The sequence below is a fragment of the Thermobia domestica genome, chromosome 9 (assembly GCF_964235325.1).
Source record: "Thermobia domestica chromosome 9, izTheDome1.hap1.1, whole genome shotgun sequence".
Classification (NCBI taxonomy): Eukaryota; Metazoa; Arthropoda; class Insecta; order Zygentoma; family Lepismatidae; genus Thermobia; species Thermobia domestica.
Genome location: NC_137462.1, coordinates 141,637,694 through 141,751,082, shown reverse-complemented (window position 1 = coordinate 141,751,082; position 113,389 = coordinate 141,637,694). Strand labels below are relative to the sequence as shown.

Sequence of the window (113,389 nt, the reverse complement as noted above, 5' to 3'; positions counted from 1 at the left end):
CTGTTCCTTTTTCGCAGGCATTCTCGTTTCAATAGCATAGGTGTACGAACACTTTCTGCGCTCATTGTATGTACAGTAAATACAAATTTATAATTTTTGACTTTACGAAGTATACAATGTAATTGTTCAATAATTAACATAAGCAGGCATTCATTAATTTATATTAATATAATAGTTAACAAAACTAATAAGCGGGTGATTGATGACTCAGTGGTAGAGTTTTCATCTATGGTATTCTAACCCAGGACATGTGGGTTTTCGATGGCTAATTTTGTGTTCGAAAGTTTTCCCGGTGGTACTCTTGGTTCCTTTTCTTATATTTGTTCCATCATCACTCATTAACGAATTAGGTTATCAAAACTCTATAGCCATATATTCATTCTGTCCGTCAGTGAAACAAACAGTCTCAAGAACTATCTGATGGATTACCATCAATTTTGGCCACGATGTACAGAGTCAATAGTTAAGAATCGAGTTCCCTGATGAATGTAATATTCAAACCGGAAGCGGTACAAATCAACCATTTCCGGTTTTAACGTTAATCATTATATAGTAAATATGGTAATAGATAGCGAGAAGCGGTTTCCAGTAATCGACATATATAACATTCATGTAGATAGAATGTTACCCAGTTTGTGCATCTGCTGAAAATAATGAGCTTAGGTATTTAGAGAGCATTTTCCGCTTTAGAAAATGTGTGCTTGGTAAAGAATGTAGAGAATTAGCTGAGTCAGGCACGTAGCTAGAATATGGTAATAGGAAGGGGGGGGGTCTGTCACGAAATACTGTGGTTATTTACCAGGGGCTCAATCATTCTAAACTATTTTATTGGCAATATATATTGGTTCGTTTAGCCAAGATTTCTAATGGGGGCATGTTATGAAATACTGTGGTTACACACCAGAGGCTCGACCAATCTAAATATTTTACTGACAACATACCCATATTGATTGGTTAGGACAATAAAATGAGGATATATTAGTAAGTATTTTAATGAGAAGCTATGAAGAAATCTCGAGTAAAAGAATATAAAAAAAGTATTGAAAAAGATATCGTCTTCCGAGGTCATTCGAACGGTGTCGAGAATTTTGCGTCTGGGAAATTTGCGCCCTACCTCAAGAACAGGGAAAATTGCGCCAGCGATGTACCTCCACCGGGAAGTTTGAGCCCTGCGAAATAAAAGAACCTACTGGAGCTTACGCATTTCCTCGGAGGGGCTGACATTACAGCATAAACAATCCTCCCCCCACAACCATGCCATTTGTGATTTATTTTCATTGTGGCTATATAAGGGGAGAATAAACTTCAATATAAGCCAAAAGAACACAACGGATCAACGCAATCACTGCTTCTTCCAGAGATGATTTTGGGGGAACACTGGCCTCCCCAGAGCTCTCAGAGTGCCCCCTCGGAGGAGACCAAAATAATACGTCTATAATATAATAATAAATAGAATAGTACCAGCAGTGACCCCCTCCGGAATACTAAATGTGCCCCCCGGAACATTTTTCCTGAAAGAACGACTGAACGCAATTGTGTGTTTGAAGTGTAATTCCAGCAAATAAACACACTGTACATAGTTTTCTTGATAATATTACTGAACTGATTTTACATTCACTTTACATTTTCTTTTCTATATTTTGTGTCCTGAAAAGCCAAACAACTCGCAAGGATTGTGAACAGAGATATCTGGGTAGAGCCAAACAGCCTTTTGTAGATTAAATTATACTCTTTGATTATATTAATAAATAATTATATATCAGTCATTTATACGTTTATTGTAAATTTTGTAGTATAATGAAAAATTGTATTTGTATGGATTACCCTTTAGTGAACTAAAATTGTATTTTTTTCATTTGTTCGGAATATTATAACGGATGGAGTAACTCACTGAGACGATGAGAGGCAAGCCTAGTTCAAGTGCGAGTGGAAGTTACTTTACACAATACAATAAGAAGTTGAATTGTAGGGCGCTAACATCCCAGTGCAAATATATAGCCGGCGCATTTTCCCCTCTTTTTGGGGTAGGGCGCAAACATCCCAGTGCAAATATATTGCGAGCGCATTTTTTCCTATTTTTGTGGTAGGCGCAAATTTTCCGGGCGCAAAATTCTCGCATTCAAGGAAAATATAATGTCCGTGAAGTTGACAAGCCACTTATGTCAGACTCCAATTTCGACTTTAAACGTCGCTAGTGCTACGTTAGTGTTCGATAGTGACGCAAATCGTTAGTACTCCAACTGCATGCCAACACGCCCACTTCTAAGAATCATCTCAAAAATGAGGTTAACCGTTAGAGCAAGTAAGTGCTCATTGGTGCCATTAACATTAACGTTAAAGCCTCCATCGTACGGCCCTTTGAGTAATAATAACACCACGTTTTTTGCTAGTCTCAATGCGTCCCTATATTCTCGCGAACATTCTGACGTGCCCAAGTTAGTTACTTTTTTTTTGGGGGGGGGGGAGGACTATTGTTTATCTGTTATTGTTTATTGTTAGTCTGCAGAGTAGTCCTTACATTAATATGCCATTGTCCTTGATAATCATTGCGTATTTACAAGCAATTTGTTATTACTGTTAGAAGATATCAAAAAACAACAGATAAAATCTACTACTTAACGGTTCATATTTTTCTTTTACAGTACATAAACGATTAATAATAATAATAATAATAATAATAATAATAATAAGACTATTCCAGCATAAAAGTTATCAATTGCATCACACTGGCAACAAGCGACGCATATTTTAACTTCATAAAAAATCGTTTCTCACGATTTTCTGGAAAACTACGTATGATAACATCTTCATTATGTCAAGTTGTTTATCTCAGTGTGATATATGTCTTACCTCTGGACAATATCACAGTAAAACAAAAATTAAATATTAGGAGTACATCGTACTTTTGGACTACATCTCATTAACCATGGGAAGATTGAGTAGTGTATACTTTAGGATGTAAGTTTCAGCTTAACTTGCATCATACATTCTTAGGATTACAAAAAGGAAATTTGTTCGTTTGCATTTGAACAAAATTCTTAGGATTACAAAAAGAAAAAATAATTTTTCCGAATTCCGGAATTTTCCCGAAATCCGGAATTTTTCCGAATTCCGGATTTTTTCTGAATTCCGGATTTTTCCGAAATCCGGAATTTTTCCGAATTCCGGATTTTTTCTGAATTCCGGATTTTTTCCGAAATCCGGAATTTTCCGATTTTACTTTCCGGATTCCGGAAAGTAAAAATTCCGGAATTGGCCATCCCTAATATATATATATATATATAAAATAACAAAAACAAATTTGTGATCTAAAATTTAAAACCGAAATTAAATAATCTGACTTCCGTAAAAAAAAATTCAATCTTGTAATATATATGTAAATAATTTATTCAAAACTACAAACAAAATTACAACATATTATTTACAAACCCATTTATTTAATTTCTTTTAAAAAAGTAACTGATTACATATGACAAACTGGGAAATTAATGAATCAATCCATTATATACATAACTTAACCATATGCAAATAATTTCAGTCTTATCGCCTTCTTTTTGTAAAAATATTCAAGTATTTGCCACGTGTCATTTCCTTCGATTCCTCTAGTCCCAACTGATATGCCACATCATGTAATTTTTTCACCTCTGCGATCAATCCAGCAGCTGTAAGGCTTCCAAATTCTGAAAGAAGAAAGAATTACTAAGCAAAGAATTCTTCTAAAAATTACAGTAATCTAAAGCTAATCACTGAAGTATCTTCAAGATAAAATGTTAGTAATTGCATTATATTTTACCCAACATGTACAAATATAAAATGGAACTATTTTATTTCGAGGTTGCGTATTCTATTCCTTATTGGAATGCTTCATCTAGGGCAATTCACGTAAAACTAACACATTTAATTAATTCCCACATGAATGACATGAACAAATTTCTGGGGGCCACGGTGGTTCAGTGGTAGAGATCTCACATCTGGAGTAGGATTTCTGATTCAATCACTGTTCCCGTCAATTGGGCGAGAGGGTTTTCTTAGATTCTACCATTTATCCCTCTTTGTTCATTCCACCATTTCATAAATCACAGTTTCCCTTAGCCTCAGAGCATAATCGTGCGTCATCAAAACAATGCACATAAAATGAAAAGTATCTGTGGCTGATTTGTAATGTCTGCAATTGGTTGTGCCCACCTGGCTCCTGAACACGCAACTGAACAGATCATTTTATGTTCCTTCCTTGATTATCCTGTCACCATCATAGATCTCCAGTGTAATGCTCTTCTTCAAATAGGAAATTATGCAATGTTTGATGGCACTTGGACTTTACTTTATCTTTCAAGTAAACCAAGAGGATATTGTCGTCGGGTGTGGCCAAATCTTGGAAATTACTCCGTCTTTAAAATAACACCTCGAAATCAGCTGTGTCATTCAGTTGCTCAACAAACTCCATGAAAATGCGTTAGTACTCTACAATGTCAACATCTCCCTCGAAAAATATTTAATCCAATAGTATCTGTGCAGATACTGTGCACCAAACTACTATATTCAATAGATGCATAGCTTCCTGACTAGTGTGTGGATTTTCGGTAGTTCGTATGCGTTGTGTGTGTGTGACGTAGGCACATAAATGGAACTAAGCATAATCTGCGAACAATAATTTTCAGTATGGCAAGATTTCTCACGATGCACTGAATCCAATGGTAGTATTTCACACACATTTCTCCTTATCTGGTTTCCTCCAACTGTTGGACAGCGGTTATCCTAAATATCTTTAAGTGAGCTTTTTATCACAGCTCACATGCACATACAGTACAAGTATTCATTCTCCTGAAGCAGACGCCTTAATGATTTTTAAGGTGATCGTTCAAGTGAAACCTTAACATCATCAGCAACCGCCGGCAATGAAGACGGGTGATGCTTGCTGCTTTCACTCGTAAGAGATCTAGTTGCTTCTAACTTGTGTGCTAACAGTACTGTGTTCATTTCACTGGAGGAGGGGAGAACGGAATGTGAACACCAATTTCCCTCTGATATGCCCTTTGTGTAACTGTAACTGAATTCGAAATCCAGTAATTCTTCACAAGGAAAAGTCGTTGCTGCAGCGTACACTGCACATTTACGTCTAATGAAACTGAGAGGAATAGCTACCACATTCGATGATTAAATGCGTGGTTCAAAACAAGACCTTGTAAATAGCGGGCAAACAATTGCAGTTGGCGTGCGCACCTAGAGCCATATCTTAGTAAAACACTTTTTACTGGGTTCCGATCTAGAGTTGTAAATAGAAAAATAATGATATGTCTTTTTTTTTTTAAAAAAAAGGACGTTTTTTTAAAAGTAAAATACAAGAGTCGTAGTTTTATTTCTAAAATATTTTTTTAGACATTTATGAAATAATGTATGTAAAAACAAACAAAAAAATAAAATGACGTTTAGGATGTATTTAGGTTAGTTTCTAATATAGATTTACACAATAAAGAGAAAACAGCAATGAAATTTGAACCTATGCTTCGTATTTTTCGTGTAACCAATTCAATGAACAAGTAACAGTATCACGTGTACACAATGTGAAGAAGTTTTGTTTGTATAGCATATCTCAATACTGAAACTGGAAGTGGTAGTATTTTTTTTAACACCTTCTGTTTTTCCAGACATTCGAGTGCAAATGTAATGTTCAAATGACGCTTAATTGATTGCAAAAAAACCACTTCTCGCTATATATTACTATTTTTATACCGGTACATAGCAACCAACATTAAACCGGAACCTGTCGAATTCTGCCACTTCCGGTTTGAATAGATGATTAAGAGAGAAGATAGTATCTATTCTTAAAATGCTAAATCGATTTCTTTCCCCTAAAAAAAGTTTCTCAGTCTTATCAATTTTGCTCTATGTAGATCAATATTGAAACCGAAAGTTGCTTTAAGTTAGCACCGTGATTAGTGATGTGAGGTGGAAAATTTTCCGTTCTAAAAAAATATCAGTAATCAAGTAACAATTCCTCAGCAATCATAAAATTGGTTGAATTCATGTATAGAAATGTTAAAAAGGGAAAGATCGTTTAAAGAATCTGAAAATTCTCATGGCTCAGACAATTTTCAGTACTATGTAGGAACAAGTTAAACAATTTTTCATTAGTCAGAAAATTTTCATCATTTTGAAGCAAAGAGTAAAATCTTTTTGTGAATCGGAAAGTTTTATTGCTCTGTAGAAACAAGTGAAAGGAATTTTCATAGATCGGAAAATTTTCATCACGATGTAGAAACAAGTGGAAAAAACTTTTCATAAGCCGGACAATTTTGGACATTATGTATAGTGATGTTAAATGGAAATTTTTCCACTATATTTAACTGTACATAGAGCTACAAAATTGAATTTCTGTAGAGGAAAGTTAGTCAGCAACAAATTATAATTTTCCAATTAGCTTTCGGGAACCGGAAAAGTTTCTAATATTTTAAGTTGGGAAGTAAAATTTTACACAGTGTTTCTCTCTCCCTCTCTCTCTCTCTTCCTCTGCGAGCTCCTTCGTTGCTAAGCAGTTAGCATACGCGCCTTTAGCATGGAAGACCTGGCTTCGATTCCCAGCGGGAGCTCATGTAGTTCGGATTTCACGTTAATCAGTTTGTCCCGTCTTATATAGTCTCGCTGCTGAAAGGGACGTTAAACTCAAAATCAACTCAATTCAACTCCTATCTCTCTTTCTCTTTCTTTCTCTCTCTCTCTGTGTGTGTTTGTATGCAAAGTGCAGAGAACATACATCGAGTTCGTAGAGTACAAATATCCCATTCTATTATTTAAAATTTCAATATATTAAAAGTCATGAATATTTTCCGATTCATAAAAACATACTACACTTATTCCTATATCGTTGTTTAAGCTTGAAATTTATTGGTAATAAATATTGTCTTAAAAAGTTTCATGAAGTGAAAATCTAATGATTCTTCATTTCAAGAATGTTTCAAAAACTTCAATGCGTTCTTCCCTCAGAATCCACCTTTGATCTTACAATATTAGATTTCATCAGTTTAATTCGCATAAGACGGTTTTCTCATAGCTTTACTACTTTTATAGATTTACATACTGCAACATTTATAAATAAGTATATATAATATAAGTGCCTACTGTAAATTTTTGACTACCCAAAATTTGAGTTTAAGTAACTCATGAAAGCAAATACTGACCATTTTCTGGAAATAAACATTTATTTATTCATATATTCATTCAGAAGAGAAAGTGAAATATAACTAATAAGGAAGCTGATTTGTGTAGTCGTTCTTCCAATAAAATAATAAAAGAAACATAAAATGCTGCACTATTAGCGCTGCGTTCTAAAAGCAACAAGTAATTTCATTTTAATTTACAAAATAAAAACATATTTCTTTATATTATATATATATGTACTTGTTCTATCGAATCGTCATTATTTCTAATATATTTTTATACATAATAATGGTAGTTTTACAATACAAATATCTGCTCTAAGATGTTGTTCATACAAAATTCCAATATTGAAATTATGATTTACGAGTGTTAAACACGAATAAAATTATTTTTTCTTATTTTCTGTTACAAAAATAGTCTTCATAAGGAACTTTTATGTATTTATCTCATTACATAGGCAGGTCTACATGTGGAGAAATAGTGGAATTTTCTGTTTTTGAAATTGATAAATTCACAAAGGTTTCTTTTCAATTTCTTGTTACATTTTAAATATTGGAATGGGATATTTGTTCTCTACGAACTCGATGTACGTTCCCTGCGCGCGCGCGCACGCACACACACACACACACACACACACACACACACACACACACACACACACACAGAGAGAGAGAGAGAGAGAGAGAGAGAAACACTGTATATTTTTACTTCTCAACTTCAAATATTAGAAAATTTTCTGGTTTCCGAAAGCTAATTGGAAAATGACAATTTGTTGCTGTCTAACTTTCCTCCACAAGAATTGAATTTTATAGCTAAATGTGCAGTTAAATATAGCGGAAAATTTTCCACCAAACATCACTATACATAATATCCAAAATTGTCCGGATTATGAAAAATTTTTCCACTTGTTTCTACATCGTGTCAAAATTTTCCAATTCATGAAAATTTCTTTCACTTGTTTCTACAGAGCAATAACACTTTCCGATTCACAAAAAGTTGTTTCACTTTTTGCTTCAAAATGATGAAAATTTTTCGACTCATAAAAAGTTCTTCAATTTTTCCATACAAGACAGAAAATATTTCGATTCATGAAAATTTGTTGCACTTGTTTCTACATAGTACTGAAAATTGTCTGATCCATGAAAATTTTTCAGATTCTTTAAATGATCTTCACTTTTTAACATTTCTATACACGATTTCAATCAATTTAATGAATACTGAAGAACTGTTACTTGATCACTGATATTTGTTAAGAATGGAAAATTTTCCGGAAAAACATAGAAGAAAATTTTCCACCTCACATGACGGCTAAAGAACGATGTAGGAATAAGTGGAGTATGTTTTTATGAATCGGAAAATTTTCATCACTGACCGTGATAGAATGGAGTTAGCCTACAAAGGAAACTAAAATATAATCCTAGTTGGATTAATTAATATAGACACATTTAAATTATCTTAAGCAATCTTCTGAAGTTCCCGCTTGATGGCAGCTAATAAATAAGTGTTAAAGTAATGGGGCAATCAAACATATATTTTATAGAGATATATTCCTTGTGCTATGTAAAATTTCCGAAAATTTTGAACCCATTAAAAAAAATCTTTTGTTCGGAAATATTGGCAAAAACCGGAAAATATACTTTAAAAACTATTTCTTCGCCTGATGCTAGAGCCTTTTCTATTTCAAGTATGCCCTTGCTGACGTTGCTGTGGATGTGTGTTCCTCATACCTCCCTCGAAAGAGAACAGACAAGTTGCTGTGGCCGAGATCCTTCAATAGTTGGATGCGGAGAAGGTTCTTTCCCCCAAAGCAAAAGGGAGATTTCTTCAGAGGACGTCGGCGGGGTGAGGCCGAAGAATGTTTCTCATTCTTTGGAGGGCACACTTGAAATAGAAAGGCTCTAATTTTAAATCCCTCTATTATTTGTATATTTTTCGAATAACTCAAAAAGAGATATGATCTTATTTACACATACACCGCATAGGTAATTAAATTTCACCAGCGAGAAATATATTGCAGGGTTGAATATATGAAACTTCCGCTCGTTATTATTACAGACTAGCAGAATACCCGATCTTAGTACAGGGAGAATACGCTTCACTGGACATAAAGGTTACAAAATTGTCACCAATCAACTTATGAACCCCCAAAATTATGAATTCGACACTAATATCGGTCATTTTCAATTATCTTTGCATGTCACCATCCCCCTTAGGAGTACTAAGGGGGCTGAATTGAATTTAAACGGCTGTTCATTTCAGTGACCCCAAAACTATGGATTCAACCTAACAACGGCCATTTTCGATAATAATTATATATATATATAGGGTGAACGGTAACTACGTGGACAAACTTGGACGGGTGATAGTACGTCTAAAAAGAAGGAAAAAAAAGTTCTAGTGAACATGTGGGAAATTCCGTCTCGTTTAGAAGTGACAGAGTATCGAAAGAGTGGGAATATGAACTTCAGAGGCCAACAACTTAAAAACAATACATCGTAGAGAGTGCGGTTACAAAGTCACTTAGAGAGTCATACCTACGCTACTAAAATATGCATGTTTGAAAACGCAGCTACGTGTACGCACGGAATTAACAACGTGTGAATCTTCTTTCCTTTACAGCATGTCCGGAAATCCATCCGTTCCCTTGGGTAATCCCGTGCGCACGCATAGCTGCGCTTTCGACGAAAAATCACTTTTTTACATATCGAAAACGCAATAGTGACCAACTTTTTTATATATCGAAAACGCAATAGTGACGAAAAGTTGTCAATTGATATTAATAAAATACTGTAAAAATTTCGTCGCTGAAACCAAATATCTTACGGTGGTGAATCGCGCAAAAAAAAAAAAAAAAAAGTCTTTATAGGGTATGCAAACCCGCCGTAGACACCACTCTTTTGTGTTTCTACTGTAAATGAACAAGAGTATTACTTATATTTCTTAACTTAAACATATAAAATAAAAGGAATAAAAGGAGTTTATAAAATAAAAGGAATAATTTCTAGATGATTTTGGCAGATTTGGAACCATAAAATAGCCCATTTTAGCAAACCAAAGTATTGTATATGGTGTAATGTACTTGTGGTTTCATATAAGGTTCTAGCATTGAATTAACACGCCAATAAATGTGTTCATTGTTCATTATAATTTTTCCCTCAACACTTTTTCCTATAAAAATATTCTCATACTGCTTTATACAGCTTTCCTTCCTCCCCTGCGTAAGAATTCAATTTGGACTAGTCCAAGTAATAGTAGCAGTATTAAAAAGAAACAACGTTAGTATTCGATAACTTTGTTCGAGTGTGAAAGACGATCTTTTCAAGGTGTAAACATTGCATTTCAGTGTTTATTTCGTTGTATGTTGTTAGTAAGTGTATAAACAGTTTGTTTGTGTACTGTAAATGAAACTTTATGTAATGTGTGTGAGATCTGTATTTTATATCAATATTGAAACTCTAACCATGCCGAAAATAAGTATAAGATTAAGAACGACTTACGCCGTGTCTAGACATTCAGCTGAGCTTTCAGGTGTACCGTTGCTCATAAAATTAGGTGTAATGAAGCATTATTTTCGATTGGTAGAGCTTGAAAAGTGTGAGAAAGGGTATGATCCATCTGTTAAGAGGGTGGCGAGAGACGTTGCTCAGTGTGTGAAATCTGTTCAGGACAAGGCTTCCATCCCTACTGTGTCGTTAGAACGTATAATTCAACTTCTGCTTGCCCTGTACAAAAGGTATATACGAAGTTTGTCAAATCTAAGAAGAAAACAAAAACTTTTGCTAGTTTCCAGAAAAAATTAATATATTTAAACAAGATTACACGAAGTTCTTTGATATATGTTTCTGTAAATGTCACGAACTTTCCATGTGCTCATGTGAATTGAGAAAGAAAGTACCTAGGAAGGAGTGGACATTTCTGCAAGATCAGAGAACAATACGAGTAGGCAGAATAGAGGGAGTTGACTACGATGAGACTTTAAAACTAATCGTACGACTAAAACGAAATCACGAGAGACCACCCGCCAACAGTCTTCTTACATATCACGAACGAGTACTTCTAATGAACTCCAGACATCATCTTCTGATGGCGGTGAGTCAAGTGTTGATTACTTTGCGAAACAACAGGATATTAGAGAAAAAAAGAAGCAAGCAGCAACGATATGTTCTTAGACCTCTCATTATGCTGGCAGACCGATTTGGAACATCTGATCGTGTAACTGCTTTGATAGCAACAACAAAATTGCAATCTTTTGGAAAAAAATTATCCAAAGAATCAGAAAAATTTATCGAAGATGATTATAGACCGCTTAAAAATCCGGCCAGGAAGGGAAAAGATACAACAAAAGGAAGTGCTAATGGCCAAAGGAAAGGTTCTTAGAAGCTTGTACTTTGATGGTCTTAAAGATCAAACTCTATGCAGGAAAGAAACTGGAAGTCGCTGATTTTCAGTAAAAAGATACTCTACTTGTAAAGGTGGAGCTAAATATGCTTGACTAATGAGAACTTCTTCAAGATACATGCCACAAAAGGAACGGCAATTGGTTCAAGAAGTAGTTCAAAATAACTGTTATTTCGCACACCCGGAGAATATATTGCTTTCTATGGTTGACTATGAAAGACTTCACGTCGGAAAAGAGGCATGGGGAAAGATAGTCAACGCAAGGGAAAAGGCTAGGAACGAGAAGAGTAGAGATAATGACAGTAGTAACAGTAGGAAGACAAAACGAGGAAGGCCAGCTAAAGTAGACAATGAGTCACATGTAAAAAAAAAAAAAAAAAAAAAAAAAAAAAAAAAAAAACCGGAGCTCAATTTCAATGCAAACGATTACAGAGACCTTATTAACCTTATTAATTGGGAATCAGTTGAAGTGACGCATCCTCCAGCGTCGTCTTGTTTTACAACAAAGAACTTGAAATCTACAGTAATAACCGTGAACATCCAGGCGTAAAACGAGCCTTGAAATATTCTTGTCACATTAAGAGTACAGAACGCTGCGTGAAACTTGTAACAGAAGCATATGCAGCAGTTTGTGGCAAAGATGGTTTTATAAGATTTAAACTAAAATCCCGATTCGTAAACCCAAAAGTAGAAACAAAGGCAAACTATGCTATGCAAAGAACCAAAGATCTATTTTTGATCATACGTGAATGGATGGTAGGGTGGGCTTGGGAGGGACCCGACCTGCACCCATGTCCTCGTCGTGGGTCCTGTATTGTTTCACTGACACAAGCAGAGAGGTGCAGAAAAAAATATGTATTTTGTATTAAGTAGATTGTTATTTTGATCAAATTGGCTATTGTGTGATTCCAAATGTGTCTAAATCATGTAGAAAATATTTCTTAAATTTTATATATTACTTAAGTTAAGAAATGTAGGTAATACTTTTGTTCATTTTCCGTAGAAACACAAAAGATTGGTGTGTGCGGCGGGTTTGCATATCCTATAAAGACACAAAATCTTTGGCGATTCACCACCCGAAGATATTCGATCTCAGCTATGAAATTTTTACAGTATTCTATCAACATCAATTGACAACTTTTCCGCACTATTGCGTTTTAGATATATAAAAAAGTGATTTTTCGCTCCGCCCTAATATATATATATATATATATATATATACCCTCCCCAATTTGCAGAGCTGAATTTGGGTTTAAACGGCCGAAAGTATCACAGTTCATCTCAGCGACCCCGAAAACTATGGATTCGACACTGATATCGGTAATTTTCAATAATTTTTATATATATTTCTCCCTCCTCCAAGTTGCGGGGCTGAATTTGGATTTAAACGGAATAGGAAATGTCTATTCATCTCAGCGACCCCGAAAATTATGGATTCCACACTAATATTGGTCATCTTCGATATATCTTCCCCTTTTCTTCCCTCAAGTTGCATCTTCAAATTGAAATGATAAAAATCATCCCGAACCCCATATATGTTGAAAATTCGATTGAGGTCGGTCGGGTTGTTCATGAATTATTAAGTTACAAATATAGTCACTTTCATCTTTATATAAAATTTGTCGCACTAGAAAACAGATATTTGTTTTCATACAGGATTTTGTACATAAAGTTTATATAGAACTTTAATTGATTAATTGATTTTGAGTTTAATGTCCGTTTCAGCAGCGAGGCTATATGAGACGTGGACCTACTGATTAACGTGGAATCCGAACCACGTGGGCTCCCGCCGGGAATCGAACCCGGGTCTTCCACGCCAAAGGCGCGTATATAGAACTTTATATTAGAATATTATATAATACTAATTATACGTGTTTTAGTGCATGAGTATTAGTAAAATTTACCTACTGCTCTTTCTTTTAAGGAATAATTTGGTTAAAATTAACAAAACTTCACCAGATCAAAGAACATATTAAGAACTCAGTTTCATTCAAGAGACCTCAGTTGCAACAGAAACGCTTCTTGATGGTATGTAACTGTAGAAGTTCTGTAATTAATGCACATCCACGAATAAACGACTGAAAAGCACATAACGAAAATAAGTGTAGATTACTAATTTACAAGAATAATTGCAATAGTTTTATTTTCGAGAGCTTCTGTTGGGTTTTATGTATTTTAGTAACTTTTTGTTTAAGTTAGTTATTATTAAAACATAAGATCTGTTAACACTGAAAAGAAGGAAGTGTGTGTTCGATGGCGCTGTGCAAGGCCTCAACTGCGGGCTTGTGGTGGCACTGAATCATTTTTTGTGTAAAACTGAAGAAAATGTGTAACATCATTTCAAATACAGTCCACATTTTTTATATAATGACTTCTGTCATTTAGAACCTAAAACTAAAGTGAAACAGCTTCTTCCTCTTCTTTTCTTTTTATATTCGCAATAATGAAATTTGTCAACTTACATTTTCACCGTTCGAAAAAAAAATGGTTCAATTACTACTAAAATTTACCTAATACAAAGATTTTTTTATTTTTTTTCCAATTTTCCCAGAGAAACGAAAAAAAAACAAACAGTTTTTTACCAACAGGTTCAAAATTTCCGGAAATTTTACAACACTAGTTCTGAACATTTTCTTTGTCCACACTCCCGTCAGTTATATATTTATTTGTTTACTTCCTCAACGAAACCTTATGTCTTCTGACGAAGAGTACGTAAAAGTAATCGAAGCTTTGAAATTGTCTAGGTCAATCTCTTTTTAGACGCTTCTATTGCCCACATCTGGAGACGCCAGTGATGAACAGGAGAGCCATACGTTCTTGCCCTGCCAAATTGTGACATAACATACTTTTTTTTTTTATCGTTTTCTACTGTGACACCCTGTTCCCTAAGTTCGACAAAATTCATGAGATTAATTCACCTCATGATACCGATGCACCCGAATACTCCAAAAAGACTGGCTCGGTTGTAGGTTAGAAGCCCTCCTATTGAAGTTCGGCGAAGTTGTGAGACAAAGTAATCATACCTTTGTTTCAAATTTGAAAGAAAGTAGTCGTTCATACGTTTGGGTAATCGAATGAGTAGAGTATTTACATGTGCAAAATATATGAATTTAGCGTTGTAAATATTACGTGTAGGATCATGTGTAATACACATGTATTATTTGTAACATATTATAGTGTACACTCTAGCATCTCTAGTCCAAAAATCATGTGTTACAATTAAAAAAATATGTGAATCTGTCCGTTTATTAGAGTATCGCACGAAATGTGAAAACGTTAATTTATTAGAGGGTCGTAGGAGAGACGTTTTCCTTTATATGGTTGGTGCGAGTGAAATGTCTGCTTTGACAATGGTGAAAACACGTCAGCAATATAATCTAGGGATGGAATAAAGTCACACTTTTAACGTCACAAACTATGTACATGTTCAGCAAACAGGCTGGAATACTCAGATAACAGGTAAAAGCGAGTTATTGAATAGAGTAATATGAAAGTGCACTACGGAGAACACAGAATTGTGAGTGATTTTTCTTTACGACCTGAAAGTGGAATATTCTGCACCAGTGGCGTAGGGAAGGGGGGGGGCCCGGAGGGGCCGGGCCCCCCCCAAAGAGGTCCGACAATGTACTTTGGTACTTTGATGTTTGTAATTTTTTATATATTTTTATGTTTATATATTTTCTTGTTTGTAATTTTTCCATATGTACCTATAACAGCACTTGGGCCCCCCCCCAAACACACATCCTGGCTACGCTACTGTTCTGCACAGCAAAACATTAACAGTGTACTTGGGCCAGGAATAGCGAATGAATGCACCATTCCCCATTAAATTTCGTTCCGATGACACAGCATTGCAAAATGAGATCCGTGGGGAGCGACCGATATCCGATATCAAATTTATAAGAGCTCCTCAGGAATATCTCAGAAAAGTGTTCCTGCCATTACAGATGAGTTAGGCACACACCATGCAACTGTTCGTTCACAGGCTCCGTGCAATCGGTAAGGTGAAACAGTTGAACAAGTGGATGCTACATGAATTGACAATGGCCAACAAAAATCGACGTCTCGAGGTGTGCACTTCTGAGTGTAAGTAATAGCTGGTAAATTTTCCTACATCAGATTGTCACTTTTGATGAAAAATTGGATGTGCAACGACTTTCATAAACGGCCAAACCAATGGCTGATCAAAGTTTGGAATAGTTTTGAAAGATATTCATGATATGATTATGTTTTGGTATTTATTCAAGTCTTTCTCCGTCGAAGCGAAAATATCACTGCGGATCGTTACACTGCAAAAATATCACTGTGGATTCCGTGCTAATGATCATGGAATGCACAGCAACATTGTCTGCAAGTATCCAGAAATTGTCAAAAAATATAGTGTATGTTCCACGACAGAGTACGCGCAAAAGTCGCTCAAAGAACACTGCAGACTCTCAATGAACTGCAGCATGAAACACTTCCTAATCCACCGTATTCTCTGACGTCTCTCCCACTGACTACCATATTTTTCGGCATCTCGAGCACTTCTTGGGACGGAAGACTTTCGCTGATAATCGGGCGGTGCAATGTGCATTCTCCACATGAATGTCTAGACTTCTTTCGCCACGAAATCTAACCGTTGACTGAGCGATGTTGCAAGCGAGGAGTATTTTGATAAACTAGTCTCAGAAATTATATAATTAAATCTTCATATTTTTTCATATTTTGGACTTTTAATTTTTACATTCTCTTATATTTTACTTCATACTTTACTTCTCTCTAGTGATGAGCTGTTCATATAAAATTGTACATTCTGTGGATAAGTAGATTTATTTATGGTATCAGTGGCATTGCTTATTATAACGTTTTCATACTTCATGCGTGCACCACGTATAATATCTATTCTATATATTTTATCAATACTATCGACTTTGATACCTATTGAATGCGCCCACTGTTCTGCATTAAATGTTCTATAGAAATCATACCTAACCCCTTCTTTCTCTAGATGTATAAATAAATACGGTTAGTTATGCAACGTTCAAAATTTTATTTAGTCGAATATGGACACACGGAACACAACACAATCTTCGACCAAACCTTTTCTGTTATCGTCACAAATGTTCTCTATCTAAACCCACTTTTTTGTGCGTGATAGTGTTTATAGTTACTGCCACAATCGACTGGGGAAGTACACCATTTAAAATATTCATAAATATTCCAGATGAATGCCTCACGAATTACACAACTGTTGCTGTTGATATTGTTTTACAGCTTAGCTTTATTTTTGAGCACCGATGCTATAAGAAACGTGGATCTACAGCCCAACATGAGAAGCAAAACGACATGAGCTTAAACTGAAAAATTATACCAGGGTCCCTAGCACAGTAGGCTAAATATCATTTAACTATACTGGAGCTCTCAGAAACCCATTGTAGATGACGAAATAATCTGCAATAATTAAAACACGAAGAATATATAGATGCATCATATTAGAAGATTGAGACGTTGCGTTTGAAGTTCTGACTTCCATAACAAACAACTTAATTCTTACCAACTCTAACGTTCTTTTTAACTTTCTCTATGTATGATCTCAAAATTCACTACATACCATGTTTCCTGGGTACGTAGATCTTAAAACTTATCATGATTCTGAACGTACATATTACGTAGAAAGAAAAAGACAGAAAGAAATAAAAAGCTTCATATTATGAAATACTTACGATGCAATAAATTAATATCTTCATTATCCAAACCTTGAGCCCATGGCTGAGGAGAATCATTTGGTGTGTTTCCAAGAGAGGCGAATTCGGACACTCCAGGAACTGAAACACAATTTTTAGATTAAGACACGCTTTTTGTAGCATTATTAGGTACCCAAAAATAAAGTTATCAAATTTCTACGTGATAGTACTAAACGCGCTGCCTACACCTTTCGTTTCCAGCTACAAAAGAATATTTTGTATCCTTACGTAGCCTGCTTGTTGTTGTCATTACAATTATGTGAAAACGTCTGTGAAAGCAGATTAAAAGATCAAACCAAGAATCCCAATGTCACTTAGGTGTATGCTTTACGATTTACATTTGGAACAAACGTTACTGAAACAGGCAGAAGATATGTCTGGTATTCGGTAGGGATGTGATAAACAGACAGTATAACAGTGATTTGACAAGTTCAAAGATGGCTATGAATACTTATTATTTATTTTACTTAAAAAACAATTCTTTTATTTACACAACTGTGTCATCATTCTCAGCACAGGTTCTTTTTCCTAATTCCATGAAATACAAAATTCCAGCGATGTCAGAAAAATCTGACCTATAATACATAAGATTAGATTCATCATTAATACTATTTTGAAAAAACATATAACATTCCTTGTTCAAGTCAATCAGAGACGTCTTTTTATTAAAAAGTCCAAGATTGAAATGAACGCTCCTCCTACAAGCGAAAAAACAGTAAGAATTTCGAAGTAAAATTTCATTAATTACAAATCGCCAGCTTTTCAAGATACCGGTTAGTGCAAAGAAAAGTCTTACAGATACAAAGAGAATTTAATTAAAGACTACTGGAAGTACACAAATTATGGATACCGAAAAATGGCAATAAACGGTAATGTAGATCGTCAAACAATAGAAGTTTTCTAACGGCAATAACAATTTGTCAAAACGTATACAGTTGTATAAATAAAAGTGTGTTTTTGAGTAAGTAAAAAATTTTAGTAAATTTATTATGCATCCTATTGAATCAAGTAGCAATGGCTACGAGTCTCTTCAGTACGAACCACAATCCAGAAATTCACGAGCAACAGAGGAGTCATTGGTAATTGGGCCGATAAAGCTAAGAATGTAACATAAGAGAAAATATTCAATTGCAATGAAGAAATCAATCTCCAATAGCTCCAACTTGAGAAACGGTATACAGTGGGACGATGTGTTATTTACGATAACGCACCTCGCCGCAATCATTGGCTAGTACAACATGAACCCGATTTCAAACACCAAAATCACCAATCCATTAACAGAACGTTATGTTCTGTTTGATGGATACTCAGGATATCCTGCATTGCGAATTACTGCCACCTGGTCAGGTGGGTCAACGCAACACTGTACTCTATCAACTGATTGATTTGTATTTACGTCCTATATCACCAGATAGGCTATATAGCACAAGACCTACAATTTACAGTGGGACCTGGAAACTCCTAATCTCTCCTCGGAAAACGAACCCAGGACCTCGTGCACCAAAAGCACACTAGACTAATGAGGACGATTACTTGCAGCAATTGGAAATATATGTACAAAAAATTGAAAACCATGGAGCCAGTGCTTCTGAACTGCAGTTTAGGAATATGCGCACACACATTGCTAAGGTCACCCGTGGCATCATCACGACTTGGTTAGGAGACGCTAACGCATCATCATATTCCCAACACTGCAGCGTCTGATTACCATTTGTTTTACTTGAACCACCTGTGGAATGGGTTTGAATCTTTCAGGAGGTGACGTACTAGATTTCGTTAATTCATGTTCCGCTGAGTCCTACAACCGTAGAATTCATGGTCTGACTGAGAGTTGGAGACAATTGATTGCTACTGATAAGAACTATTATGTATTTTGCAAGTAGGCCTACTTCCATTCCATTATGTTAATCTTTTTCAGGATTTCCACTTTTTGAGGTAAATTTTCGACTTTCACTCAAACAGCTACTGCTCCCTTATTATTTATCGTAGGATCATGGTTCACACCTCGTTTTTTTCACGACAGAGTATATTTTCCAACGGTACCACTCGCTCGTCCATATTATACACCGAAATGGGAAAAAACAGAGATATTTTTCGAAAAATATTTCGAAATTTTTGCACTCCTCTGGCCCGGGCCTCGGTTCACGTAGGGATACGAATTAAAAAAAAAAAAGTTATGTAAATAATGTGTGTGCAAAATTTCAATCTTCTTGAAAACTAAGGTAAGTCTATATATACACAGGGTGTTAATGAACTATACCGACAAACTTTAAGAGGTGATTCCTTACATCAAAATAAGAGAAAAAGTTCATATGGACCTGTGGGGAAAAGTGCATAGTTTCAGAGCTAGGGCTGTCCAAAATCGCGAAAAAGCCAAATTTCAAGATGCCCTATTTCGAATTCGAGAAACTGTGGATGGTGGTCCTTATCAGCGTAAAGAAAGTCATGCATACGCAATCCAAAAATGCATATTTCATCAATGTTCTATGGGTGAATAGAGTATTCCATTCAGGGTGAAATTCTCAGACACGCTATCATCCGAATTTTGAGATATGCTCTGACTTTATGATAGGTCCTAAGTAGGCAAACGATAAGCCTTGATAGCAGTGAACACGGAATCCTTTTGCGCGATGTCAGAAGTATTAAGGATCGTCAGCAGCACGGTCTCTCGTACTCGGAAAAACGATGTTGCTGCAATGTTTTTTTTTTTTTTTCATGTTTATAAATGAAGAAAACGTAAAATATACCTTACGAAATACATCGCATCACACGTTATTTGGAACACAAAGGAACATGGAGCTACCAAATCCTAACACTTCCGACTTCCCTCCGAAGCACTGGATATCCATTGTTGTCACGGCTTACTTCCTTCCTACTTTAGATCCTCCTTGAAATCAGGGCATATCTGAAAACTCTATTGAGAGCATATCTGAGAATTACACTCTGTAGGGAATACTCTGTACACCTATTGCAAATTGACGAATTATGTAATTCTGAATCGTGTATGCGTGGCTTCCTTTACGCTAATAAGGATCACCATCCACAGTTTCTCGAATTCGAAATAAGGCCTCTTAAAATTTGGCTTTTTCGCGATTTTGGACAGCCCTAGCTGTGAAACCATGCACTTTTCGCCATAGGTCCATATGAACTTTTTCTCTTTTTTTGATGTGAGGAATTACCTCCTACAGGGTCAGTATAGTTCATTAACACCTTGTGTATGTATATATATATATATACTTCAAAAATATACTGCATCATTACTATTTGACCTAGAGTCATGTTTCAAACGCCATTTTTTAAGTATAACGAGCAGTTTCCAACGGTACCATTCACATGTCCGTATCATACATCTGAACAGGAAAATCGGGAAAAAACGGAAATTTTTCTGAAAAAATCACCCCCTTGAAACACTTGCGCCTCTCGGACCCAACCCTGGTTTCATGTAGAAATCTTAAAACCAAAGGTACACGCAATCCGTATGCGAAATTTCAATCTGATATCTTGAAAACTAAAGGCGTGAAATTTTTTTGAAATTTGCCGTAAGAAACAAAAGTCAAGCCTTTCCGCCAAGTTGAGTATCCGGTTCTAAAACGCATTTGGGGTGTTCTTTGGTCCGTCCTTGACTTGACCAATAAAAAAATAAAATAAAAAAAAGGATTAAATACATGTCATAGAATCTAAATAAGCGCTCAAAGACGATACTACGCCATGGTATATAAATATACCATAAATCCTAAAGAGTTAAGAGACGCAAACTCCAATAAACTTTTTTGGATACCTGATAAGTAATTTCAGTCAACGATCATTAATGTAGCTAATAGTAAGTTTCTTTATTATTATTATTATACTAATAATAATAATACCATTGAGAGTTTCTAGATAGTACGTTTTAATGGTTATCAAAAAAGACATTTAATTACACATATATACACACAAACTTTCATTCAGCTTCTGTCCCTACAAATAAGATGTAAAATACCAGTCTTCAAATAATGCAAACTTAACTCCCTCCTATTTTAGTTTACATGTTCAATTTTACTTCCACATCAGTCGAATTTTACCGAGTGTAACTTTTGTTCCTATATTATAATCTATTCTACATATTTTCTAACAATATTTAATTCTAGCAAAATCAGAGATTGCACGGTAATAGCAATGGAAATAATCAGTTTACGAATAAGAACGTCATAACTTAAAATGAGATAGAATGACAACTACAAGTGATAAAAATTTTAAAGTGCATAGCAATCAATGGTTTTTAAAGTAAATGTTCAAATTTCCTCCTCTGCTTTGGTGGATGGAAGAATTCTATTTTGCATCACTTTCGCACACGTATTATGCAGTAATTTTGCAATAACGAGTCCAATGTTCTCTTTTAGTTCACGACTTGTTTTTGGCTTATTCTCATACCTGAGACTCGAGATAAGCACATAGAAAATAATCCAAGCTAAGAGAGAGATAACATGATTTGGACGCCTAGTACAAATCACGACTTATCGTCAGAACATGTCTGGAGAACTTTTCGTGCAATAAGTCCAAAGTGATTCAATCCACCTATTGAAGCAGAAGACACTTGATCATTATTCTCTTCACAACATAATGCCATTGATTGTTTTTCACAATTAAAAAAAATCATTATTACTTGTGTAATTTTCATTCTAGTCTCTCTCATTTTAATTTTAATTTCTGATAAACACTTTAATAAGACTTCATAATACACTCCTGACACAGAGGTAAGAATTACTGTTGCTACATTAAATATTCAATACTTACTTTGTTCTGGCCACAATTCTGGAGAGGCTCTATCTAATTTCTCAGAGCTAAGTAAGCTCTCCAAGTCAATTAATGATTCTGAAAGTAAAACAAAAGCTTTTAGTCTTCGATCATCTACAGAACACTACGTAGACATTAAAATATGCATAAATTACTTACAAATAAAAATATACAAACAATGAAGCTGAGGCGAGTTGATTCTGAGTTTAACGTCCCTTTCAGTAACGAGGCTATATGAAATGGGACCTACTGATTAACGTGGAATTCGAACTACGTGTGTTCTCGCCGGGAATCGAACCCTGGTCTCCCACGCCAAAGGCACGTACGCTGACCGCTTAGCCACGGAGGAGCTCAAACAATGAAGCGTATTTTATTATTGCATATTTTAATATTTATTGCAATTAAAGAATATTATACACAATACCTATTGAGTAAGTTTTCTCCTTCACGTGATATTAATACTGATATGAAGTGCGAACGTGAATAAAAGCAAGGATAGGAATGGCGAAAGAAGCCTTTAGGAAGAAGAAAAGTAATTTTATGGGATCTTGAATATAGAGCTGAGAAAAAGACTCGTAAAATGCTTCGTGTGGGCTATTGTACTGTATGAAACAAAAACACGGGCATTACGCAAAAATGATGAAAAACCACTAGAAGCTTTCGAAATATGGAGGGAATTAGTTGAGTCGAATGGAAAACGAATGAGAGGGTTAGAAATGGTGGGGGAGAAAAGAACAGTTTTAGATATAACTAAGAAGAGAAACTGTATCACAAGGGACGTGATAAAGGGTGTGGTGATAGGAAAGAGAGGAAGGCTACAACTGAGGTACAATCAAAATAGAAAAATCGTACGGGAAGATGAACAGTTTAGTGGAAGATCGTGAAGCATGGAAGCTTCTCAGTTGCGGCAAGTGACCTGCCAATAATGGCGGAATACCTACGATAATGATGATATGTAATCTAAATGCGGATGAATTTAACTGAAACCGGTATCCAGATGGGACTTCGCATATTTTATGCATGGATTCTATAAAGATCAACAACTATAAATACAGAGGTTGTTTCCGATCTATGGTGACGAAACTTGCGCAGCACCACCAAGCGTGAAGAGAAGGAAGCTGCCAGTCGTGGGGGAACCTTGGACCATTAACTAAGCATGACAAGTGTGGTAGGTGCATAGCGGGACAAATGCCGTAAAAAGTAAGTGCTTATTGGGAGGGCTATATAACGGCCTTCTCCGATGTGAACTACAGTTATAGTGCCATTATCAAACTTTGCAACGAGCATGGATACAATGTATCCAAAAATGGCATATCACGGGTGTTGAAAGGGACAGGTAAGGGGAAGCGTGGAATGATTCCTGTGGGACGGAAACAGGCCAATCCTCGGCCTGTCACTAGCCGCACACAAGTTAGAATTCGGGAAGTCGGCGCTCTGATCACAGGGAGAATCCACCCACACAGAGGAGTATCGCGAACAGACTACAGACAGCACTGAAAAAAGTGCACACCATCATTCACCGCGATTTGAGGTTGGTAAAGAGACGGAAGGGGTGTGTTCATAAGCTCTTGCCAAAACAAATCCAGGAATGTCGCATCAACTGCCGAAAGATGTGTAAGCGGTACCTGGCCAGTGAAAACTGGAAGTCTGTTGTAACACTGGATGAGATATATGTTTATCTGGACGACTGTCACAAGCCAAGTGCAGTTTTTTTTATCGATCGACAGATGCGAAGGACTTTCAAAGATAGTTCACTAAATGCAAGGACAGTCTTGGCACAGGTTTTATGATCATTGCTACATACTCGTACCAGAGCAAGCTGACCATACATCGTGTAGCCAAAAATACGACGGTGAATTCGGAATATTATCAAGCTAACGTCCTAACACCCGTTTATCGCCATGACATCCCCCATCTCCACGTGAGGGACAAGAATCATGTGTGGGTACATCAAGACAAGGCGTCAAGTCACACATTTCGCTCAACCCGCCTCTTCCTCCAACAAATGGCATCAGAAACTGGAATTCGTGCCATTCCATTCACAGACATTCCTGTGAGGTACCCTGATGAGACACCGATAGACTTTTGCGCCTTCGGACTCCTGAAACAAGCCTTATCTCACGGGAGACCCTACATCGTTGAAGGGCTCGTCGTATGGAAAGCCTGTCAGAAGGAGCGGTTGCGGCTTGTCATACGTGCTAGTCTCCTACAGTGGAAACTTCGCTGTTGGGCAATTGCCCAGATGCAGAGTTACCAAATAAAGCATTCTCCATGGTGGCGACATGGTTTCTTTTAAGGTTAAGTGCAGTTTGAAATCATCACCATAGAACGGAAACAAACTCTGTATACATACTTTCTATTTTTAAAATCTTGTCTATATTTCAATGAATTACAGAAAATAAAAGAAAATATATGGTGTTAGGAGTAACATCAAAGTTTAAATTTTCCGTAGCATAAGAAGAAAGAAGAAGTGGACAGAGTTTCTGTTGAAAGCACTATTCTTAATTCATATTGTAGGACTAGGGAAAGCCATAGAAATTCTGACAGCATGTCCACCGTTAACGGCATTCGAACCTGCGTTGCTTCATAATGGCGTCCTCTTCTTCAAACTCTCTCTCAACAATGTCAAAATCCCCATCTTTCAGATATTTAGCCACATAATGCAGGACAAAACCGGCTAGAATCACCGCTGTTTGCTGGTTGACAATATTCCAGAATAGAGAATCGTTGCTTCACATGGCTGAAGCATCTTTCTCATAATGTGTTCCCTGGTTAATTAGTTGTCGAATTTTTTTTCTGTTGGAACTGGATTGCGGAAAGGAGTTAAAAGCCAAGGAGCAATGGCGTTTCCACGTATATGCAATCGATGGACTCCTATAGCAATTGAAAAATTATACTGCTGGCCATTAATTTATTGCTGTCTGCTGTGCAGGTTGATGGAAACTTTATCCATCAGGGGGCCTTCTCTACTATTTTCCCTAGAACTTTTGAAAATGTATAACACAGTACTCTGGTCCATACCTATATTCTTCCCTATTCCGCTTTGAAAACCTGGATCACCTAAGTGTCCATTAAAAAAAAATCCCCTTCTCTGTTCGTTAGTAAGTTCGAGCCGCCTGTAGTTTCGTTTGATTCACGTAGGAAATAATTACTTAACCACTCCACGATTTCTTTATCAAAGCGATGGACAGTTTTATAGTCCACTTCGAAAGTGTTTCTGCGCTCCTTGTATATTTTCTGTCACTGTTGCATACAACCATTTCCACAAAACGCCTTCACACCACGGCTTGAGTCAGCAAATAAGGTAACACAAGATTTTTGGAGAGAATACTCCGAAGTGTGAGAGAGAACTCAGTTTTATTCATACGAAAATAGAGCTATCACAATAGTGCTGACTCCTTGCTCAGACGCTGAGTGACCTCTCCAAGAACTTTCTCAACGTTATACAAAAAGGAGTAAACTCTCCAAAATTGGAGTAAACTCATCCTGCTCAACTTTATTCATAAGACCCAATATGTACTTACCGGAAGCACACGTAAGGGAATATGATAGTTACTCCTAACCTAATACAAACAGAAATAAGTGATTTTTTACCACTTTTTTTCGAAGATAAGGCTGAAACCCTTTAACCAAACATAGGAAAAAAGCTGTGGTAGAACCAATTGATTTGACATGAAATGACCCATATACATTTTTCCGCCATTCTTATCTATGTATATACCCACCGCCGCTGACACACCTGCTCCCTAAGGACGCAACCGCGTACTATTCCCTTCATACGATTATCATAGCATTTATCCTTTTTAGTAGCAATACAGTTCAAGTTAGTGTTTTCTTCTTTTTTCTACAACACAGGTTTCCCTTTATAAAATACACACCTTGTTTCGGTTCCTTATTCTTTTTTGTCTTTATTTTCTTCCAGTTTTTGGATATGTTTATTTACTTAACCATTCTATTGATATGTAGGTTTATTGTTTTATACATAAAGTAGTAGTAATGTTGTAATTAATTATAATTTTAGATAAATGAAGTTTTTTTTTTATTTCTTTGGTTTTCCTTGCATAAATTTTATTTTAGTTTGCTTTTTATTTTATTTGAAATTCAATTGTTTCGTTTTCGTCTTCGGAATAGATGTTGAATTGTTCATTAGCGCCTTGGTGGTAGATGATGTGGTATGTTTTTGTATTGAGTGAACCTGACGAAATATCTATATACTGCTTTACACATCGTACGTTCTGTTTTCATTTTATAGTTTGTATTAGTATTCTATCCTGATTCTATTGTGTTTGTATATATATATATATATATATATATATATATATATATATTACACAGTGTGGTGTTCCTTGAAATTCACTCGTTTCCAATGGGTATATTTTGTATCGTCTGATGTTACTGATATTCCTGGTTACTTTTATTCTATTAGAGCAAATTTCGACAAAATAAATTATATGAAATTATTAATTAACCCATGCGGGCATTACTCGAGCAGACGGTTCTACCAAATTTTAACACATTTCTTACATTTTCAGATTAGTTTAGAGCTTTGTATTTCTTTTAGTAGAGCATGCTCTATTACTACTAAGAGCAGAGCTCTATTACTACTTACAGATCGACTTCAGGAGGGCTTAGGACACATACAGTGTGAACGTATGTCATAAAAATTAAGTGCATAAAAGGCGGACCAACTTGTGATAGGTGGCCAATAAAAATGCACTAATGCTATCTAACCGAGTCAGGGCAGGAGCCTAGCAGGTAGGCACGAGTGGCAGCGATGGGGTGCGTAGGGAGGCATAAACATGGATAGTGGAAGATTGCAGACACAATACTCTCACTATCACTCAAAATCAATTTCAATATGCTATGTAGACAGTAACTACTTGTATTCACACACTCATTCCTTCAAGTAAAATGCTTTACATTGTATTTTACCTGTAAGTTTTCTATTTGGTAGAACCGTCTGCTCGAGTGAACCCATTTTGTATTCTCTGATGTTATTGATGTTTCTTATTACTCTTGCACTTTTAGGGCAAGTTGGGTGAGTTACGACAAAATATAAATTATCTGAAATTATTAATTAACCAAAATTCCACTTGCATTGAGTGGGATGTGTGGAGGGCTCCGCCCCCTCCCCATCAGTTATTTTGTAATGTAAATAATTGGAAAACATCCTTTTATTTAAGGGGTTAACTGCTGTATCGCCGGACCAATTTTAGGAAATTTACCGGCTCAATTGGAGAATTTATTTAAGTTTGTGAGGAAGAATGAGTGAAAGTTAGGTAAGGGGAATAGTAAAAGTTAAGAAAAAGGTTGTATCTTTAGGTTGTTTTTGATGTCATAAGTGGCACTGTATGTGGAGGCGGATAGACTATTTCGCGGAGGTACACTTGCTTTACTATACGGATCCATAGATTGTAAAAGGGGCAAGAAAAAACTTTCTTGCCCCTTTTACAATCTATGGATCAAAGTCTTTAATTTGCCCATTGCATGTCGAGAACAGAACCCAACTAAACCCTGCGGGGCATCTATCCCGTTCCTACTACTACTTATATTATGAATCTGTATAGTAAAACTACACGCCTAATAACGTGACGTAATGCAATCCAACCAAATATAACCGAATGCAGTACATTTTGGTACTTTTTTCGATTTTCAAATTCGTCCGGCGAAACAGCAGTAAGGCCTCTGGCTGGTGAGCCTGTGCTCCAGAACCTTGCTGTTTTTATTATATACAGTAGTCTTCGTAAACTTAAGCCCCTTAAAATAAATCAGCACCGAGGAATGCAAGTTCATATAGGCCTACTAAAAATGATTGTTGAAGGATCAAACAGTCGATATAATGAAAATGGCAAGAGTTTCCTATAGGCATTTCATTCAATTGAATCGTTCAATGAACCGATTCATAAAGAACCGGTTCCTGCCCTTGAACTATGAAATGTACTGATTCTTCTATTATTTCCATTTTATAGTTGAAGGCCAGGAACCCGTTCTTTATGAATCGGGTCATTGAACGATTCAATTGAAGGTAATAGTTAAGAACAGCTACTTCTCATCTCCCATGCACGAGGATACATCTTACTGTTGCACTACCTAAACACCCTAAGTACAAGGGCAAGAACTCAGTCTATTACTTACTTTTTAACATCCTAGATAGTCAATAAATAATGCCTGAAAGTATGGCGTTTCTCGTCCTTCCCTAAATGGGAAGTACGGCTCCTTAACTATAACCCTTTTTTTGTGTGTGGATCCCTATTTCAATTGTACCAATATGAGCTCTCCACGTAAGCCAGAATGGCCAAACGAACATTGTCAAGTATTATCCGTAACAAATGATGTAAACAAATTAAAGTTTACATGACTTTCTTAGCACGTTAAAATACGACAGAAAAAACAGTTGGTAATAGTATACATGAGAACCCCCTGTCTTCCGTGCGCGAGGATACTTCATATTATATATTTATACGTTACCAAATTAAATCACTGCGTTGTCTTCATTATATGTGCTTAACATTCTATTTTTACTTTCTAGAATAAATTTTGTTGATTTCGATTCGAAAAATGTTAAATATTTTTAAATTTATATCATGATGCAGACCAAAATCCTTGTTGCATATAATGTAATGCGCTATAGCATATAAAGTACAAGGGCAAATAGGTACGTTCTTTTTTATTTTCGTATCAGTGGATAAGTAAATGAAAGTGGGTTTGTTACCCCCTTTCTAAGTTCGTAGATACTCAATGAATAATCCCTAAAAGTATGAGCGTCCAGCTTCTTCTGGAACTCAGACGGTCTTAAGTATACTATATCCAAACAGTTGTTATGACTTCCGTAATATTTTGAACTGTTCTTTGGATTGAGTATAGCCCGCTCCCCCCAGTGATTTTTAACGAATCATAGTGATTCTAACGATTCATACTAGTTCATAATGAATCGGAATCGCATGTTATAAAGATTTAAGATGTAAATCTTGTGGTAAGGAAGCTCTTTTAGTATAAGTAGTAGTAGTAGTAGTAGTAGTAGTAGTAGTAGTAGTAGAAGTAGTAAGTAGCAATTGTAGTAGTAGTAGTAGTGGTAGTTAGTAGCAATAGTAGTAGTAGTAGGAACGGGTTAGAAGCCCCGCAGGGGTTGGTTGGGTTCTGTTCTCGATATAAGTAGTAGTAGTAGTAGTAGTAGTAGTAGTAGTAGCAGTAGTAGTAGTAGTAGTAGTAGTAGTAGTAGTAGTAGTAATAGTAGTAGTAGTAGTATTAGCAGCAGCAGCAGTAGTAGTAGTAGTAGTAGTAGTAGAGTAGTAGCAGTGACTCTTCCAGTTCCGGTGACAAAGAACTGGGGGGAGCGGGCTATACACAAGCCTGTTCTTTTAATTCCCCATCTATCTCTTATGTTACAACTTCATGCAAGACACATTGAAAAGTTCTGGAACTTTGGTCTACGCCTTACTAATATTGGATTTGATCACTCTCGCAACTGCTTGATGAAATAACTCAACTCTGTTTTTTGTAACCAGAAGCACGTCTAAATCTAATTATGATACCCATAAAACACAAATATTTTATAATTTCTTACCAGATTGAAGTTTCCCGGTTTGATTATCAGCCATATTGCTTATTTGTGTTCGGTCAGTGTTGCCAACAAGTGCTTCTTTCTTCTTTATCTCAACCACTTACGTTAAAATAGTGCCTCGGTCACAAGTTTAGTAGGCTACGAATGTAATGATTGCTTGCGCGCAATCATTACATTCGTAGCCTACTAAACTTGTGACCGAGGCACTATTTTAACGTGAGTGCAATTTGAAGTGAATTGCGTGAATTGGAGAAATTTGGCTGTATAATTATATGAAGAAAGGTTGTGAATTGAAGTGATTTTTTTCTTGGAAGGCAAGTTTTCCGTTATCAGTGGTCAGTGTTATTACGGTATAATAATGTAGCTTTGTGAACACGAGTGTTATACATAAGGAAAAGCAGCGATTATCAACAATTCCAATTTAGTGGTCAAAAGTGTGTAAGTGGATATTTTGAGCCTTTGTACTTACATAAGCAAACAAGGTTTTGTCAAGGACCTGAGTGGCCTACTTCGGAACTAAATAGTGAAGTCTAAGAAACTTACAAAAGAGCAAGGATTCTTGAAAATTCTTTCACAAGAAAAGAACACAAACTAAGTGGTAAAGTACATATATAGATTTACATAAAAGGGTGTTAACTCAGATAGTACCGGTAGATATTGTAGCATGTGGATCGGGTGTGGTGAATACTTTCTGATATAGCTAATAATATATCTTAGAAACTTAGTACTTTAGTAGATAAATAGTGCATGTTTGTTTCTGAATAACAAAAATTGGGAAAAGAGTTATTATACTTTAAGTATAAATTTAAATATAAATATGGACAAAAGTAAAAACACCTTTTGTTTTCAAAAATGTAAATACAAAGGAAAGGACAGTGGAGAGAAAATGGTTGCTTGTGATCTGTGTGGTAATTGGTTTCACCTACTTTGTATAGGAATAACAGCTGAGGAAACAGAAAGTAGAGACATAAAAATGAAGAAAGTAAAACGAAAAATAGACGAAAATGAAATAGAAGGCTTTTGGAGCTGTGAAAACTGCAAACGGGAATGGATAGACTTAAAAAAGGGGAAATATAGTAAAGCGGAAGACGTACAAAACCTATTAACTGTAATACAGCAACTTCAAACAGAAATAGACCAACTGAAGAAAGTGATACAAAAAAAGAGATGCACGTGCGGAGATGAAACCAGTCAAACAAATACAGGTATGAACTTAGAAGATAAGAATTCAGAGACGGTAGAGGATAAGAAACAAGACAAAACAGAAATGAAGAATCCAGCAGTGGAGGTGCCCAAGCCAAGCAACAAGGAACAAAATTTCCAAGAAGCCACAGAAGGAAGAAGCTCCGAAGTATGTGAAAATGTAAGTGAAAGGAGACAACAGAGAGAGAGCATATCTGGAAAAGAAACAGGTAAAAGATTCAACACCAGACAGAGTAATCTTGAAGAAATAACATACATAGAGACAATTGGGGAAAAAGGAGAAAATGAAGTAAAAGAGCAGGGAAAAGAAGAAAAAACCAGGGAAGAAAAACAGCAAGTTACACAAAATCAGAAAGAACAGGTAATAAGTGAACAAGAAGAAAAGTACTGGAAAATAGTAAAAAGAGGAAAAAGATCAAATGCAAATATAGAAAGTAAGCAACAAAATCGAAATATTAAAAATATCTTACAGGAAGAAGATGTATTGGTAATAGGAGATTCAATGTTGAAAGGTGCAGCGAAATTCTGCGAAAAATATGGAGCAAAGACCCAGGTTTTCCCAGGAATTAGGATAAATGAATTAGAGAAAATGATGGAGAAAAATAAAAAATAATATAAAACTCCAAAAGTAATTGTAATGCATGTAAGAACAAATAATATAGGGAAAAGAAACGGAAAGCACCTGATCCAAGAAATGTGGGAGTTCCTAGAAAAAGGTAAGGAACTATATCCTGAAAGTAAATGGGTCGTAAATGGATTAATATATAGAAATGATGTTTATGAAGATACTATAGAAAAGCTAAATGATGGCATAAATTGGGTCTGTAAACAGTTAGAAACGTTTTATGTAGATGCAAATAGAAGAGTAACCAAATATGAAGCAGCAAATGATGGAATACACCTTAACTGGAGGGGAGGGTGTTTCTTAGGACAACAAATCTTGGAAGAATGTGAAAAAATCCTTGAAATAAGAATTATGGAACGGAATTATTGACTGGAAGGGAAAGCAAGATGGAGTAAGGTTGCCAGAAATGAAAAAGTAAATAAAAATAATTCTGTAAATATAAAAATAGGTTTTTTAAATATTCAGGAAGGGGGAAATCAAACAGAAAAATGGAAGGAAATTATCGAAAATATGGAGGAACTGAATATAAACATAATGCTAATTACAGCAGCAAACATGAGGGATGAAATTGCTCCACCTTTGGAAGATACTAAGTACATGTGGGAAGGGAGAAATAGAAAAACTGGAGAAATTAAAGGAGGAGGAGTTGGAGTTCTAATAAATAAAAATATAAGTGTCATAGAAAACAAATTAAGATGCAAAACCAAAGATGTAAAGGATCACTTATGGATAAAGGTAAAGCTGGGGGGAAAGGAATTATATGTAGGTGTAATATATTGGAGACCTGAAAAAAATCTAGAGTGGAACACGGAAATATATAATTGTGTAAATGAAGATTTAAATGAAATAAGAAAAGAAAATGTAGATTACATAATAGGAGGAGATTTAAATGCGCATTTGATAGAAACGGAAGGAGAAGTAAACAAAATGGGCAACTTTTATACTCACTAGTAGAGGATTTTAATTTAGAAATAGTGAACATAAGACAAACACCAGTTAAGAAGACATACTTCAAAAGAGAGATGGCTACTACTATTGATTACTTTCTTGTTAGTGAAAAAAGCAGGAAAATGGTTAAAGAATTTGATGTTGATGAAGAGGGAATTTACAGTGTAGGAAGTGATCATAGATTAATAAAAATGGAGCTATTTGATCAAGAGGGCAAGAGAAATTACCCAAAAAAATAAATAAAGGAGATCAAAACAAACCTACTATTAGAAGACTGGAAAAAGAAGAAGATATAAAGAAATATAAAGAGAAATTAGAAAAAGATTACACAAATGAACTAAGCTATGAATCTTTAGTAACAAAAATTAAAAGTGCTGCAGCTGAAGTTACAAATGCGAAAGAAGGGAAGAAAGGTTATAGAGAAAGTAGAAAGTTCAATTGGACCAAAGAAACAGAAACAAAAATTAATATAAGAAAAGAAAAAAGCCGAACCCATAGATTAATACTAAAGAAATTCAAGAAAGGAGAAATCGGGAAAGAAGAAGTAATTCAAGCATGGAACGAATATATAAACAGCAAGAAAGATGCACACATAGCTAAAATGAAAGAAATTAGAAATTTCAATGAAGAAATAGCAGAGGAAATTAAGTCAGGAGGGAGAGAAGCAGGGAAAAGATTCTGGAGATATGTTAAACAAAAGCAAAACGAAACAGAAAAAGAAATTATTCTTAGAAATGAAAAGGGACAAATAATGAAGGACAGGACGGAAATTGAGGCGTACTTAACAGATTGGGCGATGAAGCAAAATTGTGAAGAACCGAAAAATGAAACAAATAAATTAGCAAAAATGAGTAATGAGAGTGCAGAAGAAGAAAGTCAGGACTTAACTAATGATATTGAAAATATGGAAATAGAGAAGGCTAGGAAAAAGGTAAGAAGAGGAAAAGCAACAGGAACAGATGAGGTGTCAAATGAGATGTTAATAAACTTAGATAATAAATATTTGGAAAGTTTAAAGAATATTATGAATAATATACTTGAGTCAAGAACCATTCCTCCAAGTTGGAAGCAAACGAAGATTAAGTTAATATATAAAGGAAAAGGTAGAGATAAACATGATATAAAAAATTATAGACCAATAGCGATTACCAGCTGCGTATATAAGTTTTTTGCAATTATTCTAAGAGATAGATTAATGAACTGGCTAGAGAAAAACAAAATTTTAAGTGAGTTACAAAATGGATTCAGAACAGATAGAAGAACAACAGATAACATCTACATTATAACACAACTGATAGAAATATGCAGAGAAAGAAAAGAAGATTTCATAGTAGCATTTATAGATATTGAAAAGGCGTATGATACAGTCAAGAGAAAGATATTATGGGAAGTAATGGAAAACATAGGAATATCAAAGAAATTTATTATGCTCCTTAAGGAATTATATAAGAACAACAAATACAGATATGAAATGGGAAACGTAAAATCAAAATGGATAGAAAGTAATAAAGGTTTGAAACAAGGATGTCCTCTATCACCAGTTCTATTCCTGATATACATACATGAAGTGGAAGAAGCATTGATCAAAACAAACAGAGGGTTAGAATTAAGATTGCATGGAAAAGAAAAAGTAAGAAAAATCCCTGGCACTCTATTTGCAGACGATGTGGCTCTGATGAGTAATAATATAGAAGATATTAAGGAAATGTTAGAAACAGTAGTTAGGAAAGGAGAAGAAATTGGTCTAAAAATAAATGAAGAAAAAAGCAAGTTCATGGTTTTTAGTGGAGACATAGAGGATAAAAATATACAAGCAGGAAACATAGAAATAAGCAGGACTGAAAAAATAGAATTTTTAGGAATCACACTTGAGGAAGGAGAACAATACTTAGTTGAACATGAAAAAAAAAACTAAAAAATAAAGTACAAAAATATGCAGCAATTATAAAAAATAAAGCAATGTGGTCATACAATAGATATGGGGTATCAAGAATATTATGGAAACAAGTAGCAGTACCGGCGCTAACATATGCAAATGAAGTAATAACTTTAACGGAAAAAACCAGGAGTATTTTACAACAAGCACAAAATCAAATAGGAAGGTTTGCCCTAGGAGCAAATAAATTAAGTGCAAATGTAACAATAACAGGAGAAATGGGATGGAGTGATTTTGAAAAAAGAGAAGGTTTGAGTAAAGTAAAATATCTTGGAAGATTAAAATTTATGGAAGAAACAAGATTAGTAAAAGTGGTGCATGAGGCCACTAAACATATGAGAAAAGGGGAGAACACGAAATGGTTTAGGAGAGTTAGGAAATTAGAAAGAAAGTATGATCAAACTACCCGCTGGCATAGAGAAGAAAATTATAAAAATTGGGAAAAAAATCACAGAAAAAACATTTAAAGAGAAAGCGCAGGAAAAGTGGTATGAAGAAGTTGTTAAGAAGAGCAGTTTAAAAGGAATATACACACATAAAAAGAGTTATGAGAAAATAAATTACATGAACAATGATTTAGGAAGCATTTTACTTTTCAAAGCCAGGTCAGGGAGCCTTGAAGCAGGGGTAAGACTGAAAAAATTTAAAGAAGTGAATGAAAAATGTCAATTATGTTTTAAAGAAGATGAAACATTAGAACACATATTGTTAAAATGTGAAGAAACCCAAAAAATCAGGGAAAAATGGAAATGGATTGATGAAATGAAAGAGGAAGGAAATTTGGTTAAATTAGCTTGGAGGCTAGGCTTTAATGTAAATGGAAGGGAACTAAGTGAGAAAGAAATGGAAAAAACCAAAGAACTTCTTGAATTTTGGTGGAAAAAGAAAATGGAAAACGTTAAATGAAAAAAAAACAGTACTTACTTTTTTTTTTTCCAGGATCCAAACTTCCGAAGAGAAGGAAGGAAAATACCTTGAACCTGAACCTGAACCTGAAAGGAACATTTTTGAATTGAAAACGAAAGTGGTCAAAAGTAATGGTCACAATCAGGAAAAGGCCAAAAGGGACAGAAGTTCACACAGTATAAGAGGAAAAGTGTGAATTGTGTAATGAAAAATGGAAAAAGTATAAAAGAAGAAGAGATCTATGAACGAGTAAATGTACAATGAAGGGATGTAAGCGTAGTGCATGTGTAAAAAAATCCCACTTGACTCCTCTTCCTCCACGTAGCACTACGGCAACACGAGGTGTACTTGAAGGGTGTCACTGACGAACCTCTCCAAAGACCTTCAGAGTGTAGCTAAACGATGCACAAGATCTAGCTAAAATGGCAAAACTACTTTTTATTTTTTGGTTTCTTCTTGCATCAGCGATGATTCTTCAGGCAATAATAATCGATAACCTCAATAAAGAAAATTGAATGAACGAGATAAATTTTGTCATGGTAATAAGTTGCGAAATAAAGCAGAAGATCATAAATATAGGTAGTAAGCCCGAAGAATAGGTGAAGTTAAATAAAAATAAGAGAGTCCATATTAAAAGGGTTAGAACAACATATTTATGGAATATGGAGAGAAAATGGATGCGGTGTTGCCCATAAAGAGGATTGGAGGAAATGAGATGATTGACGGTGCCGTAATCTCGACGACAATTACAGAGAAAAGAGGGAAATTCGACGACTGAAATGTTGCTGAAGAGTATCAAAGAAAGTGGAACCCAAATTCAAGTGCTGGTCAGAACCATTGCGGTGTAAAATACAATGTGGAGGAATAAAGGAATAGAAGAGGAGGAGTAACGTTGCTGAGAGACGAGGATAGTAACAGCGAGGAGGAGTATTGAGAGGAACTGACAAAAAAAAAAAGAGAGATTGGGGAAATATAGAATAAGGATGGATATAGCGTGAAAAGTAAACAAGCTTTGTAAATGAAGCAATTGAGAGAAGAGGTAACTATTGTATATGAAAGACAGAGAAATGCTATAAGGAGAGAGTTTAGGGGGAGTAGAATGGAGATGTTATAGCAATGTGAGTTTTGGAAGGAGAGAGGTACGGGTAAGTTGCAAAAGTTGTAAAGAGGGACTGGTAAGTTGCACACGTTGTAAACACAGTGGTGCTATTCAACCGGTTCGCTAGAACCGGTTGTTAAAATTTTTCGACTTCACAGAACCGTTTGTTATACCCAGATATAAACACAAACATGCATACATACGCATGATCTAACCAAGAGTGAAAGAAAGAAACCAACGAAATTTGTGAAAACATTTCTGTACTTTTTCCGCTATCTTCCATTGTTGTAAAAACAAGCAACTTTAAATTGTATCAATTCAATAGACAGACATAAATTTGAATGGGTGGGTGCCAAGAAATTTGTCTGAGGCGACAGCTAAATAGTTTTTCAGTCATGTTAATAAAAGGTTTCCAGGTCTTAATTGTAAATTCTTTTGAGTGCTCCATATTTGTATTGGTGAGCATAAACATTTGAAATTTTCAGAAAACTCTTACAGAAACACACTATTGTATATTCTGTTTTAGATTCCCCCTACTTCAAGTCGATTTTGTTTGAATGTGGCGCAACAAAATATAATCTGGAAGTCCGCAGGACGAAACGTGTTCAGGACCCGTTGTGTTTCCACTTGGATGTCTTCAATGAAGAGTAGCTCTTTCAACGTGAGTTTCAACTTGAAGAACAGGTAGGAGTCATATCATGCTTATTTCTGCTCGTTTTGTGCATTTTGAGGCTCGACCAGAATATTTGTCATCTTCCGCAGATTCGCGGTCTTCTTTGAAGCGCTTGCTTCAATCAGTCAAATGTTCTTGCTTGACTCAATGCAATTTCACCAAATGCCTCGTTCACCATGCAGTGGATATTGGTTGCAGTTTTCTTCAACTTAACACGGAACTTGATGCAAATTCGTTGCTCCTTAACGTCATCTATTCGACAAATCGCAGAAACATTGAAACACGCCCTGACACACAACTACAACTCACAACTGGATTCGACGAAGATTACGCAACTTTGTGGTGTAGTACCTAATTCATGTACCTTGAGACATCTAGTGGCGAAATGTCGTACTGCTACTGGTTTACCCCGTAGAAAAGTCGGATATTTTCGGTAGCACCTCGTATATATATAGATAGAACCGGATGTTAAAAAGTTAGAAAAGCACCACTGTGTAAACAGAACTTATCCGAGACGTATTTAAAGTAAATAGTTCAGGGGAAACCCGGATTTCAGTACAAAGCGCTGAAGCAGCGGTACTGAAAGGGAATATTGAAGGAATTCGAAACGTGTAAAGTATGTAGAAGGAAAGGGGGAAACCGCCATTAATTAAAATGGGAAAGTTTAACTGTTCAAATAAAGGAAGTAGGAAATGGAAATCACAGTAGACAAGGTGAAAGTAGAAACAAGCCGGCTTAAATATAGAAAAGAAGATTTTTTATGTAATATTTGATAATGGAGGGCGGTGAAGAAAAAGAATGACATTGAAGAAACGAAAATATTTCTTTCAGTTTATAGTCCCATGTTATGCCCTTTAGGGTGAGGGAGACGGATGATTAAAGAAACTGAATGATGATGAGAAAATTGGTGGGATAAGAAAGTGGGAGGAAACAGGAGTATCTCGAGAAAACCTACGGACACGATGTTATCCACCACAAAGTTATTTGGCCGGATTATAGGAAATGATATAAAAAGTGGAAGCCAGAAATTAATGACAAATGAGACGGCGGGGACTAATGGAGAATGGAAATGATGGAACCAAGGAGAAAAACGAGAATGACAAGTGCTATTACGAACGGTTCGATAAGAAGTTCTGATAAAGGAGAGGAGGAACCATTAAAGTCTGCAACTTGTCTAGTTAATGTAAAGTAAATGCACCTTAGATCAAAAAGAAATATTGTTATTCTCTGTATTGTTTGGTTATATACCTAGGTAGAATCTATTGTATATCATTATACTTGATTACAAAAAAAATCAAGCTTTGAATATAACCTTAAAATTGACTTTTTACACTCTCCTTTATAAAAAGTCACATCCCACTGTGCAGGAAAGGCTTAATATTGGAGTTTATTTATTAACCTTACTCATTTTACATGAATAGCCATGTTGGAAATTTAGAGGAAGCGGTTAAAAATGGATAGTCCTAACTAATTGAAGTTTTCTGAGAAAAATATAAAAAGGAAAAAAATTCTATTTGTAAAAGGAATACTGTTTATTGTACACTAATTGTAATATATTTTAAAGACTTCTTCTTTAGAGAAATAGAAAAGAGAAGTTACCCATGAGAAAGCTATTATAACACTTTGGGTTGATTGATTGCATACTGTGTTTAATTGGATGCCTTTTATGTTGTCAAACCTACACTTGTTATTGAAAAGGAATGAGATAAAGAAACAGACCTTGAGAAAAGAACCCTTTTGCTTGAGTGATGACTGAAACCTTGAAAAAGTAATTTAACCCTTGACTAACTAATTATAAGTATAGTTAATCATCAGAAAATAGCATTTTGTTATTAGAAAGAAAGAAGCTGTCAAACATTTTATGTCATTGTCATTGGTGAGACAAAGTTAGGTATTTCGCAAGTATCCTTGATAGAGCAACCCTTTGAATATCAGACCAGGAAATAAATCTATTACCTGAAAAGTGTATGGCTAAACTAATAATTCTCTGAAAATACAATTTTCGTTTTAGAAGACGAACAAATGTCAGCCTTAACCCTCATACAGTGAAACGAAAAATGAAGTGGGAAGTTGCTTGTACAGAACAAAAATATTAACCTCTGTTGAGTTAGCCATTTCCTGAACTGCACACAATATACTATTAACCCTAGTTCGCTAATTGTTGTGGTATATATATTATCTTTACATCAATGTGTTCTGTTGTTATGCGGAATTCCTTTATTATTATACTACAACAATAGCGTATGTTGAAAAATATTTAAATGCTGACAAATGTTGGAAACGTCTGAAATGTTGGCCCATTACGCGGCGGTCGTCATCCGATTTAAACTGTCACGGGATACTTCAGGATACAGAAGTTTAAACAAATTCATGGTTAACATGTGAAATAACATCTGGGAATGAAAACACAGCGTAGCTCGGCGAAACTGAGAAAATTGATATGTTACACTAAATTTTCTTAATATTTGAAATAAAACTTGCACTATGATTATTGTAAACTTTGATTTATAAATACTTCATAAAAGTTCAATAATATCACATGAACCGTTACAAAGACAGGTAAGTAAAATAATTTTGAATATATTTGGTTTTCATTATGTATATATACATATATTTTAATGATCCTTGTTTCTTCTAATTTTGACAGGATTCCGCACATCGCGTCCTTTCTGGAGTCATATACTTAATAAAGTAATTATTATGATTCAACCTTCCCTGCATCAATTAATTAATACATTATTCATTCAATATATATATAATCGTTATTATTTCTTCATTCTATTCTCCTTTCTTCCTTCCTTCTTTATTATTTTTTAATATATTATTAAAATTATTTTCTTTATCTACAGGTTCGTTGATTCCAAACACGATATTACTATAATTAATTATAAGAAAATAACTTATACGGAGACGCGAGGCTTCATCTGTCATATTCAAGATCATGCAAATGTATGTAGTTTGGAACCATTAAAATAAAATTGTTCCAGAAATAATATCCAAACAATATTTCTCACCACGATGTACATTCTATAAAATCAGATCCATTTCACTTCGTTATTAAATATATTGGATTTCTGTAGTATAGGATTTCATAGATATATTCGCAGACATAACAGTTTGTAAGATATAAAATTTACTTTATATTCTAAAATTTAGATTATCATTGTTATTGATCGGTGGAAGAAACGGTTCAGGGAGAGAAAAGTCTCTCCGACCTAAACTTTAAAATTAATACATTTTCATTTCTTTCATATCTCCTGCCATAAATAAATAATTAACATTAAACATATTTTTACCTTCAACAGATATATTTAACTCTGGACAGCAATTCTTAAAGTAGATAATTTTAATTAATCTTCAATCTTATTAAATTCATCAACTGTTTTATCTTATTTATTATTATCGATTCGAAAAAAAATTATTAATTTTATGTATATTTAATTTTAGTACAGAATTACCAACTAACACTTACCTTGACATTGGTCGCAAAGAAAATTAAGAAAAAAGGAACAAATCTTTCAAAGAATTGATTGTGTAAGTTCTCTTTTTCACTAAACATTGGACGAATTGTATAACTGCTTACCTTTCTTGGCTAGGATAGACGCATAAACATTAAGTTTGTGAAAAATAAATTTTAGTCCTACGTACACATAAATGCAAAGAATTTTTGACTATTAAGGCTTTTTCTATTAGTAAAAAAAAACAAAAAAAACGGATAAATGTAAATGCTGTTTTGAAACTAAACTAATTTTAACATCTTTTAGTGGGTATTTTATTATCCTTTTTCTGAAAATACAAGTAAATTGATTAGAAGGGTGTGAAATCGTGTCGAGAGAATTTTATTCGAAGAAAATTTAACGAAATGATTTGGCGTCCTTTTCTGAAAATTTAAAAATCAGTGTTGGGACATTTGCTTAGTTTTATTTGAAACTTTTTTGGTTTACATATCGTGAGATGGTCGAAGCAGTTACTTTGGTGTTGAGGAATTAGTCTTGACTATCAAATGCGTATCCACAGGGTGTCTAGGGGGCTGCTCCCTTAAATTTTTACTGTTAACCTAAATTTTTTACACTAGGCTTGTAAATTAACTATAATATGGTGATGAACTATAATATAGTTGGATCGCCCCTCCCCCACCTTTACATTTTTGTGCTGGCTACGGGCCTGTGGAATATATTTATATTTCAAAGGTACCTTTAAGCTGAGAAGATTAATTGCCTTTATTGATTGAATGTATTAAAATTTTTAAAATCTGAACTTTTTAGCTGAGTCTGATTGAAACTGGATAGTAAAATGAATTTGTAGAAGAATTGTCCAATAATTATTCTGGAAGAGCAGTAAATAGAAAGTTTAGCATTTGTTTTACCTTATTAAATAGATGGTTGAAAGTTTATAAATGTAATTTATTGAACATTATAGAGTTAATAAAAAAATAATGCTTTATAATGAATTGATAAACATGGTTTCGATATCTCGTTTCCACTGTGTACAAGAAATTCAGTTGAAGATCGCATTACAAAGGTAGCTAAAGAGCAGATAGGTTCTGTCTATAGGTATAACACATCGAGATAATATTATCTCAATGGTATAACAATACTCATATTGCCGACAGAGGGTTGAAAAGAGGGATTGGAGGATTGGCTTGCATTTCCTATTGACTAGCTGGTTTTCTTGTTTTGACATGATGGGAGAAAATGAAAAAAGAAAAACAAAATTTCGTATAGCTTCCTTGCAAAGAGAGGGAAGCTAAAAGTTGTTGAAGTCTCGGAGATGAATAGAAAGGGGAGAATTGTAGAAGAAATATTTAAAGCCATTCAAGGTTATTTTTGTGGCTTGTTTGGTAGGGATATGAGAATGTAACGAACTTGTCTGTCAATAGTAGAAATGACAGAAAAGGAAAAAATCTTTTCACTCGTGATCAACAATGTTGCCAAATGCGACTATTTTTTTAAACAAATTTCTTTTCGTTTTGAACATCCTTCTTCTCTCAGATAAATGAATGCATATGTAAGAAAAATGTTTGAATATTAAATAATGAAATCAATTTACATATATCTAACATTTTATGACTGGTGTTTGCAGTGGCGTAGAAAATAAATGACGTAACTTGTTTTTCCGTCACTTCATGCCAGGGGCGGATTCGGAGGGTGATCGCCTCCCAGAAGAGAAAGCTTTCTTTATATATATATATATATATATATATATATATATATATATATATATATATATATATACATAGGCGCCGACTTTGGGGGGGCAGGGCACTTTTGGCCCCCCCAATATTTAAAGGTGGGGTCCTCGCCCCCCCAATATAATCCAGTTGAGGAAGAATTACCAAAGAGGAGCAAGAATTTATGTCGTGCCTTTAATTCAATACTAGGAACAGCCTTTTTATTCGATAAAAAGCAACGTTTTCAAATCGGCGTTTAACCTTTTTAGGATTTCCACTTTTTGAGATAAATTATAGACTTTCACTCAAACAGCTACTGCTTCCTTACTATTTCTCGTAGGATCATGGTTCAAACCTCGTTTTTCTCAGGATAGATCATACTTTCCAACGGTACCACTTTCTTGTCCGTATTATACACCAAAAATAAGAAAATTAAAAAAAAAACATGAGCTTTTTCGAAAAAAATCGAAATTTTTGTGCCACTCTGGCCCGGGCCTGGGTTCGTAGGGATCTGAATCTTTTAAATATATCTTGTTATATACATAATACGTGCGCAAAATTTCGTTCTTGTATCTTGAAAACTGAGGTCGGGAGAAATTTTTGAAAGTCTGAAGGTGACCCATCTTTTTATATATGTATATAAATAGAGGAAGTTCGGGTATTATGGAATAGTCGGATAATATGGAATACCTCATTATCTCGCCTGTGATGTGTTGCTTCCAAGCAGAGAGGAAAGAAACTACTACCTCACGTCCCCATGTTGCTCGACAGTCAGTCTCCATGTGATTGTGACATTCGTTGTGTTGGTAGACGTGAAAATCTGATTTCTTACAGGTAAGTGGTTTACAATCTGTATTTTCTTATTGAAATGTAATAGAACAACAATTCTTTATTTACTATGACCTTGGATATACAGAGTGGTAGTTTGATAAGCGCCATTATCCTATACGCCTTCGAATGCGTTTAACAGCTCTTTCGTTTCCAAGCTGGCGTGGAGGGCAATATGGTATTCCGTATTCCGTATGGTATTCCGATTACAAAAGTATCTATCGGTATTGGGCAATTAAACATACATTTATGATTACAACAATGCTAAGTGTATTTTTTATTACAGCAAATTGTTTGATGATACAAGGAGAGAGCTTGGGTCCAGCGTTCATCATGTTTAATGTGAGCACACAATGACTGTGCCGATTCTGAAGCAGAGTATTATATTTATGACTTTTGCAAGTAATCACAATCCTTTATGGCTTGGCATTCAGAATTTTCATATATTGTCACTGTATTCCTTGTATGTTCAACAGAAAACTTTTTCTTTTCTATATAGCATTTGTATTCCATGTTACCCGACTATTTCATATTACCCTCCAAAGTGGTTTCTTTACAAATTATAAATTTTACCCACCCCTGTAACGAAACTTCTTTATCAAGATATACATAAATAAAGCCAAATATGTAAGGTATATACTTGTTTTCCTTTTTGTTTCAATGTGCAATTATTAACTGAGTTACAAGCGAAACAAAAATGGTATTCCATAATGCCCGAACTTCCTCTATATATACCTAGGTATAAAATATTTTTAAAAATGTACTGCGTCATTCCTATTTAGCCTAGATTTATGGTTCAAACGCCATTTTCTTCAGTATAATAAGCCCTTTCCAACGGTATCACTCACATGTCCGTATCGCACACTTAAACCAGATAATTAGGGGAAAACTCGGAAGTTTTTTTGCAAATCCAACCAAAACAATTTTCCCCTCTGGACTAGATCTGGGTTGACGTAGGGATCTGATTTTTTTTTCTAAAAATACATTGTTATATACATAATATGTGTGCAAAATTCCAATCTTGTATCTTAAATACAAAGAGCAGAAAAAATGTTGAAAGTCTGAATTTAGGCTCTCTCTTTATACACACACATACGTACAGTATATACTTACTATAAAAATTTACTGCGTCATTACTATTTAGGCTAGAGTCATGGCTTAAACGTTATTTTCTTTAGTATAACAAGCCCTTTCCAACGTTGCCACACATGTACGTATCGTATTCCTAAACCAGAAAAATCGGGAAAACTGCATTTTTTTCTGAAAAAATCAGCCCCTTGGAACATTTGCGGCCCTCGTGCCCGGACTCGGCTTCACGTAGAGATCTCAGAAAAATTTGAGAAATATCCAAAGGTACATACAATTCCAATCTGATATCGTGAAAACTACAGGCGTGAAAAATTTTTGAAATTTGCCTTAAGAAAAAGTAAAAAGTCACGCCCTTCCGCACCCACTTGGCGCAGCCAAGTTGACCATTCGGTTCCAAAACGCATCTGGGGTGTTCTTTGGTTCATTCTTGACTTGACTAATAAAAAAGCGACTTAAGAACCTGTTATAAAACCTAAATGAGAGGTCAAAGACCATAGTACGCCACGGTAACAAAAGTCCCCAAAAATCCTAAAAGGGTTAATAGAACACTGAAGCTTCAACCAACACTATGGTAACACTGATATGAGAAGTGAAGATCAATGTGGTGCAGTGAAGTTCCCAGAATTTGAACTTGAATTTGTTTTAATGCGCTTACACAAATTTTACATAGGTCATGAATTTAGCAGCGGAGCGGATGCAGCAGACCGAGATCTGGAGGGAAGGGGGCCTTTATCCAGCAGTTGTCCAGCCGTTTTCTATCAACGGCTGAATATGACTATACACTTATGCATTGTTTTGGCCCCCCCAATATTTTCTTCAAGTCGGCGCCTATGTATATATATATATATATATATATATATATATATATAACCCATTCCAGAGTTTGGAGCTCTTAAAAGTAGCTCTAAGTAGCAGTATTACAACCCCCCCCCAGAAGTCCGTCCTGGATCCGCCTCTGCTTTATGATAAAGAAGAAGTGAAGATTGCTTATGGATTGCAATGAACGTCACATATATGAATGTTTTGTATTAATAAACAGTAACAGATTACTACTACTGTTCAGTATATGAGACAGTGTTGGGCAAAATCAATTGAAATCAATTGCAATTGATCAATCAATTGAAAGTAATTGCTCTGAAAATCAATTGCAATTGATTTCAATTTGTAATTGACAATTAATTTCAATTGCAATTGAATTCAATCATAAAATTTGCAATTAAATTTTCGTCAATTGTTAATTGTTAATTGGTCACCAGGCAATTGAAACTTTTAATTGTTAATTGTCAATTGCAAAGGGTGCAATTGAAACATTTAATTGTTAATTGCAATTGACAATTGAAACTTGTAATTGTTAATTGCAATTGAAATCAGCAATTAAAACTGAAGATAAGAAGATGTGTGTGTATTGTGTTGTCCACTTGTTACTGTTTTACATATTTCAAATAAGGTACTTATAAGAAATGCTGGATACCTACCATCCCTTCCCCCCCTCCCCTGGGAAGAAAGCCAGGAAACTAAGTATTTTTTAAAATATATTATGTTTATGGTTCTATCCCCCTCGAAAGAACTCTATATGCCCGTCATGCATACAATAGGAATGGGCACCAGCGAGTTCGAGCGAGTTTTCTTTAAAACTTGACTCGACTCGAAGCAGACATCTTTGAGCTCGACTTGAGATCTCGGCTCGAAAAATTTCCCCCAACTCGACTCGAATTCGGATCGAGTTTCCAGTCGAGTCGAGCCAATTCGAGCTAAATCCTTTGTGTAGTTCCAAGTACTACTATCTTCAAGTATCCTACATAGACAATATAATAATCAATGATACTACTACTACTACTATAATTAATTATCATTATAACACCGTGTACCTGTATAAACATGGAATATAGGCGGTTTGTATCGGAATACTAAAAATTAGTTGACTGTCGATCTTGGTCGTCAAGAAATCTTCAGGAGGCAAGGACATCGGTCACGAGGTTCTTGGTTTGAGTTCAGGAGGAGCAAGTATTCGGGCTCGAGCCAAAAATTGTTAGAAGTTATGGGACTCCAGCCAAACATGTTCAAAACTGCTCGACCCGGGCTTAGGGTTGTCAACAGCTCAAGCGGCTCGCTCACAGCTTATTCACTTATCGAGCCGAACCGAGAAGTGAGCCGAGCCAACAGCTCATCCAACCGAGCCAGCTCCAGCCGATGGCTCACACGAGCCGAGCCGAATTGAGCTGATTGCTTACCCCAACCGAGCCCGTTCGAGCCATCGGCTCAGTTGAGCTGACTCGAACCCAGCCTATGGACTCGTTTCAACGGAGCTGGTTCGAGCCATTGGCTCCAATCGAGCCGAGCCGATGACTCGTCTTTACCGAGCCGGTTCAAGCCATTGGCTCAATTGAGCCCAGTCGATGGGTAATCCCAACCAAGCCAGCTCAAGCTGTACGCTCAGTTGAACCAAGCCGAGTCGGTTGACATCACTATTCCGGTTGGGCTTCTACTTTGGCTAAAAAATTGGACCGTGCAGTTCTCAGCCTTGATGGTAAGAACTACAAAAAAATGATAAGAAATCTTTAGTTTTACGTCTCACGCTTATGCCGGAAAGGCTAAAGGAGACGGTGATGATAGGAAATGAATGAAATGAAGAAAGTGGGAGGAAACGGGAGAACCCCGAGAAAATCCACGAGCACGGTGTTTGTCCATCACAAAGTACAAACTGCGCGAGCTGGGATCGAACCAGGGACCTCAAGCACCGGAGGTGAACGCTCTACCACTGACCCACCGCGCCAACTGGTAAGAACTACAGTATATACTTATATTGGTGCTCACGGCGTCATTAACTTGTTCCGCCACCAACGAACTTCAAGGTACTTTGTTCTGCATCTTTTGTGCGTGTTTTGTGTCGCTTTATGCGCCTATTCCCACATTTTGTGCATCACCGGAAGTGGGTCAAAATGGGCCTACAAATATGGCGGAACAAGTTATTGCTCTTCTGCCACCAATGAATTTCGAGATTGTTTCCTTCACATCGTTTTGTGCCGTTTTGTGCGTCTACTTCCGTTTTGTACGTCGTGGGAAGTGGGTTAAAATGAGTCCCCAAGGTGGGACGAAAACGATCAAGAGTTCCGCCACTATTAAATCTCGAGGTCGTTAATTTCACATCGCGTACCCTTTTGTACGTCTATTTCGACGTTTTGTGCATCACTGGAAGACGGTCAAAATGGGTCTCGAAGGTGGGACAAAAATGACCCACTGCTCCGCCACTACCGAATTTCGATATCCTTCCTTTCGCATCGACTACTGAATTTTCGTGCTGTTTCGTGCCCCCATTTCCACGTTTCGTGCGTCACCAGAAATGGGTCAAAATGGGCTTCCAAGGTAGGACGAAAATGACACTGTTCCGCCACTATCGAATTTCGAGGTCGTTAATTTTACATCGCGTACCCTTTTGTGCGCCTATTTCGACGTTTTGTACGTCACTGGAAGATGGTCAAAATGGGCCTCGAAGGTGGGACAAAAATGACCCACTGCTCCGCCACTACCGAATTTCGATATCCTTCCTTTCGCATCGACTACTGAATTTTCGTGCTGTTTCGTGCCCTTATTTCCACGTTTTGCGCGTCACCAGAAGTGTGTGAAAATGGACGTCCAAAGTGTGACCAAAATGACCCATTGTTCCGACACTATCGAATTTCTAGGTCGTTTCTTTCGCATCGTTTAGTGATTTTTTTTTTTAAAGTTTTCTGTGCCTACTTCCTCGTCTTGTGCGTCACCGGAAGTGAGTTAAACGGGCCTTTAAAGTGGGAGTTAAATGGCTCACTATTCCGCCACTATCGAATTTCGGGGTTGGTTCTTTCGCATCGTTTAGTGTGTATTTTGTACCGTTCTGTTCGCCTACTTCCACGTTTTGAGCATCACCAGAAATGCGTCAAAATGGTCCATCAATGTGTGAGAAAATAGAGCCATTGTTCCGCCACTATCGAATTTGGGGGGTCGTTTCTTTCGCATCGTATAGTGCCTGCTTTGTACCGTTTTGTGCTCCTATTTCCACTTTAGTGCTTCTATTTCCACTTTAGTGCGACAACAAAAATGGGTCAAAATGGCCTACAAGTATAGCGGAATAACTTAATGCTGTTCCGTCACCATCAAATGAGGTCGTTTCCTTCACACTTTTTATACATGATTTGTGTCGCTTTGTGCATCAGTGGAAGAGGGTCAAAATGGACCTTGAAAGTGGAATGAATATGTCTTTCTCTGCCATATTTGTAGGTCACCTTTGACCCACTTTCGTTGGCCTACAAAACGTGAAAGTATGCGCAGAAACGGTATAAATATGCACTAAACAATGCGAAAAAAGCGACCTTGAAATTCGATACTGGTGAGAGAGTGGATCAGTTTTCTTCCCACATTGAATGCCCATTTTGACCCACTACTATTGATTCACAAAACGTGGAAATAGACTTACAAAACGGTAGAAAACACGCACAAGACGATGTGAAGGAAACGACCTCGAAATCGTTCCTGACGGAACAGCATTAACTTGTTTCGCCATATTTGTAGGATAACGTTGACCCATTTCCGGTGACGCAGAAAACGAGGAAATAGGCGCACAAAACGACACAAAAATGGAAATTTAGCTTAATTACATGGAAATTTTAAGTTTGTAAGCTTAATTATATGGAAAATTTTATAAATTTTCCTTTAAGTTGGTCTACTTTACGTTGATTTGGGACTTTTAAATTCTATTCATTTTTCCACTGAAAAATTTGTATAATTCAACAAGTTGATTTGATTTTGAGTTGCTTTTGGGGTTTAACGTCCCGGTCAGCAGCGAGGCTATATGAGACATGGACCTACTGATTAACGTGGAATCCGAACCACATGAGGTCCCGCAGGGAATCGAACCCGGGTTTCCCACGCCAAAGGCGCGTACGCTAACCGCTTAGGCACGGAGAAGCTCTATGATTCAACAAGGAAATATTTATTAGTTATAATTATAATAATTATCTATATAATTGAATTCATTGTAATTCGGTCCATAACAAACACTTTACCATTTCGTACTAGCTGTTATACCCGTTCTTCGCACGGATCAGATAAAATATCAATGTAAACAAACTGAACAACGGGAGAACAATTAAGAAACATTTCTAACATTGGATATATTTTGTGTGAATATATATCCAACAACGTACATGTGCTTTCATTGGGAAGGCCGATGGGGCTGAATTTTAACGTAAACACTATCGGGGGTGTCACTATACGTCTGAGCAACCCCGATAAATATGGATTCGACACAAATTCTACTACTTTTACATGTCCCGGTGAACACCCCCTCAGACCCCCTTGGTTCGTATTGTGAAACAATCTCCTCTGGCCCCCACCAACCCCCAACTAATACCACGAAAACTATGAATGTGACACTAACATTTGCCATTTTCTACTACTTTTTACATATGCCGGTAAAAATCCCTATAATCCTCTGGTTCCAATTTTGAAAAAAACAATGCCTCTGGTCCGCAGCCGATGGGGGCTGTATTTGGAAGTCAATGCCTGTGGAAGTATCACCATTCATCTCAGCGACAGCTAAAACTATGGATTTGAAACTAATATCGGTCACTTTCCATTAGTTTTACATGTCTCGCAATTCCCCACCCCCGGTGACTCCCGGCCCGCATACAATGCTGGCTAAATTTGAAAATCATCGCTAATGAAAGTATCACCATTAATCTCAGCCACCGCGAAAACTACGGAATTGACATCGGTCATTGTGGATTATTTTTACATGTCTCTTGATCCCCTTTATAATGCCCCCGTTTCTTATCTGATGGGGGCTAAATGTGAAAGTAAACGCGGTCTTGAGTTTCACCAATGAGCTCAGCTACCCCGAAAACTATGAATTTGACATTAATATCGGTCATTTTCGATTATTTTTTTACATGTCTCGGAATTCCCCCCTCTGGTGACCCAAGGCTCGCATACAACGGTGGCTGAATTTGAAAGTCATCGCTAATGGTAGTGTCACCATTGATATCAGCAACCGCGAAAACTATGGATTTGACACTAATATCGGTCATTTTGGATTACTTGTACGTTTCGGTATTCCCCCCCCCCCCATTGACCCACGGCCCGTAGCAGAATACGGTGAATTTGGAAGTTAATGCGATCGGAGTTTCACCATTGATCTCAGCGACCGCGAAAACTATGAAATCGACACTGATATTGGTCATTTTCTACTACTTTTACATGTCCCGGTAAACGCCCCCCTGAGACCCCCTGGTTCGAATTTTTTCGAAAAAGCTTTGCCTTGGTGTGAAACCTGGACCAAGGTATCTTTGACCAAAATTTGGTAACTCTCGGTCGACTTGTCTGGTCCCCAGGCCGGTCCCGGTAAACGTCTCCTGGAGACCCTATAGTAAGGAATTAAAAAAAAAAAAAACTCTTCGTCTTGGTCTGGGGCCTAGACCAAGCTACCCGTGACCAAATTTTGAAAAGTTTCGGTCCACTCGTCTCGTCCACAGGCCGCACAAAGATAGACACACAGACACACGAACAAACTATTTTATTTATATTAGAAAGGTCAGATCCGCTGTTATTGTATTAGTGCGATGCTTGAGCGATTGATCGTAGAAATTCAAACTCCGATGAGTGATAATTTTATGGGCTTGTTTCATTACAAGTTTAAACTCTTTAGTCAGTAGAGAAGAGGGCGTGAATCATGGGTCAGAGTTGATGACAATGGGTTTTGGCAGGTCTGTGGGTCACAGTGGGTAAGAGTGATTTATGGTGGGTGGTGGGTCAGAGTCGGTCACGGTGGGTCGTGGGTCACGACGGGTGGTGAGTCAATTGGTCGTGGCTAAAGTTTTCATTGCCCCACGCCCTCTCTGAACTACAGTGTTGAAAATTAATCAGTGAAAATCAATTGCAATTGATCAATCAATTGAAAGTAATTGCTGTGGAAATCAATTGCAATTGAATCAATTGCCAATTAATTTCAATTGCAATTGAATTACAGAATTCAATTGCAATTACTTTCCACTGCAATTACTTTCAATCAATTGATCAATTGCAATTGATTCTCCTTTTTTAATGGCCAACTGCAATTAACAATTAACCATTACTTATTTCAATTGTTAATTGCAATTAACAATTAAATTTACAGATTAATTGTTAATTGTTAATTCAATTGAAATTTGCCCAACACTGATATGAGAATGCATGATTCACTGTATTTGTGTTAGAAGGTTTAAATTTATATGTTGTTTCTATATTGTTATAGAAATCTCCAAAATGTGCGTGAAATCCCACAACTCTAGCGGAAACTGAATTTTACGTGAACTTCCTCCGTCTTAAACCAACCCTACAAGACTTGCCAATTGACTGTTCTCTACTTATTAGTGTTTTATAATTATTTTTTCCATTTACAAGTGTAACACTTAGATATTTGTCGGTTTCTTCTCGTGTTTACTTTTTCAGTAACATATTAGAGGTAATTTAATTTACAAGGAATTCAAGACTATTCATTAGTTCCAGAAATGGTTAAAAAGTTATATATATATATATATATATATATATATACAGGGTGCGAATTGGCGGGGGGGATGCCAGGGATTTCCCCCCCTGACAAAAATCTTTCCCACCCTGGAGAAGAAAAATGTTATTCCTGGCAGGGATAACTTTTTCCTCCTCTGGAGTATTTTTATATATATATGTGGGGGGGAGAACTGGGTGCGCATATGGGTGGAATTCATCCCCCCTGAGAAAATTTTTCAATTCGCACAGTGTATATATATATATATATATATATATATATATATATATATATATATATATATAGATAGATAGATAGATAGATAGATAGATAGATAGATAGATATAGATAGATAGATAGTGTTATTAAATTCCAAAATCAGAAAGTATTTTATTTTTTTCTTCATAGTAATTTGTAAAAGGCATTGAAAATATACTACGGAATTGTCTATTGAAACAATATGAGTCAGTCTTTTTGACAGGTCTCTCATCTCCTCAGAGTAAAAGGGCATAACATCCATATTTTATGTCCACCATTATCATATACAGCGCTGCGAAACAAATACAGGCTGAAAGGCTCCATCACCAACCTGTCTCCTCAACCCTCCCGCCACCAGCAAGGAAAAACTCGTTTCTTCAGTCACGCGAAAAGTGTAATTACATTGTGATCAAGGGTAGCTCTGTGAAGCAAGCTGACTTGGCTTCTGATGAAAGAGTCAAGTCATCAGAACACATGAACAGAGAGTAACATTAATAATTGATATTCTTATGTGGTCCACTCTCTTATGGATATGCACGTACGCAGGAATTTTATTTCGGGGGTTCCAAATTCAATATGGATAAATTATATTAAAATTCGTTAATTCTTCCGTAAATTTACAGAAAAGTCTGGATTTCGGGGATCTATCCCACCCAGGACGCACGACGTGCCTATATCTCTGCTTCTGGACATCAATCAAGATTGCAGACTCCATATTAGAATAACTAATATTTTTTTTGCCATTGCTCTTTTAATACATGAATAAATGTCCGTATTATTATTATTATTATTATTATTACGTAGGCACGTGAGACAATCCAGCAATAAAGTGAGCAAAACATTTGCTCACTTTATTGCACTAAAAATTTAAAATATTCTGCAAATTCTTTCAAGGGTGGCAACAGGAGCGTCATTTCAGATTTTGCTTGTGGGGGGGGGGGGGAAAGACCCCTTGATATAAGTAAAATTTCGCGTTTTTCACTGATTTACTACTATTCTATTGATAAAATCTATATTCATCTCAAACTCATGGGGGGGCAAATGCCCCTCTCTGCCCCCTAAATGACGCCCCTGGGTGGCAGTCGGTTTTACGAGACCATAGATTTATAAAATTTACAGAAGAAATGGCGCAGATTATGAACAGTCCGTCAAATTAAGAGAGCATTTTTCTGGCTTTAAATGATTTCCTCAAGACGTTTTCCAGAGTATTATTACCCTGGCATATGCCCAAATAATCGTGCACACATTGATAACGAGAGCATACTAACGTGCACTGCAAATGATTAAGTGTTTTTCTTTTATCAGCTGTCCAACAATATGCAATTACTTCATCACGAAATCCACTCGTATTATCTTATAAAATGACATTTTTCAGTTTAAGTTCCCACGATTTGTCTTTTAGGCTAAGGGAGACGGGTGATTAAGGCAAGTAAATGATGATGGAAACATTTGTCGAATTACAATGTGGGAGAAAATGGGAGTAGCCCGAGAAAACTCACGGCCACTTTGTGTTGTCCACCACAAACTTGCATGTTTAAGTTTGATCTGTAACCTTTGGTGCAGGTGGTCCCGAGTTCAATTCCCGCCAGAGCACAAAATATTTAATTTCACCTTCATTAACTATCCATCTCCTTTAGGTTGAAGGGCGTAATCGTAGGACGTTAAACTGAAAAACGAAGCATACTTTGTAATAGGTAAGTAATTAAATAGAGAAACTTTAGTCTTATTGTTCAATTTTAGCAATAGTTTAATAAATATGAAAAACATGGAAATAAACTGATAGGCAATTTATTTATTTATTATTTATGATGGTATAGGAAAAATGGAGCACACTGAAACCTATTAGAGCACACTGATTTACCTATTAGAAACAAACATTTTCAACTCAGCAGTTTACAATACTGCTGTGGTAGTGATATCACATGCTAATTTGGAATTTGAAATTTTGTGCTACTTAAAGTGCAAAATATTGTAGAAAATTAGATATAATTTAAAATTTTTTTCATAAACTATGTAAGAATATTATTATTTGTTTTTTTCGAATTAGTTGAAAAATTTGTTAATTTAAACACTATTCTTGGTGGCAAGATATAGGGCACAATGAAACATTTTGCTTTGGAGTTGACTATGCAGTTCTATTAATCTTAATCAGCTCAAATCGAATCTTCCAAACCTACTGTTTGGGGCTGCACTGGAAAGATACATCAGCATTTACTCTATGGCTACTGAAATCTCAATTGTCAATATTAGCCGAGTCTCTTGGGGCATTTCGTTCAACAAAACGAAGTTTTCTTTCTTTAAAAAAAATAAATAAGTAGAATATAAGTTGTTAAAATATACTGCTCGTATACACTACCATTTGTTTCACTTCAATGTGGTCAAACCAGCAGTTTTTGAAAAATATAACCATTATTATTGTACTGCAATTAATGTTTCATTGTGCTCCCCTATTCTATTTGGAAATCCACAACTCTTTGGAAAACCTTTTTCTTTGAATTTCGAGTTATAACAACGTATCTTCACAGCGTACATGGAGGCTAAACGACTATATTAAGACATGCCTTATGTATGAAAATATCTCAGTAGCGTTACTTCAGGTTTCGCTTGGGGAAGGGGGAATGACCAAGACTCTCCCCAACATAAGTAGTTTCACGTTATCCATCAGTATACTACTATATTATTACATTACTATACTATCGTTTAAAATGTATGTTGGCTTAAACTCAGAGATAAGGGTAATTGTCCCGGCCTTCCTGCCGGGTAATAACCTTCCTGCTCCCTCCCTAAATGACGCCTCTGAAATATCGTACGAAATAAATCAGATACATCAAATATAACATTTTTATCACAATGAACCAATAACATTTTTGATCCATTGTGCTCCACTTTCCCCTACATCTTATTTTTAGCATATATTTATTTTGCTAAGGAACAGAGGAGAGTAGTGTGGAAAGCAAACTTAAAAAAATTACTTTGTATAATTATTTATTTTATATATATAGATATATATATATAAATGAAAATAAATGAATTTATTTACTTATTCTACATTCTTGTCTTAATTCAATATTTTATCCATGTGTGTATACTTAATATACAATAGTTCTTTTCAACAGTCAATCTATCTTTATCTCCGAAATATATGCGAAAATATCTTCTTACAGTTTGATATTCACGGGATATTAATCACAGTTAACTTACGGAATATTAACTATCTTAACAATTGCACGCCGTTGTGCAAAGTAACATAATCTCCTCCAATGTTATACTATGTAAAATATACACTTCAAGCAGCACAAGTATTTGTTCTGTACAGCACAGACAATATACTATAAACTCGACCAAAAAAAAAAAAAAAAATAAAATAAAAAAAAAAATAAAAAATAAATAAAAATAAAAAAAAATTGAAAATTCACATGATCAATCATACGATGGGTACAGTAGCGCCTCTTTGTTTCACGATTCGTAACTACTCCGATCTGACGTCAGCTGTGTGAAAATCGTGAATCTAACCGCCGACTAGCAAGTGATAAGCACAGACTAGAAAATGAGCAGGAAAGTGAATAGCCTAACTCATATACAATGGTCCAAGAGACTGAAATGAAATACATGTATGGTTGCTTTCTGAAAGTTACTAATGACAACCATGGCAGAAACAAATGAGTAGCAAATAGATATGCGGAAGGTTAATTTTCTATCTGTTCTTTCTACACTGAGTCTACTACTCAACTCAGACAAGCGAAAGAGATGAAAACATGTAGACTTTTATGAGAACCCATGACGTCACATTCGAAATTCGATAGCAGCGCCAACTATTTTAGGCGCAATCGAGGTTGATTTGTTCTTTTGCCGTGCATACGATCAACACGGATTTCCACAGCGCATATAGGAAGATGCTTGTTTATATGTATTCCTTGTCTGTGCTTATAGTACACGTTAAAACATGTTTTGTAAAGAAACATGTATCCCTGTAGCATGTTTCGCTTTGTTTATAAACAAATTTACAAATAACAAAATAAAGCAGCAATATACACAATATATATATGAAACAAGAAGGAATGCAACAGCTTGGAACAAAGTTCCGTAATTAAAATATATATACAGTACAAGCACAATAGTAGGATCATATAACTTCATCTAATTATGATTTACAATGGCACATCTTTCATTGTATTTGTTCTTCAAATTCTACTGTAACATTAGGTGCAATATAATACTTTGGTTTCAATCTTTGATTAAATTTATACTGTTCAACTTTTTATATATATATATATATATATAACGCCATTTTCTGAAATTCTCGTACTTACACTGTTAGTTGAACTATTATGTATATACTTTTAGCATATCTTAAAAATAAACTTCAATCTAAAATTCACTACGTATCTTGATATAAAATATTTTGTTAAATTCCTTATCCTGAGACATTCTACTGATAGCTCTGTGTCTTTAAGCTATCTTTATTATACACTAAACGCATAAAATTGTTAACAGAATTCATATTTTTCAATCGAGTTCCTTGGTATGTCTTTCACTTTTATATTTCTGAAAATATTCTGCTTTTTAACGCATTTCAAAAATAACAACGGCAAAATTAGAATATATATATATATATATATATATATATATATATATATATATATATATATATATATATATATATATATATATATATATATATATATATATATATTCAAAACATCCAACTATGTATACGGATATATGTATTCACAAATGTTTTAGCACTGAACACAGCAATAGCTTTGTCAGGATGTGTCAGCATATAAAGTTATACCACAACAATTTTTCTTCATCTACGCTAACGTATTATACTAGTTTGCAAGTCTACTATTCATGCACATGATCCAAATTACAATCCAACTAATTTAATGTCCCCTTCACCTAAGATTTCTAGTCTTTATTATATTACTATTATTGTTATTATTATTGTTCACTAAAATTAAATACATTATGCTCAAAGAAAGAAAAAGAAACTTTGTACATATTTCAGATCTATTGAATTAAATTCTCAATATCTGTTTCTAGTTAATTACGAACCAAACTATTCCCATTCATTGAATTTACATCTTCTGCGAATAATTATTCCTTTTAGATATATGTCAGGGTAACAGTTTTATTTGACAAACACTTTGTGGCGAAAGTAGCAGCGGGGAAATTTAACTTCCTGCATAAGGTCAGTGATAAAATTTGAAGAAATCCTGAACACATAACAGTGAACCCACATCTTATGATGTGCGAACTGCTAGATACACAAATAACTATAATAAAGTATACGGACTTTATTCTATTGAGTGAAGAAGGTCGCTATAATTCAGTTAAAGACATCAGCGACTTTTAATCTTGTGATATTTATTTATGTATATAAATAATAGAACAATATATATATATATATCATACACATATTCTAATTTTTTTAAAGATATTATATCTTAGATCGCTTGAAGATATTTAATCCTTAAAATAATATTGTAAATTGACATTTGAGAACACTGAAACTGACCATGCAATCCTGAAAATATCTTCATTTCGTACTTTCTTTCAACTTTCAAAAGATCTCGATTTATAGAAATCGCTGATAGCATAAGGTATTTCTGGGATTTCATCAATACTTAAAACGCATTAAGCTGGAAATTCATTAAAACAGGAGGCACTGTCATGATTTGTTGCATTTTAAATGTACCTTGATATTTCAAACATATTTATTTATTTATTTAGATCAGAAATGCAGATGAAATTCGATTGATAATGTAAGTAGATTATAAAATAACACACATCAAAAATGAGAAACATTACTTTGCAATCGTTTGTTAGTTTATAATGCCTTCAGAAATAGTTCTATGAACTGTTGAGATTAATTTACCTACTCAGTTTTCTAGCTATGTATACTTTTAATTTTTTCATCACCGTATTTATCAATCAATTACACAACCCACAGAAATAAAATAAATTTTCATATCTCTCCATACATCTACAACTTGTCTCACTACTGACAAAATGATTCTTAACTTACATGAAAACAGATATATAAGAAATAGATGTATTTGATTATATAAATTTATAAAATGGAAGCCCTCATAGTTGAGCAAATTACGATATTACTATAAATATAAAATAATATATAGTTATATACAAAAATAAACAGAGGTGTTTACATACTCGACTGGTAGTGAAAAGCACATTATTACAGCATTTGATTAGTTTCTTACAACAATTATTCTCTATTTTCGTACTTCATCACTTAAAAGCAATTGTAATGTTGCATATCACCAGGTTTACAATTGAAAAATTAATATAGATAGTGTTAATGAACATCATGTCATAAATTTAGGTGGTGATTTTTTTTTTCTTTTTAAATGAAAGAAGAAAGTTCTATTAATAAACATGGTTCTGAAAACACTTTTCAGAGTTATATGCTGCCGAAAATGCAAGACTTATGTTTTAAAACGGTTTGGCTTGAAAATCATACGATCTAAAACAAGCGGTTTAAGGAATTACACACAGGAACTAGTATGCCTTCTATCTAAATAACAGTGTTTCATAATTCCTCGTTACCGGCGTAACGAATTACATAAGGTACGTTGGGGAACGGGTATATATTTTTAAGTACTAATTGAGTACTACTTGCATGGTGTGAAATATGGATATTTAGATAGAGCGTATACAAGTTCCTGTGTAATTCTTTGAACCATTTGCGACAGGACCTATAATTTTCTGACCAGGGTGTTCCGGAAGGTGATGCTTCGCATTTTTGATGGATTATAACTCTGAAAGGAAGTGTTTTCCTATCCATGCTTATTAAGAACGCTTTTCTTCCATTTAATATAAGGAATTGCCTCCTAAATTTACGATGCGGTGTTTATTATGAAGTACACTTATATATATATATAGTAGGACCAAGGAATTCTGAAATAAGACTGATAACAATATCACGTAACTCCGCATTCTAACACGACGCCCACCATGGTGATTTTCAGCTTTTCCTCTGTTCCTTAATTGTATACATACTTAGATCAGCCTTTGCCTCCATCGGCTTTCTCTTAATCAGAATATATATACACTGTTTACAAAACTTTTCATGTCTTTCCTGATTCGCTTTCAATTCAATTCTTGAAATTTATCCTCTTTACTGCATCACAGGCATTGCTACAGCTGCTTTCGTATGTGTTACATCAGTTTCTCGCCACAGTTGAGTAACTGTCTTTGTCTGTGTATAGAAGTTAAAACCCTGAAACAAAATATAATATTGCCAATTAATAGATGAAATCCTGGGGGTGCAAAGTTAACAATAACATGATTATACATATACTATTTATCAATTCTCTCTCTCCAAGTTGGCTTTCATCACGCAATACCAGCAAGTTCTATGTTCTCTCCAAAACACACGCGGTAATCTTTGACAACGAAGAAGCACCTAAACTGAGTAGTATTTCACAATTAGTATTTAGCAATTGCGCTTAATATAATGATAGAAAGTAATGATATATTTTTAAGAATACCAGAAACAGAAGACCAAGAAATACAAAATATAGATGACTTCATGAAAACAAAGTAAGGGATGCCATTCATGATGAATACTAAATATGTTTACATTTTAAGTGACACAATACTAAAGTGAGTAAGAAATTATAGCTTATCCGTTTACACTTAAGCAATTACAACAATTGAGAAGCACTTTGTTCTTCACTATTTCACAATAAACAACTTAAGGTACTTAAACATTGTAAGACCTCTCAATGATACGATAGGATGCATATCAATTAAGCAGAAAAAAATGCTCACTCAAGTACCCATATAACAATGCGAAGTATATGTTTCAACAACTAATTGTCGTCATCCTTAGTCCGCGTGTCTTATGAAATCAAGGTGCTTATAAAAGTACATATTCTGATTAGTTTCCTCCATTGTAGAAATAGTGTTAATGGATCTTAAATTATTGCTATTAAAGGTGAAAAAATCTCTGTAAATTATACATATATCTGTATAATGCAAGCTTGTTAATACCACTTCACTGGGTATGAGAAAATGGTACGGACAGGATTGCCAGGAATTTTATATTTTCACTTTTCCTGACTTTTCCAGGTTTTCCAGGTTTGTAGAGCACATGATCCATTGAATTTCTTGTGTTTCTAGCGTATACTTTAGCCTCTAAGATTAGGAAATCTTGCTTAGCTAAAGTTGTATAAAAATACACAGAAAGGCTTACCACAACATTCACTCTCTGACTTTCCGTGTATTTTTTATATATTCTTTATATAAGCAAAAAAATTACGAACAGAAATTATATGATATATTTTGATGACAATAAACAGGAATTAGGATACAACATACTGTAACTAACAAACAGTTGTGACAAGTTTTCATTGCGTTACGGAAAATATCTTTTCAAGGGGACAATTTTCACGTTGATAGCTTCTGTTTCCAGATCAGCTTCCTCTCTAGTATAGTAATTTGATTAGCGATGCGTTTACCCTCACGTTTTCTCAATTCAACTGCATTTTCTTCGGCACACTTTTTCTTCATCGTTTCCTCATCCCGCTTCCATGAAACACGAACAGATTGAAGCATTTTTCCATTTATTTCCATCGCACTAGTTCCCACAGAGCATTTTACACAATCATATAATTATCTCAATGCCACTATGGAATCTTCACAAAGGTTTCCACCATCATGTCCTTATTAATTGAACAACCAGTTTCAACACTCACATTTCTGTGAGAAAAAAATAAGCAAAATTTTCATTACCTTCCACATAATCTTCGAATTCTTCGTTAGTAAATTGTGATAAAAAGTGTCCAGTCGATCTGTTTCAGGATTCAAACTTTTACACTTATCCTTCAATTCATTCTGTAATTTAGAACACATTTTACTGTACTGATGTTTTGCTTCTTCCGCAGTTCGTGGCGGAATGCCATTTTTCTCATATAGTTCTTGCAAAACATACTTCATACGACTTTCACACAAATTCCCATTTGCATGAATCTCTCTTGGAATGAGACAAGAAATATTGCGCATAAACCTGTATTTCATTGGACATTAGTCAAGGATCTTCCTCCACATTGATACCAAAAATTTTCTACATTCCACTACAAATTCAAGTTTTAGTCTTTCACTAGTTTTTCATGATTTAAAAACTAATGCCTTTGCAACAAATCCTATGGAAAAGCAAGAGCAAGTTTATTTTCATCAGATATTTGTACTTCTAACAGCTTCAAGGTCGTGTTCGCTTCTATTAAGTGTTCACTTTTCATAAACCTCCTCATAAGGCGACGAATCAAATGTTCACATTATGTAGATAAAAAGAGCGCTAGTGGCTTTGACGATTGAAATTTAATCAGGAAAGGTTCAACATCAGCAGATACAGGATAACAAAAAAGGAAATCTAGGCAGGGTTAGTGGATCATCAACTGCTTTCTGAACAATTCCATCTTCCAAATATTTTGGAAGAGACTTCTTAAATTGTTCCAATACTTCTTGATATGCCGTAGTAAGTCAATATCACACTAAGCAATTTCACATTCTCCACCTACGCGCCAACTACAGAATTTCTTGGGGAATTTATTAATGCCTGTACACGATATGAAATCTGCCTGACGTGCAGGGCTATTATTGAAAGGACCGTGTAAGCGTTTCAAGACTTTATTAATATTCCAGCCAACATCATCATGTCTAACTTGAAGTGATCTATAACCGTCACCAGGTTATATAAATAATTTTTATGCACTCTCTGTATATTGTGGAAAGACAGAAGTCATTCTTCAATTTATACTTTATTTTTGTGACGCAAATAATTTCTTTTCTTCGGTGGGAATTGCTAACAATTCAATTTCTTTCCCACGAATCAAGAACAAAAGAGTCTTTCATCGTTCATTCATACATATATCTGATTTTTTTTTTCACCGTGAGAGAATTTTAGTGAGTCACAAAGACCACATTCATTATCTGAACTATACGTATGATAATTGTATTTCTATTGGATCTCATAAGGGAGAGTCACGCAGTGGCTCCGCTGAGATCCGAACGAGATAATTGTGTTTGCATTTGATACGTAATAACTAGACGAATCACAAAATTATACGTGCCACCGGGCGGAATATCGTGAGTTACAACATATTTTGTAATGTAAAAACTACAAAAAAATTACCTGGCAGAATAGTTTGAACCGAGTCATTTGTTCGGAAACGGTTTCTTAAGTGGAAAATTCTGCTAACACAAATCCCATCATTTTAAAGGACAAACTTTTTGGGGTAAAAAAAAAACTTTGCCCCAGGGTCCCAGACGGGGTCCAACTCAAAATTTTCAAACGACAAGGCGGTTAAGTAAGCTGTTGGAAAATGAAAGAAAATGGAGCAAGTCTCGACTCTACGACAAGCCTGTGCAAAATGGCGGCCGGTCAAAATGTAAACAAAAACTTAATTGAAAATCCATGGTCACCTTATAAAGCGGAAACGGTGAGACAAATGTGAAAATAAGAAAGGGAGTGTGGCATTATTTTCGAAGTACAACGATTTAAGTTAAAAAGTCTTGCCCCAGGGTCCCCATAGAGTCCCAGGTGGGGTCCAACTAAAAAGTTTCAAATGGCAAGAGAGGTTAAGTAACACATCGTTTGAAAGCTCTTGTTAAATGAAAGTAGCTGGAGCAAGTCTCGACTTTCTACGACAACCCTGTCCAAAATTGCGGCGGCTCAAAATGTAACCAAAAGCTTAATTGAAAATCTATGGACGCCTTGAATCCAATATGGCCGTTTAAAACCTATATCATTCATAACAGTACAAATCTAAATCTCTATTTTTGCCTATTATATATTTAGAAACAATAGGAAGACTAAAGAACAATTGAATTTCGATTTACTTCAATTATTATTTCATTCGGTACGAACACATATATGTTTAGTTCTTCATGCACGTTCGTCACGGTTCTCTCGACATTATTTACTTGAATATAACGAATATGCGATGAACATATAACTCTGACTTCCTACTCATACTGCTAAACAAAAGTTGAATAACTTCGGGTATTTTTTTTTTTTTTTTTTTTTCTAATTTTGTCATGCGCCAGTCAGGTTGGGGACTCAATTGTAACGTATTCGTGATGGTTACATTTGTATGTCATTTGTTGGTTTGATCGCAATATGTCAATACCAAATATACAAAAAAACATTCATTTACAAGATTGGCGAGCAGTACCAAACCACGTGTAAGTCATTTCAGTACATCGAGCTGCGTCAAAATTTGTCGGTTTGGTCACAGTATTCCAAGAAATAGCATATTTATATACAAACTCATTTTTCACATTGGCAGCCATATTCGATCACAGATGATACTCTTTGATCTTTTGTGGATATCTATTATTAACCATAAACGTAAATACTACATTTCGCTTCTCCACCACCAGTGATTTGAGCTGGAAACGCGTTCGATACATAGTGCAGTTTTTTGAACTCAAGATGTTGCTTTTTTGAACATTTCGCATATTTTCGTCACCTACTAATCAACATTAATGCCAAATTTGGTTTTCTTAGCTTCAGCAGTTTGATATGCCTATCCTTTCGATATAGGTTTTAAGCGGCCATCTTGGATTCAAGGTGGCCATATATTTTCAATTAAGCTTTTGTTTACATTTTGAGCCGCCGCAGTTTTGGACAGGGTTGTCGTAGAAAGTCGAGACATGCTCCATCTACTCTTATTTAACGAGAGCTTTCAAATGATGTGCTGCTTAACTCCTCTTGCCATTTGAAATTTTTTAGTTGGACCCTACCTGGAACAAGACGTTTTCACTTAAATCGTTGTACTTTGAAAATAATGCCACACTTCCTTTCCTGTTTTCACATTTGTCTCACCGTTTCCGATTTATAGGAATGGCCATGGACTTTTCAATTAAGTTTTTGTTTACATTTTGCACAGGGTTGTTGTAGAGAGTCGAGACTTGCTCCATTTTCTTTCATTTTATAACAGCTTTCAAACGATGTACCACTTAATCCCCCCTGCCATTTGAAAATTTTGAGTTGGACCCCGTCTGGGACCCTGGGGCAAAGTTTTTTTTTTACCCCAAAAAGTTTGTCCTTTAAAATGATGGGATTTGTGTTAGCAGAATTTTCCACTTAAGAAACCGTTTCCGAACAAATGACTCGGTTCAAACTATTCTGCCAGGTAATTTTTTTGTAGTTTTTACATTACAAAATATGTTGTAACTCACGATATTCCGCCCGGTGGCACGTATAATTTTGTGATTCATCTAGTTATAACATATCAAATGCAAACACAATTTTCTCGTTCGGATCTCAGCGGAGCCACTGCGTGACCCTGTGTTTCTTCCTTACTCATTAATATGCAATGACTACGTTCTATAGTTAGTTGGAACTGAATTAAGTGCTTTCTTTAATTATTTATGGAAGTACTGCGGGAGGCCAGAGCAGACCAGACCAGGTGTTGGAACGACTCACCGGTGACAACCATATCGTTCAGCCACTTTTTATCTCCACGCTCGAACTACCCATCCCTCCTTACACATTGTGGCCAGTGAAATGTGAAATAACGCAAATTCTTTTAATATTTAATTTGCATATCCATGCAGGTGGCTTAACCTGTTTACATTTTAAAATGGACTGTCAACATTGACCAGTTGGTCAACCCGGCTTACACCTACAGTACCTGGACTCTAGGAGTTTTTCTTCGCGTTATCAAGATAGCGAACACGTTCGTTTAAGTCGCAACAGAATTAAGTAAAGGGGCATACGTCTCATAGTTGACCAAAGACTTGTCCAACGGCTAGCATCCCTTTAATCAAGTCCCGGGTCCGCAGACCCTATGCGTACAAGTAGTAAATGGGCTTACCAATGTCCTAATTTACATAGTGCGACTGTCTGCGTTTATCATGCTCTCGCAGCAGCCAGGAACTTATGTCGTGGGATTACTTTACTGTTACCCCACAGAAAAGGTAACGTGCATTAGTGAGAAAAGTGTTTATGGTGAACCCCCAAATATAATCTTTCATTCATCTATATACGTGATACAAAGGGCTGTTATCTCGCGAAATGTGAAGACTAATTTTGTTTGTGGAAATAGTCAAGTGCCTATATTTATATCAGTGTTTAGTGTTGTGATATATATAGTGGCGGATCCAAGGGGGCTATAGCCCCCCTTGACGCTCAGGTATACACTGAATAAAATGGGTTTCAATCCTACTTTACACTGGATAAAGCGGCAAATCATGGTTTATCCCCTCCCTTGATCACATCCTGGATCCGCCACTGTATATATATATATATATATATATATATATATATATATATATATATATATATATATATATATATATCGGGTGTTGCAAAATAAGTGTTACAACTCTTGGGAGGTGACTCCTGCCACTGAGACAAGAAAAAAAGTTCTCTTCAACTTTCTGCTATCGGACATAGTTTCAGATCTACAAGGTGCCGAAAGCGTGGGAAAATGACTTTCGGACGCCAATAGTTCGGAAACTATCCAACATAAAAAGGGCGGGTAAAAAATTCACTGAAGAAGTCATACCTGCTCTATTGAATTTTGCATGTTTCACAATCCTACCATCCACGCGCAAGGGATTCCCCAAAGGAACGTAGGGAGTCCCGGATAATCTGCCAAATGAAACTTGGTCTAAATGGATATGAAATGATAGGCTTTCTACCAGGTAACAATAATTCGTTTGTCTTAAGTCGATATCTGGAACAAATACAAAATGGCGGACACCTTTATGCCCGTTGTGTGTGGTTGCATAGTCGCCAGGTACGGATGCTGGCCAACAGTGACGTTCTGAGTATTAATTGTAACGAATTTGTACTCAAATGCTCTAGAAAGACATCTGGAGTGTCGGTGGAGCATAACAGATGAAGCAAGGTGATTCACATGTGCGGAAACACTTAACGAAAAATGCCCAGAAATGCACTCATACTCAGTAAACGCGAGTTCAAAGCGTCGGAAATGCAAGAATTAGCGTCAAGAACATGAAAGCCATTGCCAATTCACCAATAATATTCGTTCAAACCGATGCAATATGATGTGCACGGTTGCATACCAATAAGGATGCAACAACTGAGGCCAAGTTCAAATTGTGCAATGGACTCATAAGAAACTGGGTAAACTAAATGAATGTCACTAGTGGGATGGCATGATCGATATTGAAATGTGGCTAATGTGTGTGTTGATATCAACATGTAGCTAATGAACAAATGTCAAAATGTCCCACTACTGCCGGGACATCGTCGCACGTGCGAAAAATAGGAAAATAACTACTCGGGTCTTGAATCTGAGGCCGTGGGCTCCCAGTAGGATTAGAAACTGCGACCACGCGAGCAAAAGCGAGCGCTCTAGCCCTGAGGTTCGAAGGAGCCTCACTTTCTCTGTATTTGTTTCTTTGAGGAGTACCCACTTTGTTTGGCAAGCCCTCTTGTACAGCCTCCCGACATACTTGTGTTTTTCATTTTGTTACTCCTACTGCACAGTTGTAAACAATCAGAGCTTTAAGACGTTTCTTCCTATTTCTCATGTCGTTTTGTTTTCCATATTTATGAGTTCCAGCTTGTTAAATGTGCCAAATCGGTTCATTTTCGTCTTTGTCTTGGCATGTGCACTGTGTGTAAGATACGAATTTGTGGAGGTATTTTCCTAAATTTCGAGTACGTTATATGTCTCAGAAGACGTAGGACATGATAAAAGTTTGTTATTTTCACGCTCTATCAGAATTTGAACCATGCATTAAGAGATTTCTTTTCATATGTGTCGCCTGTTGGACAATGTCCCAAACAAAGAGGGCCATTGATACAATCGTGTTCTAGTTACCTTCTACCAAAAGGTGCACCAGATGTAATAGCAGAATGTACAACGTTATTTTCCTAGTTTTCGCACGTGAGATGGTGTCCCAGCAGTAGTGGGACATGTTGACATTTGTCCATTAGCTACATGTTGATATCAACACACACATTGGCCACATTTCAATATCGATCATGCCATTCCACTAGTGACATTCATTTAGTTTACCCAGTTTCTTACTGAGTCCATTGCACAATTTGAACTTGGCCTCAGTTGTTGCATCCTTATTGGTATGCAACCGTGCACATCATATTGCATCGGTTTGAACGAATATTATTGGTGAATTGGCAATGGCTTTCATGTTCTTGACGCTAATCCTTACATTTCCGACGCTTTGAACTCGCGTTTACTGAGTATGAGTGCATTTCTGGGCATTTTTCGTTAAGTGTTTCCGCACATGTGAATCACCTTGCTTCATCTGTTATGCTCCACCGACACTCCAGATGTCTTTCTAGAGCATTTGAGTACAAATTCGTTACAATTAATACTCAGAACGTCACTGTTGGCCAGCATCCATACCTGGCGACTATGCAACCACACACAACGGGCATAAAGGTGTCCGCCATTTTGTATTTGTTCCAGATATCGACTTAAGACAAACGAATTATTGTTACCTGGTAGAAAGCCTATCATTTCATATCCATTTAGACCAAGTTTCATTTGGCAGATTATCCGGGACTCCCTACGTTCCTTTGGGGAATCCCTTGCGCGTGGATGGTAGGATTGTGAAACATGCAAAATTCAATAGAGCAGGTATGACTTCTTCAGTGAATTTTTTACCCGCCCTTTTTATGTTGGATAGTTTCCGAACTATTGGTGTCTAAAAGTCATTTTCCCACGCTTTCGGCACCTTGTAGATCTGAAACTATGTCCGATAGCAGAAAGTTGAAGAGAACTTTTTTTCTTGTCTCAGTGGCAGGAGTCACCTCCCAAGAGTTGTAACACTTATTTTGCAACACCCGATATATATAGTGCATTTAATAGATAAGCATAGTATTATTCTATTTAATGTGTTTTCGTTGCATGAGTGAATATTTTTGTGTGTCGTGGTCTGAGCGATCCGGGAAGAGTTCTGTAATTCCTCTTTGGAAATGTTATTTGATGTCTTAACCAGGTAAGTTCAGATGTGAAAGTACTCGACAATAGGGGGAAGGGGCAAATCCGAAAAGCGGTTACAGAATAAATGGCGCCCAAACAGGGACTCGAATCGAAACCGTTGGTACTCGAACAGATATGTAATACACTGACAGAAATTAATGGCGTTCTAATACATCGACTCGAATCGAGATCATTGGTGCTCGAACAGTTACCGCTATAGGACATATACCGCCAGAACAACTAATACGAGTCTTCAGGTTTCAGCCATAGCAAAAGGATGGAGGATTTCCTTCAGAAATCGACATGACCGAAGGTTTTGAGTACAAATTTTCAGGTTTCAGCCGTACCACAAGTGACGGAGGACTTTCTTCAAAAGTCGACATGGCCGATTAATTATTTGTAAGGTTTCAGCCGTCTCAAAGAATTGATACAGATTGCTCTTTTAGGAAAGAGACGTAATTTGATTTAAAAACTAACTTGAAACAGTAATAAAATAGATAAGTGAATTTCATTTTATTTTCAGCCGTTGATGACGAAGACCACTGGAAAAAAGAACTACGCATTTCTTTTAATCTTTCTTTTTGCTTCCAGGCTTTTAAATGTTAGGTGATAAACATGTATTACGTTTTTCGTTTGTTTTGATAAGGCAACTGGAATTTCCGACAATCTGTGTTTACGTCTACGAAGAATGGACAATAAAACTGATTCCTTTTTTTTTTTGTTTGTTTGTTTGTTTGTTTTGTCTCCGTCTCGTACCTCACTCATTTACATGAGTACCAGTGTTGCAAACCTTACCAATAATTGACTTTTAACTCAATGTCGTTAATCTTTAATTTTAGATGTTAAAATTTAAGATTTTTTAGTAAACATTTTACATGCGTACGGGAATCGCACTGTCCAAAAGCGATTTGAAGCCCGTGGCGTGGCTCTGCACCCTAGCTAGTGGGAAGACATTTTGGTCTTATATCTTGTTATTAAGTGTTTTAAATTTTAAAATTCATTTTCGAACACTCTTCCACTTTCCAAATCCTTAAATATATTATTCATGTGACTTACAATTATTGTTTAATTTTTTTAGAACCATTTTCACAGATACGTCGAGATGCTCAGGATAAGACACATTTTAGTTGTTAATTATTTATATTTGTACATTTGTGATTGAAATTTAACATTTGAACCTAATGCGTACAATATGAAATTTGAATATTCTAATTCATCCTAAAATTTTCTTTTTAGTGTCAATCTTAGATTTTGGTTTTCATTTTCACGTGTTTATTGTAATTTTGTTGAATTTTATTTGCGTCGTTACCCGATTTTGACCTAATATTGAACTTGAATTTCCAGGATATGGCACGATATATTTTCGAAGAGAAAAAGCTTAGAAAGGGGTTAGACTTAGGTCTAACGAGTGCTAACAGGTATTTCCTTGTTGGATATGAGTATGTGTAGGAATGTCGAGTGAAAAGCATATTCCTCGAACTCAAGTAGTAATTTTTTATTTTAGAAGGAACTATATGAACAAGTACGATGGTGAACAGTCGTCTTTTTTCCCACAATTATATGCATGTAGAAATATGTTTGATTTCTATATTTTCTTGTAATTTCCGATTAACGTTCTTTTCGTCTTCTTTAGACATCTTGGCGACCGTAGGGGAACTTCTTCGGGTAGGATATTTTACAGGAATATATATACATATTACAGGGAGGCAACATTTCCTGGAATTGCAGTTCTATTGCAAAATGGACTTGGCTAATCCATTGGATATTCCGTACCATCATTCTTAAAATACATTTTTTTTCTTTTCTTTCTTCACAGTAATCCATGACTAAACATGTGTATCTTTATACTAGATATTTTCAGTATATTTTGTTGTCTAGAAACATTCTAGTGAATATCTTAGTGTTTAAAGATCGTAATTATATTATGTGTACTTGTATGCTAATGTGTCGTAATGTTTTTCTTCTTCTTTCAACTAATGCACACTGCAAGAACCCAAGTCGGAGAGTTTGGCATCATTTCACCTCGTGCAATTACAGCAGACAAATTGCGATGAAATTTCCAGTTGACACTGGTCCATGCATGGAAATTTGGAGTGGATAATGATACGCTAGTAAGAGCTATTTGAATTTACTAAGAAGATCTTCCGCAGTAGAATCGTCAAGAAACACAGAATTCAAATACTTAACTGATACTTGGTTAATCCTGTTATCCTAAAAACAAATAAGTACATCCATTTGTCTTTGCTGAATTACATTATTTACAGACTCATCGAAGGCCCTTAAGAATTTTAAGTAACTGGGTCTTAAAATATGGTGCCAAGCCATCCACAACAACATAGGATGACTATTCTCCCCACTGAAAACTTCTGAGCTATTTCACTATCAGGAAACATACGTTGCAACACCGCATCCAAACCAGTGCATGAATTAAATTAAAATGTCACATAACCATCTTCACTGACCATTTGGTTTCAGCGTTGTTACCTCCTCCTTGATAACAGACATGTTGTTTGAGATTGATACCTTTGACACTCTATTTGAAATTTTCTTCCTCTCACGATCACTGGATTTACTTACATTGGCAGGAGATGATACGCTAGTCTAAAAACTAATCAACAATGTATTTGAGTTCTACGCATTCTACTTAGAAATAAAATCCAAAACTTATAGTAAATTTCTGTGAGTTTTCTGAGAAGGACTTCCATTAGTGAATCCTTGTCTGCGTTGGGAAAAAAATGTAAACGACTGGAATCGAAACATCGTGCGAGAGATGTTAGAAAATGTTGCTGCACGTTCAGAATTCATGGAATTCTGATTTGACGGTAAATCTTGGATTTGAGGGGGCCGTTATGAATTATGTCACACCATTTGAAGTTACAAATGTGAAACCTAAAACTTGCGAAAAACTTCATAGAGGACAAGGTGTGTGGGATATGTTCTCCATTGTCTATAGTGGTATTTTTGAAGTTAGGACAGTCTATGGTTGTCCAGTGCTTTGGAAACGTAAAATTGAAAATAAAGCGGTGTACTTTTACAGTATTATACGAAAGTCTGAAATAAATGGAAATGATGATTTTGGCATTGCTACGAACTGTGTATAACTATTTGTTTGCTTTTGCTATGCCACCTTTTATGTTTAGCACTTTTTGAATGACTTATCATAGCTTGTTGACTCATTTTACTGAGTTCAAATGTCTTCTGGTACGAAACACAATGCGTTGATATGAATTATTATGGATTTCCTCCAACTATTTACTCCATTCAGGATACAGTGTGGAATCCACCCACTCAATACTGAAAATGACTTTCTGTCATTTTCAAAGTTTAATCTGAAATTACAATTGAATAAACTCAAGTCATATCAAATATTAATACAATAAAGCCAATCAATCAAATAAAATATAAATCCGATAAAAAGAGAAAGATATTAGAAGAAAATCAATAAAATAGTTTAAAATAACGTTTGTAGCTCAACTTACATATGGGTAATCCGTTTGCAAAACCAGCTTACTGCATTTGCTATTAGGGTTATTTTCCATGTGTTTAAACGAACATGTATTTTAATAGGGAAATGTGAAAATTATACTGAGAGCTGGAGTTTGAACAATTATTAAGACAAGTTAATATGGTTCACAGGTGAACATGACCCTTAATAGACCGAACTGTTCATACCCTATACTTAAATATCGTGTGCACATTTCCCTCTGAAAAGTACTTTCGTTTAAACGCATGCAATAATAATCCGAAACAGAAAATACAATGAGCTGTTTTTTCTCACGGACTACTCATATCAAAACGCACATATTTATTAGTTGAATACTTTTCAGCAATTTGCTAAAAACCTGATTTCATGCTACTCTTAATTGGTTTTGAAATGTAATTATTTTCTTTAACAGGAAATTCTAAAATTTAAGCCGACAAGCATTAAACAAACATTTAATTGGTAAAAGTTTTTTTAAAAAAATTCTTTGATATAAGCTGTCCCTCTATTATCTACCTAATCTTCCCCCTCCTTTACTCATACAATCAACTAGGGATTGAGAGTACTCACAGGATAGGGAGTTAGTATTAATATTGTCACTAAGTTCACAAAAAGGAAGACTGGTACAACCCAGTTCAGTTGGTCGCCTTAAGTTCTTCGAGTTCTTCATGCTAAGGAGTTTAGTCGTAAAAGAGAACTATATTCACAACGCTTTGCATGGTCAAAAACAGAGAAGTACGAATAATGTTATTGATTTTTTGTAGTATTAACCATTAAACTCTCTGACTTTTAAAGCTTCTCTAGGTTTTCAAGCCACTTGATAACCTTGTACGGATATTCCACATAATCACTAGTATTTATTTCTTGAACTTGTGGACTGTGAACTATTTAGTTTTACTATCTTACCTGTACTCAAAAGTTATCTACAATAGAGGAAACTAATCAGAACTGTAAGTCTACAAACAGCTTATTTTCTTAAGGAAGGAATACTGAAGATGAGGAACAGTGATCATTGAAACGTGTATGTCGAATTGCCATATGGGTGGTTTGATAAGTATTTTTTTCTGATGGTAAGTATTCGCTTATTAAAAACTAGCATAGCCACTCTATTCATCTTCTACAATTCGACAGATTCTGGATGGAAATAATAGAAGTACTAACCTGTTTTCCGTAGAAGTGCTGGTCCCCAAGAAAAGATCCTCTTGACCCAGTGAATGAGAACATTGATAATGGTACTGGTATTGGAACATTTATGCCAACCTATTTGTGCAGAGGAAATAAAAGTTACATTTATCTTTCTTATGTATCACAAAGTTAATTTTAATTACTTTAGATATTTTTAACTAGTGTACAATCACACTAGATCTATTACTTTACATTTATCATTTAAACTTTTCACGGTCGAAACATTTCTATTCTCTTTCACATCTTTCAAATTTTTCGTGTACTAGTAATTTTATAGGTTTTCAACATTTCAATCCATTGTCTTATTTTAGGAATAACAATCAGCTTGCTTCACGTTAAGCTCGGAAGAATACATACAAAGGTATGGGCAGGGGTGTAGCCAGCAGGTTTTTGTAGGAGGGGCCCGTAGTTTTTGAAGGGGGGCCAGCTACAATGTACAAAACCAAAAAGAAATATGTTGCAGCTAGTGTTTTGAGGCCTGAAAAAAAACGGAAAATTTTGGTTTCCTTCCGGAAAACTAAAACCACTGTTTTTAGCTTTATTATTATTATTATTATTATTATTATTATTTATTGCTTTTTCTTCATAAATTATATTCCTAGTAGTTTTTATTATGTTTAACTGAACTACTGCCCCGGACCAAACATTATACCTTTGCGCATAACTATTTCAATTTAAGCCCTTGTACACAGAACCCATTTATAAAGGTAACCAAGAAAGTTCTATCGCTTTCTCACCCACCACCTTCGAACTCCATATTTCACCTAAGACGTACCTGCAAGATCAAAACTAGTCCCCATCGACAACCTTCTGCCAACGTTCTGGAAAACCATGGATTCCATCGCGGTAAAACTTGGTGGATCGTGAAACGAAGGTATCAAGTACATTTTGAACCTTTACTAGGGATTTTAACTTGCTTCCTCTAAGGTGATTGTCCAAGCCACGGAACAGGTGATAATCGGACGGTGCAATACCCGGGAGTATGGCGAATGCAAGTGTTTCCCATCCAAGGCGAAGAATGGTGTCCCGGGTCATCCTAGCCACGTGGGGCTTAGCGCTGTTCTGTAACAGAAGGACCCCATTGAGATTCAGAAGTGCTGGCTCCAGAGTTTTGAGTTCTTGAACACGGCTCAACTGCTGACAGTACACAGTTGCATTGATGCTCTGACCAGCTGGTAGCAGTTCCCGACGCACGATCCCGCGAGCAGTCCACCAAACACACAGGAGGATCTTCTTCTGGTGGAGTGCTGGTTTCGACTGTTTTGGAACCGGCTCATGGGATGCTGACCAATGATGACGACACCATGGAGCTTCGTACAGGACCCACTTCTCATCACATGTCAGCACCCTGTCCAGAAGTGGGTTCTTCCACAGAAAGAAACACAGGTATCTGCTCGCGTTGCTTTCTGGCGCGAATGCAAATGATGTAGGACACATCGACCCAATTTGTAGTGTTTTCCCAGTTGATGGAGGTGTGCCGAATGGTTTCGCCACTCACACTGACTTGTAGTCCAGTTCCTCACATGTCTGGCCACTGTTCGTCTCAATTGCTGTATAAAGATCTTCATTTTGTACATGTGTTGATCTTCCGACCCGTGGTGCGTCTTCGAGTGTTTCGTCACTGTTCTTAAACTTGGTAAACCACCGCTGCACTGTCCGCGTAGTCACGGCACCCTCACCAAAGGCCTGGAATATCTTCCGCCCCGCTGCAGCGGCGTTTGACCCCGGTTTGAACTTGTACAGCAATCACGTCTTATGACTCTCTGTGGAGGTTCCATGTTCACTCTGTCCTTACGCAAGTTCTTGGTGTAAGTTAACTGTCACAACCAGGTAGTATGTTGGATATACCCACACCAACATCTGACCTTCGCCTTATCTCCATTCGCATTCAACTCACAGTGTGAGTGCCAATTGAACACAGACCTCCACATAAAGCGACAGAACTTTCATTGTTATTTTTATACATAATACTGATTTTCTTTGAATTACACTTAATTTCTTTAAGATTTCCCTGACAAAAATATTTATTTTCTATTCGTGACTTAAAAAACATAATTATTTTATTAACAGCTGTATCTCACTTCCTGTTTTACACCAAGTAGCATCTAAAGAAAGAGAATGAAATCCAAACTGAAAAACTGAATAAAAACGTTGTTTTTAACGAAAGTTTCCATGTGATAAAAAATGTTTTTTAAAACACTAGTTACAGCATATAAAAAATATAATGTACTTACAAAGGGCGTGGGTGGATAAGTATAGTGAAATGGCCACTGATGAATCTTGGGACAAGTGAGTGGTATGTAGGTACCCCCAAGATACATTAATCCCTCACGTTTCAAACCTCAACCCTCTTGGTTCATGAGAAATGGCGCAAAATCGGAAAAGTGCGATTAACTTATTTTTCAAGAATGGCTCGATCGATTTTGTTCAAACTTGGATTTATGTATAGGTACATACAAGGGCTTTGTCTGAAAAAATTAACAGCTCCCCCGACCATTATTTTTTTTCCCCTCATAATTGTGCTCGCAGACGATCAAAGATCAAAAGGGATTCAAAATACTGAATCAAATTTTTTGAGGGGCAAATGGTTGGGAGGAGCTGTTAATTTTTTCAGACAAAGCCCTTGTATGCACCTATACATAGATCCAAGTTTGAACAAAATCGATCGAGCCATTCTTGAGAAATAAATTAATCGCGCTTTCCGATTTTGCGTCATTTCTCATGAACCAATGAGGGTTGAGGTTTGAAACGTGATGGATTAATGTATCTGGGAGTACCTACATATAGTGCCGTAACTTGTGGGGGCAAGGGGGAGACTGCCCCCCCTTCCCTAAGAGAAGCTCCCGCCTTTCGAGGGGCCCATTTTAAGACAAAATTTTCTTACTTCATATACGATACGAACATGAAATTATAAATGAAGCATCAAACAGGATCACTACATTACATAAACAAAACATCACACAAAAGGTCAATAAAACAAAAATGAGTCGTGGTCCCATGTCAGTAAAAAATGTCTACTATTAGGGACGCTAGAAATAACATTTATTATTTTATTTGTATGGTTGAGATTTGCCAATATTGTCCCTTTAATTAATTTGTCATGTATGGAATGGACCCAGGGGCGTAACTAACAGCCCCACAAACCTTGCTGTACGAGAGGGTCCATAGGCTCCGGGAGCCCATAAAAAGTAAGAGAAAGATGGGGCCCAAGAATTAGAAAAACAACTTTTCTAAGGGGCCCAAATACGCGTATTAATGCTTGTCCCCCAGAAAAGATCTAAGTTACGACGTTGCCTACATACCACCAACTTGTTCCAAAATTCATCTGTCGCCATTCACTATACTTATCCACCCTTGCCCTTAGCTTAGTACCATAGTTTTATGGTACTTGTTAGAACGTTTGTCTTCGAACTGTCAAATACAAATCGCAGTAAATTGTGTAATCTGTTGTCACAATACCATACTATTTTCCGATCAGTATAAGAAAGAGATACCATACTATTTTCGAATCGGTATGATAAAATACTATTTTACCGTAAATTATTAATTATGTGTAAACTTTGTTATGTTTAAATGACTGAAGCGAGGTAATCTCACGATGATGTTTTAAAAGCTGGTTATTGGGGGGGGCAGGAAACCATTCGGGGGGAGCCTGGCCCCTATGGGCTCCCCCGTGGCTACACCTCTGGGAATGGGCAGCCTTAAGAGATACGATTTTAGCTAACTCATCCTAACTGTGAATACGTTTAGGTTAGGATAAGTGAGTTGAAGGCGCCGGAAGTGTTTTGAAACTAGCATTATAAGCATGTACAGACATTGCAGAGCCTGCAGTTAAAGCCGGGTGAATCAAAATAATGTTCCTGATTTCGTTATCTTCTTATTCGTGGAAAGTTTAGGGTATTTGTGCGGCCACTTGCTACAACTATGGTTGAATTGCGTGAGCGCATCACTGCAGCTCTGGCTGATATCGATCCTGACATGCTAGGTAGAGTTTGGCAGGAACTTGATAATAGACTACATGTGTGTCATATAACTCGTAGATCGCAATGGTGAACACATATAATATGTTAGAAAAAAAAAAAAACTTTCTGAGTTAATCAATCAGTGTGTGTAATCTCAGTTCACATACGTGTTATTAAAAGCAATGATTATTAAAATTTATTGAAATAGGGAACATCATTTTGATTAATCCTGTATAGATCATTTCACGTACAATGTCGCTGCTCAATTCAGCAGAAATTTGCTACGTCACAAAAATAAAGATACTAAAGCAGAATATTGTTAAATCCCCAAATTAAGAATCGCTTTATTGTGTTTTGGTATTTAGACAAAATTGTAGAGTAGAAGAGCTTAACTCAGGGTTCAGTCACGGGGTAAAGGGGGAGAAATGGGCACTCACTCATTTGTTTCCGAAAAGATTTCATGTCCGCAAATAGAGTTCGCCTATTACGTATTTAGTTAACTTGTTTTAATACTTATAGGAAACGAAAAATGCAACAAAATACCAAAGAAAATATTTTTAAAGAAGCATTTTAAACCGGGTCAACACACTAAAATAATTTTAAAAATTGTAATTAAGCATACGCATTGTTACTCTTATTTGCTTAACTGAATGCACATTGTTGCGAACTTATTCCTATACTATTGGATAGTGTCTGAGCTGAATCTTAGTTGTTTTTATTTCAAATAAGGTAGCATATTGCAAATGGCTTACCTAATTTTTCATATCCAAAATATTGCTTAAGTTGCTTTTAAAATAGTCATTACAATATACTCGGATATATAGCTAGTCAATACATGCTCAATATATCCAACTTTTTCGTTGGGAAATCTCTTTGAGATGGCCACACTCATACCCTCAATACTTTTGGGTGTGTAAACTGTAAAGCACAAAGTGGTTTCCTCTCTAAAACTTTCCAATAGTTTCGAACTTGTAGTCAGCATAAATACTACCTGAATGCAGAAATCATCGCACATCAAATAAATAAGAAAACTTCCTTAGTTGAGGCTTTTTTTTTTCCCCCGTGTAAAACGATACCTTCTTCACTCCCTATTAGAATCTTAACCGCCGTTTGTCTGCTACGTTTCGCATATGGAAATCGTGGCGCCCCTTATACATGATATCGGTAAATTTTGCCACCTTCCGAAACAAGCATGTCTCGCCATAAAATTTACAAACTGAAAAAGGCTGATACCCAACTTCAAAACCCTCAATCTAACCTAGCTTCAAGATTTTTAAGTAACCTCCAATATAGTATATAAAAGAAATGAAATATTACTATTAATCTTGTTAAATATACGTGTTTATATTAATACACCAAAGGAGTCGGAAGAACTTTGCTTACTCTGTGTATTAATTATGTAATAACTTCTATCTATAAGCTGAACTTTACAGGAGTCAGAGATTTTCCCCAAACCTCAACTTAAGCTTACTGGACAAGTCAATAGACAGTTTGTGGCTGCAATTAAACGAGACTGGAGGAAATGCTCAACTTCGTAGTTCAAAAGATAAATAGAAATCATGCATGGTAGAGTAACAAAGACTTCAACAATATCTTCACGTGTCAGTAGGTGTCTTTTCTGTACATTATGGAAACAAAATGATTAAATAATACATTTCTAATGTGTCAATTGTTAATAAAATTGCTGGATAAAGAATACACATTAATTTCACGAAGGAGATAATTGTATCTAAAGCACCACGGTAATTGATCAAGAATTTGTTTTTAAAAAATTTAATATTGCGAACTCTGCTTTTAAAAGCAATGAGAACTTCTCCCTACACTTCATTCGAGAAAAAGAAAGCCCAACTTATTGGAATTTTCTTATTTGACGTAATATATTTTCAAGACAATTCTTAACGACACAAATTTTTTTCAATATAGTCTAAAGAAAAACAAATATAACCGTGCCGGACGGTAAAAATTAGAATTAGACGTACTGTAGTAGAATACATTTGACAATTCTGTGGAATTTTTAAAGTGATTAATCATTCTAATATTACTGAAAATTTAATCTACATATTTAAGTCACGCTTTCCCCTTCAATATCACATTTATTAAGACATGCTTCTAAAACAACTAACAGAAAATATTAATACTTTCTATTTCTATTTTATTCTCGTTCCATTTTATATTCACAACTTCATTAAATTTTATTACCTCTTACACTATACTAACCTGTCCTACATCAATTTCATGTGTGAATTTCCTAGCAGTTGCTCCATTTGTTGTGAAAACTGCAGTGCCATTACCATATGGATTTTTATTGATGAGTTCTATGGCTTCATCCATCGAATCCACTGTAAGAGTAAGTAAAACAGGTCCAAATATCTCCTCCTTATAACACGTCATATTTGGCTGAAAGTAAGAAATATTACGTAATGATAATTAGTGTGTAAGTCAAAAGATATTAGAAATGAACGTTACGTTACGATTCAACTTAAAACAAAAACAACAACTTTATGGTTTAAAAAAAAGCATGAGTCTCAACGTGAATATTTTATACGCTTACTGGTATTATGTTTAACTTAATGTTAGCCAGTTCTTTTTTCTGACGGTAATTTTTTCTGAAGATAAAAAAAGAATTCTCTAGCCATTTTTATATTCGTGAAATTAATATTTTCAATGTGAAATCGATTTGGAGCAGTATATTTCATGCATTTGAAACGTAATATGATTAATAGTTTGCAGCCCCTGCTAATTTCTTCCATTTGTTTAGATTTCTACGGTTGCTTTCGCTAAAATTCCGTTTAAATGAAAGCCATGCAGTTCATGGTTTCCGCGAATATCTTCAGGAAAATAAAGTCGCGGGTTACTATTAAAATTTTTGCATGCTTTAGCCACAGTTGCAACAACGACATCGCTGCTTGTAGGACATACTTTGCACTGGTGTTCATCAGGATAGTACAATTGCCTCTCATAGAGTTTAACTAGCAGACTCATTGCTGCTCCGATATTGTCATTTTGCGGTTGATATCAAAAACAAAAAGCGATGTAGGACGACATGTTAAAAGTGTGGAATTTTCCAAGCGAAATAACACAACCAAGGAAGTTTGCATTTCTTAAAACTGCAGAATCGTTTAATCATGATATTATGGCTTCTATTCTGTAAGATTCTGATGATTGCTTCAGTTTTCTGGTAAGCCGAACTATTAATTAAAAATACATATCAACATTAGCGTCACATTAAGTTGTCACATTTCTTACTGTGGTTAATATTTCCAGATTTGCGCAAAGAAAAAACCGCGATTACAATTTCATTCGAGACTCGTTCTACTTTAAGGAATATAAGGAATTCAAGTATGTAATCCAAAAGTTCTGACAGACTTGCTGACGTATTATTGCTAAAGGCGTACACAAATAATAATATTCTTTCTTCAAACTCACATATGCATGATATCCCATGTGGGAATGCTATGGGAACAAATATAAAATTCCTTAGAAAAATAAATGAAATATTTCAGTTTAATGTCCCACAAGTACGCCCTCTATATTACGGGAGACAATAATTAAAGTGAATGATGATAAAAGAATTGGTGGAATGAGAAAGTAGGAGGAAACAAGAGTACCCGAGAAAATCCACGGACACGATGTTGTTCACCACAAACTCACTTGGCCGGGGATCGAATCTGGAACCCCACGCACCAGAGGTAAGCGCTCTGCCATTGGGCCACAGTGGCCCCCAAAATTGGATAGAATAAACAAAAACGAGGAAGAGGCAAGCGAAAGGTGAATTAACTTACCTTCACGTCAGTAAGAATTGTTGGTCCAACAAAATTGCCCTTTTCAAATCCAGGTACTTTCAAATTCCGTCCATCCAAAATACACTTTGCTCCTTGATCGAGGCCAGACTGAACCAAAGTGCATATCCTTTGCTTTGCTTGTGGTGATATTACAGGTCCGAAATCAGTACCGGGCACATGACCTGTAAAATTGAAAGCTTTAGTTTAGAAGTCAGAAGCAAAAACTGAACAGAACAATTTTTGATATAATGACAATTTTTCATCATTAATCGTGCGTTTAGATACTAAGACAATTTGTTAAGCACAGTCGAATAAAGATCAAAACCTAACTATAATGAGGACTGAAGTTTGGTTCTGCAGTCCATGAAAGCACTCCTGTCAATCAAACGTATACATATTCAGTAGGATCACGAAGGAATTAATAAGATTAAAGTAACAAATAAAGGCATTAAAGAAAGGAAGGAAGAACGAACGAACGAACGAAAGAAAGAAAGAAAAATCATAACCAATATGATACACTGATATTTGCATACTCTAATGGTACCCACATTTTCATTTCTTTTATTTTCTTTCCTTACATACATGCTCATGCTTGATATAATTGAATGAGTCGGAAAAGGTATACATTCCAAAAATCTCAACTTTAGAAAAATCGAAAAATAACTGCTTCATCGTCAAATATTATATATATATATACTGACGAATTACTATTAGTCGACTAGAACGCATTGTGTTATGTGAAAATATACACTGTGCGTGTGTGTGTAGCTATTTTATAGCTGAAACTGCAGTCAGCATGTTTTGGAATATGTTCTTTTATCATTCGAACTTTTTAAAAAATAAGAAAAGGAAATAAAAATAAAAATGTACATAATAAACCATTTACTAATAAGATTAAGTTAAATTAGCTAAAGTTAGATTAAATTAGGTTTGGTTGGACTAGTTAAGTTGGGATGGGTTTTAAAAAAAAAGAAAAAGAGAGAATTTTACTATTTTACACACTGTAATAATGGTTTGTGTAAAGTACAAAGTTTACACAAAGAAAACAGTACTTCTCAGATTAAGTGTGCAATAGTATTAAACCAAGTGTTAATCAAACTTCAGAAAATGTAGGGAGCTTTACAAAAGATGTGATCATCAATTCTTAAAATCAAGAAGTGTGTCACACTGAACTCATGAGACAAGGCATACAAACTTATTTATTGCTTGTGACATACTGCAGTGCAGGTTATGCGTTTCATAGAATAGTACTTGGAAGATGAATCGTGTTTCTTTAAATCTTTTGATGGACTATGCTTAGCAACATTAAACTTTTCATCAGGCTCATTAAAACTGTATCCTGTTCATTTTTGGACCTGCCACTGTATATATTTTTAATGGTTCTTGTGTCTAAACAAGCAACGTTTATAAAAATTCGAATGATCTAAATCACCATTCATTGGCGATTTATTCGAAATACACTTATTATCGAAGTTGAATGATGATAGAGCTTTTATAAGGATAAATAACATTAAATGTAATTGGAGTAAACTTCAGGCCTGAATGAGAAGTAGCAATCAATTGTGCACTGAATTCATCGTGGCATGTGCACCAAAGGATTTTCAAGATTATACTCACTAATCATGTCTAGAGTCAAATATCTAGCTCCCTGTCATCTCAAGGACAGATCAATCAATAAATTCTTTTAGACACATTGCTGTTGGTATCTGTCCTTGCACAACTATTTCGTGTTTAACAGCACCTAATATGCAGTTCTTCTCTGGACGAACGGAACCCAGATTTAACGCATGAGTTTTCTTTTATAGGTTTTTAGTATCGTCAATTTTAATCTTGGTCTCACGTTTCAATGTTTCGCTTTGGCATTTTCACTTGGCATTTCGCAGAGGTCGTGATTTCCCAAGACCACTTTCTTGTGATTCATGCTTTGGATGCTGGAAATTACCTGTCACATATTGATTGCTTGGAGAATCAGATTATTGGGAACAAGCTGACGTCTTATCTTTTCTTCTTGGAAGGAAAGTTCTAATATGAGAAAGTTAAGCTCACGGAAGAAACTATCCTATACAGCCGGATGATGGTCCCGACGAAGAAGGGGGACGAATAAATGTAATGACCACTAACAGTACTAGCATGACACTGAGCAGTGGCATCGCCTTGTACAGTTGGCAAGAGCACGTGAGCCGCCAAGTATCGTGGGCTGTTTGCTGCTCCGTAAGATATTTAATAATATTTAGAATATTACTATATTGTCGCTTCGTTTCGATTCTTCGCTTGCTTTACCCCTTGCATTCCATCATCACACCACGTTCACAACAGAGCAGTGAGCGAGATAGGATGCTCTGTGGTTAGCACAGAACGCGGAAGGAAAACGCGGGCACTGAGGGGAGGAACTGCGGTCTCCTGACGTTCAAATCAAGATTTGCACGAGCAGCGTTGACAACACTATTGTTGACTTATTTCCAGTAACGTGGCGTTTTAAACAAAATCAAACAATGAACTGCAACTTAAAATATATAGAAGAATATAGTAGTACTATATAACTCATTCTTTCAATCAGTTATCTACATTTCTTTTTATCTCAATTTCTCGTAATGAAAATACACTAATGGAACAAACAAAATTACGGCTTTCCGAGATCATACCAAGGGGAATGGAAGGTTTACAAGCCTTTCCCAGAGATTTTTAACTAAATGCAGAATAAAATTAAATTTTCATTTATTTTCAAGACTTTTTTAACCATTTCACTGTGGAAGGCGACGGAAAAAAATTTCCCTAACCTGCGAATGTCGATTATAGTCGACGTGTTAAAATTTGTCTGTATCTTGGGTTTGTCGATTGTAGTCGCCAAAGATTTTCTGTGTGATTTCTATTGTTTATCGAAAACAATAGAACACAAACAAAAATGAACGGTACAACTTTGGCGACTACTCTCGACAAAGCCAAGATACGGACAAACAAATTTTAACACGTCGACTATAGTCGACATTCGCATGTTAAGGAAATTTGGTTCTGTCGACAAAAGTCGACTTCCTCTGTGAAAGGGTTAAATATGTATAATCTCTGATCTTTCTTTAGGCTACGGTTTTCTCTACCTAAATAAACTAAATGTTTGTAAGAAAAGCGAATAGCTTATCAAAATATGCTGTACTTGGTAATATTGCTACAATGGTAAAATCTTACCTTCTGTATTGTAGGAACCTGAAGGAAATTTTGGAATTGATTGTTTTCAACATGCATCTTTAACACATGCAAAATAGAAAAAGACGAAAATGAAATGAAATCTTTGAGTTTTACGTCCCGCAGTTATGCCGGTTAGGCTAAAGGAGACGGTGATGATGAGAAATGAATGAAATGGTGGAATGAAGAAAGTGGAGTATTGAGATTTGCAGTAATGTACGTTCAGCTGTAACCAGAAAGGATTTTTCATTGGAGGGGGCGGAACAGTAATGAAGTGTCTTGAGGTATCAATGCAAAAGTACACGGACAAAGCGTTCCTAATTAAAGATGCCTCTGAAACTATCATCATAATTTGATACATTACATGTTTCATGTATACTGTTAACAGTTCACTAAAGAGCATACATGCGGCAATTCAAATATACGAATGTCGACTATAGTCGACGTGTTATATATATAGTTGAGTTTAACTTCCCTTTCAACAGCGAGACTATATAAGACGGAACCTACTGATTAACGTGGAATCCGAACCACATGAGCTCCCTCCGGGAATCGAATCTGGGTCTCCCACGCCAAAGGCACGTACGCTAATTACTTAGCCACGAAGAAGCTCTTCAAATATACGAAATAGCAAACGTTTGCAGGCTTGATACTAATGGAGATTACATTTAGTATCTTGTGAAATTGATGGTGAGTCTGTAGAAAGAGAATGGCATACAATAAAATTCTTGACCATCATAGCAAATAAACCAAAGTTGACTTCGGAAACTGAAAGTTGTGTTAACATATTGAAGAACATGAAAGCATTTAAAGAAGTACCGTAGATCAAAATAGTTTCAGTGCATTAGCTATAGTATCAACAGTGAAAAAAAATTAAAAAACTAAACTTCAGAAATTATTGACAAGTTGATTGCCCAGAAGAACATGAGAAATAATTTCATATACGAATGAAATGGAGCATTTGTTTATAAATTGGCACTTTTCATTATGTGTAAATATATATATATATATATATATATATATATATAGTTACTTTCACTGATTATTTATAGTTTTTCTTATTTAGAATACTGAAAGAGTTCTAGAACAGAATTTTCTAACGACTGTGAACTACCGAAAAATTATGTCACGAGACGCCACTGACACTGAGTATTCCAGAGAGATGTTCCTTTTTCCACTCATGCATTTCTGCAGATCTCAGTATAATAGACTTAAAATTCAAAAATGTGCTTCTTGTTCTTTTCAAGGAGTACAGATACTTATAAAGAATAAAATACCTATTTCAGTTTATAACACAACCTATAGAGGATATGGTGTGTAAAAAGTCGGTTGTTTCCCCCTTTCATTAGTATATCTCAGTTTAGTTTGCCAATTTTCTGGAATATGTACCTTTTTCCACTCATTCATTCAATTGAGCATGACATAGTAATAGAAATAATACTAATAAATTATAATTTACCTGCATTTACTTTCAGCTTCTTCGCTCTTTCGACTAGATCCGGAAGCCATTCTTTAGCTTCTCCAACAAACACAGCTGTACTAAGAGCCATACAGCGCTGCCCTGCTGCTCCGAAGGCAGCACCAACCAACTGATTCAAAGTATGCTCTTTATTGGCATCTGGCATAATAACACCATGATTCTTAGCTCCCATATTGCTCTGCACTCGCTTCCCATTTCTTGACCCTCTTTCATAAATGTACTTTCCCTTGATGTGAAAAGAAAAGCTTATATTAATATCCAGACTATATTAAACAGTGCAGACACTTGATATTATTTTCCTATATTTACATTTCCTAACTTTTAGCATTCTTACTTTCTAGATTTATGGCACATTTAAACATCATAAAATATCCCCTATAAACTCTAATTGACATACAGTTTTCAGTTCTGTCCTTTGAGAAAATAAAGGAAGCGAGTTTTTTCAACTGGAAAATCTCAATCGACGGCACCCATGCGAAATAATAATGATAAACCACCTTAATAATATATATAGTTGAATATAATATATAAATTATAATATAGTTGAATATATAATATAGTATAATAATATATATAATATATAGTTGAAACAAAGAAACCCGAACCGGGAATGGAAAATAAATTATTTACCAAAAATAGTGAAAACGCAATCATACACACCAAGAATGATCCACTGTAAGCATTTTTACTATACTACTTCACCGTAATGAAGGGGAAGAAGGAAGAAAAGAATAAATATAGAAGAAAAAAGTAACTGTGAAGTGTCTAGGTAAATGCCACGTTGGAATATTGGGTCAATTGATAATCCTGTCCGGCTGAAAACTTAGAGAATTTAGTTGATAAGTGGGCCGGTAAAACTATAGGAAAAAGAAATAATAATCAATAAGGAGAAAAATTCATACACATATAGGAAAACGAACTCAAAAATTGTATTGTATATGTTATATATATAATAAAATTGATTTGTATTATATATGGATGATTAAAAACAAACAGCTTTAACTAACATGTAGTTTTGTTCTAGTGACTCAGTGTAGCGTATTCGCTAATGCTCTCACTTTTAGTGCAAGTGGTCCCGGGTTCGATTCCCGGGCCAGCCATCCTTAGTGGGGTTTTCCTGAGATTTCCTTATTCACACCAGACAAATGCTGGGATGATACCTAACAGAATGGTTCGAGGCCGCTTCCTTTCTCTTTCTCCCCCACTCTTCGGGCGGTGTGATCGCCAAGGAACATCATCCCTCATATGTTACGGGATTACATGGTCATAGGTGCCGAAAGCTCAGAAATCTAATTCCTAATTCTAATCCTGTGTTTTGTCCTACGAGATAAAGAAAGCAACTTATTCAATTGGCAAACTTTTCATAGATGATATATACAAGTGAAATGTATAAACTATGAAGAATAGTAAAAAAAATAATAAAAATTATAGGAGTTAATACAGAAAATAATTTTAAAAAAGCACGTAGCAAAATACCAATAAAAATTGAGGTGTATGATACACAAACTTGATAACCCTCATTGAACTCCTGTATTTATCTGATGCACTTTTCTCAAAATAACTTTTAATCATCGTAAAAATTATTCACAATACACGCATAGTCATTGAATAACGATAAATTAAAAAACGTAATTCGAATGGATGGTAATAAGACGTGATTTTGTACATTAATATATAACTTTAAATGCCTTTACCCGACAATTTGATTCTTGTAGTTTGTCAACGTCATTGACCACATCTCTTAATTTAAAAGAAACTTATAGAGATAAAAATAGTTGTATGGGAAAATGGAGTAAGTATGGTGTGGCAGCGTATCATAAACTGTTAACATCAGGGTACAGTTCGCGGATACGATGTTATATAAATATCTTCCTATCAGTTTCTGAGAGGCATGGAAGAGTCTGGGATTTTGAATTACGTGTGCAGTAAAGTCAAATGCACTGTTTGTTAAGTTTTCTGGGACTGATGAGGATTGGGGTGTTATTTTTCTGTTGAGGGGTGTTGGACAGTCAAACTGGTGCCGAATACAAAACTAGTTTACATCCAGGTTTCTGGCATTTCTTTGTTGGAAATACACGTGTTTAAAGGGGCCAGTTCTCGCAATGAAGGTGTGAAGGTTGAAAGGCCTTCGGTAAATGATTTTCGGGGGCGGAAGGAAAGTCCTTTAGGTTTTAGGTGAGGAACGAACGCGGAATAAACAAGATTCGTTAGTTTCTGTACGGAATGAAGGTTGGAATGGTATTAAGATTTCACAGAAAAGAGACCCGAAATAAAGGATTTTACAGTGGTGGACATTTATTTCCAGTGAAGGTTTTTGCACAACTGAATTGTTTGCTAAGGTTTAGAGGTCATACCCCTAGCTGAAGAGTGCTGACGAGATCTTGAGATGGCTGTTGTGGTGAAGCAATTGAGTAGTAAGCTTTTGCTACTTCGTGGTGATTTCGTATGGATTAAAAAAAAAAAAAAAAAAAAAAAAAAAGAGAGAGAGAGAGAGAGAGACAGACAGACTCAAGATTTCATATTTTTAAGCTTTTAAAACTGTCATCCTCTTTTCAAAAACACACACGAAAAGCGACAAAAGAGGAAAAAGAAAAGTCTGTCAAGAGTAACTCGGCCATATTTGGAAAATGTAAGAAATATAATGAAAAGACAAATTAAAGAACATGATATAAATAGGCTGAAGCCTGAGAATCGTGGTCACTGCACTTTCGTTTTTCGTATTTTCCTACTTTCTCCGCTCTCCTAGCTAATGATCCATTTAGCGAAAGTGCTTAGTTTCCTTTCTTTTAATTTTGTTGCGAGTAACTAACTTTGTTTCGTATGCCCACTTCTAAATTCTTTTGTTATAGTTATGAATAAACAGACAATTATTATCAATTTAAAGGAAACGCCTTAAAAAAGTGCAACATAACAGATTAATATGGCGTTGGACCACCTTTCGTCCTCAGAACAGCTCTGATGCGACGTAGAATAAAGTTATAGACGTCGTGAATGATAGCAAGCGCAATATTACACCATTCTGAGTGCAATGCATCATTCAGTTCCATGATGTTTCTCAAACCAGCCCGCAATAGCTCCAGCTGTGAATGGAATCATTATGGCGTCATTGCCCGTAAACAACTTCTGAACTATAGGATGCACGTGGCACCCTAAAATAGCGCCATAATTACAGAGTAATGTGACACAAGACCCGGTCAAAAATTGGATTTTGTGGCTCACAATATCACAAACCCGCTGCCGTCGCTACAAGCTCAAGCATTACATGTTTTACTGCTGGGCCGAAACGCTGCGGATCATACGCTTCTTTGAGTATCCGCCACACAAACACGACCCGCTGTTTGAAATAAGGCGAACTATGACTTATCTGACAATATCAAACGTTACTAGTCATCAATAGTCTATGTTGCATGTTCGCGACACTATTGGTGTCGTGCTAACTATTCTAATCTTAGTTTGAAATGAAATGAAATGAAATCTTTGAGTTTTACGTCCCACAGTTATGCCGGTTAGGCTAATGGAGACGGCGATGATGAGTAATGAATGAAATGGTGGAATGAAGAAAGTGGGAGGAAACGGGAGAACCCCGAGAAAACCCACGCACACGGTGTTTGTCCACCACAAAGTTCACTTGGCGGGAGCTGGGATCGAACCCAGGACCCCAAGCACCAGAGGTGAACGCTCTACCACTGAGCCACCGTGGCCCCTAATCTTAGTTTGAAGGTCTTCGAACATCGCGACGAGTGTAGTTGTGTGTGAATTACAGTCTGCAATCCTACGACGACGCAGGCGAATCGTTATTATGTGATTAAGTGGCTTGGAGCGTGGCGTATTGATAGAATACACGATGTGGGGCAAAGGGTTCCCATTAGACGTATTCCCGTGATTAGGTTTCCTTATCAACGGTTTTGTCAATGAAATCCAACCCCGTATTTCTGTATGTCAGTCGTAACACACGGCAGGCTATGATTTTCGACAAAGGCTATAGGAGATGCTTCATGAGTTTTTAATACTGCACCTCGCATAGTACAGGACATGTTCTGTAAAACATCAGTAATAACCTGGCGTCTGTTGCCAATCTAGACATCTTACATGTTTCCAATCAAGCTGTTTCCATTAAAAATTGATAAGTATCTCTATATACACTAACGAAAACGCATTTAAGAACATCCTGGATACATTGTCCGATTACAAATTTGTACCGAAAAATGTGTGTCTAGATAGAGTATTCTAATCTTAGTTTGAAGGTCTTCGAACATCACGACGAGTGTAGTTGTGTGTGAATTACAGTCTGCAATCCTACGACGACGCAGGCGAATCGTTATTATGTGATTAAGTGACTTGGAGCGTGGCGTATTGATAGAATACACGATGTGGGGCAAAGGGTTCCCATAGTAGACGTATTCCCGTGACGTACCGGAAGAATCTAGATAGAAGGGTCGTTCGGACCATTTTGACTAACAGGACATGACTGCCAGTGCAATCAAAGCACTGTGACCTCCTCCTTTCCTTATGTGAGCATATGAATACTAAATAACCGATTGATGGAATCAGGTCGATCCTGCGTTCCTCTTGCACGATTACCCCTGACACCTGCCAAGAGTGTCTCCGATCTTGTTTGGAGAATCTACAGTGACTAGGCGGATGAGGTTAGTAGTACTCAGCTACAAAAAGTCGTTTTATATCTTGGACACAGTAACGGTTTTGTGAGTGTCCGTAAACATGCAACTGAAAGGAAAAATTCGGTGTGTGTTTGCACATGTCATACAGAACCCACAAAATATTCTAGAATGAGGCAGAATAAGGTACACATCCCTTTCCTCTCTGGTCTTCATTCAAGCGAATATAAGTAGTCAGTCGTACATTCAATGCTATCCTCCGACTTCGTCATACACCATCTTGCAGCAGTATAACGTGTGTCTTCATACATCACGGCAAACTAATGTGTTCTATTTGTTATACGATTTCTATCGTGAGCTATTAGGTTTCCGGATCTAAGCTCAATCGAGTAATGTGTGCGATGTAGTGAGACGGCAGTGCGATATAGTGAAAGTAACTGGCAGCCGGGCTTCGATCTACCACATAGTTACTAGGTGTTTTTAATGCGTTTTGAACGGTATAAATATATTCAATAATATTAATAATACATACTGCTTGATCGGATCCAACAAACGAAATAGCTTTTATATCTGGGTGATCACAAATGAAGTTAACTGCTTCATGCTGTCCATGAATTACATTAACCACGCCATCTGGGCAGCCAGCTTCTTTTAGCATTTCTACAAGCATCATGCATGCTCCAGGATCACGTTCCGAAGGTTTTATCACTGAGGTGTTACCACAAACAATTGCAGGAGGAAACATCTAAATAAAAAGAGAAAATAGACAAAATGAAAATAATGTTAAATTTATTCATATTATACAAGATGTTCGAAAACAACAAGAGCAACAGGAAGTCTTTTAGAATATTTCTACCGCCTCTAAATAATCTGCGGTCTAAGTTTAAAGTATGTTTCTAGGCCTCAGCTTTTCTCAAGTCTGGTGTTCCTTCTTGATTTGTATTCACTTCAAATAAAAGAATATGGAAATTAAATTAAATAACAGGATTTCAACTAGGATAATTCTAGTTGAAAAATTATTTTAAAATTAACTTTAAAAAATTATTTTTCATGCACCGTAGTTGAATTTCACGAAAGAAAAAACAATCCAATGGGTGACTAATATATATATATATAAAATTGTATATCATCATCAATTTATTCTTTTAACACCCATACTCTAACATTCCGACTTTTCTCCTCTTAAATGTAACAGTTCGAAGATACAAATAAACTCACAATTTACAATCAACCACTCAGAACATGACTGAGTAATCATGTTCGTAGCTCTGAGGTCGGTTCCTTACGGAAATAAAGTTCTACAGGCTTATAGGATATAATCACAGGACATCAAACTAAACAATAATATAATAATAAAAAAAATTACCCATAAAGGAATCATAGCAGGAAAATTGAAAGGAGTGATTCCAGCAGTGACACCAAGAGGAACTTTATACGAATAGGTATCCATATCTTTCGATATATCTGGCAGAGTTTCCCCAAGAGTTAAACTTGTGATACTGCAGCAGTGTTCTACAACCTCTGGAAAAAGGATCAAAATATAGAATTTTAGATTATTGTAACCTAATTAAAACGATTTTTTTTTTTTATGTAATCACTGAAATGTTTGAAGTTTTGGAGAGAAAAAATTATAAACTTATTTTCTAGCATTAATATTACATTAGATTTAGTCGGAAATATATCCACATGTAAGTTAGCTATCTACCAAACTTAACGTTATACTTTCACTTCTTTCTTAGATGTATATCTTTTGAATATATATACTCTTAATATTAAACGAGCGAACTTTTATATCTAGCCTTTCGACTAGTAGTGAAATACATTGGCCTAACTAGAACATTTTCCTAAGGAGGGCCATGGCCCCTTAGTTCTGGAAATTGGAAGAATCTTTTAGAAGACCTTGTTATAATGTTGTTTTATATTTCCTTCTGAGTCCTCCTTACCTCGCTCTCATTATCATCTCTTCAAGTTACTTAGTTCTCATAACACGACACTGTCATGTAACAGTTCAGTGAAAATCTATTGCATCAGAAATTCGCTTAAAATTGTAATTTCATATATTCTGTTCCTACTAAATAACTACCTAAAATCTATTCTAATTATGAAAACTCATAATTTCCTATTACTGTTTTACTCGTGCAGTTCTGAGTGAAAGTACATTATTCATAAACGTTAATTATTATCTTCTGAGTTACTCTTATATCTAACAGAAACATAAATCAATATAGGCGTGGGAGACTTGGGTTCGATTCCCAGCGGAAGCTCATGTGGTTCGGATTCCACGTTAATCAGTGGGTCGCATCTCATATAACCTTGCTGCTGAAAGAGGCGTTAAACTCAAAATCAACTCAACTCAACAAATAAATATACAAGCAATGACGTAGTTTAAAATTAAAACTTTTCAAAAATCAGTCATGGGCTATTATTTATTCATTTCTGTATTTAACGTAAAGTGTAGAATCTTTTCTTTTTAAGTTTTATAATAAATCGTTGTCGTTTACTAGTATTGCAGCTTAATTACATAAACCTTTGCGAACAAAGAAATACATTCATTTTTTATACACAAAACATTTTTAACTAAAAAAAGAAAAACAAATAATGATATGTAAAACTACCGAATCGGAGAAAATAATAGTTGGCTAACTTCCCGTACAACTTAAATATTAAAAAAAAAAAAAAAAAAAAAAAATGTAATTAGAAGAGAAGCAAGTCAACAATACGGGAGGAGAAGACTTGTAGACGGACTTGAGGGACTCGTTTTCCCATAAAAGATGTTTGTTTTCTATTATCTTTTCAATGAAATATTAAATTACACATCTTTCAGTTTAAAATTTTCGGGAGGACCTATGATAAGTGGCCCTGATGGACAAGCAGAAGTGATTGTAAAATTTTAAACAACCAACATTTAATGAAACAAATATTTAACCAGCAGAACTGATTGATAATAATGTTGATAGCAATATTTTAACAGAGAGAAAGAAAGCGAATTAAATGATATAAAAGGACTTTTATTTTGAATCATTATATCAGATTTTATAAGCAGTATATTCAACGTTTCGCAGCATATATAAGTCAAGTCTTGTAATATTCCTGAATTACATATGAGCTTCTTAGCGCAATGTTGTAGTTGCATCGTTAGTATCAACTGTCGGGAAATATAGTTACAGCCAGGGGACACCCGAATGTGTTTTCTCTGTACCAGGGCGCACTCATGGAAAGTTCATCCGATCTGGACCGCTGGCAATCTTAGTAACCTGACAGATATTTGTGCACGTTCTTAATAAAACTACACTTATTTTAACAGAGAAATTATTAATGTGACTTAAAGATTTGATCTTACACTATATCTGTACTCTCTCCTTTCTTATAAAAATAATCTAGTTCTTTAATTTTTTCCTTTGAATACAGGTAAAGTATGGGAAGTCGTGTGTTCCAGAAATATAATGTACCAAGGGACATGGCACCTACAGTCTTTCTGAATTTCGTAGCAATTTTGCCTTCCTATCACTGAATTCAGTTTTCTATACTTCATTTGGGCAACATAAATTAATTGCATATAGAGAGAAATAAGTGAACTGGAAGGCAATATATGTTTGTTGTATATCAAAGTTTTTTTTTTTTCCTGACATTTGGAGGGTTTTTCTTGCTGCGCATAAGTAGAAGTAACAAGTAAATGCTCCAGCATATTTAAGATACCTATGTATTGCTTCTACATTCTGATGCCTTTAATTTATTATGCACTCCTTTCGTTAAATTTACTTTTATTTATAAATACCAAGGGACAAGAATTTTCATATACCAAGGAACAATATTCAGTATATGATGATAGCTATTTGATGTAGCCCTAATAAACTTATGAATTTGTATTTTTTTAAACCAATATGCCTAATTCCATACTCATTGCATGCTATTTCAAAAAATAATGTGATAAATCTGCAATATTATTTGTTTTATATAGCATTATATTCCTTGTATTTACAAAGTTACCTGACAATGCAAAACTTTCCATTCTATTGAGAATGAAGAAGCAAGCTATTGTTTCTGTATGGCTGTTCCTAGGTACAATAATTTAAGTCCCTTGGTGCATGCCCCCTTCCCCCCGTACCCAAAAGACGTCATGACTTACCCAGTTAAAATTGATCCGGCTCTTGTTATTCTTGCGACATCCATTTAACTTTTACAGTATGAAACTAAAATATCAGGGTATCAGGAATATAGGTCTATTTTTTTTTCTTTAGCATAGCGTAAATATACTCACTTTTCAAAAGCCAAATATAAAAAGTGTTCCTGGAGTGCACGACTTCCGCTACTTGGAAATTATTTATCGTTTACTCGGGTGCAGAATAACTTCGTGTCTGTGTTTTGCAACATTGTAACCCCACCACCCAACTTTTGATACCGTGCACAAAAATTTCTGGGTGCGTGCCTTGTTATAGTTTATACCTTAAGAAGGTAACCACAAACTTCAGTTCATTATTATTATTATTATTATTATTATTATTATTATTATTATTATTATTATTATTATTATTATTATTATTATTATTATTATTAATAATAATAAGAAGAAGAAGAAGAAGAAGGAGGAGGAGGAGAAGGAGGAGGAGGGGGAGGAAGAGGAAAAGCAACGAACGATATTGAATAATGACTTTTGAATGAGTATTATATGCATGTATGTAGAAAGCAACTATCGCTTGAGCTTCGCTAAGTTGAAGAATTCGGCTTCTTTCTTTCCTTACTGTTGTTTTTTAGTGTACCTTAATAATCTGCTCTGAGAATCTTAACTATTCAAACATTACTATGCTATAAATAAAATAATAGCAATAAGCCTGGTTTATCATACATATATAAACAAGAAAAACTTACTATGTCAATAATGTTAATTACTTGAAACAATACAAAAATAATTTACATTAATGAAGCTATGAAATAAATAAATAAAAAAAAACGCATTTAGCGCAAGTTGAGAGGTCGCTATACTGCCCACTATCACATTGGTCTAGGGATTTTATTACATCCAGGAACCAGACCATATTTTAAAAAATCAAAGGGCGAACGAGTATAGACACTATTAAATATGTCGAATACAAGCATCACTAAAATTGTTATGCATAAATTGTGATAAATTAATAACATTATTTTCTTCTAGTAGAAAAATTCTGGGGAGTGCCAGCTTTGCTTCTGGGGGCGGAGGCCCCTCTGGCCCCCTCTTGTTCCGCCTATGGTGACATAGCGAAACTTCATGAGAGATTAGAGCTTTTGACACTGTAATATGTCATCTTTATTAAAAAGGTGAGTTTATCGTTAGTTCCTCGAACATTACTGACGATTCCGCTCTTTCATCACGGTAGTGCCTTTTTTATTTTAAAATTATCGCTATAGCAGTGAGATTTATATCCTTGGTTTTCGAACAATGTCCATAATTTTTCTTCTTTCTCTCTCTCTCTCTCTCTGTGTGTGTGTGTGTGTTTTTGTTTGTTTGTTTGTTTGTTTGTTTTTGACGTTTATTCAATTATGATACAATTAAAATATTTTCAATAATACATAAATTAATCTTCATGTTACTCTGTTTTACAAATGATAGCAACTCTAATTTCCATGATATTTAAACTTCGAAATCTCTCATCCTTAGTATAAATCACAAAACTAATAACCGATAAATTCTGTTTTGAAGGAATACATGAATAGGATTTATAAAAAACAAAACGCAGGTGAACAGTTAGCGCTCCCTTTGACTGTGTGAAGTTTAAGTTTCAGATCTCGACGTCAGACATCTTAACTGAGGTTTTCCTAGATTTTATTTTCAGTTCCACCGCACGAATATTAGGATGGTATCTTTAAGCATAGGCCCTGGCCAACTTCCTTTCCATATGCCTTCTCTGTTTCAATGTTACTCTTTTCTAGCAAAAAAATGGCTTCACAGATAAATTTTAAAGGTAAGAGACAACATTTCCTGATTTTTGAACAAGTGAATGGAGAAATCATCATGTCCATCTTAACTCTGAGTTCATTTTCTTTATATTGAGACGTTATCTTTACATAATATATATATCTGAACAAACTTTACGAGTAAATCATACAAGTAATTAAAATTACTTACGTAAACCACGTAAAACATCACCCTCAGCGTCAACTAACGTTTTCCCTTGTTCAATGGTAATATTTTTTGCCAGTTCACTCTACGGAATAGACACATAAAAATAACATATTAACCACGATTTATAGATATCAAACTTAAGTAAAATATAAGATCTGAGGTAAATATAAAAACTATTTTTCATGAAAGCATGAAATTGAATCTCACCAATTAACACCAAAAATCCACTCCGTCTTAAGTTACTTACATCCTATATATGTTCATGTAATGTCTGCAATAAATTTTTCATTTCATTTTCTGTTATATTAAAGAAAAACAGTTTAGCACGATGTCTTGTCACCAAAACCAGCTAACGCACCTAGTTATCGCAATTGACAACAATTACAGCTCTGAAAAGGATTATTTTTACGTATCTATTTATATTTAAAAAAAAAAAGATATAACAAGGAAGTTCTAACATTTAAAGTATAATTAATTTTAAACGTATCTGAAGAATTAACGTGGAATATACATATTCAATCACTGGACATACATTAAACAATTTTAAACTTGAACCTGACATAGACAGGTTTATTAATACAGAACACTGAAATTAATCTTTAAAAGACCTTACTATAATATACAGCACTTCTTTACAAGAGTGGTCATTTACCTGTCAAAACATTGATTCGTTAAATAGTAATATAAAAACTAGATATGAAAAATCCTCAAGAAGTACTTCTAAAAATATTTTAACAAAATATATAGACAATTCTCACCATATTTTGCCTGATAATATGTTGAAATCGGAACATAATTTGTTGTCTTGACATAATGGAAGTACGTGACCACGATTTGAAGGCTTCTTTGGCAGCCTCAACCGCTACATTCATCTCATCTCGAGTAGTTTTTGGAACTCGTGTAACTACCTGTATTAATAAATGAATGAAAAAATAAATTAAATAAATACAGTAGAATAACGACAATCATATAACGCTTAAATAAAGAAAACAACTTAGCACGATCGAATTTGTATTGACTTAAACAGTATCAATTTAAATATTACCTAAATACAATAATATCAAAATCGAAGAATTTGGATAGATTGGTATGTATCCACATAAATAAAAATGAATACAACGATGTTTGCTCGCAACTCCCCTTAGGCCGCTGCACCGATCCTGATAATTTTAGCACAAGGTAGTTACAATTCAAGTGCCGCTATTCACGGCGGTCTAGCGCAGGCTGTAATCGACGTATTACATTGAAATTTGGTAAATATGCTAACGAGAGCATGCGGAAGCGAATTACGCTGGAAATAATATTAGTTCCACTTTCCGCCACCAAGGAAAATTGTGATGCTGTACAGACGGTAATAGGTGAGTTTACACTTCATACACACGATCGCGTGAGAAGCAGCATGGCTATTGATCAGACAGAGACCGTGCACTGTTAGTAAAATTGGTTTATCAGAACGGGAGCAATTACAGTGTATCATTGAGGGAATATCGGCGTCTGAAAGGAATGAGAAGAGGACCGCTTTCAAGAAATGCCTTAAAGAAGATGGTACCGAAATTTGAGACAACGAATGAGTTGCGTGTGGCTCCAGAAAGAGGAGATCCCATTCCAACGGAGGTTGTTGACAAGGTTGCTGTGGCTGTTGTGCACCAAGTAGCACGTGCTCTATATTCCGCTACTGGAGCTCGGGCGTTGTCACGGGACTTGGCCATCCCATGGTCTACAGTAGGGAAAGTTCTTAGGGCCATTTCACATTGGTATCCTTATAGGATTCACGCACAGCAACTCAAATCCGAAGATCCGCCGCAACGCCTTGAGTTTGCCCTTCGTTTTTGGCAAGATGGAAGTGGATGACATGTCGCCATGGGGTATCCTGTGGACTGATAAGGCGCATTTTACACTACAAGGGGCAGTGAACATGCAAAATTGTCGGGTATGGGGCTCGGATAATCCGCATGGTGTGCAGGAACAGCCATTAAACTCTGCGTACATGACTGTTTCGGTGGACTCACAAGAACGTTCATTATTGGCTCGTTCTTCTTTGAGGATATGACCCTCCATGGAACTGTCACTTGTACCGTGACATCGGCACGTTACAGGGATCTATTAGTGCGACATGTGATTCCTGCGTTACAGGCACGAAACTGTTGAAGATGACTGTTTTCATACAAGACGGGGCAACACTGCATATCGGTCGCCACGTGAAACATTCACTGCTGACTGCATCATCCCCTAAGGCTTTCCAGATGCGTGGCCAGCAAGATCCCTCGATCTAAATCCCTGTGACTCCTGGTTGTGGGGATATCTGAAACCTCGGGAAATCAGGGAAATATTCAGTCGCTAGCGGATCTCAAGGAAGCATAAGGCGACATGTCGCAAACTAGATTTGCTCCATTTTGAGGCTACAACATGTTGTCGATGTGTCTTCTCATCATATGAAGCATGTTATGCTAATTGGTCATTTGTAACTGCAAATGTTATCATTCCCGTTGCACTTTTTGTTACCATTAAATTGAAATCAAGTTTCTCCTTCTGTTACCCTCACTCTGTTTCTAAAGTTGTTCTCCTTGTACCATTTGTTACAATCGCCTCCCCTTCATCTTGTTTGCATTACGTTAATTTCACGTGTTTGATTTCTTTGACCTAGATAATTGTCTTATCCATATATTCTGGACCATTTGCACGTGCGTATTACCTGTACAACGCCACATTTTCCCTTGGTGGCGGAAAGTGGAAATAATATTTTTTTCCATCGTAACTCACTGGTCTCATTAGAATATTTACCAAATTTCAATGTAACACATTGATTACAGTCTGCGCTGGACCACCGTGAATAGCGGCACTTTAATTGTAACTACCCTGTATATGAGTGGACCCTGATCTAACTTAGCTTTTCAGGCCAGAATCAAAAGGGGAGAAAGGGTGAGGGGTGCGACATGTAAAAATAATCGAAAACGACCGATATTAATGTCCAACACACAAATTTCGGAGTCGCTGAGATGAATAGGAATACTTCCGATGCCGTTTCAGTTCAAATTCATCCTCCATGCGTATCGTAAGAGAAGAAAAGCGTTGAATTCCCATAAACCTATTCTCCCCGTGCGAAAACGTATATTTCGGCTAATCATAAAATATCTTTCATGTCTTAAATTTCATTAGTATTTGCAAGTGGATACTATCTAACTCAATGTAATAATGTTATGAACCTGAATATTTAGAAGTCCCTCGATCAGTTGGACGGCTGGAGTTTTAAATCCCTTCTGAGCAGCAGAACTACATAAGATATGGATCTAAAGTTTAACGTAGGCTCCAAATACGTATTCTACTGAAGATCGGATCCAGATTACATTTTGCTATTTCTTTTCAATTTCTAATTTAATTGTCACCATGGATTCAAAACAAAATACTTTTGAAGTTAGTTATCCTCTGGACTTAAGTACAAAGATACACGCCAAAAAAAGAGAATTGTACCCATATAAAAATACTGGCACAACAACTTACACCTTATTATTTTTATTTATTTATTTATTTATTTATTTAGAGCTCCTCCCTGGCTAAGCGGTTAGCATACGCGCCTTTGGCGCGGGAGACCCGGGTTCGATTCCCGGCGGGAGCTCATGTGGTTCGGATTCCACGTTAATCAGTAGGTCCACGTCTCATCTAGCCTCGCTGCTGAAAGGGACGCTAAACTGAAATTCAATTCAAAAATTATTTATTTATTTATTTATATCTTTAACACTCACAAAAACCATACAAAAGCCACAGATACTATGGATCAGACCCCTCCATGAAATTCTCAAGTTTACACCTCCAGCTTAATTTCCTAAAAGTCTTTTTAGTTTTATTTGCTTTTGACAATAACCCCTCCCGAATTTCTTCCTTATTAAGGCAGCAAGAGAGTACCTTCACGCTCTACGTCCTCACAAATAGAAATTAAATCTTGTTCTAATGTGTATTTCCCTTCGTTAACAGAATAGACACGATCGATTATTACAACACTACATCTCTTACGAAAACACACACATTTTTATCGAGAATAGATAGCATAACAGAGACAAAAATGAGCAGGAAATTATTATTACACACACATATATATATAATGCACATTTTTATACCATATAAATTTCGAAATATTATTTACCTCATTGGTAGCTGGATTATGTAAATCAATCCATTCCGTCGTTTTAGATTCAACGAATTTTCCATTGATGAAGAGTTTTGTAGTTGGGACAGACGTGCTTTGATAACGGAGACTTCCATGTAAGCATAAACCGGCTCTGATATGCTGCAAAAAATTACACGATTCACTCTCTTACCAATAACGTAAATACACACTCATGTCCTGTACACATACACCACATACACAAATAAAAAATAAAAATAAAAAATAGACAAGGGGGGAAAAAAGGAAAGAAAGAAAATGTGATTACATGTTTGAATCAAAATGCTATTAGAATGAATTTACAATCTTATGAATCAATTTGTATTCGAGATAATTGTTTTAAAATATGATTAGTAATTCACAATACATTCATTAGGATTGCAAATCAAATTTATTTATTTATTTATTTACAAAGATCATACAGCTGGGACAGTCATTTAAGACTAGACTTCAACATAGGGGAAGAAGAAAAAGGGGAAAAATATATAAAAACACTACCAAATATCATACAATATAGTACACCTGAAGAACCGTAAATCAAATGCAAAATGCTCAAATTTGGATAGCAGAACTTAAACCAAAGAATTTTCATTATAAGTTATGTGTAAATTTGAAGTAATTTTATTAAATCGAAGCGATAATCTATACAATAATGATAAGTTAACTAAGCTAAGTTTTTGGATGTTGTGGGAAAAAGATGTATTGCGTGTTATATAGGCAAGCATATTGAGGGTCCTCAACGCTGAAAACAAAATGCATATGAAAACTTTATTTCTATACAGTTAAATTATAAAGTTGTAAATTCTTTACAGTCCATAGCCTGATTATTAGGTGTTGTCTATTTTGAAATAAAACTTTCGTTCAGCCTCTGTAAATTGAACACAGAGAACCAAACTGTCAATTCTACAATATAAGGGAAAGGAAGGCACGGTAGCTGGCCTCTACCAATATGTTAAAGGTACAAGTTTGAATTTACCTCTATCAGAAGTTTTCTTGGACTTCGCCTGTTTCTACTACTGTATAATTTTGCCAAGTGTTAATCTTATATATATATATATATATTTAAAAAAAATGCAATCCTACATGTGGAATGGAATCAACCTTTCAACATTTTTATGCTCCTGAGAGAAATGAAATGAAATGAAATCTTTGAGTTTTACGTCCCACGGTTATGCCGGTTAGGCTAGAGAAGACAGTGATGATGAGAGATGAGTGAAATGGTGGAATGAAGAAAGTGGGAGGAAACGGAAGAACCCCGAGAAAACCCATGCACACTGTGTTCTCTTCTCTACTTCTATGATCTCTGCTCCTTCTCACCCTATTCTGTGGTTTGTCTCTTTCTGATGTTTATATATCGCATTGTTATCCCTTTTCAATCTTACATCATCCTTGAAGATAAAGAGAATGCTTCGGAAGGCAGGAATAAGGACGCACAGGAAAGGAGAAAGAAAATAATTGAACTGATTAGGAAAACCAAGAGAAAAGCAATAGCGGACAAAGACGAAAAGGGGGTAATATATAGAGTAGGATGCGCGGAGTGTAACAAAATTTACATAGGAGAAACAAAGAAGAAGATGGAAGAAAGGATAAAACAGCACAAGGATGATGTAAGATTGAAAAGGGATAACAATGCGATATATAAACATCAGAAAAAGACAAACCACAGAATAGGGTGGGAAGAAGCAGAGGTCATAGAAGTAGAGAAGAGAACTTTGGTGAGAAAATGGAAAGAAGCCAGGGAGATTATGAAGGCAGGAGACAAGGTGATGAATTGGAATGCAGGATTCGATAAATAAAGAGCGGGAGAAGATTCTGCTTAAAGAAGAAAAAATAAAAAGGAAGAAGAAAGAAAGAGAACAAACTAACAAGAAAAATAAGGATAATGAAAGGCAGAATGTATCCAGCGAAAAAAGTAAACTTTTAATTTGACATGTGTGCAGCTAAAAAGTGAAAGTGAAAATCACATAAGTGTTACTTTTTAATGAAGGGACGGAGTCTAATTAAAAGTTTATCTCTGGAGAGTATATATACGAGGTGACCAAATCCCACACAGCCACAAGGAGTGGAAGTCTGATGAAGATACAGTTATTGTGTCGAAACTGTTACGTGATTGTGTGTTTTGTTACCTATTATCATATAGCCTTGCTCAGTGTATTATTGTGTTTTAGCATTAAAATACAAAAAACTACGATACTATACGCTTTCATAGTATAAAAGCATGTTATACTATTATGTTGATGATACTTCTTAAATAAAACACTCTATTAAAAACAATCGAATGCGAGAAGCAAAAGAGAAAATCGCGCTCGATGTACTAGATTGAATTTAAAACAAAAATCGTCAGGAATAGGATGGAAATATAAATATCATAGTTAAACAAAGCTTTTGCACTGGTATTCATTGATCAAAGCAACACGAATTTGGATAGAGACAAAGCTGATTTTTTTCTCCATTCTTTCTCCCCCCCCCCGTTTCTTTTGTGATCGCAGAGTAGTAAGAGAAAATTAATTTTTTCGCATGATCGATCCCCCCCGTTTCTTTTGTGATCGCAGAGTAGTAAGAGAAAATTAATTTTTTCGCAGGATCGATCCCCCCCCGTTTCTTTTGTGATCGCAGAGTAGTAAGAGAAAATTAATTTTTTCGCAGGATCGATATGTTTGAAGAGCGGCTCACGAAAGGAACATAATATCGTCGTATGAGAACCAGGGGAATGTAACTCCATTTTCGTAGGTTTACAGGAAAATGTTCTTTTAATAAGATGGTACACACATTGTTGCATAGCAGACAAGGCATGACAAAGTCAGGTTCACTAACACTCAAATGACACCAAGTGGGGCTTTCAGAATTATGTATATAATCCAAGAAAACAAAATGCTTCTTGGAGTTACGTTCCATTGGTTCTCATGCGATGATATGGTCACTTTACCACTGAAGTCACGGCCCGATTAAATAAACAAACACATATAAATGAAACAAAAGTATTATATGCCTTGAAGCACAAGGTATACTCTAATGAATAGATTAAGCATAGGGTATACGGCGTATACCCTCGACTAAAGCCCACATGCGCTTCACTCATATACCCTGAGATTTGGGATAATGCCATCTCATATGCAACAGGCTCAATACTTTGTAGGCTACTTGATATATATCTTAATTTTTAAGCATACTGTGCCTTTTGTCTCATTTACCCTATCTTGTGAAACAATGTTAACCCTTCTCCTTATGGCTTTTCAATAGTACATAATTATTTTGGTTACTTTTTGACCTTTAAGGTCATGTTTCAGAGTAACTTTCGTACGAACAGAAAAGGATCATTTTCATGAAACAAGGTTTGTGAAAATGAAATCTTTTTTTCTTTTAATTTAATGCCCTTCAGACTAAGGGAGAAGGATGATTATAATAAAAGTGAATGATTTTGAAAGAAATGGTGCAATGGGAATGTAGAAAGAATTGGCAGGCAGAACCCCCAGAAAACAAACGGACACAATGTTGTCCACCACAAACTCAAATGGTTTGGAATCGAACCAGGGATTCCTCGCATCAGAGAAGAGGGCTCTACTATTGAACTACCGTATTTTCAAAACAATATTTGTACGTTTCTAAAAGATTTAAAATTATTCCTGCTGGCTAGGATTTAAATTGATGAAGCGTAAAGATAATAAAATCTCCAATTGGAATACAAAAAATCGAACGCTTCCACAATGCACAGCATTACTAGTTTACGTCACTTTTTACATGTAAGGACTGAACTACCTCTTATTTTGATTTATTTTCTGCATGTGTAAACAAAATAATATGTCAAATACATAGACAAATGGAATAAAAACAAACAAGTTAAACGTAAGCAGCAACTTGAGTAAAAAATCAATGTTTTCAGTAAAATCAAATATTTAGAAGAGGTGTTAGGTTCATAAGTGAAAAAAACAGGTGCTAAAACAATATGAATTAAGGTCAAACTCAATAATCAATGAAAAATCAATCATCAAGCGAAAGAAAAACAATACTCATTATATATGTCATTTCAGTTGTGTATATTAATTCGTGTTTTTTAACATTGCTTATGCCCCTTAGTTTTAAAGAAATAAGTATATGAGAAGAAACAAAATATATTTATTTCTTAGAATTTGTCTGGGACTGAAGTTGCTACCATAAATCTTTAAGCAAAGCGCTAAGGCAGGAAGATGGAGAGATTCTATCATACGTTAAAAGAATTGTGGTGTTTAGATGCGGAAATTTCTTTAACTTACAATAGGATTGATAGGAAAAAATACTGCCACTTTTCTGGATGGATTATATTTTAAATCTCACGCTGTGAGAATTTTCTATTTTCTCTCTCTTTCTTTCTGCTGGGAGATGATGGAAGAAAACATAAAACTTGACAAAGGCGACAGAGATTTCACTTAAAAAAAAAAAAGGCCTCTTTTCTAACATGTCACCAAATTATCACCCTCCATCCTCCCTTAGTTGTAGCTTGCGACCGAAAATTAGGTTGACAATTGATATACAATGAAAAAATCGAACCCGGGGCTCAGGCGTACCGCGGTTATTCTTTTCATTTATCACATATAATAGCCGAACATTTCTTTAGAAACAGGAGAGTACATTTCTTGAAAATGGAAACATTCATTCACAATTTGTTATTTGTGCAAAAATAAATGGAGTATGCCTATCCTTTAGATTTCAAACCCTCTACATTGGCTCACGCTCCGCTGATCCTAAGTTGTCTACCTCAAACATTCCTTATAGGGCTATTCCTCTTTTCTGTTTTACTTTGGTACAATGATACAGATTAACTTTCCATACTGTTCTAGTCTGTATAGCTCTTTGTACTATTAGAAAATGAAACAAGTAGGTATAGCAGAATTTTACCCAATTCCAATCTACTTTGTTTCCAGATCCCTGGAGTAGTACGAAACGCTCTATGGAAAAAGAAATAACGTCATTAATTCAACCTTCGATAGGACATCAAGATGAGGGAAGTTTGACGGCAATTAGAGACTTCTATGGTCAATCCGTCTTATACCTAGGGCAATATAAAGATGATGGTGCATCGACTTGAACATTACTGCAACGAGGAAGTGCGCGGTGTCATTCGTTTTTATGGGCCAAGAGACAGAAACCATCTGACATTCATCGAAAATTGGATGTGGTCTATGGAGAGGGTGTTAAGAGCTATAGGGTACATTCACAAATGGTAGGACTGTGACAGAAGTTGCAGATCAGCAGCGTCCATCACCGACAGAAATGTATGTGACATCGATGCGATGATTCGACCTAGAATGCACTGCTCCACACAAACACTTGTTTCTGCAACATAACACACTTCACTCCATAGATCTCCACCAATTCTCGATGAATGTCAGATGGTTTCTGTTCCTTGACCCATAAAAAACGAATAACACAGCGCACCTCCTTCCTGGAGTAATGTTCCAGACGATGCGCCATCTTTAAATTGCTCCAGGTGCCAGATGGGTACACGTAGAAGGCTGTAATTGCGGTCAGAATTTCCTCATCTTGGTGTCTGCAACATACAAAAAAATACGAAAAACCAGTTCAGTAACAGGTCAAGTGCAATTATGATGGAAAAAATGAACCCGAGGTCTTCTCTAGTTTCTTGCACATTCTTATTCAATCAACTCTTCCATAATCATTTACTTGCATTAATCATCTGTCTGCTTTAGCGTAAACGGCATAAACGATGGCCGTTAAATTAAAGATTCAATTTTTTACTCAATTAATATCACTTCTTCATTAACTAGGCACCAAGTTCTGCCACTTTTGCAGTTAGTTTGATGGACAAACGAGGAATACAAAATGTGAAATAATACAAAAAAAAAAAAAAAAAAAAAAAAAAATGTCCAGGTGCAGAATAGCTTGTCAAATTAAAAAACAAAAAAAACTTTCCATTTTCTTGCTTGAAATAGTTCCCTAAGCCGTTTTGGAGTGTCGTTACTCTGGTGCTTGGGCAAAAATTGCGTACAGATGGATGATATGCGTGCAAACTGATGTGCTTCTCCTTAAGAGTATAAACACACGTCCTGACGTACGGCATACGAACGAATGTGCAAATAACACAAACCATTTTTAGCTAGGTGGCCACTAAAAGAAAAAATGCTATGTAACAGTCAGGGGAATAACAGCCACGGAGCATGCGCGTCAGCATCGCATAAACGCTGATAGTGAAAAAAAAAAAAAACTTGATTTCCCATAAACTTACATACCTTTAGAAGTAAACGCAGAAAAAACTACATACATGGAAGTTTGCCAGAATCGTAATACTGGAAATTATGGATGTGCCAAAATATCAAATAATACTGTCGACAATGTAGATATTTTCAAATATCTAGGGTGAATAATAACATATCACAATCATATTCTCAAAGAAATTAAATACTGACTGAAAGCTGGGAATATATGTTATTATTCAGAATCTTTTGTCTGAATAATAGCATTGTCTGGACAGAATTTCGCGACTTCTGTCGAGGAAAGAACGCAGACTGAAAGTATTTCAGAATAGAATTCAGAGACGAATATTAAGACCAAAAAGGAATGGGAATGGCGGAAACTTCATAACGAGGAACTCCGTAATTTATAGCGTTTACCAAACATTGTTAGGGTCATCAAGTCTAGTAGGCCCACGTGGGCAGGTCATGTAGTCAGAATGGAAAAAAAATGAAATCTTTCAGTTTAACGTCTCACGTTTATGCCCTTTAGTTTAAGGGAAACGATGATTAAAGCAAGTGGATGATTATGGAATGGAATGAGAATGTAGAAGGAAGCAGGAGTACTACGAGAAAACCCATAAGACACGATGTTGTCCACCACAAACTTAATTGGCTGGGGATCGAACCAGGGACCTTACACATGAGGTAACCGCTCTACCACTGAACCACCCTACCCCCCGCCAGAATGGAAGAAAGTAGGAACTCTTTCAAAGTCTTAACTGGAAATCCAATCAGAAAACGACCATTAGGAAGACTTAGGCGAAGATGGGAGGACAATATTACGATGAATCTCGCAGAAACAGGAATAGAAAGTAAAAACTGGATTTAGTTGGCTAAGAAATCAATGGAAAGCTTTTGTGCACGCGGCATTGAACCTCTGGGGTCCAAAGGCAATAGAGTTAGTTAGTTAGTCGTATAAATTAACATTGGTTAGAGCACTTCTAACGGTTTCACACTAGTAACTGTATACTTGTAAACATAAAATACGGATTTCTTACATCCTACAGAAATACCCTGACGGTGAAAATTAATGTTACACAATCGTCTTTGATATGCATTCATTCACTTTAACCCTAGTAATGGTTTGACACTGGCAAGATTACACAAGATACTGGTTCCCTACAAATGCTCCGACAATTGAAATTACTATCCTAGACAATCTTCTTTCATATGCACTCACTCATTTTAACCGTAAAATTTATGTGATGGGCAATTCTACACTAGTAGTGAAAAGATTTTTTTTTAAAAAAAAAAGAAAAGAAAAGAAATATCCAGTCACAACTAATAAATCACATTCATTTACGAGCACTTGTATCATTCTTGTCGAGTCCCTTAATTGTTTCTTAGCACTACTACCGGAAACCTGATTAATGCAAACTAGCTTACAGTGATAAATTCACTAATGTTCGTTCAAATATTTCAAGTTGGTTTTCGCAATCTTTTGCCTCCACTACATGAGGCATAGTCAAAAAATTACTGTTAGTAAACTATTGGGTGAAAACTCTCCAAGCTATGGAGACTTCACCAGTTATAATACCTTGGTAATGTTTAGACAAGTAAAATGTAGTATAATCTTCGGTGCTGCTGCAGTTTTTGCACACCACGTTTCGGATGATTAGAGCTAAAATGTAATACTTTACATGAAAAGACATATTTGTAAGGAACAAACTTCTGCACGAGACAAAATAATATACCTGTATTTTAGGTTTACAATTGTAGAGTTACCACTGTAAAATCCTTACAAGTGCTTTACGACAGATAAAATAAGTGTGCGCATATGAAAGATTACTCTATTTGACACCATTTTCTACCGGTGGTGTATTTCTGCTCGGTGTATAGAAGCTGTATGTTATGTTTACGAGTGGAGCGTTACTAGTACGAAACAATCATAAGTAATGTTGAAATTCGTATCATTCACGAAATCCACATCTGTTCATTACCCTCTCTTAGGCGTATACCTACCACCCCTGACGCAGCCGATTGCTTGGGATGTACCTTCAATCGGGCCCACCAGCTTCGCCCAGCCTAACTCGATTACATAGCATTCGTGATTTTAAACGGCCACATACCACACATTGGCTTGTGTTTATGTCATACATCCGGAAGTAGATTTTATAAGCAAAGCGTAAATCAATTGTAGGGTTTACTGGAGCAGACGGTCCTACAAATAGATAATTTATCGATAAAATACGATTTGAAACATTTTTCGTGAAGGATGAGAGTGTGAATATGTGATTACTGTCAGTGCACAGCACATTGAAATGAATGTTAAGTGATACTCGTTTATGTGCATACCGCCCGTGACTGAGGCGCCTGCTCCCTACGGACGCACCCACTCACTACCAATGGCCCCCTGCCGCGCTACTGCCCTAACATGGTTCGATAGCATTATTGTTTTTATTGGCCACCTAGCACAAATTGGTTCGTTTTATGCACTGTAGTTTTCATTCCATGCGTCCACATTATCTTCATACTGACACCACCAAAAATCAATCTGCACGTAGTAATGGAGCTCCTCATTCAGTGGATGCTCTGCTAAAAGAAATAAAATAGCACTAAAATAACCTGAAAATGTGTCAAAATTTGATAGAACCATCTGCTCGAGTAATGTCGAATCCTAATTTGTCAACAATTACTTCTGGTCTCCCCCTTGAATTTTGGCTATGTCAAATGAGATATTTTCATGTCGTCCAGCACAAATATTTTAAGGGACAACGAGAAGAAAATAATGAAAGAATTATATTTTTTCAACAATTATGTCAAGCGGTGTGCCAAAAGAAAAGCTGCACGGAATTATCAAAATTGTCCCAAAATTCCAATCTATTTTTGGTGGTCCTCCTAAATAAACACGTATATTACGGGCTATTATTTAGTGATAATGTACATAGATTAAATGTCATACAGAAATTGCATGGCATTTAGCTTGGAATTACTCAAGCAGACAGCTCTATCAAATTTTTACACATTTATTGCATTTTCCGATTTCTTCTTGCAGAGCATGCACTATATGAGGAGCTAATACACAAACCACGAACCAACTTGAGCCAGGTGGCCACTAAAGGCACGAATGCTATCTAACCCAGCAGAGGGCAGGAGCGCAGCAGGAGGGCCCTAGGAAATGGAGGGGTTGCGCCCGTAGGGAGCAGGCGCGTCAGCGACGGGGGGCATAAACAAGGATACTGGAAAAATACATAAAATATCCGCAATAATTTTCACCTTCAAAAATACTCAAATAATCGTAATAACTCTTACTTTCAAAATGGCTTCACTGGTTTCCCGGGTACAAATGCCCCCTGCGAGGGAGTATTTCGTCTGTTTTGAATTTTTACTTCTTTTTCACACTTCGCATAGCTGATTTTACGTTTCAACATACCATGACGCTCCAAAAACTTTATAATATAACGCTGTTTACAAGAAAATTCTTTGTAATAAAATCGTATGTTTACATTATATACATCGCAAATGTCCATTGCTAACACGAACGGAACATTCCCTCCGATTATTTCCACCTTTTTCGCATTCTTGTATTCTTACGCCTTCACGTTCACTCCCATTCAAAATGTATTTCAATATGATATCTGATGAAAGAAATTACTTATATTCAATTTCTACGAAAAGTGTTTGACATTGTATTTTACCTATAAATTTTGTTTTTGGTAGAGCCGTCTGCTCGAGTGAACCCTTTAGTTTCTCCCTCAACTCATTTCATGGTACCAGAATCGAGTACCTTTTGTAAGTAATTTTGGAAATGTGATAAAGGTAGGAAAAAATGGGTTCTCCCTTCGCTCGCTCAGCTATATTTTTGCAGATTTTATATGTCTAAGATTATGATTGGGGGAAACACTTAATATCAGCCATTGATTTTTTTTAGGGTAATGTCGGACAGATGGGGGCCAAAACTAGTTTAAAAAAAAAAAATAATAAAATGTATACAGGAAATATCATTCCATGGTACGAAAAGGTAATTGAAGTGTGAGCAATGTATGATCGTAGTAATATCGAAAATCAGTATGCAATCGAGGGGTGGGAAATGTGATAGACTATATGCTCTTCGCGGAATAATACGTAAGGGTGTACGAATACATATATTGAAGTTTGACTGTTTTAAGGTATGGAGGGATCCTGTATCGGGTGATATTTCAATTCTGAACCTAACCTAACCTATGGCGGATCCTGTATCGGATGCGATATTTCAATTCTGAACCTAACCTGGCATAACGTAATCTAACCTGGCGTATCCTAATGTAACATAAGCAAAAGTAACCTTAGTTTTTAAAAAAGTGCTGGAAATTACCAGGAAATAACTTTTGGTAATAATTGCTGGCCTCCATCTGTCCGACATAGTCCATTTTTTAAAACCGTAATTATGTTCATTCTGGCATAGTAAATCTACATTGTCGGTTTGTAAGTCCTTGTACTTACGTTTAAATTAGGAACAGATTAAAATGACCTTGCTATACGACTCACTAGGTCATCCTTATAAACTATATGATCTCATCCTTAAAATACGTAACTACATTGTCATTACTTTAAAGAATCTCAATAGCATTATGCATTTCTGAAATACTATCGTATATCATGCACGAATGTGTTTAGCTCTTGCACTAGATATACATATGTGCTTGTTTGAATTAACTACACTATAACTTTCAAAATATGTCAGTCAAGTATAATAATTTATTAGGATTCACCAGAAATCGTGATATTCGTGACATGCAATTTATAATTTAAAATATTCTAAATAACAAACGATGACAATAGCAAACATACCGGTAATTTCAGTCCATATGCTACTTTTGCTGCCATGTTGACTTCTGGTAACTTGCTAGCGATGCACTGTTCTTACTTCTTGCCAATACAAAGTTATAGGAAGGTGGGGTGACAAATTATTTACTTCTTACTGATTCCTTCAGATGACGTCTTCATTAAATTCACAATCGTATAAAAATATACTGCATATATAAATATGTTATTAATTCGTTGACCGTAGTAACAACTTTTTTTGTTTTTTCTTTGCTATCACGGCACTTTCGACATAAATTTTATCTCATTTGCAATCTTATCTCCTACGATAAGACTATTTACTTAACACAGAATTCCTATTACCATGTGCTTGGTGAGAATGTTTGGTCTATACCAAAAAGAAAAAAAAAAGTCTCAGTACAGCAAAATTTAGAGAGGAAATTGAATATCAAGCAGAACATATACTTTACTTGTTATTAACTTGAAAAGGAGACAAATTCACTCCGTTATTCTCGTTTACCATTTTTAGCGCGCAATGAAAGCTATAGGAAAACATTTTTTCTAAATGGGGGAAGGATTTATATTTATTTCTCATTGGGATAAATTAGCCCGTACAGTTTTAGTATACAGATCCATGGTTGTTTGTCTTTCAGTGACAATAATTCATTCGTTTTCATGTACGATCATCTGAACACCCTGTATAGGGGAGACCGGGACACATTTGCCAACTTTTTAAAATTGCATGTGGTATTTTATCTTAAATTTATTTAGAGGTAAACAGGATATCGTTATATTCCTTATACTTTATGAACGAAGTGGAACGGTTAAGTGTGATCATGTAACGTTGGAAAATGTGCCCCGTATGCGAGGGTCAGAAGCGTGGGAGCATTAATTTCAGAGGCCTGTATTTCAGCACTGTTTAACGTGAAGAGTGTCGCTGGAGTTCTAACCTCGTGTGTAATTTCTCCAGCAGCGCCCTCTGCGTTCAATTCTATTCGAAAATGTAAACCTGTGAAATTCTCTTTCAAGTGCTTTCGGCTTCAGGCGTTGGAGAACATTTTAAAACGGATATATATATATATATATATATATATATATATATTATATATATATATATATATATATATATATATATATATATATATATATATATATATATATATATATATATGTGTGTGTGTGTGTGTGTGTGTGTGTGTAGAACGTCATTCGTGATATTCAGGCAACGAAGAACCGACAACAAACATGGATATACCATGTTTCATCTTCCTAACTTGCTTCTGTTCCCTTAAGGTAAAAAATGAAATTTTAGTTAAATGTCCCAAGGAAACTTATGATTGATGGAAATGAGTGATCGTAAAATTAAATTTTTGCTCGATCTCCTACCGGGAATCGAAACCGGAACCACGATCACCAAAGGCGTATGTGCTAGCCACTAGACTAGCGGTGAAGGGTCTCTACTCTCAAAGTGCAATGATAAAATATTAGCTTTATCAGGGGTGCCCACAAAGGGGGGCTATGACGCAAACTGCGTCATTGAAATATTGGGGGAGTTAAAAATCTATATAAATATGTTTGAGGGGGTGTAAACATTAATCGAAAAGTTTTTTTTCATGGAAGAACACCTACGGATAGACAATTGAGGGGGGTGTCATGGACATGAGGGGGGTGGACACCACTGGCTTTAGATAGATACTAATCATGGTCCAAAATTCATTCCAAACTGTTTAATGTTTTCAAGTGATGCGATCACAAACGACAGATAATGTTGCTTCCAATGTGACGAAAAAAAAAAAAAAATAATAAAATAAAACATAATAGAAAATGGTCCTCTTTACCCTATACAAACGAGATGGGAAGTTTCAAATCACTGAGAAACGTATCAGCATAGTTTTAATGAGCGTTTTATTTTTAAAGATGTTTTATATACCGAGTCTCATCTTATCAGGCTTGTGAGAATATTTCTCGCATAACTTTTGATCCTACATAGGGCCCAACTTACATTTAACCAAAGTGCCACGATAAAAATACTGTTCGGGGATTCATTTCAAACGTTTCAGTCGTTTTCTCGTGATGAGATCCCACACAAGATCAATTTCATTTTAATATATTAGATACAATATATATAGACTCTACTGTTATTTGAGTAACTTTAAACATAAAGAAATAAACCGACGTAAAGATTAACCAGAATCAGTTACAAGATGACTATTAACCAAGAGTATCGTAATCAACGCCAGTGTGAGAAGATAGAAGGCTCAACGCTGTAATACTGTATAGAGACAGTCAGAAAGTTATCGAAATGTCAAAGTTCATTCGAGTTTTATCAAAGAAAGTATTATGCAACTATACTGTTATTTGCCCTTAACTGATATAAACCATGGATATTCAATATAAAACATTCCTACATTCTATCTTTTGATCCATTTCCAAACAAGAATAAGATGTGCTGTTTTGCTGCGGTAACTGCTGCTTGTGGTTTCAACTGATCGTTGCCAATCATGTATTATTATGAGTAAATTTATTTTTTCAACCCAGAGTGAGCGTGTGAAACTTTATGTGTAGTCAGCGAATCGACACCAATTCCGTTACTTCTGTATTTCTTGACATACAATCCAATTTCTCTATTATTAGAATCATGCAAGTGAGAGTTACAA

At 35.7% G+C, this 113,389-nt stretch overlaps 2 protein-coding genes across 2 annotated transcripts; both read right to left on the bottom strand.

Annotated features, from left to right (window-relative positions):
• Positions 1-3,361: 3,361 nt before the first annotated feature.
• On the bottom strand, positions 3,362-29,737 carry lin-52 (DREAM core complex component lin-52). Its single transcript, XM_081771918.1, has 4 exons — positions 29,617-29,737; positions 22,053-22,130; positions 17,259-17,360; positions 3,362-3,680 (listed from the first exon to the last, which is right to left on the bottom strand). Exons 1-4 carry the CDS (start codon positions 29,648-29,650, stop codon positions 3,541-3,543), a joined length of 354 nt encoding a protein of 117 aa, XP_081628044.1. The 5' UTR covers positions 29,651-29,737; the 3' UTR covers positions 3,362-3,540.
• A 26,905-nt stretch (positions 29,738-56,642) lies between these two features.
• On the bottom strand, positions 56,643-111,036 carry LOC145695071 (putative methylmalonate-semialdehyde/malonate-semialdehyde dehydrogenase [acylating], mitochondrial). Its single transcript, XM_081771917.1, has 11 exons — positions 110,760-111,036; positions 99,742-99,885; positions 96,362-96,511; positions 95,607-95,685; positions 90,873-91,027; positions 90,039-90,251; positions 84,870-85,116; positions 80,234-80,415; positions 78,669-78,848; positions 72,466-72,564; positions 56,643-59,110 (listed from the first exon to the last, which is right to left on the bottom strand). The coding sequence occupies exons 1-11, from the start codon at positions 110,793-110,795 to the stop codon at positions 59,009-59,011; spliced, it is 1,587 nt and encodes a 528-aa protein (XP_081628043.1). The 5' UTR covers positions 110,796-111,036; the 3' UTR covers positions 56,643-59,008.
• Between the last annotated feature and the right edge of the window lie 2,353 nt (positions 111,037-113,389).

Coding starts and splice junctions, on each gene's coding strand:
- lin-52 (XM_081771918.1), bottom strand. CDS start 29,650: ATGGCTGATAATCAAACCGGGAAACTTCAATCTG. Junction 22,131..29,616: donor AACCGGGAAACTTCAATCTG/GTAAGAAATTAT, acceptor TTTTACTTTCAG/AATCATTAATTGACTTGGAG. Junction 3,681..17,258: donor AGATATTAATTTATTGCATC/GTAAGTATTTCA, acceptor TTCTTCTTTCAG/AATTTGGAAGCCTTACAGCT.
- LOC145695071 (XM_081771917.1), bottom strand. CDS start 110,795: ATGGCAGCAAAAGTAGCATATGGACTGAAATTACCG. Junction 96,512..99,741: donor ATAATCCAGCTACCAATGAG/GTAAATAATATT, acceptor TTATTAATACAG/GTAGTTACACGAGTTCCAAA. Junction 85,117..90,038: donor TTGTTGGATCCGATCAAGCA/GTATGTATTATT, acceptor TTTCACATCAAG/GGAAAGTACATTTATGAAAG.